The sequence below is a fragment of the Emydura macquarii genome, unplaced genomic scaffold (assembly GCF_026122565.2).
Source record: "Emydura macquarii macquarii isolate MOO-44397 ecotype Brisbane River unplaced genomic scaffold, CSIRO-AGI_Emac_v2 contig_2897, whole genome shotgun sequence".
In the NCBI taxonomy this organism is placed as follows: domain Eukaryota; kingdom Metazoa; phylum Chordata; order Testudines; family Chelidae; genus Emydura; species Emydura macquarii.
Genome location: NW_027133034.1, coordinates 3,606,746 through 3,725,912, shown reverse-complemented (window position 1 = coordinate 3,725,912; position 119,167 = coordinate 3,606,746). Strand labels below are relative to the sequence as shown.

At 41.7% G+C, this 119,167-nt stretch overlaps 2 protein-coding genes across 5 annotated transcripts; one reads left to right on the top strand and one right to left on the bottom strand.

The window, feature by feature from the left end:
- Positions 1-47,515: 47,515 nt before the first annotated feature.
- CUNH9orf85 (chromosome unknown C9orf85 homolog) lies at positions 47,516-75,224 on the bottom strand. The gene is made up of 4 exons (XM_067568476.1): positions 75,059-75,224; positions 57,109-57,215; positions 50,576-50,689; positions 47,516-48,620 (listed from the first exon to the last, which is right to left on the bottom strand). Exons 1-4 carry the CDS (start codon positions 75,158-75,160, stop codon positions 48,404-48,406), a joined length of 540 nt encoding a protein of 179 aa, XP_067424577.1. The 5' UTR covers positions 75,161-75,224; the 3' UTR covers positions 47,516-48,403.
- A 208-nt stretch (positions 75,225-75,432) lies between these two features.
- ABHD17B (abhydrolase domain containing 17B, depalmitoylase) lies at positions 75,433-106,114 on the top strand. Of its 4 annotated transcripts, none has more exons than XM_067568472.1 (4): positions 75,433-75,791; positions 88,085-88,559; positions 103,120-103,299; positions 104,626-106,114. In XM_067568472.1, the coding sequence occupies exons 2-4, from the start codon at positions 88,093-88,095 to the stop codon at positions 104,843-104,845; spliced, it is 867 nt and encodes a 288-aa protein (XP_067424573.1). In that variant the 5' UTR covers positions 75,433-75,791; positions 88,085-88,092; the 3' UTR covers positions 104,846-106,114. The 4 variants fall into 4 exon arrangements, with proteins under 4 accessions (XP_067424573.1, XP_067424575.1, XP_067424574.1 ...); XM_067568474.1 differs by lacking the exon at positions 75,433-75,791 and adding an exon at positions 75,835-75,914; XM_067568473.1 differs by lacking the exon at positions 75,433-75,791 and adding an exon at positions 75,974-76,085.
- Positions 106,115-119,167: the final 13,053 nt, after the last annotated feature.

Genomic DNA, 119,167 nt, shown 5'->3' with positions numbered 1-119,167 from the left:
TTTGGCTGCAATGCTTTTAGCTTTTAAGTTTTTTGCACCAATGCAATGTTTTTCTATTAATAAATTGCTACTGCTATCAGCTACTATAAGCTGCTTCTTTACAATTTTTCTTCCCTGCTTGTTCACTGTACAGAAGAGCATGCTTGGCTGAGAGGAAGCAGAGAAGCAAGTAATGGTGCTGCATTCAGCCACACTGCAGCATATGTTGAGATTAGAAGCTGAAACCCACCCAAATGTTTTCTAATATCCTTTCTAATAACAACCATAATGGCTGCGCCCACCTTACCCCGCTGAGATGCCGTGTCCTCCTCTGGATCTTCCATGTGGGGCTCCTCCACCCAGCCATGCTCACTGAGGTCTAGAACACCAAAGAGACCCTTTGATTCAAGGCTGATTTCCTCTCTGGTTTGGCTGTTCAGTCAAGAGAGTGGTTTGAATGTTCTCATAAACATCCAGATTCACAGTCTGCACTCATCCCAGTTCCACAGAGGAGTCCAAGCTGTGGTTGGGGAGCTGCTCAACATATGGTTCAGCCCCTTGTAAAACAGAGAGCTCATTGGGGTACCACTAAGTTTGGAATTGTTATCCTGGGCCCTCTGGAAGCTCACCTTGAGCCCTTTTATTTTCTTTATCTATATCTATGTCTAGTCTGGCTGATTATGGGATCATATTGCTGGGGATTCCTCTTCTTGGTCCCAGTGACATAGATTTTGCTCGCTTTGGCCTTAAGGTTGACCAAAGTTTTGCTGTCAGCGTCTGGCCAGGTGGCTGGACACGTACACGGACATCTTGCTCAGCATTCTTGCTAGTGTGTCGGAAGTCAGAGATGACTAAAGCCAAGGTACTGCAGACAGCATAGGACTGAGGACGCTGAGCAGAACCATTAAAAAGTAGTCGACTTCTGATCAGGGGTCAAAGCACAGGTCGATGGCAAGACAGGAGACAGGATTGGATACCATGGGGGTTTGTAGGAAGGGATTGGTGGACTTTCATCTGTTGATTGTTGTGATTGGTTGTGGCTGTGCAGATATCAGTAATTAGTACAAAGCAAGACAAGCTAATTTGTGGTTTGCCATAGATCTCAGAGTTTGATGGCTGCCTCATGTGTGGCACAGCTATGGTATGATTGAGGATGTTGTTGTCCAAACACAGAGTGTGTTAACCAGAAAGCCTGTGATTCACAAACAGTGAAATCTCTAGCGAAGACAGAGCCTCACTATGTGTTTGTGCAGGGCCAAGCACAAATAGGGCTGGAACTTGGTTGGGGCCTCTACGTACTAACACAGTAAAAATAATAACAGTAATGACCAGAAGTGTACTAATCAGTGTGCAGATGAACACATGAACTCTTCTTCTGACAGCATTTGGGGAAAATATGCTATTATGTTGCACAGGTAATAGAGACTGTTTTAAAGGACTGTCCAGCAACTGCACATACACCATATCTTAAAGAATCGGTGGAGTTAGTCTAGACTTATTCTACTATAAGGGAGAGGAGAATCCAGCTGCCAATGTATTTGTGTGTGTGCCTTTTTCTTATGTAGAGTGACTCAGATTTTTCAAAATAATCATTTTAGAATGCAAAAGAGGGGGAACCTCAACAACAGCCATTTACAATGTTTTGGAAAAACAATATTTATTTAAAAAATGTACAGACATTTCCAGCTTGAATTAAATTTTCTCTCCCCGAGAACATTCTGAAAAATGCGTCATTTCCCATTATTAATTATCATGGCTAAGTTTGTTTAGGAAAGTGCTCTGTATTTCATATTTGCTAGAGGGTTTGAAGTAATATGGCAGTTGCTAAGATAATTACCCATGTTAAAGTGAAGAACTGAATAAAAGACACGTCACATGGATAATTTGTCAGTATGCCATTTCTGCCATTATCCTCCCTCTTCTTTTTATTACACAGAAATAGGGATTGGGTTTTCTATTTTAATCCTGAATATATAGTTTTTAAAACATAATGCTTGAGGCACTCACTATTTTGATGACTTTTGTTTATTTACATGATGAGAGATATCTACTTATATGTTAAAAGAAAGTCTATTGAATTGTAGGAAATTATACATTGATCTGAAAGGGTGTATTTTCCTGAGACATTCCTCATCCGATCTTGACTTAAGTAAGGTGGATGAACTGGTTTAGATTATGGGCTTGTCCTTCATTGAATCTAAAATAAGAACTGACCTGAATCTTTGCCCATTCGACAAACAGCAGAACAAAAAGAAGACCTTTTATTAGGATTCAGGATTTCCATCTTGAAGAGCATCTTGAATTTGGTGGTGGCACCATTCATAAATCTGACTGTAATGCAACAAATACCAAGAGAAAAGTTACTGAGAACAATGTTACAGGTGAACACGGGAAGACTCAGTACTATGTAATCTTGGTTAGCGTAGCTGTGAAAGAGAGAGAGTGACAGGCAACAGGAAATAACACATTTTACATAGATTTGGACTTAATAACACTGCATGTCAGAAGACTTTAGCTCCCGAAGTGACATGAACATGTGAATGAAACAAGCTTTTTTGACTGAGCCTATTTCCTCTGTGGCACATTAATAAACACTTTAGGTTTTAAGAGGCTTTTGCCTTCCTGGGATATAAAGGAAACATTATCCCCATGTAGGCACCTTGTACTTCTAGGGCCTTGGAACTTAATTGGGAGTTTTACAGTTGGGAAGATCCTGGGAGACTACAACTCCCATGATGCCTTGGGGAAAAAGGAGCGAGACTCTTCCCCTTCTAGGGAGTCAGAGAAAAGCATGTGGTGGACTCCATTTTGGTGCTGGGGTGGAGGCAGCCGAGGCTGGAAGCTGCTGGCTGACTGCAGCTGGCTACTGCCTGCTGCTGGGGTCTTGAAGCTGCTGCTGCTGCCGCCGCTGGAGTCCCAAAGCTGCTGCTGCTAGGGTCCCGAAGCTGCTGTAGAGAGTCTGCTGGAGTTTGATCGAGCAGGGAGCTTCGGAGGTTGGTGGCATTGCCAAGCCAGGGCAGGGACTGATCCTGGAGCTGACAGAGGTGGGCCTGCAGTGAAGGTGGTATGAGTGTCCCCTCCTTTGTGTCGTCCCCCCCCCCATTTGTTTGGGGCAGGTCGTGTAAAGGAAGGGGCACTGTAGAGAAACTTTGACTGGGCCTGCGAAGAGGCAGAGAGAGAGTCCCTTCAAGCAGGACCAGACATTTGGTTGGGCCAACTCCAAATCTCCAGCTTGATACCTGGGCTGAACTGATGCACTGAACCAGCAGAGTGCTATCTCCTTCTTCAGATCTTCAAGCGCACCCACGCAAGCAAGGGGTTAGGGCTCTGAACTCTAGAGGAGTGTACACTCTGGAGGTGGGGTAAATAGTGGCAGTGTAAATGCCAGTTAGACAAGTTTAATTTATTACTTATACTATTTTTATTAATTGATTTATTCAACTGTCCCTGTGGATTTAAAATAGTAGTGATGTTTCATTTCAGTCTGTTATGCCATATTTCCTTAATTTGTTAAGTAAAGGTGTGTTAACTCTAATTTAAGTATATTGGATGTCTAGTTTGCATAATTGCAATTGTTGAGTTAGACCTATGTCTCAGATTATTATAATTATTAGACTAGGTTTAGTCCTGGAAGCTTCCAAAGCATGCTATTGAGCGTGTGCAGTGGCCAGCCAGGTGGAGGTACCGCCAATTTTAAATTCCTTTAGAAGTAAAGGGACTGCAGCAGAGGGGTGGATAAAGGATTCCCACCTATCCTACATCATCACTGGGATACTCAGGATCTCCTTTGTTGTTAACAACCTTAGGCACCCATGCACACTGGTGAGTGTTGCCTGCTCCCAAATAACCCAGAAATAGAAGGGGGTTACACCCATTTTACAGGTAGGAAAACTAAGAGAGATAAATGTTAAGTAATATTAGCTTATTGTTCCATAAAATCTACAGTGGTCAATGCTGATTCTTGATATAGCGATAAGTTTAACTGTACATAGCTATGCCATCTAGTGAGTTAATATATACATTACATTTAATATTTAGCACATGGATTCATCAGTATATAGATGGGTAGATTTTAAAGCTGGAATGCACTATTAAATCATCTAGTGTGACCTCCTGTATAACACAAGCCATAGAACTTTAACTACTTACAAGCCCAATATATTAAGCTTCCCAGTTAAGTTTCCTATTATTTACGATTTGTATTACTGTACAGCAGTGGTTCTCAACCGGCGGCCCAATCAGCACACAGCTGTGGCCCATGTGACATTCTCAGGGCCATACAGGTTGTATATATATATTGTGTGGATTCAGCCCACATACATGTAGAGGACTGCATATGCAGCCCACAACAGTAAGTAGGCTGTATAGGCTAGGAGCCCCAGCCATAGACCATGACCCCATTGTGCTAGATGCACCATCCCTGCCCAAAGATCTTACAGTCTAAATATTTAAATGGATATTTTTAGGTGGGATGCAATTTTGAAAAGAGCAAATGTAGTTAGGTGTCTAGCTTCCATTGCATGTGAAAATCCCATGCTTGGTCTTTTTTCTCTTTTACACACAAACACACACGCAGCATCCTGGAAAGTCAGCGGTGAATCTCTGGATTAATATTGTTTGTAATGTTACATATAGTCCAAGTGATATTTGAATAGTACGTCTGGTTAAGAAGCTATTTGTTGGTGTTTGGACAGCAGATTTCATAAGACTCCTAGAGAAAATCATCACAAGAATAAAGGCATGGACGGGTACAAGAGTGTCAAACTCATTGTAAGAGCCCACATGGTTGGGACCATGGAGATTCTAAGCTGGCTGAAGCCTCCACAACATCCCGCTACAAGGCTAAGGCTGGGTTCTTGTGGGAGGAGACTGTGAGGTTGGGCTTAGCAGGAGGAACCATCCAGCAGGACCCAAATGGCACTTCCTCATAGCCCACTGATTGGCCAGCACCGATACTTAAAGCAGGAAGCCCTGATGGGTTGCTGTCTGAGCAACAACACAGACTACCTGCCTCTCTCTGCTTCAGACTTGGTGTGTAAGAGACCTCTGACGCTGCCTGTCTCCTGATGTCTGACTCTTGATTTGCCCTCTGGCCTGTCTTGCACTTTGGCCTTCTGGTATCTGACCTGGGCCTGCTCCTTCTCTGACCAGTAGGTTTAATTGCCCACATCTTGGTCATGACCCTCATTCTATGAAGAGGGGTGCTATTTTTAACAAATGTTTTTGACTGGGTCTGTAAAGCTTAATCCATAGCAGTTCTGCTGCAATCAAATAGGTTTGCACAAAGATTGAGAGTAGAATATGGCACTTACGTAACAAACAAGCTTTTACACTGAAGTGCTGCTTAGCTTTACTGATATGAGCACTGAATTGACTCATGTAAAATTGAGTACACGCATTAGAGTTTGCATGACCAGGGCCTTTGTTATCCATAGATTTATAGATTCTAAGATCAGAAGGGACCAGGAGATATAGTCTTAACTCCCGTATATTCCAGGCCATTAAATTTCACCCACTTACGCCTGTATTGAGCTCACTAACTTCTGTTTAACTGAAGCATATCTTCCAGAAGACATCTTGTCTTGACCTGAAGACATCAAGAGATGGAGAATCCCCTATGTCCCTGGGTAGTTTTGTCCAAGTGGTTAATCACCATCACTGTTAAAGAATTGTTCCTTTTTTCTAATCTGAATTTGCCTGGCTTCAGCTTCTAACCTTTGGTTCTTGTTTTGCCTTTCTCAGCTAAATTAAAGAGCCCTTTAGTAGATGATATTTTTCTTCACAGCAAGGTACTTATATATTGTAATCAAATCATCTCTGTCTTTTTTGGAAAAATAAATAGTGAGCTCTTTAAGTATTTCACTGTAAGATATTTTCTCCAGCCCTAAAATAATTTTTGTTACTCTTTTCTGTACCCTTTCCCATTTTTCAACATCTTTTCTAAAACATGGACACCAGAATTGTACAGTATTCTAATAGCGGTCTCACCAATGCCCTATATAGAGGTAAAATCATCTCCCTACTCCTACTCAACTGTTTATACATCCATGGATCACATTAGCCCTTTTTGCCCCAGCATCACATTGGGAGCTCATTTTGAACTATTTGTCCACTATGACCCCTGCATCCTTTTCAGAGTCACTGCATTTGGCCTATATATGCATATACATATGCACTTGCATATGGCCTACATTTTAGTTCCTAGATATGACTTTAGTTAGTTAGCAAAGTTACTGTTGCATTCAGCATCTTTCACTGGGGAAAAATAAGGCAAAGTACTTTTAGAACCATTGCTATGTCTGCCCTATGTTTACTTAGTCATTTGCACATGCAATTACCCAATTTGCATAAGAAGTTCTGGTAAATGTGCAAATTAGGTGCATTACTGCACTCCTAAAATATTTAAAATCCAGATCATCAAGTGCCATTATAAGTCTTTCAAGTTAATAATCCATTGAGATGAATGTATGCAGTTCACATTTCTTGGAGCTGTTTTTTCATGCTCTCTACAGACTCAAACAGCTCTGCATTGATTTTGTATCAGTTTCACTTGGCTCACATTTGGCAAGTTTTCTTTGCAACAGAAAGGGCTAGAGACTTATTTTTAAAAATGAAATCTTGTATTCTGCAGCATCTGAATGCGTCATGAAGGTTGGATCAATACTTTAATGCAGGCTGTGTTTGGCACCACTGATTTACAAGGTATTATGAGATAGGAATCCATATGACATAAAATGTGTTAGTTATCTGATGTTTTCTCTTCAGCAAATAATTAGATTTAATATATTCGGCTGAATTACACTGTAGGAAACATTTCTGCACCTAACATTTTAGTCACACATCAAGTATTCAAACAAGAATGTAAGTTTTAATTTAAGAAGGGCATACTTTGAATGACATTGCCGCTCTGCATTCACAACACATATTTTTGTAATATTCACCACACATATTTTTGTAATATTCACCACCAACCTACTTATTGAGAATGAAAACAATACAACAGATCCATACATATAATCTCAATTTCTATTTCCCTTAAATCTCTTTTATTGTTGCTCAAGACATCCTTGTATGTACAACAAAAAGTAACAAGTTACCTTTGAAAGCTCTGGCTAATTTACACTATATTTAACAACATCAATTAAAGAAATAAATGATAGAGAACAAAACGGACAAGACCAAGAAAAAGCACACTGTTCCCCAGTAAAGCTGAAGAGAACTGAAGGCATTTTCGGTAATACTAAGGTAATTATTTACAGCTCAATAACTTCTTCCAGTTGAGTAAGACAAAGCCTAAATAAAGCCATATAAAAGTGCAAACTTCAGCAGCAACATGGAAGTAAGACACAAAGAACAGTGACCACAAGTTCACAAGCGTTCACTGATTTTCTGTGCCCCAAATATTTGGGTGCCCAACTTTGAAACTCCTTGTGCCTGATTTTCGGAGGTACTGATGATCCTCTTTGGCAACTTCATGACTTCAGCCCCTCTGAAAATCAGGCACAATATGTTTCATCCAAAAACGTAGGTGCAGAAAATCTATTCCTGTCTCAAATGTTGTCTGTGATGCTGTATGAAGTATGAATGACGAATATGAAAAAATTGCAATGAATCTGACAAGATATGCCATGTAAAGTATAATTGGAAAAGTTATGATTTGCTAAATATGATAAGCTTATCTATATGTATATATCATCTTTGTATTATAAGTTGTGAATATGTGTGATATATCTGTATCTAAAACTTATGCTGTGCTACTGGGTGACACCACCAGACGGATTAGCATCAGCACTGTCTTGATGGCCCATCAAGGGCAATCAGCTATACAATGAGCCCAGGGAGAGAAGCCAGGGGTATGCCTGTGAGTCAGCAGGACATGTAGGAACATGCCTGTAGATAGGGGACTCCAAGAGCTTTTCCCTGCCCATGTACTATGAGCTTGTGTTTGAAACACAGGATGTACAAGCCACATGGCAAAGAATATAAAAGGCAGCTGCAACATCTCCATCCTGTCTTCATTCCTGCTTCTTACATCTGAATCAACCTCTCTACAGCTTGAAACAAAGGACTGACAAACCAATCCAGGTACTGGATGTACTTCAGAGGAACTGTACAAGCCAACAAATGTCCCAGTATTGCTAAGAATTTGATATATAGACGGACTTTGAAGTCATGTGTATGACTCTGATCGCTTTGATCATTTAACATCTCTCTTCTTGTTTGTTTCTTTTCTTTTATATTAAACCTTTAGTTTTAGTTACTAAAGGATTGGCTGGCAGCGTAATATTTTGGGTAAGATCCAAACCAATATTGATCTGGTAATGTGGCTGATCCTTTGGGGAGCAGAAGAACATTTTATACAGTGGCAGAGTTTTAAATAATTTCTCACTTTACTGGGCCTAGTTGCTGATTGGAAGCCAGAGACTGAAATGTGATAAAAGAAGCTGTGTAACTTCTTCTTTTAGCTTCTTGATAACCAGTGTGGGGACTCAGGAGAACTGTTTTTGACTGGTTGGTAAATCTAACTTCAGTGTTAGCCACCAGTTTTGAGAGAATCTGCTCTCTTTTTTGCAGCTTGCCCTGACCTTGGCATTTTCAATGTGAGCTACCGTAGGCACATACGTGCCACACTGCCCCTGAAAGCATACTGCTGTGTACATTATTGGAAAAGATCAGCTAATCTTACAAGATATGGAGCAACTGATGCTAATCCATGGGATCAGAATCAGGTTGAGAGTCTCCCAACCTCTTAAAGCAAATATTTTAATTTGACTCAAACTGTGTATTATTGAGTAGAATTCTGAGAACGAGATTCATCCCATGCTCTACATCAGTGTTTCTCAACTTTTTAAGTAGCAAGTACCCCTAACTTCTGAAAATTTTAATAAGTACCCCAACATTCCATTTTCCACAGGATTTTATATTTACAGACTAATGTGAGCCATATGTTGGAAGAAGGGCTGAGTATATAAGGCCGTGATATGACAGATGTCAGATCTAGGGTGGGTAGGGTTACCACCTTTACACCAGGGGTGCACAACTCAAGTATGTACCTGAGCTAGAGGTGATGCTGGCCAAAGCTAGGAGTCTTTGAGCGGCATGCCAATGCTGGGGAATATAAAGCGCCATGCCAAATTTTTTGCCATAGATTTGAGAGAAGAAAAGGGAGAGAGCGAGAGAGCCAGGAAAAGAGGGTAACTGGTAAAATCTGGGGCTGTCATAGAACAGTGAAATTGATAAATTTTCTGGGCATTGGACTTTGAGCCAGGAAGTGGGGCTGCCACCTGGGCAAGTTGCAGGCGGCTGCCACGTGGCTGCCAGCCCGGGAGTTGGGTGACTGCCACCCAGTGCAGGCTGGGGCAGAGGAGGCTTCCATGCCAGCTGGGACCCAGGGGTGTGGGCAGGCGGCTGCTGCCCATCTTCAAGCCGGGGCACGAGAGGTTGTCCCTCGGCTCGGAGCCGGGGCATGGGTGGCTATCACCCAGCTGCAAGCCCAGCACATAAGACAAGGAGGCTGCCACCAGGCTCCCACCTGGGAGATGGGACTGGGTGGGAAGGAAGAGGCTGCTGCCGCCACCTCCCCTGAAGCTAGCAGCTGCCACCTGCCTCCCAGCTGGGAGCTGTGACCAGCCAGGAAGTGGGGGGCTGCCACCCGCCTCCCCCAAGAGCCATCGGCTGCCACTCGCTTCCCAGCTGGGATTGGGTGGGAAGCAGGCAGCTGCTGCGTGCCTTCCCCAAAAGCCAGCTGCTGCCACCTGCCTTCCAGGTGGGAGCTGGGACCCAACGGGAAGTGGGGGGCTACAGCCTGGCTTCCCGGGATTCTGGCAGCTGTTGCCCACCTCTCAGCTGGGAGCTGGGACCAGGTGGGAAGTGGGTTGCTGCTACCCACCTCCCCTTCATTCTGTTTTTCCCCGGGTACCCCCTGCCTGTCTTGCGTACCCCCAAGGGTGCGCGTACCACAGGTTCAGAAACTATGCTCTACGTCTCCCTTGCCCTGGTCCAAATACTGAAATGAGGTGGGTAGAAGATCATAAAATCATAGAAGATTAGAGTTGGAAGGGACCTCAGGACGTCATCTAGTCCAATCCCCTGCTCAAAGCAGGACCAGCCCCAACTAAAGCATCCCAGCCAGGGCTCTGTCAAGCCAGGCCATAAAAACCTCTAAGGATGGAGATTCCACCACCTCTCTAGGTAACCCATTCCAGTGCTTCACCACGCTCCTAGTGAAAAAGTTTTTCCTAATATGCAACCTAGACCTCCCCCACTACAACTTGAGACCATTGCTCCTTGTACTGTCATCTGCCACCACTGAGAACAGGCTACCGCCATCCTCTTTGGAACCCCCATTCAAGTAGTTGAGTGCTGCTATCAAATCCCCCCTCACTCTTCTCTTCTACAGACTAAATAAGTCCAGTACCCTCAGCCTCTCCTCATAAGTCATGTGCCCCAGCCCCCAATAATCTTTGTCACCCTCTGCTGGACTCTTTCCAATTTGTCCACATCCTTTCTGTAGTGGGGGGCCTACATTTGGAGACAGTACTCCAAATGTGGCCTAACCAGTGCCGAATAGAGGAGAATAATCGCCTCCCTCAATCTGCTGGCAATGCTCCTACAACTGCAGCCCAATATGCCATTAGCCTTCTTGGCAATAAGGGCACACTGTTGACTCATATTCAGCTTCTTGTCCACTGTAATCCCTAGGTCCTTTTCCAGTCAGTCCCCTGTCTGTAGCCATGCATAGGATTCTTCCGTCATAAGTGCAGGACTCTACACTTGTCCTTGTTGAAATTCATCAGATTTCTTTTGATCTAATCCACCGATTTGTTTAGGTATCCTATCCTTACCCTCCAGCATATCTACCTCTCCCCCCAATTTAGTGTCATCCATGAACTTGCTGAGGGGCAATCTAAGCCATCATCCAGATCATTACTGAAGATGTTGAACAAAATTGGCCCCAGGACTGACCCCTAGGGCACTCCGCCTGATACCAGCTGCCAAATAGATATTGAGCCATTGATCACTATCTGTTAAGTCCAACAATCCAGCCACCTTTCTATCCACCTTATAATCCATTCATTCAATCCATACTTCTTTAACTTGCTGGCAAGAATGCTGTGGGAGACCATATCAAAAGCTTTGCTAAAGTCAAGGTATATCATGTCCATCACTTTCTCCACATCTACAGAGCCAGTTATCTCATCATAGAAGGCAATCAGGTTGTTCAGGCATGACTTGCTGTTGGTGAATCCATGCTGACTCATCCTGATCACCTTCCTCTCCTCCAAGTGCTTCAAAATGAGGACCTACTCCATGATTTTTCCAGGGCCTGAGGTGAGGCTGACCGATCTGTAGTTCTCTGGATCCTCCTCCTTCCCTTTTTTAAAGATGGGCACTATATTTACCTTTTTCCAATCATTTGGGACCTCCCCTGATTGCTACGAGTTTTCAAAGATAAATAATGGCCAATGACTCTGCAATCACATCAGCCAACTCTCTCAGCACCCTCGGATGCATTGCATCTGTCCCATGGACTTGGCATATCCGGCTTTTCTAAATAATCCTGAACCTGTTCTTTCACCATTGAGGGCTGCTCACCTCCTTCCCAGACTGCTGCCCAGTGCAGTACTCTGGGAGCCGACCTTGTCTGTGAAGACAGAGGCAAAAAAAGCATTGAGTGCTTCAGCTTTTTCACATCATCTGTCACTAGGTTGCCCCCACATTCAGTAACAGGCCCACACTTTCCCTGACCTTCTTCTTGTTGCTAACATACCTGTAGAAACCTTCTTGTTACCCTTCATGTCCTTTGCTAGCTGCAACTCCAATTGTGCTTTAGCCTTCCTGATTTCACCCCTGCATGATCGAGCAGTACCTTTATACTCCTCCCTGGTCATCTGTCCAAGCTTCCACTTCTTGGAAGCTTCCTTTTTGAAGTTTACAAGAAGTGGAAGTTCCTTTAGTGTCCACTTCCTTTTGCCCAAATAGGGTATTTGGTGGGTTTATGTCTCCACAGCATGCCCCCAGAAGCAAGATGTTGGTTGTGCAAGATCATTACACTTACACAGGATCTCTTTCCCCTATTAGGACTTAGGCTACCTAAGTATAGGGTGAATTCTGGACAGAAGAGGGTCTCATGGCCTTCCCTTCATGCCCAGTGTCTTCATAAGGTGTTTGACTAGTTCCCATCTGGATCTTCAGTAATTAGCAATCCCTCTTTCCTATTCAGTTACTCTAGGGAGCCAGTGAGTAGGTCTATGTGGCCTAAATCTCCCCAGTAACTTTCTTTGCTAAAGAACTCTTGTTGTTTTTTCTTCAGAAGGGATGTAAGGAGCCTGCTTCCTCTCCTACCTCATCCTCCAAACACCAGGACCAGGAAACACTTTTTTTGGTTTTGTTGCACATGCTTTTTAAAACTCTCGGATCAGACATACCCCAGAGTAGACTGGAATATTGGGACACCCTGTCCCATGGCACAGTGCCCTCTTGGTGTTTTTACTTCAATGTGTTAAAGGGCCAGTATTGCAGGAGTGTTCTAATTCCTGGTGCTGCAAGAAGGTGAGTGTTCTAATTCTTGGTGCTGCAAGGTGCCCACCCTCTGAAGATACCTGTTGGCATGACTTGGAGTGGGAGAGAATGGCCTATTGATGGATTCCTAAGAAGCAGGAAGGGAGATTACGCTAACTGGACATTCCAAGAAGGAAGAAAGGAAAAGCTTTGGTACTTTCAAAGACATTAGAGGGGAAGGAGATAAAAGACCACTAGTCTGTCTCTTCCAAGAAGACAACCTAAGCTAAAGTAAAATACAAATAATCCAATTCTTAACTCAGTTACCCCCAAGTCTTTTGCTGCATATGTTGCAAATGCCTCTTTCGGAGAGGTGGAGTTCAAGAGGGTACTCAGATGTGGATTATACTCCTATTTGGGGGTCCTGATACCTGAACAGTAGGGCCCTGGCTGTCAAATTCTCCCAAATACAAATATTCCCCTATTCAGGCATCACTGCTTTTATGCCTATAGTACCTACCCTGTGGGCATAAAGTTGTTCTATACATTAGTTTTAATCATGTATGTGGTTGTATTTATTATGCGATTTAGACCCTCTCTACACTTACCGCTGGGATTCGGCAGCAGTCAACGGGAGTTACGCAAGCTATGCAAAAAACTTGCGTAAGTCCCGTCGTCTTCTCGGCTCCTCTTCTGCACGCCTTCTTCACCGCACTGCGCCAACGGGAACCACGTTCCCGTCGATGCAGCACTACGCCACTTGTGAAGGTGGTCTTAATACGTTGATTTCTGGATCGACTGAGCGGGTCTTTACTGACTGCTCAGTTGATCCAGAGCAATCGATTTTATGGCGGCGACTTTGCCTCTGTCAGTGTAGCTGTAGCCTTAGTGTTTTCTGTTATTAATGTTGTTGCCTGAGGTGCCTAGAAGGTGATTTCAGTTAGAAGCCATAAAGATTAAATGTTTTACTATTATGATGGGCGTGTTTCTTGGCTCTCACACTCTGGCTTCAAGAGTCAAGGCTGTCTATGAAAGGGGCATTATCAAGTACTTTTTGTGTCTATCTCGTTTATACTGTGGTTTGTTCTAGGATTTTTTTCCTCTCTGTTGTTTTTAAGAATTGCTTTTTAGAAGTTTGAGATTAACTGTTTTGTGTCCGTGCTGCTTTGTGACTTTCCCCCTTGGTAATCCACAAATCGCTGGTGTTTCATACAGAGAACAGTCATTTATTCAGTGCATTTGCTTGCATTTTGGCCTGATCCAGCAAAGCATGGTAAACACATGCTTAACTTTAGACTTCTGAGTAGCCCTATTCAAAGGGACTACTTTGGGATCTTTGCAGGATTAAGTCTTTAGAAAATATTAATCACAAAGCACGGTGCAGTAAAAATGCAGCACAAAATATCAGAAATAGTCAAAGAACTAACCAGCCCATGTACGTATTAAAGTGAGAGAGAGTACTCTGGCACCAGAGGAAAACCAGTAGACAAAGTCCAACCACTGTATCAGAGATAGGACTCAGTCCCCAAATTATTCTCAATGAATGGGGGAAATCAGGGAAGGTGGCAGTGTATAGGACAGATCGATCAAACCAGATGGATCTTACCATGTGCCTGAAAAGCAGCCAAATAAGGGATTCAAGAGGACCTCTCCAAGGATGATGTTACTCAATTATAGACCCTTATCCATGGAGGCCTGCTCCTTGCTTAGTCCTGGGCATCAAAAGCAGACATCAGTCAACCACATCTGCCTGGAAGGGATTATAAGGCAGACACACAATACTGGTTCGTATCAGAGCTCTTTCTTTAGAAACTGTGCAGTCTGGAACTCTCACAGCCTTGGACTGTAGCATATCAATGGCATTTCAGGAGTGACAAGGGCTCAGCTAATATGTTACAATATTGTTGTGAGCTGGGAACAACCTAAAGACTTTGATTTTGCAAGAGTCATATGTTCCTTAATATAACAGCAGTTCCTTCTCTAAAGCTGCCATATGATAGACCAGAGTCAGAAATGAATTTGAGAGAGACTTCTAGGGGTTTGATTAAAAATCAGGTAAATTGGAAACATGAATAGGATCAGAGGAATGCAACACACACTGTTCTGCCTCCACAGCTTCCTTTTTCTGTGTCATCAAAAGCCTTTTAAATTTCTACATTAACCAATCCATGCATGTTTAGGTGGGAATAAAATAACTGAATTAATTCAAAGATTGATTAACTCTTCTTTAAAGGTATCAGTTTTCTTCTCTGAGCCCATATTACCCAAACAATACAAAGAAAAATAAAAAGTCTCTTCTCTTGAAAATAGCTACTACTTCATTTCTCAGAAATGATTGTAGCCTTCTTCCTAATGGAAGAAAAAGAGATGAGTCAAATACATTTTTTTCCTATGTAAGAGTCAAACACCTTCTGGCTTGGGGTAAATATGTAAAGAGCTTTAAAAACTTTTTCAATTTTAAGGAAAGGCTCAAATTTATTTTGGGAAATAGTTTCCAATAGAAATAGTTAATGATGGGTGTAGTCAGAAGGCAGCCATGTTGACTTATTCTTTATTATTCAGCATCTGTGGAACACAAATGTAAATAACATTGTCACCACCAAAAGCAGTTCTTGTACTAACACATTTGAGAAAAGGAGTTCCCTTTCCAATTTAGACCAATGGTCTATCTAATCTGGTGCCCTGCCACATACAGTTTTCAATTCCAGAGGCTTCAGAGGAAGGTTTAGCTGGCATTTTGAAATGGACAATTATGCAGTAACATGCCTATGGGGAAGTTTTTTCTTAATCCAGGGAAGTTAGGGTTTGTTTTAAATCCTGAAGGATGAGGGTTGAATTTATACAATTTAAATTTTTATCCCAGCTACGGGATTTGTAACTGTAATTGTTGTAGATCCACTTTGTGCAGCTTATCATTACATGTCCTCCATGAAAAATCTAGGCAGCCTGATCTAGGCTTAAACCCCGCAACATCATTCATCACTATGTTGCTGAACCTGTCCACTAGTGTGGACATGTGGAATTTCATTAGTCAACCACAATGCAGGGTCAGGGCCTCTGAAAACAGTTTCTGTTTTTTAAACAAAATGGTGAGCTATGCATATACCAAAAAAGAAGGGAGGAGGGGAGAAGACGACTCCTTAAATTCCATTCTACAAAATATTCCACACTCAAAATTCAGCAGCCATTTAAAAAAGCTCGCTCTTCTTCGTTGAGACTTCGTACGTTAAGATTTAGCCTGTAGTGATTTTTTTTCATGACCATACTAGAAACTCTTGCAAAATAATGTTTTATAATGAAAATGCTGCCACACTTCTAATTTAACCCTGCTTTCATTTATTCTTTCTTAGTCTTAAAAAAAATTCTAAATAGGATTATTAAAAACATAGAAGGCTTTAAAAATATTATTCTGGAAAAAAATAATGGTGCTTGCATGCTACCCTTTTAATCACACTCTCTCCCGCTCCTGACAGTGCACTTTACAGTGAGAGACTTTCAGATCCAATAATTGCAGCTAGGGAAGAAATGATCATGTAGAGTTTGATATTTGAGGCAGAGAGGGGAATTTTAAAGTATCCTTTGTATTTACAAGAGGTGGTAAAGTCACAGTTGCAGGAGAGGGGGCACTTTCCCATTAGTTGATTTCAAACACTATAACGATGGTAAGAAATATTGAACCAGCTGGAACAGTAATGTCACTGAGTCTGTAGACTGACCCACGCAATTTGATTAATCTGGGACTGGTGCCATTGTAATCAGCTCATAAAAAGTTACTGTTGTATAAATAACAGCCCTTCAATTACTGTAGGAAACAGGGCCATTTATGGGAATATGTATTAATAAGGACTGGAGCAGCCTAGGAGAATGAACGGGGCATGGGACCTCCTGAGGCACTACTAGGGACTGGCTCAGCCAAGAGTTATACACTGTTGGGGGAAAGACTCTTAATCAGCTAAAAGCTCCAGTCAGGGAATTCAGTTTGAGAGTGTTGTGGGTCTACAGGAGTGTGATATAAGGCTGAATGTTAGGGACCATTAGGAAAGGGATAGACAATAAGACCGAAAATACTATAATGCCACTACTTAAATCCACGCTATGGCCACACCCTGAATACTGCATGCAGTTCTGGGCACACCGTCTCAAGGAGAGGTTAAAAAGACTGGGGCTTTTCAGCTTGAAAAAGAGATGACTAAGAGGGGATATGATAGAGGTCTATACATTGAGAATGATGTGAAGAAAGTGAATATGGAAATGTTATTTACTCCACATAACACAAGAACCAGGGGTCACCCAGTGAAATTAATAGGCAGCAGGTTAAAACAAACATAAGGAAATACTTCTTCACACAACGCAGAGTCAACCTGTGGAACTCGTTGCCAGGGGATATTATGAAGGCTAAGAGGATAATGAGGTTCAAAAAAGAATTAGATATGTTCATGGAGGATAGATCATCAATAGCTATTGGCCAAGAAGTCAGGGATGCAACTCCACGCTCTGGATGTTCCTAGCTTCTGATTGCCATACTCCTACCAAAAAAACTTCAAAAACAGACTTCAAAGAGAAACTGCTGAGCTTGAAATCATCTGCAAACTTGACACAATCAAACTGGGTCTGAATCGGGACTTGGAATGGTTATTACAAGAAGTAATTGCCACTGATCACACATTCTCACCTCCTAATCAATGGTTGTGAATAGGCCTCAACTACTCTAACTGAATGGACTTTGCTTTCATCCACCTTCCCCATTGTTGTTACTTCCCTTGGATATGTAGATATATGTCTCCTATGTGATTTCTGTTCCTTACATCTGACGAAGTGGGTTACAGCCCACGAAAGCTTATGTCTGTAGAAATTAAATTTGTTAGTCTTTAAAGTGCTACAGGACTCTCGTTGTTTTTGCTGTATAACTAACATGGCTCCCCCTCTGGAACTTTTCAATCTGGATAAGGGGAAACTGAAACAATGGCTCACTTGCAGCACCACACCTGACCACAGTAGGCACACCAGGGTGACCTCCAGACCGTGACAAGCTGTGTGTTACTGTAGGCGTGTTGGTTCCGTGGGAGGCCACAGCGGCTTCCTACAAACAGGGAATAGCTCACGCTTGGTGCGTGAGTAGTCCTAATAGTCCACCCTTAGGCAGGGTGAGCAGCAGGTGATCGCTCAGGCCCTCAGTCAGGGCGGGCGAGCAAAGAGTCAGTTGCTCCAACCCCTAGGCAGGGGTGAGCAGAGGCAGATCGCTCAGGCCTTCAGGCAGGGCGAGCGAACCAGGAATCTATTGCTCCAACCCCTAGGCAGGGTGAGCGACAGCAGCAACGGCTGCAGGCGGGGTCAGGAGAGCAATTCTCCTGGGGTGGCTAGGGAAAAGGGAAAGGGGAGGGGGACGCAGGCCCACCCGTCTCCACTGCGTCCCAGCCCAGGGCCCTAGCAGTGGCAGAAGCGGCTGCCACTGTGTCGGCGGGGCTCCCGCCGCAACACACCGACTAGAATGTGGCTTCAGCCACAGGCCGTGGCTGTCCCTGGGCTACTTCCTCCCCACTGACCCTAGTACCTGCCTCCTCCGTACCACGAAGGTGGTCCACCAGGGGTAGCGCCATCAGTCCTTCCTCGTCAACCGGGGATAAGGCGGGAAGCTCCTCTTCAGGGGGCAGCTCCTCAAGGTCATTGGATGTGGGGAGCGGCTCGGCCTCGGACAGCTCCTCCAAGTCCAGCCCCGCTGCAGGGAGGGGCTCGGCAGCCAGCAGTTCCTCCAAATTCGGCCCAGCCTCCGGGGATGCCCGCCACTCGGGCCGCTCTGGGGTCTCGGCCCAGTCTGGCGGTTCCAGAGCACGGCTCGGGGTAACTCGGCCCAGTCGTCCTGGCCGGGTTGCCTAGTCCAGCTTCTCGAGGGCCCTATCCAATCCCCGGGCCCAGGTGGGGCCAGGGTTTGTCGGCGGCGGTTAGGCTCTGGCCTAGGCCTCTGCTGGCGGGGCAGCACGTCTGCCTCTGGCAGCAGTCTGGGCCCTACTGAGCTCAGGGGCCAGGCTTTTGTACTTCCCCTTCCTGTTGGGGCTCCGCCCCACGGCTGCCAATTGGCCTGGCCGGGTGGCCCTATCACGGCCCGGGTCCCTGGTTGCCGGGCAGACTCTGGGGCAGGGTGTGAGTTGGGCCAATCAGAGCGCTCGTGTCCTTCCTCAGGCTCTGGCTCTGTGGGAAGCCACAGCGGCTTCCTACAGTTACCTTGCCATCTACCCATGCTACCTGAGCTCTGATCCCTGATGGGGAGTGATCTGCTTTCATATCTTTCAGCTCAGTGTCTTCAGTCCCATCCTGCTTGCAGTTTTTCCAGCCTGTGTATCATTGCGCAGGCACCAGTTCATATGAATATTCCACGATCTTGGTGCATCTTTGGGCTGAAGTGAGCAAAAAGTCATGGATTTAACAAAGAGGAACATCAAACTGTACAAAGCCGTATCTAAGCAGCTGCTAACCAGTCATGGATTGAGCAATCCAGGTAGCAGTGCAGGTAGAAGATAAAGGGGCTCAAGGTCAGCTATTGGCAGGCCAATAATAAGAATAAGACATTCAGTGATGCCCCAGCAACCTGTCGGTTTTACAGTGAATTGGACCATATTCTGAGCAGTCCCATTTCAGCATGGATGCATCTGTTTGGGACAGGTGTGGGTTTGGAACCTGAATGTCTGAAAAAATATAACCCCACCCCTCACAGACCCCTCAAGGAGAAGCAGAAGAAGAGGTGGAAGCGGCAGAGAGGAATGGTCATAGTCTCAGAAAAGAACTTGTCTCTGATTCTCATGAACAGTTCTCTTCTGTGGTCCAGGTAGAGCACAGCATGGTGGAAGTTTCCCACACGAAGAAGCTGGGGAGGACTCAGCATCCAGGACCAGTCAGATGGGGGACGCCACTTGTTGTTATGCTGAAGGATATTATGGAATATTTGGGTGGGTTCTTCACCTACAATCCAAGCTGAGACTTCAATTATGGATGGATGCAGCACCTTTATGTCTCCCTGTCCCCTCTGTTCCTTGCTCTCCCTCCTCCCTGTCTCCCAATCAGGCTGTTCAAAATGGCAGACAAGCAAAGAGAGTAAACGGCAATCTGACACTTTACAGCAGCTGAATGCAGTAGCTTTTTAAAATGAAAAAAAAAAAATGAATATAAAAGTTAAAAGGTTTGTGGCCACATCCCAGCCAAAATGTAAATTGCTGTAAAACAGTGCTTAAAGGCTATGGCCATCATTACCATCCCAAACCACAGGCATGTTAAGACATCCTGCAGCACCCAGTTTATTGCTGATCTGATTTTGGTGCATTTCTGGAGAGTAAGAAAGTAGAATTTTTCACTCTATAAAAATTCCAGGCAGTCTCTGAGATTCCATGGTAGGGCAAGCCTCCCTCTGCCACCATTGTATCTTGCACTGATAAGTGATAGGAAGGGTGACCATACGTCCTGTTTTGACCAGGACAGTCCCTTTTTTAATCCCTTTCCCGGCCATTCTGACGTTTCTAGCAAAACTGGGCATTTGTCCCGTTTATTCCTGCCAACTGACAGTTGTCAAGAGCAAACTGGACAAATGCCCAGTTTTGCCAAAAAAGTGGGGTGCGACCCCCAGCGGTGTGCAGAGGAATATGTAGGCAGGCGAGCGGCAATGCTAGCCCCGCATGGGAGGGAGGGTTCAGGCAGACCCAGGCCCACGCAGGTGGGCAGCAGAGACAAGCAGCTCAGGCCAGCCTGGCCCAACCCCAGGCAAGTGGCAGGAACGAGTGGCTCGGCCTGGCAAGGCCCGGCCCAGGTGGGTGGCAGGGAAGAGCAGCAAGGCTGAGCAGCTCGTCCCATCCCAACGCGGGTGCCATGGACGAGCGGTGCAGGCTGGTGGCGGAGGGGGCTTGGGCCAGCCTGGCTCCACATGGTTTGGGGAGGCAGGGGCTCAGGCCTGCCCCATGCAATGTCCCATTTTCCCTCTGGGAAAATATGGTCATCCTAGTGATTGGACAGGGCTTGCATTGTCACAAGACGCAGAAAGGACTTCCTTGGTGTAGATGGAGAGTCTTATCCCCAATACCTGGAATAAATGTTTTTTTCCCCCAGTCTGATATCTGAAGCAGCACATCTTGTAAGATTGCCTCAGGGTTTAATATATTTGCCATTGCTGCTATGTCTTTCGATAACCATCCCTCCTTCCCCAAAAATATGTTCTGCACAATTGGAAGGTTAACTGAACTTACCAATTCTTTTCCTGGGGTAACTCAATAGACAGATGCTTGATGGCACAATGATTAACCAAAGGGTTTAGTGCTCTTTTGAGACAAAAATTCTCATTTTTTCCCCTGTGGCTGGATAGGCCAAGATTAAAATTGTATGTAGTCAGGGGCACGCACCAACATTTTTTCCTCTGTCTGTCAGGAGCAAATGCAACAGTCATAGATTCATCAAGGGATGGCCCAGCAATGGGGAGACCACTCAGTGTCAGTGACAAGATGCTAAACTTGAGGGCAAAGCCACAGAGCAGCAGGATGACTTGACAATGGAGGTGTGTAAGGAGCGCTCCAGGTGATCAGACAACCACATGGATTTGGAGAAGAAGCCGAGGAAGGAAGAGGGGAAGCAAAGGACAAGAGACAAGGAGACTGAACAGAACTGAAGGAAGGAAGAAAAGGAGACTGAGAAGAAGGAGCTACTGTCAATGTACCATGCAACAGCCCCATTATTCTGCCGCAGTACAGTTGCCCTGCAGCTCAAAGATGTGAGCACATATGGCATCCCTTACAGCCTTTGCTGTAGCAGACCTTGCAGCCGTAACAGGTTCTTTTGTTGGTTGTCTTTAATTACATGCTGATTCAAATGACCAAGAACCCAGTCCAGCCCAAAGCACATGCCTTAAGCTGGTAAACATTATGAAGCGCACAACGTGCTCCAGTCACATGTATGGTGTTCAACATGCTGCTGCCCAAACGAATCAGTAAGCTGTGTCATCTTGCCTTTCGTCGGCCCAGACACATTCCACCACCATCCTGCACTCATTCTCTAGTTGAACTGCCTCCTGTCCTGTTGGCTCACTTTAAAACAAGGCTTCATACAACCAGGGCTGTAGAGGATATGTTGGGTCACCTAAAATCACACTTGGTTGGGGCACCCCGCTGACAACTGTGTTCTTAGTAGGAGAACAATGTATTAGCTTGCCCATGGTGAAACAGCCTCAAACTTATGGAACACTGTGGCATCAAGCACCCTGACAGTGCATTCACTGTAGGTGTCCATGAATAGACCCCTGATGGTCCACACGCACCTGCTAGATGATGGAGTATTATCCTTTCCTGTTAATATACTCACTTACTTGAAATGGCAGGCATAGGATGGGTATATGCATCCCATCAATCACACCTGAGCAGGTCGGGAACCCCATCCATTCAAATCCTGCAATTATTTCAGGACTATTTTCAATTTTGACAAGCCGAGGCAACAGTGCAGCATTAACAGCCTTGCAAACCTCAATGACCACTGCGCCAGCTACAGATTTTCCAACCCCAAACTGATTGCTAGGAAGTCTGTAGCAATCGGGGGTGACAGCAGCACATTGTTGAACCATTAGTGACTCTCTCATCCGGGTTCTCTGCTGCTCAGGTGCTGAGATAAGCTCCTCACACAACTCTATGAAGGTATCTTTCCTTATGGAAAGTTCTGGGCCCACTGCTAGTCATCCCAAGTTTCCATCACAATGTGGTCCTACCAATGTGTGCTTGTGTTCCTGGCCCTGGGAGTGGCGGTCTGCAGAGGGGGCCATCTGTCATTAAAAACAGCATCAGCTCAGTCCATGCCTCCATGTCCACAAAGTCCTAGTCAGTAACTGTTGTGCTTCTCCTAGCTGTAAGCCACCACCTCTTTCTTCTCTGGCCTTAAAGCAGCTTCTGAAACCCCAGCCAGTATTTCCTGGCAGCAGCTTCTGCAACGGCACGTAAAAAGACATTGCCTCCCTAAAAAGCAGCAGCTTTCAGTCCTGGTAATTAATGAGAGGAGGATCCATAACATCAGCATGTAGCAATGCACCACCACACCAGCTGGGTTTAGGCCAGGAAATGAATTTTGCTGGTCTAGACCATGTCTTACAATCCCAAGAACGAACAGACAAAACCAACACGTTGTGAACGGGAGCATAGAGCAACACATGTATTGTGGCAGTATGAGTCTCAGGATACGAGCCCAGATAGCTGTACTGCTTGTCATGTCCACAGACAGTGCTAATACAGTTGGGAGGCATGATGGCAGCATATGTTAGCACAGTAATGGGAGAGGCTACCATGCATTGACAAGGACATGATTATTTACCCCATGGTTAGTATGCAGTCTAGTAAAGGCCATGGCTGAGCAGGAGAGTGTGTTCTCCTTTTGAGTTAAGGAGCCAACATGGCTGTGATGCTGGCAATTTTAGAGATTCCAGTGTAATCTTTGTATGCAGAAGTAGAGCTACTGCAGTCACCATGGTTACCTACTTCCACAGCCAAAAATAGGGAATGCAACCTATCTCTGAGTATAATTGGCATGTCCCAGTGATATTATACATTATACTTGTGCTTGACAACATTTTGGATCCAATTGCTTTGCTGTATGGGTCCGATTTTAGATGTGGAAAAACATCAAAACTAATCAAATCTTTCCTGACCTGCAGACAGAAATAGTGAAATAGACTAAACCAATGATGCCTACCAAATAGGTACCAAACCTATTCTTATTTTTCAGTCAGCTGGTGCAAAATATGGTGTTCTCTAAAGGTAAGATTCACTTCCATGCAGAGAGAGCCCCCAAAAGTCCTTAAGCACCACTTAACCCTTTAATGCAGATCTCAGGTGGTACATAGAACATTCTGCAGACCCTCTGCCCTGGGGTGAATTTCACCCTATAGCCACAATTCATAATACAAAATAATTGTTAGATGACTGGCTGAGGTAGTCCAGTGTCTTGTCTCTGGCAGTGGCCAGCACCAGATCCTTCAGGGGCAAAGAGCAAGAAAACCCATGCTGGAATAACCTGTACCAATTAAAAGAATCCAGAACACAAGCAATGCATCCTCATTAAATAGTCATTGCCAATGCCGGCTTTACATATTCTGCCGCCCTAGGCAAAATAAAACGTGCCCCCTGCCCTCCCCAGTAGAAAAATTTGAGTATTTGCAGTAGTGCAGGGGTTGTCATTTGCAGAGTGCTGGAGTAGTGAAATTGACAAGAATCCATGGGCAGCTGGAGCCTGGCTCTAGGAGGGGAGGAGGTGGCTGTTGCCCACTGCCAGCGGGGATATGGGTGGCTGCCGCTTCAGGGGTCGCTGGTGGCTGCCGCTGGGCTCCTGGCCGCACACCGGGACCGGGCGGGAGGCAGGTGGCTGCAGCCCAGCAGCCGCCCTTTACCTTTTGCCACCCTATCCACCAATCAGAGGAATACCTATTTTTCCTCTCTCTCTTCCCTCTCCCTATAATTCTGTTTTCTCCTCTGAAAAGCAACCTGTGACTAAGAGGGAGTCGACGACAGTAATTCTAAGAAAGCAATTTTCTTCCATTCTAATTCAGTTTGAGCTTTGAAAGTTCTTGGGACTCTGCATAGAAGCTAGTTGATGATTTGGAAAAGAAAAACAAATACCTTTTTAAACCTGATTAATGTATTTTTACAGCAAGTTTGCCACTCATCTGTAGAAGTAGCAATATTCTCCAGTTCTACTCTGTGATCTGGCCTGCCTACTATTTTGCTATGCTAAATTCAATTACAAACATCTGACACTTGACACTGTTCAGCCAAAATGGTCCCTCTGTCATATGTTCTCTTACCTAAGCAAAGAGATTCACACAGGAAGCAGATTTTTTCTGCTATTTCCTGTTTGCTCGTGGGTGCCAAGGAAACCATTGTGTTATACTTGTAAAAGAAAAAACTAGCAGGATCTTATTCAGGGGGACAAGGCAATACACTGCGTTTATTATACATGCAAGAATATCAAAAAGCAGTCAGATACATTCATGCATACACATTCATAAAGTTCTGCAAGCTGGTGTGATATAATACCAGTCCTTTTATGCGTTGCTTGAGCCAGCCTAGTGGCCAACTAGGTTGGGCACAAGGAGGGAGCCAGGCCTCTGTCAGTCGCGAATCTGATGCTCCAAGATGACAATTGCAGAATGAGACCCAAAGTTTCCATGTTTTTGCCCATCTTTTATAATTGCTGGCTCTCATGTAAGTCTATGGGCCTTGCTCTGTCATGCTGCCTCTAGGTTCAGTGTAGTTGTTAATCACCAGCTAATCGAAAGCATGACTATCTTCTTATTTCTGTATTTTGTTTGTTCCCAGGGTGGATCCTTCTGTACTTTAGGGTCGTTAATTTGCACTTTAGGGTCGTTGCTAGGTATTCTTTGGCCTTCTGGGTCAGGATGGCAGTTGGTGTCTTTACTCCCCTTTCTGTTGTTAGAGCAGTTTAGGTTGGTGTCTTTTTATGCCCTGCACATACATTCCTCACTCACACAAAGAGAATTTATCAGGATATTTTTAGGTTCAATAGTACCAGTTTCAGGAAAGAGCTCACTTCAAGAAACTAACAAGATGGAGTCCACTTATGCCATACTAAACAGTACTATACCATTATCATAACAGTAAAGGAAAAATTTCTCTCTACCTCTGTCTCACTTATACAATAAAACAAGGAGTCTGCTTCTGATTTGTTTGCACAGTTCCTGAGGATGGCTCATAATTGGAGGGGCACAACAAGAGCACAGCAGGGAGGTGGAACCCAGCGTGCAGTTACGGAAGCCATGCACGCATCCACTGAGTGTAAAGGGGGCATGAGTTAGACTCTTTCGGACATTTCCCAAGCCAATTCACCCATCCCTACTTTCTTTTAAAACATTGCTAAACTGTACATACAGTACCTGAAATCCAAATTCATTTCTATCTTCATTTAATGGCCTTTTTTAAAAGATGGCAAGACAAATTTTTTTAAGGTCTTGGCCAGTTCTTACTGAATGAGGTAAAAAACTGAATGTTATTTTTTCCATACATGCTATGCCAATGTGACGTCCAGTGCTATTTCTTGCATTCTGGGGTGTTATTTTCTAGCCCTTTGGGATGAACATAAATCAGAGTTACTCAAAGGATCATAAGCGTTGTTGACATTACACTAGAAAGTCAAAGTCAATGATCAAAGTCAATGATCGTTCAACATTTAACAAAGGAATAATCACATAAGATATACTGAATCCAGTATATTTCATACTCAGATTTTTAAAAAGCATTAAGCACGTCATTTAACTATTTAAAGAGACACTATTAAGATTTACACAGTGATAATGAAATATTTATTTACTTACTTTTGGTACTAATAATGCCATGGAGTCTTTAATTTAAAATCTGTTTGTAAACTTAACTTGTCTGTCTTCATTTATGCTGTTTATTGCTTTTCAGGTTATGAAAATGTGGTTATTTTTTAATTGACATGCACAAGTAAAATAACATTGTCATGGCTGAGGATGATTTGACATCTGATCTGGACACCTCTGCACATTCCATAACACAAAGGAACCATGCTTCTGATAGCTGAACTTCTGCTATACTAGCCACTCTGCAAAATTCACTCAAGTCAAGGCATGTGCTGAATGTTGCACAGTGGTTACTTTATGTGTGGTATGTCTTCACCAGAGATCTGAGTGCTAATAAATGTATCATTGGTTTGAAAAAGGAGTATCTTAGATTTTTCACTTTGTAATTGTTCATTTACGAATGTCTGATATCAGAGAAATGCATTGAATTGGAGTCTCCCAGCAAATTGGACATTGTTACATAGGCGTGCATACGGGGTGTGCCCAGGCACACCCTAATGCAGGGTTTTCAAACATACGGCACGCGTACCTTTTTGGATGTGGCACGCGGCGCTATCTCGCTGTGATGCTGGAGGGTAGACCTGCCGCCGAAAGTGTGTAGGACGCGTGATTTCTCGGTGGACGGCAAGACACAGTGAGCTGCCGCCGAAAAAGAAGGAGCTGCTAGATTTTGCGGCGGATGGGAACACGCCGCAATCTGCCACCGAAAGTCCTAGTCTCACGACATTTCTCGGCGGAGACTGGGACGTGACGAGAGTTCCGCTGGTGGGTAATTCAAGTGTGGCCAGCTGGTGGAATTGAGTTTGACACCCCAGATAAAGAGAGTGAAAATTCCCTGGCTGCACACCCTAATGAAAATTCCCTGGCTGCACACGCCTATGCATTGTTATAAATACAGAAATACTGTGCTGTTGTTGCCATAGGGATTGTTTGAGAGCACAACAAGAATTGTGATTGGGATGTTGAGAGAAAAGGGAATCCATGTGACCATGTTGATTTGAAAGGATGAAATTCACTGCTGTGCTGACAACCAGCCCAAGCTCAGACTCGGCACTGCAAAGCTGCCCTATTGGGACAACTGGAGATTCCCCCCAGTTGCATAAATCTGGCATTCCTTTCAGTAAAGGAAGCATCTGGGGATGTGATCAAGAGTGAGAGGGGGATAGCCAGAGCACAGGTGTTCTACTTATTCTGTGCCAACAGGATGGTCCCCTTGGGGCTTAATTTACTCTATGGGTCAAACTGGCCACAGGCTTGCGGAGATGGAAAGGATATTTATAGCCACCTGTACCTCAGCCTGTGGGTCTTGCACCAAGCACAGTTCAGACAGACATAAGGATCTGGCCCATAGAAAGTAAGTGAGACATTAGTGGTGCATAGGACTTGTACTGGGTCCCTTTGCATAAGGGATGAATTTTACCCAACAAGCAGTCTCAGTGTGAAAGTTTGAGACCCTCTGTATTACAATAACTCCTGCTCACAAAAAAACTTCACACCAAGCCATCCTGTCTGGGGTGTGACCCAGGCAGCACAATTTGAAATACAGATATCTCAAATATATCTATAACTTCCATTTCACATGTTACATATGAACATAAGTATTATTATCTGACTTAGCATATTATAACCTTTCTAACAGTACCTGACATGGCATATCTCACATGAATTAATATATAACAAATGCTCTCACCCCCCATCTACCCAGCATGGCACTACCAACACGAAACTGGTGTAGAAAGGAGTAATCAGAGCTCCTGAATACACCCCAAGGGCCCCCCTCATTTAGACAACATGACAAGGGGTAATTACAAATACCTTCTATTTTAGTGCTTTATTTATGCATGAGTTACTCTCATGAATTAACCCATTGATTTGACCCAAGATGAATGAACAGATCAGTAATTCTGAGAAAACACTCATGTTCCTTCCCAAAGTGAAAAGATGGCACTGTGCTGTTCTATCAAGTACAAATCTTTATTTAAAAAAAAAAAAAAAAAGTGAACATGCCAAATGAATCTGAACAGGCTGACAACATAGATTTAGCTTGTGTAAGTGGTTATCTCCATTGATCACAGACCATAGCATAAAACCAACAAGTTGTGAAGGGGACAAACTAAGCAAAGGGCCATATTTTCAAAGTGGCTTGCAGATTAGTACCTTCTACATTTCTATACACAGGCATCTGTGAAAGTAAATCCCTCTACTCATGCAGAAAATGACCATCCTTTCACTCCAATCTCCCCAAAAACACACATCTGAGAAGCCATTGAAAGACATCAAGCTTTCTACAGATATCGTGAAAGGAGAACTGGGAGCAGTACTATCACCATGTCAGGGAACTGATTGGTTGCCAGTCTCATATGCATCTATGGTAGGGTGACCAGATGTCCCAATTTTATAGGAACAGTCCCGATATTCGGGGCTGTGTCTTACATAGGAGCCCATTACCCCAGCCAGATTTTTCACACTTGTCATCTGGTCACCCTAATCTAAGGATATAATAATTGCAGAGAAAATGTTTGCACAAATTGAAAAGGAGACACTAAGTATGGAGTATGGATATACAAGATTTCATGACTTTCTCTTTGGTCAAAGCTTCAAAGCAGAAACTGATCAAAACCCATTGATTGCAATACACAAAAAGGGACTTGGAAAAGCACAACCCAGGATACAGTGACTACTGAAAATACAGAAGTATGATGTGATCCTGGAGTTCCAACCTGGATGCCACTTAATAATGGCAGATGCACTCTCAAGAGCATGTGCTCTATCTGACACTATACAGCCTGATGATCTGCAACAAGCAGTAAACATACACATGAACATGATAAAAGCATCATGTGCTATCTTTCCAGGCATATGGAATGAACTGGAGACAGAAACCCTTAAAGAAAAATGATGCAAACAGTGATACAAGCAATAAGTAAAGGAGGAAAAAAACAAAACTTCCGAATTACCTATTCCCACTATAAAAAAGAGCTTTCATTGATCTCAGCAGTGCTCTTGAAGAGAACACAGATCATGGTTGCCACAGTGATGAGAAGGAAAATATTGGAACAAATAAATGAAGGACACCTGGAAATGACCAAATCAAAAAGGAGAGCTACAGGAGTTGTGCTCTGGCCAGAGATGATGTTGAAGAAACGGAGAGCAGATGTGGACTGTATCAGAAGTACAGAGATTCCCAGCAGGAAAAATCACCAATACTGCACAAACAACTTCCAGTTCCATTAGACAAAGAAGGAATTGACATGTTCCACTGCAAATATAAGAACATTTGGATATAATGGACTACGTTAACAATTTTCCAGAAGTTGTCACATTTGAAAATAGCACATTAAAGACTGTTTCTTACCTTGTAACTGTTGTTTTTTGAGAAGTGTTGCTCATCTCCATTCCATTGTAGGTGCATGTGCGCCCCATGCACACTTACTGAACATTTTTCCCCTTAGCAGATCACATAGAACCAGCTTTGGCGACCCCTGGAATCCCGCACACATGGTGTGGTATATGAGGTGCTACCGGCCCTGTGCCCCCTCGGGTCCTTCTTTCCATCAACTTCAACAGCAGGGATGAGGGGGCAGATCATGGAATGGACATGAGCAACACATCTCAAAGAACAACAGTTACAAGGTAAGTAACCATCTTTTCTTCTTCGAGTGCTTGCTCATGTCCATTCCATTGTAGGTGACTTGGAGGCAGGCTTGGAGTTCATAAACTAGTTGACTGCAACACTGCCCTAGTCAGTCTAGAGAGGACCAAATTCAGGTCCCAGGGGATACGGGATTCCTGACCTGAGGGTAGAGCTTTTCTATGCCCTTCAGAAATCTCGCCACCATGGCATGAGAAGAAACTGATCTCTCATGAATCGGGGGATAAAAGGCGGAGATGGCAGCCAGATGCACCTTTAGCGAAGCAGTAGCTAGACCCTAAGCTTGAGGTGCAACAGGTAGTCCAGGACCACCTGGATTGGTGCCTGGTAGGGCGTAATCTGCCATGCTGCGACCCAGTAAGTGAACTTCTTCCACTTGGCCAAATATGATGACCTCATGGAGGGCTTCCTGCTACTCATCAGAATAGCTTGCACTTGAAATGAGCAAGCTTGTTCCTCCAAGCTCAGCCATTCAGCTTCCACGCCGTCAGATGGAGGGATTCCTGATCCAGGTGCAGAAGGCGCCCCTGGTCCTGGGAAAGTAGGTCGTGCCACCTTGGTAGCTCCAGGGAAGGGGCGACCAACAGCTCCAGGAGCGTTGTGAACCAGTGCTGCCTGGGCCATGCGGGTGCAATAAGGATGACCCTCGCCTTGTCTTTCTTGATCTTTAATAGAACCTTGTGTATTAACGGAATGGGAGGGAAGGTGTACAGCTGCCCCCCCGATCATGGACTGAGGAAGGCATCTGACATGGCCCCCTCATCCTGCACCTGAAAGGAGCAGAACTGGCTGCACTTCTTGTTGACCTTGGAGGCGAAGAGATCCACTTGGGGAAACCCTCACCTCTGGAAGATCAGTCGGTGATTGATGGGTGAAGACAAGGATGGTGGGATGGTACAAGGACCTGCTGAGCCGGTCTGCTGTGGCATTCTTGATACCAGGGAAGTGAGAGGCCACCAGGTGAAAATCGTTGCCTGTCACCAGATTCCAGAGATCCGCTGCCTCCAGACAGAGGGCTGAGGAACAAGCCCCACCGTTTCTGTTGATATAGTACGTTGTGGTGATGTTGTCTGTCAGGACCTGAATCACCTTGCCCTTCAAGAAGGGAAGGAACATCACGCATGCTAACTGGATTGCTCGGAGCTCCCTGACATTTATGTGGAGGTCCGACCAGGTCCCCTGGGTACTATGACCGAAGCTGATGTGCGCTCCCCACTCCAGGTCCAAAGCATCTGACACTAGAGTCATTGAGGGGCCCCCATCTGCAAAGGGCATTCCTTCCATCACTGTCCAAGGGTCTAACCACCACTCTAGGAAGGCCAGGACCCATGGGAGCACCTTGACAACCCTGTCCACAGGGTGCCTGCTCGGGGCGTAAGTCGAGGCCAGTCTTAGCTGAAGTGGTCTGATCTTCAGGCGGGCATGGCAGAGCACATAGGTGCACACTGGCACATGGCCCAGTAGCTGCAGGCAGACTCGTACCATTGTAAGGGGTAAGGCCTGGTGGTTCCAGATCAGGCCAGATATGGCCTTGAACTGGGCCTGTGGCAGGAATGCTCTGGCCTACATCAAGTTCAGGACTGTCCCAATAAACTCTATCCTTTGTACTGGCACCAGAGTAGATTTCTGCTCGTTTACTAGCAGGCCCAGCCTGTGACAGGTGGCTTGCACGAGGTCCAGACTGGCTTGGGCCCGAGTCCTCAACCTGCCTCTGATTAACCAGTCGTCCAGATACAGGTAGATCTGTAGCCCTCGATGCCTGAGATACGCAGCCACCACTGCCATGGACTTTGTGAACATCCTTGGGGCTGATCATAGGCCAAATGGGAGGGCTGTAAACTGATAGTGGGAACTCTCACCACAAACCTGAGGAACCTTCTGTGACCTGGAAAGATCGATATGTGAAAATATGCGTCCTTCAAACTGAGGGCAGCATACCAGTCTCCTGGATCCAGGGAAGAGACAATAGAGGCCAGGGAAACCATGTGGAATTTTTGCCTTCTGATGTACCTGTTTAGGCCCTACACATCCAGGATGGGTCTGAGTCCCCCTTTGGCCTTTGGGATGAGGAAATATTGGGAGTAGACACCTTGTCCTCTCATATCCAGCAGGACCTCCTCTATGGCTCCCAGTATGAGAAGATTGCGCACCTCTTGTAAAAGGAGTTGCTCATGAGAGGGGTCCCTGAAGAGGGAAGGGAACAGGAAGGTGTGGGGAGGAGGAGAGGAAAATTGGAGGGTATAACCTGTTCCAATTGTGCCCAGGACCCAGCGGTCTGATGTTATATGGACCCAGGCCAGGAGGAAAGGAGCAAGATGGTTCAGGAAAGGTGGGGATGCAAGATCCAGGTGCAAGGCTGGAATGCTGTCCTCATGTGCACTATCAAAATGAGTGCTGGGAGGCAGGTGGGAGGAGGAAGGTAGGCAGCTGCACGGTAGAGGAAGAAGGCGGGCTCTGCCTGCGCCATCTAATGTTCCTCTCTCTGTCTCTTCTCCTGTAGGTCCCAAAGCGCTGTGCCGGGAACCTGGGTTGCTACTGTTGCTGGCTCTGCTGGGGCTGAAACTGTCTCCTGGAAGCATGTGACGTGTACAGACCCAACGAGCGCAGAGTTGCCCATGAGTCCGTAAGCCCATGGAGCTTTGCATCTGTCTGCTCCGAGAAGAGTACAACGCCATCAAACGGTAGGTCCTGTATGGACTGCTGCACCTCCTGGGAGAGACTGGATGACTGAAGCCACGAGCAATGGTGCATGGAGATCCCCAAGACCATTGACCTTGCAGCAGAGTCAGTCGCATCTGAAGCAGCCTGTAAGGCTGCTCTGGCCACTGTCCTGCCCTCCTCCAAAACTGTGGTGAAGTCTTGGGCCTGATCCGGGAGTATGGCTTCCCCAAACTGCTTGAGGGATTCCCACAAGTTATAATTATACCTCCCTAACAATGCCTGTTGGTTGGCGATGCGGAACTGTAGACTGGCAGTAGAATAAATTTTTCTCCCAAACAAGTCCAGTTTCTTGCTCTCCTTGTTTTTGGGGGTTGAGCCAGGTTGTCCCTGCCTGTTCAGTTCATTTGCCACCTCCACCACTAGGGAGCTCGAAGCAGGGTGGATGAACAAGTATTCAAACCCTTTTGTGGGAACGTAATACTTTTTTTCCGCCCTCTTTGAGGTCAGGAGCAGGGAGGATGGAGTTTGCCAGACACCCTTTACAAGCTTTAGGACCCCTTCATACACCAGCTGGGTGAGCCAGGATGGCATCGCCACTGCCACTACATTAAACAAGTCATCTGTCTGTTCCTGCAGTTCTTCCGCTTCTAGTCCAAGATTGGAGGCCACCCTTTTTAGGAGCTCCTGATGCACTCGGAAGTCATCCAGGGGAGTCAATGGGCTTGCCACCAGTGCCTTCTCTAGGGAAGAAGAGGATGACTGACCCGGTCCCTGAGGGGCCTGCACTTCTGCTGAGTGCACGGGAGCCCCCGCAGATATACCCTCCATAGGGTCCGACTCCTCCCCTGACTCAGAGTCATGGGCCTCTGCTGGTGGTGCTGGGGCCCCCAATTGCTTCCCTGACGAGACAAGGGAGTAGGGTCCCGAGGTCACCTGTAACCCCCAGGGGTTCCAGTACTACCACTGGGGTGGCCATTGGCCCTGAGGCCACCCTAAGAGGGCTGGGCAGGGACCATGCCCTTGCCCTTCAGGTTGAGGAAGCTGGGTGGGGGGAGCCACTAGGTCCTTTCCTCCCCTAGAGTTACCAGACCCTCCTGCCGGTGACCAGTGTCACCCAGAGCTTGACCGTCTCCCCGTCCCACAGTACTGAGGGGAGGGAAGTGGTATCTGCACCTCCTATCTTGGTGCTCCTTTGACCGACGTCTTGGGGATGGGGAGTACGAATCTGGGACTTGCAGTGCTGTTACCTGGACTGACTCAGAGAGGAGGACCGTCCGTGGTAAGAGGAGGAGCGGGAGCAGCATCTGGGTGACTGGGAGCTTCTCGGTACTGAAGCCCGCGGTTGGCGGAGATCTTCCCCGGGTGAACGCTGTGATGCCGGCGACCAGGTTCTGCGCCACCCATGCGCGGGCAAACTTGTCAGTGCCGGTGACCTAGAGCGGTTCCAGGCTTTAGACGGGGAGCGTCTGCTCGATACCGAGCGGGACCTGTGCCAACTCGTCAATGCTGCTGTCCTCGGTGCTGGCGATTGTAAGTGACGCTTTGGGCTGTCTGGGCTCCTCCGGTACCAGTGCTCCATACCTGGAATGCGCCCCAGGGGATCAGCCCATCAACAGGATCAATCTCCGCCGCGGAGACCTGTTCCTCAGGGAAGTGCGTCGGGGGTCTGGTGAGGAGTGCAGCCACTAGAGGGGACCCATCAGAAGTTTTCCCCTCAGTGCAGGCGCCCTACCCTTCACCCTTTCCATCAGGGCTGACGGGGTGCGAGGAACGGGAAGGGCCAACAGGTCGGACACTGCCTGAAGCGCCTCCAGCGTCAACGGCACAGCAAGATGTAGCAGTCCCCTTCTGCTCTCCAGAGTCAGGGGGTGCTCTGCGGATGGGCTCACCATCCCGGACAAGACTTGCCCCTGCAGGGGTTGCTTGACGCACTGGCTCTGAGCTGCTCTGGAGCTCAACCCCATGTCCTTCGCCTTCTTCCATGCAGGGGAGCAGTTGTCTGTCGGACGCTATTTCCTGGGCTTCTTCCTCTATGGTGAAGAAGAAACCTGGTGCCACGATGGAGTTGGTGCCGGCAGAGCACTCTGCACCAACCCGGTGCTTGGTGCCGAAAGGGAGCAGGATGGCTCCGATGCCAGTCTCAGGGCCGCGCCCCATTAACAAGGCCTTCAGACGGATATCTCAGTCCTTTTGAGTCCTTGGTCTGAACGCCTTGCAGATGCGGCACTTGTCATTTTGATGAGACTCCCCAAGGCACTTTGAACAGTCTTGTGGGGGTCACCTAATCAGGAAGGCCTTCCTGCAGGATTTACAAGGCCTAAAGCCTGGAGATTGGGGCATGCCCCGATGCCAGGTGGAGGTCCCTAACGGGACTACCTTATCTACTACTACAACCGTAACTAACAACTATCTAACAACTATTTAACAAGTACTTATAAAAACAAAGGCTACAGCTAAGATGCACTCACCAAAGCAAGCAAGAATGCAATTCCAGTTACCATCAGTGGCGGAAAGAAGGAAATGAGGGGGTGCAGGGCCGGCAGTGCTTCATATACTGCATCATGCACGCGGGATTCCAGGGGGCACCGAAACCGGCCCTATAGAATGTGCTAAGGAGCAAATTCTTCTGGTAACAGTGCATGGGGCACATACGCGCCTACAATGGAATGGACATGAGCAAGCACTCAAAGAAGAACATCTGTATTTGCACATCATGGAATTCCAAGATCAGTAATAACTACAAACGGACCCACAGTTCAAGAACAGGGAATTCCTTGAGTTTGTTAAAATATATGACTTTCTTCCTGAGACGTCTAGTCCCAAATATCCTCAAACCAATGGATTTGCTGAATGTGGAGTATGTGTTAGGAAGAACTTGTTCCAAAAGCAATGCACTACTTAGCTATGGAGCTACACAGCTGCCATGTGCAAAGTCACCGTGTGAACTTCTCTACACCAGACGGATAAATACTTGATTACTAGATGTGGGACAAAAACAAGGATGACTAAGGAATCTGTGTCAGTGAGGAAAAGACTGGGAAAGTACAATCAGACAAAATAATATAATAAAGGAGCATAGTTTAAAAACAAAGACTTGGTGAGAATTTGGCAAAGATGGGCACTGGCCAGTCAAAGGTACAGTGATCAAAGAGGAGTCACTTCAGTGATCACAGATGAAAGCAAACTCTTACAAGGAACTGTAAGCTTCTGCTCAAGATACTTGACAACTTGGCTGATAACAAACCCACAAGGTGAAAACAATTCACAGACAGACACTGTTTTTGACCATGAGACTGAACTGTCTGTTACAGACAAGGACTTGTCTGCTGAAGGTTTTCAGTGCAGCAGATTGGGAAGATTGCTGAAATGCCTTGAGAGTCTGCTTGAGACATGTTATGTTGTGTTAACGCAATTTGCAGGGCTGTTAAGTAAATTATTATGTTTGTAATAGGGCATTTGCTTAATTTAATAGTGTTTTTGTGCCGTAAAGGGATCTAAAAAAGGGAAGATGTGCTATAGAGTAAATCCTGTAGGTTGAGCAGAGATTGCCACACTTCCTGTACACTCTAGATGCAGTCTTTTGTTTCTCTATGATCCTCCCTGTTGGGGGCCAGAAATGAAAAAAACACAGGACATGGAAGTCACAGGTTGCAGCTACATGGAGCAGTAGGAAATTTGTTACTTCATTGCTGTATAGCAGGGACATGCACAAGGGGGAACAAGTACGGGCACAGGGCCCCCCAGTAATTGTCGGGGGTGTGACCCTTCCGTGCCTAGGGTAGCCATCTGATAATGCCAAGGTCAGGGCAGGCTGCATAAAAAGAGCAGATTCTCCCAACACTGGTGAGTGACACTGAAGTCAGACTTCCCAACCAGCCACAAACAGTGCTTTGATTCCCCACACTGGTTATCAAGAAGCCAGTATACAAATATACACAGCTCCATTTACTGCATTTCAGTCTCTGGCTCCCAATCAGCCACTAGGTCCAGTAAACAGACAAGTTATTTAAACTCTATGCTCTTTACCAAAAAGGTTCTCCTGACCCCAAAGGGTCAGCCACAGTACCAGATCAATATAAGTTTGGATCTTACCCAAAATACCACGCTGCCAGCCAATCCTCTAATAACTAAAACTAAAGGTTTATTATAAAAAGAAAGAAACAAACCATAAGAGAAATGTTAAGGGATTAAAGCAATCAGATACATACAAATGATTTGAAAGTCCACATATATCAGGTTTCTAGAAGAATTGTGGAGTTTGCAGGCTTGTATAGTCCCTCTGGTATACATCCAGTACCTGGATGGGTCTCAGTCCTTTGTTTCACAGCTTCAGTTGCAGATGACTTGATCCAGAGGTAGATAGGTGGCTGAAAGCTGAACCTGACTGAAGACAAAATGGATCCTAGGCCCCTGCCTTTGTCCTCTAGCCCTTGCCATGCTGCCTGTGGAATTTCACAGGAACCAAAATGGAGTCCAGAGTCACATTAGCAAGTTCTGGTGACTCATCAGGTACATCCCTGGCTTCTCCCCCGGAGCCCCTTCCATCTGTGAATTTCTTAATGGGCCATCAAGCAGGCTTTTGTTCTGCAGCCATCCTGTCTGGGGTGTGACCCAGACACAGCACAATTTGAAATACAGATATATCAAACATATCCATAACTTCCATTATACATATAACACATGAACATAAACATTATCATCTTACTTAGCACATTATAGCCTTTCCAACAGTACCTGACATGGCATATCTTACATGAATCACTATGATTTTGACCTACTGATGTTAGATAATACAATAAATGCCCCCCTTCCCCTCCAAACCAGCCGGTGTGACGGGGCACAGAACTCCTCTGGCCCAGGGGCCGTGGGGACAGAGAAGAATGAGTTCCTGCTGGGGTCAAGGCCGGAGGGGTGGGGGGGAAGGGAAGAGTGAGCTCCTGCCAGGACTGGGGCAGAGGGAGAACTGCAAGTTCCTTCCGGGGGTGGGGGAGAGAGCTGGGGGGGGGGGGGGTGCAGAGGGAAGTGAGATCTTCCTGGGTAGGGGGCACAAGAATGGGCCCTTCCAAGAGGGGTCAAATTTAAATTTCTGTGCACACCCCTGCTGGATAAGGTAGCCTGTTGCACATTTCTGGAATACTGGACATTCTGGTACTTCTTAGAATGGCGCAACCTCACCCCCACCAGTGTGACCTCACACACAGTAAAAATCACTTCTTATAAATGGCCTCCTCCATCTAATACCCAGCCAAAGCACCCAAAAAGAGGAATGCCCGGTTCAAAACCAGATGAATGGTCTCTCTATTGCTGTACATAGTTCTGTTTATAATAAAGGATTTATCCTGACACTGTTCTGCTCATCAGAAAGTTCTTACAGTTTTAACCTATAAAGCCCTAAATGCCTGGGGATCCAGTCACCTGAGACATCATCTCTCTCTCCCTCTGATGTTTTGCCGCAGCGGAGAGCAGCAGAGGTACCTCCCTCAGTATACATGAGAGGGAGCTGCTGGCAGTGTGTTCTCTGGGAGGTCTTTTGGAGCTTGCTCCCCACAGTCACTCTGCTACAGCCCAGATTCATTACCAGCTGGGCATGCTGCAAAGTCCAGCCTTCACCTTTTCGCTAAAGGTCTTGCGGAGGGTGTATGCTGAGATGGGGTATATTCATGGGCAGTCCTTTGTTTGGGCCAGCAAGGGTTAATGAGCTGCCAGGGGCCTTCTCAGCCCTGCCCTGTTACACCTGCACTCAGTGTCAGGTGATGAGGGGAGTGGTTGAAAAGGAGGCCTCAGGAGGAGTTGAGTACAAGTTTCCTATCCTTTTGCTCCCCAGGGAATTATACAAGAGACTGTCAGAACCTGGTGACAGGTTGGCCAGCTGGCCATAGGAGTATTGTGTTTGCTTCCAAAAACCATTTGGGCTTTCTGTGCTATCTGGGACTGGCCTACCGAGACTGTTGTGAGTAACCTTGAACCAAAGGGCTGGGGAACTCCCTCAATAAGCCCTGTGAACTTTTGTACCTGTTTGAATTTGCCCTGTGATTTGTCTTTGGGCCTGAAGAGCATGGAAACAAGTTTGTGCTGTGCTATTTTTAATTTGGGGGATAGATGGTCAGAGCACTGGAGAGGGTAGTTAGAGTTGCACTTTTTTTAAAAAAAAATCAACAAATGTTAGGTATCTAAATATGAATAATATTGAGGCTGCAAGTGTAGAGGCCAGTTTAGAAAATGTGGGCCTATAAACTTCTTATGAGATTAAGAGCAAAAGATCTCCTCTCAGCTTTGTGGTTGGTATCTGCTCCAATATTCTGCCTTCCTGATACATGGATCTACATATGTGTAGCGAGAGCAGAGTATCAGTCATGAGTTGTCATGCAGATCTGAGTATTTGGTCACTTGAAAATCAAATATAAGCAGTCAGTGTCTGTAAATTCATTATTCGATGCCTGCATTTTTGGGTGCTTAACCTGAGACATCATTAAAGGGCCTGACTTCAGAAAGTGCTGAAAATAAGGTCCCTTTAAGATGTGTCCGTTTGAAAGGCAACAACTGAGGCACCCCAAATCACTAGTTGCTCTAGAAAACATTGGCCTTAATTAAGCCCAATCTTTATTGCAAACTCATTTTGTTTTAGTGACACCTAGTGTCATAAATGAATTTCTGTGCAAGTCACTGGCGTAAGTGAGGATAAACACAAAATCAACAAGGCCTTCCAGATTGTCTTGACTCTCTTCATAACATGTCAGAGCAGTAAAGAATTTTCATACTGAGCAAACATAGCTCCCCATCTTCTAACAATACACCAGAAAACTCTAAACAAATATAAATGTGCAATACTTTACGGGGAACCACTTTTTCCTATTAGTTTTATTTATTTATTTTTTGTTCCCCCAAGATACTATTTCCTATTCCCCCTTAAGTGGAAAAGAGCTCTCCATTACCTAACCCAGCCAACCTTCCTTTTGTTAGCTTGTGTTTGGCGTTGTAATGTTCAATATTCTTGTTAATTCATTACAAACCCTAGAAAGGCAGTGAAGTCTGGTGGGTGAAGCATTGGACTGGGAGTCAGAAAGCCTAGGCCCTATTCCGCTGCTGACCTATGTACCCTAGGGCAGATCACATGTCTTCTCCCACTATTTCTCTCTCTACTCTGGTTGGTTGGCTGGTTGGTTTTTTTTTTGTTTTGTTTCTAAATTGAGTAGGTCAAATTGAATACAGGAGCCCAGAAGTAAGGGGGGGAAGGAGGGGATTATTGTAATCTCTTGATATTCCATCACTACCAGTCAGTTAACAACTGGTATAACTCTCCCCAAGATGAGTACATCAAGTTCTATGTTAAAGTATTTTACTATGGGCAAAGCAGTCCCAGCTGTACAATTATAACGACTCTAGGGGGCTGTCCAGTTCTAAGAAAGTGATTGCTTGAATTTTGCCTACAACTATGGTTCAGCATGGCTGGAATTTGAAAAAATAAACCTCTTGAGCCAGTTTGATGACCTACAAGTGACATTGTCACCTGGAAGATCTAGCTTGACCTCTAAACCTGGGTTCTCACTCAGTGAAATAATCTGGGGTTTGTTTGTTTTTGTTTTTTCTGCTGCTGGGTTATTATCCTTTAGGACCCAGAAAAAGAACCATTAGCTATTGAATCATTTCTCTCCATTATGTGGTTCTTCTCTTAGTTAATCCTCAATGAAAACAATTATTTAATAATTTTAAAAAAATTTCTGGAACCTGCTTGCAATGCTTGTAAACTCCACTAGGGGACAATAGATACTATCTTGTTTCCAGGCAGATTATAGAAAGAATTTGGGGGCATAAATTATGATTGATGATTATGTATGTTGCAGTAGAACCTAGAAACTCCAGCCCCATTGTGCAGCTGAAGGGAGGTATTTATTGTGTTAGTGCTATCAGCTAGGTGCAGATCTGCTTACAATAGTTGGGTTTTTATATATGCTATTATAAAAAAAATCATGTGGCTAAAGCACAGAATTTGATTACTTTGATTCTATTCTTGACTGCAGGCAGGTCACTTATGCCACAATTAAAGCAGAGTTATAGGGCAGAGCAACTCTGAAAATCAGGACACTTATTTAGGTGCCTAAATATGAATTTAGATGTGTAGTCTTCAGCACCAACTATGAATACTTAGATCAAAGTTCTCACATCCTCCAATCTAGGCCCTTCATCATGCCCTGAATTCTGGATCCTCTTCCTATGGCTATCAATAATAGCTTTGCCATTGATGTCAGTGGAAGTAGGATATCTACAATCTCTAATAGGTGAATCAGCTACCTGAATCTTCAATATGCTGCATTTTCTAATCCTCATAGCAGACTGACTAGGTAATATAGGTCTGAATGAATAGCACTTACAAACCCCTTGGCAGATTTACTTTTATTTAAAATAACTGCCTAGAATACCAATATTTATTGCAGTGCTGATATTTTGAGCATTAGGAACCCATCTTCGTGTATGTACTGTATTGCTGTGTTGTAGCCATGTTTGTCCTAGGACATTAAAGGGACAAGGTGGGAGAAAATGAGTCAGTTTCATTAATTAGCCAGACACCCCTGTTTTACAAACATAGTAGGCTTATAGTACTCCTTTCAAATAGTAAAATTGATTAACCAGTAACTAAGTTGTACACGTAGAGGAACTGAGCCCCTATTCAAGCACAAAGAATAAAGATTTTCAGACACCTTTTGAACGATCTTTACGTGCAACACTGTAGTGCAGATGGTATGATGCTTCAACATCATGAAATACAAAAGCCTATTTGTGCTTGTGCGCTTACAGCTCTGAAGGTAGCTAGGCAACTATCCGCCACAGCAGTGTTTCCCAACCGGTGTGTCACAGCACACTGGCGTGCTGTCAGGCCTGAGCAGGTGTGCCACAGAATTTTTTTGAAAAATGACTTGAAGAGTTCTGGAGTGGCTCATGAATATTCATGAGTCCTATTTGGAGACTATATGGGGGTGTGCCTCAAAATAATTAAGATATCAAGGTGTGCCACAGCAGAGAAAAGGTTGGGAACCCCTGCTCCACAGGTTGTGAGAAGTACCATGACTACAAGCAGTGAATCCATTACTGATTCTCTTAGAAAATTATTTTTCACATAAGCTTTGATTCCTTAGTTTGTTCAAGTCAGCAGACTAACTGATGTGAATTGCTGCTGTCTCCATAAATGATCTGATTGCGGAAGAGAGAGTCATCTGGCATGCCTTGTTACCAGACTTCTGACCCATCATTTTAAGAGAAGCCCTTCATAGCACGGTCTGGTCAAGGAATTGATAAACCTAACACAATTGAATACAGTATCATGGCATTCCTCCAATTTTTTGATAAGGAAGAAAAATATGGATTTGAGTAACGCACGGGATTTGGACTGACAAGATCATGGTTCGGTTCCCAGCTTTGCCACAAACACCCAACTTGTCACTTTGGGCAATTCACTTAGTGTCTCCATTTTCCCATCTGAAAAATGGGGATACTATTTCCTACCCCCAAGAACTGCAAGTTGTTACATAAAATTCACACTTCATCACATTTTTTATTGCTACGTGTGTGTCTATTTACTGTTGTACTTTGCATTGCTACCCCGTGGGTGCAAAAGGGTTAAAGCTGCTTTTTGGGGCAGAACAAGAGACATGAGGTGTTGTCATGCCGTATCTGGGATGGAATGAATAGGTCATTAGAGGACTGACTAAAACTGACCCCCTATCAACTGCCAGGATGTTTACATCTAGGTAGCAGCAACCAAGAGGAAGGCGATTTCTCCCCCACTTCACGGTAGGGAAGCAAAAGCACCAGCTCAAAAACAATGAACCAAAAGGTGTCAGTAGTGGGATAAGAGTTGGCATTTGCAGAGAATCAGCAGCTCTGATCTGGGACGGACCAAGACTGAGGCAGAGCCAGAAAGGAATTCCATGGCTGTGTGAAAAACTGGGTTGGCCAGAATGGAATGTCTTCATCTTTTTCTCTGTGCTAACTTAAGGATTTTCTGATACTGTTCCAGTTGATTAGTAAATCCTGCTCTGTCTTGAAAAGGCACCTGGTGTCACTGCACATACTTAGTGAGATACACTAGTCACTGAAGTGGGCAAAAGTCTCTGACCAGGAGTCTTGCTCAGCTGGACCTGCTGGGGAGCTCAGTGTAAAACAGGAGTACTGGTGCACAGAGACTCAGTCTAGGAGACATTTGAAGCCACAGGGCCTATCCTGGAGGGGTCTGCTACACAAAGGGGTTCCTCCAAAGGACTATTTAAAATGTGGTGTATTAGCACAGATCTTGGGGATATGTGACATGAGTATAAATTAATGTAAGGCACCACTACTGTCTCACAATTATCTATATGGAGATACCAAGACACAACCTCCATAGAAAAATCTGAAGACTATCCATTCTTTTGTAATCCTAATATAAAAGTCACTTCAGGGGCCTTGTATAAGACTTCCACCCTCCTCTTTGCATTCTTTTGCCTTGTTGTTGAAGGGAACCTTTCACTTGGAGCCTTAGTGGTGTGTTGTACCTGGACGTGACTTTTCCAAGTAACCAGTCATCCTCTCACCTCCTTCCACTCAACTAAGCGATTTCTTTACAAAGAATCAAACTAACGTTTAGGAAAACTGACTAAATAGTTTTTATAGACTTTTGTTTCTATGTGCTCAATTCATAGTTAAGTCTAAACTAACATGGCAGTTAGGCTTACTTTTTTTACAAGACTTTGAAATGACAATTTTGATGTAAATGTATTTGTCCTGCTATGCTTCACCTCAGGCAGTTGGGGAGAGAGTAACTTTTCAGATCATGTCTACAGTAGGGAATTTTTATACTGAGGTTAGCAACTGTGGGAGCTGAAGTATGATAGCTTTGGCTGTGAGAGTGGTTTTCAGCACCATATCAAACCCATTCTAGGCAAATCTAATCGAGGTGTGGAAAATAGTTGCCAAAGCTGTTCAAACAGATTGCCCACACTTATGACATCAGTGCTAGTAATGACAGGTCACAATGCATGTCAGAAGGTCTGGACTAGGTCTGAGTCAAATGTAGCCCCCCAACTATAAATCCAATTAAAAGATTGAAAGTAGAACTGAAGAACTTTTTGTATTCCTGTTACCTTGTTCATCACCCACTTGCTCACCCGGGTTTATCCCCAGCGTTGATAGGCTGTCAGCACAACAGCAGAAACCTTCCACTAATTCCCAGACCTTGCAGAGAATGCCAGTTCCCTGACGTACTTTCCTATCACTTCAGGATTTCCTCTCACCTTAGGCTAAAGGGCCAGACCATTAGTGAGTTTTTTCCCTAGCAATATTGTTGCTTACTGAAAGGATGTTTTGTCGACTTAAATCACTCTCTTGGTGTGACGTGTATTGAGTATGAAATTCATTGTTTCCATTTCAGAAAGACCTATGCTGAAATTAATTCCAAATTACCTATGAAAACTGGGGGAGGTGGGGAGAGTTGTTTTCTCTATACCTGTACTGCCGTCACCAAGCAGGAAGGAAGGCAATGTCACGCTGAAGCAGGCAACAGAGGGACGTCCTCTGACGACAATGCAACTTGACCTATAACCCAGGGTTCAGACATAATCTACTCACTTCCCATTAGATTGTATAGCAAAAGTTTCAAATCTATTTTTCACTTCTGCCCTGCAGCAGCCCAGTGCTCTGAAACATCACTAGCTAGCTGGTTCTTCAAAACAAAGCCTTTGAAGATCACTGTGTGCTTATTATTTTTCTTAAATTACAAACTCCTGAGTTTTTATTTGTAAACCCTTATATGAAAGTGCTCCAGTGGAACAGAAAATAAAAATGAGTATTAGTGCCCTGGCTTTTAAACACTGTACACTTTCAGACTTTTGGGTATGTTTTTGGTTCCCCCCCCAAAAAAAAACAAACAAAAAAACAGAACATGAAGATGTATGTACTATTACTGTCACTAAACCCTTCATACATATTGAGCACCATTCTCACCCTCCGTCTGGTCCCTTTATGCCAGGTAAATGGGTCAGCAGCATAAAAGGCCCCCCCAAAATCATAAGGAATATTCCCCTAGCACATACACTGTGGGAAAACAACCATAAAGCATCCTTAACAAGCCTGAATAAGAAGCATGTCAGGGACTAGGGTGGCAAAGGGAGGGGCCCGTAAGGAGTTAGGGGACACCATGTAGTGTGTCCGAACTATATTCCAGCCTACGATACAGCAGCCTCCCTAGGCCCTGTGGATCTTAGACGCCCCCAGCATAACTTAGACAAGCCCCGGCCCTGGGTCTCTCCAGCTCTGGAAGAAGCCTTGGTTCAGGAAGGTGCAAAGGTGGCCTAGAGCTATTTTAGCCCCCTCATCCTCTGGACTGAGTACCGACGCAGAACCTCTCCCACAGAGCCCGATTCAGCTCACGTCTACTGATCTCACATGGGTATAATTCCACTCACGTCAATGGAGTTGCTGATTATACCAGTGTGAAAAGAGAAATGTATTCTGACTAAATTCAGAATCAAAGATTTCATACACTTTATCTGAACAGTTTATTAAACCAGGAGAATACCGTTTATTTGAAGGTCCTAAGTGCTTAAGATTCCTTTTTCTCCTACTAGAGGATATGTAAATTCAATAGGAGTTAATTGCATTTTTTTTTTTTGGCATGAGACTAGGCCCTCCAGATTTTTCAAATGCAACACACACAGTATAGAACAGTGGTTCTTAACCTTTCCAAACTACTGTACCCCTGAAGCCTGAGTCCCACCCCCACGGGGCTGAGGCATGTAACTTAGTTTCATGGCGCCCCTGTGGCTCCAGGCAATTGCCTTTCTTGCCACCCCCAATACCAGCTCTGCACTTGCGACCCCTCTAAAACCCCAGGTTAAGAAACACTGGTATAGAATATTATCTTAAAGATAACCGTGTGTAGCTGCATTTAAAAACTGTTTTTAATGCAGACAAACTAACTAAAGGGCATCTTCATAACTCCAGCTGCAGTTTTTAAATGCAGCTAACGGACATATTGTATGATCAATTCTCACGTTTCTTTATCCAGACTTGATTCTGACCTTCAAATGATCCTGGCTCCTGAACTCACACAACTCAGTATTAGGCCCAAGTGATCTTTTGCATGGAGCAATCAGGCCTGTGATGTTGGCAGTGGTACTTGTGCAAAGTGTAATAATTGTCCTAAATCAAAGATTTTTCTCTAGGTCAAAAGTTAAAACCCCATTCATATCTATACAAAATCATAGAGAAACCGTATACACACATTTGCAGGAATGAGATTCTTCAAAACTGGGTAAAATAGGAACTGTCTTACTGTAACTGAGCAGTCATTTATCTCTTCTGTCTGAACGGCTAGTGTCAGATTTTAAGACTAAAAGGGACTACTGTGATAGTCTAGTCTCACCTCCTGTACAACACAGACCATAGGACTCTCCTGCTTCAAGTTCATTAGGTGTGCTTGAATCACATCTTAGATAAACATCCAATCTTGATTTAAGAATTTTGAATGATGGAGAATCCACCACAATCCTTTGCAAGTTGCTGCAATGGTTAATTACCCTTTGTTAAAATTCTGTACCTTATTTCCAGCCTGAAATGTCTGTCTAGCTTCCACTTGTATCAACTGGACTATATTTGCTTGATAGTCTGAAGAGCCCTCTTACCAAATTTCTGTTCCCCCGTGAAGGTACTTCTAGTGTGATCCAGTCACTCCCATAACCTGTTTGCTAAGCTAAAGAGGTAAGACTCAAGAAGCTCACTCATAAGGAATATTTTCCAATCCTTTAATCATTCTTGTGGCTTTTCTCTGAAGCCTCACTAATTTTTCTGAGATTACAAGAACTAATTTCCACAAACCCATGTTGATTGACATATTGCCCTCCTTTAATAGTCCATATGAGCCATTCCATTGTTTTGCCTGGGACTGTCAATTGTGTTATGAAAGGACACCCAATTTACCTTTTCTGTATCTTCTGCATTATCTATCATCCCCCTATCCTTTCAATCTCTCCTTGCATGAAAGTCTTTTCATGCCTCTCCCAATTTTTCTCCTTTTCCCTGCAATCCTCCTACTTTCCTCAAAACATTTTTCAGAATCCATTATTGAGACCCACATACAACTAAGGTTGCCAATTTTAGTTGGATGTATTCCTGGAGGTTTCATCACATCTTTAACTAAAATTAATAGTTATTTCTGGAGACTTCAGGACAATCCTGGAGGGTTGGATACCCTATATATAACAAGAAGGCTAATCTCTCTCCAATTTAATAATTACAAAATGTTTTGTAACTAGTTTCTGCATCAAAGCTGGGCAATAACTACAGGAACCTATTCCTTACCAACACTCTACACTTCAGTATATGCTTGCTTAGTGTCAATACCTGTCTTTTGACTCAAGCACAGGTATGGAAGGACTATCTATTTTCTGTTTACAATAACTGCTTTTACACTTGCCTCTCATTTCAGCCCGCCCCCTCCTGCCCCACACACATCAAAAGGTGTCACAGCCACACTGAATAGTTAAGCAGAAATTACCATCCAATCCAACGAGTCTCACTTCCCTAAAGAGGATGGGAATATCCAAAGCATTCTCCACTTCTAAAAGCATATCCCTCTTTATAGTGCTACTTCTAATTGCTTTTTTTTTTTTAAAACATAAATTTAAACTCTAAGATTGTGTAAACAAAAGTTGGGGAAGAGAACATTCTAAAAGTGGGGGAATTATTTCCATACAGTACAATATAGCTGGCTACACACACCACGATAGCTCTTAATATTCCTACTCCCCTTTTATTCCCCATTTTTTTTACCCAATATTCACCGCCTTCGTATGCTCAACACTCCTTGGCTGCCTGCATGCAATGTCTTTCACGATTTAGATTCTATGGCAATTGGCACTGAAAAAAAAATTGCTTAGAAAACAGATCCATGGTATAGCCGTTTCCACCTAGTGGGAGCCAGTCCTTGTTTCTCACATGAGCTAAAGAAACACACTTTGGGCTCCACATCTTAACTTTCCAAATTCAACCTCTGTGGCTCGCTGCTAACTGGACAGGGCATCAGAGATGGCGCTTTGTTTGGTAGTCAGTTGTGTACACTGAGCAAGGTCCCTTAGAACTGGGCAATTCTATGATGATCAGTCACATGGATGAGAGCATGTGGTTAAATTAAATGCGCTCTAGTAAAGATTTTGGTTAATCCTTTTGGTCCCTTCTGGCCTTTGAATCTATTGCCATAGCAGATGAAACACTTTTCTATTTCCAGAGTATTGCAAGGTGCAAAGCATACAACCAAGAGGTTCTGCTGAATTCAAGTAACAAAAGGGTTACTCTATTACAACCAATTTAGTTAAGCCTTCACCAGTAAGATGTTTTAGTTCACACTGTAGTTATTTCTCCATAATGTAGAAAACCTTTATTTACTTTAATTTCAGAAAGACTGTTCCTACAAAAAAAATACATGAACTAGTTAAAAAACACACATGGCAATATTGCAGTTGAAAAATAAATGCAGTTATATGTGAGTGTCACTAGAGGACACTATTTCTCACATCATAAGCTAAACTGAACTAGAAATACAGCCCACAAAGGAAAGATCAATTGTTTGAAACTTAAACTATACATTAACCAAAAAGAGTAGACTTGTGGTCTTTTCACACTAAATCTTCTCAAGATAAAAACTTGTCACTTAAAATTTTAAATGTTTATGACATCACTTCACTTGAAGTGAATGTTGTTGCTTATGAGAGATACCATAACAGCATTCAGATCCTCTACTTATGCACAGAAAATGAGTAGCAAAGTTGGGGGCAGTGGCAGTTTCCCACAGAACTGTTTTCTGGAGCATATTAGCATGACCAAGAAAGTAGTTTAGTTTCTAGAATTATTCATTAAACTGTCAAAAATAGTGTTAACTTTCCTTCTTGTGATAGGGCCACTGGTCCATAATACTTTGGCCTGAGACCTGTAACTCACTTTGCACAAACCACAGAATAGTCACCACATGACAGTAAGTTTCAGACACTACCAATCAAGATAATTTTTAAAACCAGTGACCTGGAAGATCCATAACTCCCTGTCTAACAGAAATTGACATATTAAAATTGTATATTGCAGAATCCAACTCTTGCATAAATATTTTTGAGAGAAAATTCAATTAAGTGGCACATTCATATTAGCAGAGTGTCAAACACTCAAATGTCAGACTGAATATTCATAGAAGATACTAGGTAGGTATCATGACTTTTCTTCAATTGTACAGTTTCCCAACTAGAACTTTAGCTTTTCCTATAAAGTTCTACAGGAACAGCTTCAGACTTGTGTACTTTCAAATTTGATGTGTCTAAAAGCATGTCAGGATTCTTATTGTCCATGCCATCTAAGTCAATGTCAAAATCCAGGTCATCACTTTCCTCTGACTCCTCTCTTCTCCTGGTGCTGCTTTGGCCATTTCCATTAGTCTCATTCTCAGTCTTCTCTGGTCCTTTATGGACCCTAAAAGAAAACAAAGTATTATTTGCCAGGCTTTCAGGACATAATACATTTAGCTCCCCTCACTCACACACCCCCATTCATAAGAACAGTTATACTGGGTCAGAAAATGGTCCATCTAGCTCAGTATCTTGTCTTCCAACAGTGGCCAATGCCAGGTTCTTCAGAGGGAATGACTAGAACAGGTAATCATCAAGTGAGCCATCCCATTCCCAGTCTCTGGCAAACTGCAATCCCTGCCTATCCTGGCTAATAGCCACTTATGGATCTATCCTCCATTAACTTTTCTAGTTCTTTTTTGAACTCTGTTATAGTCTTAGCCTTCACAATATCCTCTGGCAAGGAGTTCCACGGGTTGACTGTGGCTTGTGTGAAGAAATACTTCATTTTGTTCATTTTAAAGCTGCTGCCTATTAATTTCATTTTGGTAATCCCTAGTTTCTGTTATAAGGAGTAAAGAACACTACTTTATTTACTTTCTCCACACCAGTCATAATTTTATAGACCTCTATCCTATCCGCCCTTAGTCATCTCTTTTGCAAGCTGAAAAGTCTGAGTCTTATTAATTTCTCCTTGTATGACAGCTTTTCCATACTCTAATCATTTTAGTTGCCCTTTTCTGTACCTTTTCCGATTCCAATATTTTTTTTTCGAGATTGGGCGACCAGATCTACATGCTGTAATTCAAGTGAGTGTAGCATGGATTTATAAAGAACCAATATATTTTCTGTCTTATTATCTATCCCTTTCCTTATGATTCCCAACATTGTTAGCTTTTTTGACTGCACTGCATGTTGAGTGGATGTTTTCAGAGAACTATCCATAATGACTCCAAGATCTTTCTTGAGTGGTAACAGACTCCATTTTATATGTATAGTTGAGATTGTTTTCCAATGTGCATTACTTTGCATTTTGTCAACACTGAATGTCATCTGCCATTTTGTTGCCCATTCACCCAGTGTTGTGAAATCCCTTTAACTCTTCAGTCTGCTTCGGACTTGACATACAACTGCTCAAGATAGTTATCTGCAAATTTTGCCACTGCATTGTTTAACACCCCCCTCTTTTTTTTTTTTTTATGATCACTTATGAATATGTTGAACTGTACTGGTGCCAGTAAAGACCCCTGAGGCACACCACTATTTACCTCTCTCCATTCTGAAAACTGACCACTTATTCCTACCCTTTGTTTCCTGTCTTTTAACCAGTTATTGATCCAGGAGAGGACGTTCCCTCTTAGCCCATGACAGCTTACTTTGCTTAAGAGCCTTTGGTGAGGGACCTTGTCAAAGCCTTTCTTCCTTAACTTTAAAAAAAAACCAAAAAAACCCCCCTACTTTTGCTGAATGGAAAAAACTAATGAAATAGTGGAGAGAGAGGTCCCTGAAGACAATCCATGAATAGTTCAACCAATCAAACTGTTGCTGGCCATAAGCCACATACCAGCAAATTAACACATGATGCTCCGTGAAGAGAAACTGCTGGCACAAGAGTAAAAAAAAAAAAAAAAACCACTGAATAGCATAGTTGCTATGCTCTACAACAACCCTTATTTGGCTTCTTTTTTCTGATTACTGTAATTCTGAATCATCAGATGACCAGTTAAATTCAAACAGTAAATTAGCTTGTGCATATTTTATAGTACTTAATTTCTTAAACCATTTTAGAGGGATCTGTTCCAAATTTTAGATGAAGTTTACCCATTGCAACTAAAAAAGTCTTATTGGGTCTGATCTCAGTCTCTCTAACTACAATGGGAGTTTCACCACTGGTTTCAGTAGGACTGAGATTGCTCTATCCTAGTGAATCTTGTCATGGTTACTTAAAGTGCATAGTCACACAAGGAAATGTACCTGGAAATACAACAGAATATTGGAAATTTCCAAAATCTTTTAAAAGAGAATGCATGAGATACAGCTAATGCAGGTATGTAATCAAACTTTCAGAGAACTACTTACGGAAGTACAATTTCTTCTTCCTTTCCACATTTAGCACAGACTTCTAATTCACAAGCACAGCATCTACAAATAATATGGTAAGAATCCTTTACAGTCTTTTGGAGGCATTTCACACTATTAAAAGAAGGAAAACAATATGAGAATAATTTGACTAGTTAGCCAATTAGTTTCTTCAATTAATGCTTGAAACAATTAGACTTTTTCTTATCAGAAAGTTTTATAGACTCCAAAGTGAGAGAAGACTATATTCTCTAATAATGAAGTTCTCTAAGTGCCAAACTCCTATGAAATATTTTGTCAGTGTTTAAAGTGTTAATTCACTGTACTATCATTTTTCTCTTCTCATTTTAACTTTTTAAATGTCAGTTTGGAAAACTAGCACAAAAAAAGGGAGAACTTTTTAATTCACAAATGAGAGAACACTCTGTCTCTGCTTATTTTAGAAGGCTGTTCGGTTAATTAACATTGCCTCTTACTTTGAAAGCTGTAGAATTTTTCCAATTTCTTTGACTCAGACAAGAATAGTCCAAAGCAAAATATAGTTCTAAGACATGTGCAATTTATAAATGCAAACTACAGATGCAGAGAAAATACATTGTATGCCTTTGAATTTTTCAATGTACAAAAGATGGTTTAAGAGTCCAAACCCACAAGAAGCAATGTACTACTCCAAACAGCATTCTACACCTTTAGAGGCTGTGGCTGCTATTACCAAAACACACATTATAAGAACCTGTGGCCTGAGGGTTAAACTGCCTTCAAGTTTGAATGACTCAAACATTCATGATGTATCAAAGGTCTTCTCTTTGAACAAAAACCAAGAAGATATTTCTGATTAAATGTTCTCAGGTCCTGACCACCACCAAGAAAGCCAGCCCTTCTCAAACCCTGAAGCACTTGAAGGATTCAAGTATACAGCTTCTCTCACAGCTGGGCTTGCAGAGTAAGCCAAAGAGGTGGATACCAAGCCATCAGATGCTCTTCCAGGTCTTGGAAGGATCAGGAGCGCTAAAAATGTACATCTTGTTGGGGCATGAGTACCTTCTTAAGCCACAACTTTCATTCACAGTCTGCAATGCTAAATTCAAAGACTGAGGAAACCAAGAGCAAAAAGTTCAAACTAAAATAAAAATTACTGCAAGAAAAACTAATAATTTTAACTAATAAACCTTCCTAAAAGCCTAGTGCTATTACCAACCACAGGAAAGACTAGTGGAAAAAAAGGAACTGCGGGGATAGTCAGGAAGTGGATACTAGAACACAGATTTGGTGCCTAGTACAAAGATCTTGCTCCTAGATTCACCAATGAGTAGGGATGTTAAAGCCCTGGGCTTTCAAACGCAGGGTCCATAGACTTGAGTCCCATTAACCCTAGACTTACACTTGTTGCAGGGCACCAGATCTCAAGGGGCTTGAATGTACAGTAACACAGGATAAAGTGCTCTAAAATTTTCTGTGGTAATGTCCTAGAAGAGGATATGAAAAGCTCAATCTGTAGCAGCAAGCTTTCCAAGGTGTACACTCATCAGATCTTGCAAAGCTTCCAGCCAAAGTCATGTTCATGTAGAAGCTTCAAGGAGAACATAAATTGCTTAATCTGTGCATTTTACACTATTCAGTACTATCTGGTTTCTACCACAACTCCCTTCCTTGGACTCCACTCTCTCGCCTTACTCAACACTCCACTCTACTTTAAAGATAAGTGACCTCTATGTTCATAGACATGTATCCCAGAAAGTCTGTCTATATATGTATCTCTCTCTCTCAACTTGTCCAGTCCCTGAGTCTGTACTCAGATTTTGAGGGCCAGAAGCTGTTTGCAGCAAAGGCACCCACAAGGCAGTTAATCATACATGCTGCAGTCAATGCAATATACTGATAGCCCTAACTCTGCTGCTGCATGTTTGCATTAATGTTTATCTTGGGAAGTGGAGGCTTATTGGCTTAAGTTTAGAGAATGTTTAAGTGTATCTGGCTCTCATGCTTCCTTGCAAAACTTCCTTGTTTGCTGCTCCTCTAGATGTTTACAAGCTGGCTTTTTAAACCCCCATTCTCCCTCAGTTAGCCCTGCCCCCTTGTTAAGGGGTTAGAGATAAAAAGACATAGGCTAGAGTCTTGTAAGGAAGCTGTCAGTATTGCCAGGAAACTCTGTAGCTACTAGGCTGAGCCCACAGCACCTCAAACAGACTACATTATGAATTGCAAGCAAGCACATAACAAAAACGACAAACAAATGTTTCTATTTGCATAGTTTCCAAATTATCTCCACTAACACCATGCATTTTATTATTTGAAATACTGCTCCAAAATTAGGTAATCCTAAATTTCATGTGGCTTTGATGAAACTATAGATCAAACCAGAACTGATCAATTTAGCAAAACTGAAGAATTTGGTCTAAACTTCAAATTTGGAATAGAACCACATAACCTTCATTGGATTTTTGTTGACATTTTTATAAAACTTCTCCATCCAGCTTCTGGCAAGCATCAGTGAGTGGACTAAACTGTCACATAACACTAGATCACTTTAATTAAAAAAAAAATCAGCAGCCAACATATCATGAAGAAGATGGAAAGAAGCTGTACAAAAATATTTCAGTCAAGTTGCTGTTTTAAGAGAAAAAGCAGTTTCAGAATACTAAATTCTTAAAGTTGAAGATTAACTAATTAGTCCCTTAATAGCCCTTTAAAACCCAAACCTCTCCCTCTTTACTACTTATGGCATGCATGGTGATCTTTCCTTCGTATCATAGAGCACAGCTAGTTCTAGCCCACTGGGGGCCCAAAGCGGGAATATTTTTGGTCCTCACTACTAAAACAGACACTTTCTTATTATAAAGTTCCAGAGGGGTAGCCGTGTTAGTTCGTATGCAGCTAAAACAACGAGAGTCCTATAGCACCTTAAAGACTACCAAATTTCTGCGGCCATAAGCTTTCGTGGGCTAACGAAGTGGGTTGCAGCCTATGAAAGCTTATGCCTGCAGAAATGTGGTAGTCTTTAACGTGCTACAGGACTCTTGTTGCTTTTTCTTATTATAAAAAGTGACTGGTGGGGGAGCCTCTTAAGATGCTCAGGGCCCTAAGCAATGGCTTAGTTTGCTTATGCCTAACACAGGCTCTGTCACAGAGCTAGCCTAGCTAGTGATGCAAAAGAGCATGAGTGGCCGGTTACAATACTACTGGGTCAAACACTTAGCACTGGAAAAAAAAACAAACAAACAAACTGTCCCTACCTTTCAATTGAGTTTTGAGGATCAGACCTCTGGATCAATGGTCATACCTCTCCAACTTGCATATATTACATATAAGTATAGAGACAGCAGGAGAAAATACTGAATGAATGTCATTAGGTTTACCTTTTCAAATGACAAATCACACAAATATCTAGACAGAGAAAGCTGAACATAATGAATTATTTAATTATTGTGTGAACTTCTAGGTCCCATCCAGCTCCAAGGGTCACTTATCCAACCAATCATCTCTATCCAAACACATGTTTATTCCCTAATTCTCTTTATCTTCCAATGATAAGAGGGAGACTTTTATAGTCTGTGTACCAGCTCCCGCAAGCCCTTTGCACACAGAGGTCATCTGAGTCAATGGGAGCTCTACAGCTGGAGGGCATGTGGGAATCAGGTTGTCTTGTCTCAGTAAAATTTTATATTTAATGTTCACGTGGAAGGTGGCATTAGTAAGAAGACTACTTGCACATCCTGCAAAGGGATTCACATGTGGACACTTAATCCCAGAACAAGCCCTTTATAGGCCATAGGACTCCACGTGCACAGATTTACTCACATGATTGGGATCTACATTTTTGTTTAAATTAGTGGATTTCACATTTGAACTTCTAAGCCTTCAAGGATCAAATTTTAGACTTCAAAGTATTTCTGTCACAAGGGGCTAATCTACAAGATTAACCTGTACAGTGTGAGGTGAGATACTTTAAGTAGCTCAGATGTTAAGGAGGAAATATTTCAAGATGCATAGAGACAGAGGAATAAGAGGATTAGTTAGAATGAAATTTTATTTACTTTGACTTAAGAGGAGAAGTTCAACAAAATGATGTTTTTCAATTATACAAATTAAAGGAAAATAGACAATGAGGGGGTTCAGGTGGCTCACGAGTGAAGGATCAAAATTTCATGAATATATGCTGCATTGATCCAATAACCCAACTATGCAGACAGGTAAAAAATTATTTATTTTCTTTATCTTACTACATCCACTCTTGCCGTGATTGTAAGTAGTCTAATGAAACACCTCAAAACATCATGAGACTGCACCTATCACAGAAGCCACAATGGGACATGGAAATAGCTCAGCAATTTCTCCCACCCTTCTTTTTCTTTTTTTTTCCCTCAAAAGACAAATACCCTCCAGATTTCATTTCTAGATACTATAATAGATCATGACTTTGGTTATTTCATGGCTGATCAGAACCTTCAGATGATAGAAGAATGGAGTAGAATTCTCTCAGATAACTACTTTTTAAATTGAATATGTGACTCATCTACTACACTGCTGGATACCTCTAAGTAAATAAGATAAATAGATATTCAATAAACTGTTAGCTGGCTACTTGGCAAAAATATATCACAGTACTAGCTTCTGCAAAAGTAGATTTCAGAAGTGTCTTTCTGAAAGGGTTCACTTTTGCCATTTTAAACACTGAAGGCTACTTTTTCCCCCAGACTTCTTTTAGTTTGTCGATTCCTATTTTTATCATCCTAGTATTCTCCTCTAGAGTCTTTTGAGAGAAATTAGGAATTTTCTACAAGTAAAAAGTTAAACTTGAAGGCAAACTTGCATTCTTTTTTGTTTGCTGTTCCCCCAAACTGTTCAAATATCCTACACTCCTTTAGTAATCCATGAAGTAGCCCTTGTTTAAGTTATTGTGATGCAATTAATATTTTTCACTTTAGTTTTAGTGTTTTGAGCTCGAGGAGGAGACTATTAATTCTGAAATCTACAAGTTACACCCACAAAAAATAACATGGTACAAGCTGCCAAAATCTGCAGTGAAGCCAATAACTTCAGCAGACATATGGGAACTGCAAAATCCGCACAAGTGAATTGTATAAAATTACTTTCTGTAGGATAGTGTTTTTCAACAGCTTAAGTTTGCAACTGTGTACACCAGTGCATAATTATATGATGTGGTTGCATTTAAAGATACTGATCTCCAGATGAGAGGGGGAGTTAAATCTAATTTTGCATAATTCTTTCATAACTGAATGTCTAAACACTAACCACTATTTAAATTTAGAGTTGACTATACTGTTGTTGCAAAGTATATACACAAAGTTCCAAACATACCAGGGTTTGACTGTCAAAGGCACAATGGGTAAGGGGGTGCATAATTTCTATAAAAGAGTTGAGCACCTCTCTCCTTTCTGCCTTTGAAACATTTCAGTTACTGAAATCTTAAATGTTTCCCCACAATAAGATAGAAAACAGTGCTTCTCTACCAAAAATCTTCTTAAAGGAATGTTTTTATTTCACTTAATCTGTTTAATGTGACCTGCACATCAGTAAACATTCTATTAGGCTAAAATACGTAATTTCAGATGATTCTGCAATTGAATCTGCATAGGTTGAGCTCTGCACCCTCACAGCTCCAGTGAAGTCCATGTATAAGGAGCAGTTTGTAATATGGTGGCTTTCATTTGTATATGTTGAGAATAAGGAAGCCCTGATAACTGCCAGAATTGTCTATTCTATCTCAGCTACTGAACAGACTTTTGTTAATAAAGTTGACTTAATGGTCTTCCATCCCCATGAATAACAAGAAAATCAACCAGTGAAAACTGTTTGTCATCTGCATAGAGACCATTATTTTATACTACATATTCCTATGAAACAATACACTTTATTTTAAAGCCCAATTAGAGACAAGGGAGTTCTGCCTGCATAAAAAAGTGTGGAATTGGGTCCTAAAAGGATTTATTTAGGCCCCTTTCAACAGTCCTGGCAGATGCCTATTCAATTTTTCATTTGGTGGTACTGAATGAGGTTTGACAGGCTTCAAGATTGGAAAAAATAAATCTCGTTAAAAATCTCTCCCTCCTCTTCCCCCCACCGCGCCCCCCCCCCCCCCCCCCCCAATTAATTTTGCACACTGTAAAAGTAGAGCAGTTTCCCTGTCACTGACTTACTGTACAATCTTAGGACAATCACTTATCTCTCTGCCTCAGGTATGTTCATATAGAAGATTAGGATAATTAGATCCCTCACAAGCACTGAAATGTTTACGTATTTTAATGAGAAGTGCTATATATGTAATAAAAATTAATGTTTTTAAAAACAGAATGTGTTCTCTTAAAAATGTAAACCAACAGCTTAATTAAAAAAAAGTAAATACAACTTTGTAAACTTTCTTGGAACTTCAGACTACTGAATTCAAAGCTCAATACTATAGCGATTACATCTCTTCTGCAGGTCAAAATGAAATTTCCAAAAATAATAATACATCCCAAAAGAGATTCACAAATTATACAATGATCAGCTGTGAAGTAATTCAGTTTACTCACCATTTCTTCGGTTTTGATAATGGTTTGTATTTGCTGAATTTTACACGCCACTCCAAGACTTCTTTACAGTGCTGACACACTCCCTCATGAAGCTTCGCATTAATTTTCTAAAAAAAAGTTGAGAAAGGTCTAAAATCTTTTATAAACCAACCAATTAGCAACTACTCATCAGTTCAGTAAAAGTCTCTTATGAAGTAATTTCATCCATCTTTTAATATCATGCAGCTAAATTGGGAAAAATGTATTCTAATGACAGTGCAAGAACAAGTTCATAAGTTTATCTACCTCTTATGTTAATAATAAAAAGATTAAACATTTACTTTTTTTAGGAATGTTTGGAAAAGTAAACATCAGACTACATCTAATCACAATAAAATGTGTGGGGTGGGTTTTTGGTTTTTTTGATATAGAAATGGATTTTGAGACATCAGCTTTGCTCACTGAAGATAGGTTACAAGTTCAATACCTATAATTTACATTAATATATTATATGAAGTGGGTAGCCTCAGACTTTTCTAAAAGCACAGATTAAATGGAAATGCCATGTCATATACCATTAGAAGGACATTTAATGTCTTACACAACATGAACTTAGTTCCCTCCATTTTTTTTTAAAATCAGTTAAACTAGAGAAGTGTTTCCATGATGCGGGGATACTTAGCATAAGTACATATTGCAGAAAAGCTTCCTTTCTATTCACTTAATTGGGTGAGAATACAGTACCCAGGGAACATCACTAGTCACACTAGAAAATAGTTATCCAGGGCATAGGAAATGTAGGCTTCCTTACACAACTCCCTTGTCTTTGAATAAATCAACCATGATCTTTATGTTCATTTCTTTACCTCAGATTATCAATGACATTAACTCTGGTAATGACATTTATCCACTAAGAACTTAATTTTGAACAATCTAGTTTGTTTATATTTTACATGGAGAGGCTGAATAATGAGTATTACACAGAAGTATGCTACTTATTTCTTGTTCATGAGTAGGATTATAGAAGCCAGTTTCAGAAGACTGACTACAGTTTTTCTTAACTTGATTGCCATGTATCATGTTCAACGAAGTGTCAATACTATATCTAAACATAATACAAAAGTAAGACTGTTTGAAATATATGACTAGTTGATAACCATATTAGCCATGAACACTACAAGTTATATGCAGTACAGTATGGCTGTAAGGAACAAGAGAATTAAAAAATTTCAGATTTTTTTTTCCAGAATATTGAACAACACTTATGCTTCAAAAGGATACCTAATGGATGTTTAAATGGCAACTGCTATATACAACTATATTAACCCGCAAATAATGGCAACAAAGTCCCAACTGATTGCCTATTGATTTAAATATTACAGTTCAGAAGCATCCACTCATAATGGGGCAGAAGAGCACACAAGCAGTCTCCCCAGTGGAGCTATGGGGCAGTACCTCGAGGCTGAGCTCCTTTCTTTCATTCTATCTGCTTCCATTGCATAGAGAGCAATGATGGAGCTTAGAGCAGAGTTCTCACTCCTTTCACCCTCTGCCTACAGCGTGAAAAGGATCTTATTATTTCTATGGTGACAGTGCCAAGAAGTCCCAGGCCCATTGTGTGCCTCCCCCTTCCCAACTGACCTACTTTAGACCATGTGTGTAAATAACTTTGTTCTCTCACATAAATGTATATCATGCCAAACAACTGAGTTTATAGAGAACGGTATGCCATGTTAAACAAAACTTCTTTCACTAGTAGTATTTCATAAAGTAATTAGGAGGTAGTAATTTTCCCAACCTCCCTGGGCCCCAGAGGACTCTGCATAATTTAAGGTTTTGAGGTTTTCTTATTTTTGTTCTTTTTTTAAAGTAAGATTGAGTCCTTCAGGATCTTCATGTTTCATAGTACCACTATGAAATGGAAATATATGGTCACAAATGCCAGAATTATGCAATTTAGCTTCTTTATTCCACCCCAGTAACCAAAAGGTACACATGCCTTTTATCCATTTACGTTAATTCACAGCACACAATAATAGGATGGTCACAAAACATCCTTATTAGAAAATGTTTTGCTGTGTATGCACATGTAATGATTTCTTAAAATGGAGTAGGCCTAGAGTAGCTCTTCTGGTAATAGGCACAATATATATTTTTAATAAATGATAAAGTTCCTGTCACCAGATGAGCTACCCTAGGACTACACCATTAAACATGTTCTATACTTTTTTTAAACCACGAAAATCCTACATTAATATTACAAAGTCAAGCACTCAAACTTACCAAATGCTAGAATTAAGGTTTTCTGTTCACATGCATTTTGATTCAGTCCTTAATTACAAGACACTTTTTTCCCACTGGACCTGCTGTCACATTCAGTGAATGAGTAGTAATACAACTTTTTTTCCTCTTTAAATCCTAAAATGTGTGACCCGTGGGTCAGTCTTAATGTAGGCCATCCACACCTTATGCTTAATACAAAGTTTTTAATTTCCGCATGAGAGTTTGAGAGTACATAACAAACATTAATGAATTCACCTTCACAACACTCCTCTAGTGAGCAACTGGTGTTATCCTGTTTTTATGGCTGGCAAACTGAGGCAGAGAGATTAAGGCCAAAGCAGTCAAAAAGCAGTTCACTGATTTTTGAGTGCCTCCTTTGAAGATGGCAATGGTGTGATGTTTTTTCCCCCAGCATAAAGTGCTATAAAAATGCTAACTATGTTCAAAGCTCAGCTCCAATAGATCCTAATTGCAATTGGGAGCACACACCACTTGTATATATCGGGCCCAGATGTCTCAAGTTGACCCAGAAAGTGAGTAACATAAAATTAGTGGCCAACTGTGAAAAGTTCTGTTTTAAATTATTTGCCCAGCATCCTAAAGGAACTCTGTGGTAGACACAGGGATAAAATCAATACTCCATGGAAAATTTAACTGCCTTAAACATAAGACTATCCTCTTCTGGCATTTCCCTGCCTCATTCATCCCATACCTTCCAACTTCTGCAACAAGGGAGACATGTTTCCTACAGACAGCTGCCTCCTTTACACACAACTCTGCTTCAACTCCAGATCAGTCCATCCTGTGCACTGACTGAGGCAAGGGTTCTGTGGGAAAACAGTATCATGTAACTAGTACAGTTGCAAACACTCCAGGACTGTCTTGGAGTCTCCAGGAATTAAAGATTAAAGACTGTCATGTGATGAAACCTCCAGGAATATGTCCTACCAAAACTGGCAACCCTAGTAACTAGACATTCTGTATCATAATGCAAGGTAAGGTTGCACAAGTTGTAATATGAGCGTCATCTCACTTGTGAGGTTAAAATATTAAATATTTAGAGTAAGAATTGTGTACTCCAATACTCATGATTTAATCTTCCATACTTTCCTACTGAAGATAGATGTCCTTGTTAAGAGTGCAAATAAATAGTTTCCTTAGTACAAGTTATTTTATCTTTAAATTCTTAAATCTTTTAATAAGTCTCAGGCTGAGTACATTTCCTTTTTATATATTGGTGTTCCTGAAAGTTTGAAGATTCAACTCTCATTTCTCTCACCTCCTTAGCAATTTTTACTCTACCTAAATACAAGAAGCTTACTTTCCTTCTCATTTGATTTAAGCCCAATTAATTACTTAGTAGTTTAGAATATTTTTGTAAATATTCTACACTATTTAACAGCCTCTACCTCTTTAGTGACAATTTTTCCCACAGTCCTGCGAACAGGTTGAGCAATAAGACCCAAACATCTATGTGCCTTCAGCCTTCAATTGTGATTGACAAAAATTGGAGAGTATTCCCTCCCAAAAATCAATTCTATTACTATTCATATCTCCTAATAGGTACAATCCTTAGTTCCCCCACACATCACAGATGTGACCTAGAGGCCCTACCCATACCTTTATCTCCTTCTCTTTTGCCTTAGGCCTTATTTACTGTGGAAAATTTGTGCAGATGGTGATTGTTTTGGACTGCAGCAGCTCCACCAGCATTAAAAGTGATAGAAACAAATGCAGACAAACTACTAGTGTTTCTAGTCACCATGACATCTGCTCCTGCCCAGCACCACTCTAGTCTAGTGCAACCCCGGGCCCCTCAAAAAAAAAAAAAAAAAACCAACAACAAAACCCACCCTTAGTTTTCCAGGGTAGAGGTCCCCTGAAAGTTGTCTTAAAATTCCTCTGGAAATCAGCCATACAGACCTTTGCAAGGAAAGGCTATTACAAGTGAGAGGGGAAGCTACCAGGCTACTAAAGCTTCACAAGTACATTGCAGCTGCATACAAGAGGTTGCTTTCTGCTGGTACAGATAGAACCAAAAAGGTAAAGCCTCAGAGCAAGGGGTGTTTATCTACCACACACTAGATTCAGGGGAGAAATAAAATCTGAGCCAGCAAATTCTTTCTCACCTTTGCTCCTTGAAGAGTTCCCTGTAACGACCCCCTTTATTTAAAAAAAACCGAACCAACAACCTGTCACCATGTTTTACTTGCATCACAAGTCACAAAAAGCATTTTCTTTGTCAAAAATATCTATTCTTGTGTTTGGTTTGATTTGTTATTCAACAGAACTTGAGGTTGACTCCTATAAGTCATTAAGAAGAATAATGCTTCATCCAATTGCTATGAACTGGCAATGGAATACATATGCTTTTTCTAAACTAGATTTTTGACTAGAGCCAAAAATTAAAAAGAAACCCAACCTAGAAAGCCAGAATTGCTTCAGAAAACAAAATGGAGGTTCATTAATAATTATAGCCTATAGAATACTATCTGATCATAGGGATGGATCCTGAGAATTCCTCTACAAAGCATTCAATAATTAATTAAGGTGTGTGAAATAAATAAGCTTTAAAATCTCATTGTAATATCACTTTTTCCTTATTTTAACAGTAGAATTTTGCATACTTTTTACAGGTATAGCTAATTACAAAGAGTAGCAGTACAAGACATTTAAAAAATAGGATGACTGACAGGAATATTATGACAGCATCAATAAAGATACTTACACAAAAGTGTAGTAAAAAACTTAGAACACCAATGAGCTAAGTGCAAAGACTTGTTCAGTGGAAAAGAAACTGCTAGCCTTTTTATTTGCATGTGTTATAACCATCTGACTTTTTGGAATACAAAACAAAAAAGGGAAGACTCATTCTGCAGACTAAAAATTACCCAAATCATCTGAATATATCTGTTAGGGTTGAGAGATGTTTAAAAAATGTGACGTGGTCTATAATTACATGTCAAGATAATTTACTAATTAATAATCAAACTAATTGTAATCTTAAAGGAAAACTGCAGTAACTAGTTATACCACAGATAAACAAGTATGTATTTTTACTATAATACACATTCAAAAACTAAGGCTGGGATTTTCAAAGATGCCTAAAGGAATTATATGTCCAATTTTTTTAAAGGTTCCTTTGAAAATACTAGCTACCCATTCAAAAATATCTATCTACTTTAATACCATCAGCCATCTCCATAATATCTAAGTATCTTCTGCACAAGGTCAACAGCAATAGTGAAGTCACTAATAAGTTTCATGGATCCTCTGGCTCATCTATCTTTTGGGGGGTGAAAAATTCTGCTTGGGATATAGGTTTTTGTCGTAGGTGGCTGTTTATTCAAGGCGTTGGTGGGCGAGGGAAGGAAATCAATGTTCAGTATCATTTGCTGTGGCGGAAAGGCTTTTTAGAAAAGTGATTTGCAGAGCCCTTAGATATGAATCCTCAGTTCCAAAGGAATCCTCAGCATCACCACAGAGATAAGAGTGATCTGGCAGTGAGTTTCTCCTTGGGTGAACAGAATACAGATCCTGGGATGGGGAGCAGTAGACAGAATACTCCACTTGTATTCCCTCTAGAATGAAGTGTGGAAGGAACTGGTTGCCTCACTGAGGAACATTGTTTCCCTTGGCATCAGGCAACCCCAGAAACAAACTTTCAAGCCTGACATCAAACTATTCACTGAAGTCTTCAGTGCTGATTCCCCTCTAGAATTGCTTTCTCTAAACCTCTTAGAAGTGGGACTTGCAGTGATGGCAATGCCTCTTTCTTTACTTTGTTCAATCTCTTATTTCTAAGGAAAAAGGTTTCTGTGCTAAGTCCAAAGCTCCTTGGCTTCCAAGACCATGCTACCCCACCCCACTCAAAAAAACCCAAAACCGCTCAGAACAGATTCTCAGGACTTAAAGAGACTTGAGCCACTCCACTTCCACTATGGAAGCTCTAAAAGTTTCTTACATCTTCAGATTGGAGGTGTCTTGTGGTCCTTGCAGGGCCAAGTGGTGAACTTCACGCAGATCGAACATGTGTTTGGTAAATGCTCCTCCCCAATGCATCAAAGCCATTATGTATGGGAGCCTTATGGACAGATGTCTCACATGAATGGCAGTTCTTAAACAGTCTTTTCCCCAGGATCTGCCACTGCAGCTGAAAAACTAGTATCACGGAGCTAGAAGAGGTTGTTCCTCTGGAACTGAGAAACACTTAAATACTACAGGTTTTAATTATCATTAAGCAAATAACTACTGTGCCATACAATGATTAGTGAATAGGCATTATAAGCAATCCATGTTTGGATTAACTAAGCTTTTCAAAGCTGATGCTGCTCAACTTTGAAATCAACAGTAGTTTCATCATTTTTAATGGAAGCGCAACTAACCCTTATTTTCTTAACATAGAAAATATTTGAAATTAAGTGTATATATTATATGCTATGACTTAAAACCTAGATTTCCAGAGAAGCAGTTTATCTTCATTCTACAATTACTTAATATCTCACCTTAGTACAGTAAACACAAACATGGTCGCAAAATATAGTGGGGTTTTTATTAAACTAATTATTGTAGGTGGTGCTGGCAGAGCCACCTATAGTCAAGTTCGCCTGAAACTTCCCATTATAAGACCTAGTTTACAACTTTGCCAAACAAACCATATGAGGCTGAAGTTTTCCATGCTGTCTGCCTATGGCAGAATCTTTTGGAAAAGTTTTTCAACTGAGTTCAGCCACGGCCAAGAATAAAATTAGGGGAGAAACCATATTCTTCAGTCCACGTTATTTTTATTTACAATTTCATTGAGATGCTGTAGTGCCTTCATACAGAGGAGAATGCGCACAAAATTTGGCAGAGGGTTACCCTGCTGTCAGGATGACTTTTGCTATCCTAGTGAAAAGTTGTCCCAGTGTTGCCAACTGATAAACCTTGAAATATCTCAGTTCACAAAAGCTCAGCAGAAACATGTTTAAAATTTGACAGCTACATTATCTGAAGATTCTAGCTGCAAGAAGAATGCTCCATCCTTTCACAGCTCCTGTGTGACAACTGCACAGTTTATGCACCAACCCAGAGCAACTGAGCATGCTCCATATTGAGCAAGTCGTTCTCAGCCACTGCAATTGCTGCTCCTAGCTACTAGGGGCCAGCATGGCACTAGGCACTGGAACGGAGAGCCTGTGCTCCCAATGCTCCTGTTGTTGCCAGGCACCATGAAAAAGGAAGAACCTGCACGATTCACCTGCACAGGGGAAAATATATCATGTGATCATGTAACTGACCACTGTTGTCATAGTACATAAGCACAAGGAAGCTAAATTAAAATTACCTGGGCAGCCTTAATTCTGGTTTTTCTTAATTTTTAAGGTTGCAAAGTCAAGCACTCAATGTTCCTTTTACACTTTTTAATGTAATCAGATACCCAGGTAACACCACAGCATAAGCATGTTAGCACCTTTCTGGATTTGTGAAGAACAAACATTTGTAGATTTTCTTCAGGAATAATTTGTAACTTTCGCCACCCTGCTATTAAAAGTACCTTTAAAAGTACCATTGACTTTTCTGTATGCTAATTTACAACGTGATAGTTGAAAACAGATCATTCACTTTCAGAATGTTCTGTTTTAAGGCAGTGGTGCCCGAACTTTTCCTGTTGCATCCCCCTTACCAGTAATGGAATCTGTCTACATTCCTTCCCCATTACTGCATAGTTGGCTCAATAGAGGAGCTTGGGCAGAAGGCAGAGCTGGGGGGGGGGGGAAATGGGGGATGGGAGAGGAGCTGGGCAGGAGGTGGAGAAGGAATGAGGACAGACCTGTGGCTGGGGGCAGAGTGAAGCTGGATCCACCCCTGTGGAGGCTGGCCTTGGCCCTGCCATATGCCCCCTGCCCCAATATTCCTCTGTGCCTCCTTGGGGGTGGGGGTGCACCCCACAGTTGGGGAACCACTGTTTTAAAGGAAAGGGATCATATTTTAGAACTTTACCGCGATGTGCTGTTTAACAAAGACTTCTTTTTCCTGTTGTGCCTCAAGGATACTTTTAGGATAAAGGAATTGCAAAATGAGTACTATAGCCTGAGTAAACATTTAAAGCCCTGCAAACCAGGCCATACTAATCTCCCCACCCCATGCTGCTGAATCAGTATGCAGTAATTTGTATTCTAAAGAGTGTTTTAGTATCATAATATCATTAGTCATCTTAATATGTTAAGGAGGTACCACATAAAGCTTCAAATGATACTACACTTCTGAGTTGAAGGAAGCTCATGACTATTAAAAGGAGTCAGCTTCCCTAGCAGATACTTCACTAATTTCCAATAATATGCTATGACTGGTATTGGAGAAGCAAACATTTGTTACTGGAGTGATGACAAAGATAGGCTCAGCAATGTGCAATGTACTTGGAATGCAAGAGGTCATACCCAAGAGAACTGCAATCCATGTAACAATGCTGAAGAACACATACTACTTCAAGTACTAGTTGGAAATCTATCATAATTAATAGCTTAAATAGGTATTTATCTATGAGAAATCGTGAGTTAATTTTAATGGAGACAAAGCACTGAACACTATAATTAACAAGCAAAAGAATGATGCTCATTTCCTGTTGCTAGTAGGTTTCCTGTACTAGCCCTGTTCCTGCAGAAACCAACTGGTACACAGCAATAAAAACAATCAGCATATCGTTCTTCAGTTCTGAAGTACATTAGTTTTAAACAAGTATCACCGGCAGATGAGTTAAAGATAAATTCTCCCCCTGCATCCCTCCACTTCCTCAATGGGTACCCAGCCCTGCCCATATTAGTCATAGTTTAATTTTTCCTTTTACACAAACTCCAAAGTTCACCTTAGGTTAAGATCAGGTGACTGGCTCACATGACAAAAAAAAGCTATGCCTCATACCCCCAGTCATCTGAATTTCCAGGAACATAGGGTTGAATAATATGAAACTACTGTAGTCCTCTCTCACAAAGACGTGCTTAATTTTATGCACTGAGTAGTACCAGTGACTTGTATTTAAAATGAAAAATACACATGAGAACCTTTAATAAATTTAAAGCAATTAAATTTAGTTTTGTAGCAAGTCATTTTGTAATTTAAAGAGCCAGTCCAATTTCTTATTAGCTAAAATATAATTAACATTTAAGTCTAATGTTCTCATCTTCGTTTGCATAATTAATATTTAGTTATATCTGAACCTTTTTCTTTTGGTTTTAAGATTGGCATTCAACGTGTGTGATTTCTGACATTCAATTCAAAGTTAAAAATCAGGAAAATTGACAACTACCATTAACAATTTTCAGATAAATATTTTTAGTCAATTTATGATAAAATGCCACTGAAATTAATACTTTCTTGTTAGGCATCATGCAATTTTGGTTTATCATCTTGGGTCCCTAATACACAATACCATAAAATATTTTGAGAGAGTAGAGCAAATTTAAAGAGTAGAAGTAGTTTGCAACGGGCAGGAAAGAGTTTTAAACCGATCCAGCAGTGCAAGTGGAAACCCCCACCAGACCTACAGTGAAACACACTGAGTAAAAAGAGGCTTGTATTGTGAAACAGTGACAGATGTGTAGCTGGACTTGCAGTCAGAGTGGAAGGGAGAAGGAAGTCAGAGCTTTGAAAACCAAAAAGGCAATTTCAGATCAGATATAGAAATGAAAAAGATTAGCAGTTTGCCGTCTCCTCATAGAGAGGCTGTTGCAGGATGCCTGTAAGCCTGTTCTCTGATGCCCTGCCGGTGTCTCCTGTGCCATTCCAACCTGTGGTGTTTTTGTAGCAGACTTGAAATGTAGTAATGAATAAGAGGGCTGGGTTGGGTGGAACCACAAGAGAGCTAAGTATGTGGAAGTAGTTCCTAGCTATTGTATGCATGTTTTTATAGGGCTTCTGGTTTTCAGGGTTTGTTAATTTCACTTTTGGGGAGTTTATTTTTAGCAATCTTGGGTTTTTTTTGTAGATGTCCAAAAATTGGAGGATTTTGGAGCTTTTTGTGTATATAATGTATTCAGTAATGTCTTTGTCATGTTCCCTTAAGCACTTTAACAGCACTATGTTGAAGTGCATTTGGGAAGCTGTCTTGTGCACCAGCAGGGTCAGACCAACTTAATATGTGAAACATTAGTATGCTTTAGAAACCACACTTCCGTAGTCCACATTATGGCTTTACATATGACTTGTATCTTAGGATTTATCTACACATAACCAATTCCAGTGTCCATTAGATAAATACCAATTTTCTTTGGTTGGGTGGGGGTTAATCAACTAAACCCAAAAATCAGAAGCCCTAGTTAAAGACAATGTTTAAGAATTTAACCAGCCAAAAATTATCACACTGTAAAGCTTTTTTTAACATCTAGACTGTAGTATTGGAATGTTTTAGTTTTTCTATTAAAGGGGCTATTTTAGATAAAAACATAATCCAGGTAAGTGGTGCTGCTAAAAACAAAATTCTAGAGACACGATAGAACTGTGACCTTTCTGTCAACTGAAGCATGAAGCCTCAGACTCATGCTGGACTTCTCACTGCTTTTACACATTGATGATAGAATGACTACTTCCATTTTCAGATGTCTAACTCATTCTACGAAAACAGAGGGTTGAATGCTACAGTCACTTGGAAGTCTCAAATCTGTGCATTATGTTTATTGATCAACAAAAGCAGGCCTGAACATAGTTTGGCGCTTTACTCAACTGGCTGCCTACAGGATTATTAATAGACTAACTCTCTCAATTGCTTCATACACATTTATGAACCAGAAAGACAGGTTGCAGTGTCCCTGTGAGTATACCTAACTGGTCCATGATCAATCTCCTAGAGCAAGAATCAGAGTATTCGCAATAGCAGTCATCAGCTAAACAACACTAAGGCAAATATGACTGATCCCACCCATAACTGTGTTCAAACCCAAACAAAACAAAATTCATCTTTTGATAAATCCTTCCCCCACTAGTATTACTACCCTCAGCAATGACACACAATGTGGAAATTAGGAAGGGTGGGAGACGAAACCTCAAGAGGGGAGAGGAGAAGGAAGAGTGGATTACCACATCTCTTTGGAAGAAGCATGGAGACACTGAAATTATAGCCCGTTTGTGGTTAAACTCCCTATGTTAGTTATAGCAATTAGATATTCTGGGGATATTAAACTTTAAGAAATTTACTCTTTACAGTGTGTGTGTGTGGGGTGGGGGGGGGGGGATATTCTTGAAATGCACTACAAAATGATGATTTTAGAGTGAGTGCAGTGGCAAGAAACAAATTGTCAGTGTGTGTTAATCTCAGATAGCTGTTTGACCTGTCAAGTATGGGTTATGAGAGGTAACGATGTACTCATTTCTACGCAAAATTCAGTTTAACCTTTGTATTCACAACTGAGACCACAACCTATTCCTAAGCCTCTATCTCTCTCCTATGCCAGTGCAATCAATGACTTCAAACTAACATCCTGTACTCTATTAAAACTCACAAAAGGCACACTAACAGCCCTACCCTTAATAATTAAAATACATGTGACAGCTGTAAATAAAGGTCTTCTACATAAAGATAAACATGAAACAAAACTAAAAGTTCACTTCAGAACCTGCAGACTCAAGATAAGAAGTCAATGTCCAAAACAAAAAAAATTGCACAGCAGTGAAGATAAACTCTCAATATACAAACAAAATGTGAAGTATAACTACACAAACGACTACAGTTAAAATAACTTATTCTTCAGAAAGAGGTAGGGTTACAAGTGGTAGAGTCTTAAATAGTACATTTACTAGAGGTAACTGAACTACTTTATAATATAAAACAGCAGCAGCTTTCTTTTCATATGCACTTGGATTCTGAATGTTGATAGCAATATAAATTTACACTACATCAGTAGCAGGATTAATTTAAATAAATTTGTCAACGTGCAAATGGATCCCAGGTCCATTTAAGTTACTAATAGAGAAAGTAGAGAGCACCAAATCAGATCACATCTATTGAGAGCACAATTAGTTATAAAATGACAGGAGAGATTGTACAGGTACCCACTCTTACTTAGCACCTCATGGAAACAATATACAAATTATGCTGAAGGCACAGGAATTTATAGATAAGAAAATACCCTATTGTGTGAAAGGATGAAGATTTCATCTTTAAACAGGTATCCTACATTCAAACCATAGATTTCCTGCTACTAAAAATCACCCCAGATAAACACTAGTTTTCTTTGTGTTCGGTTTGATATGGTTACTTTTTTAGAGTTGCTAGAGGTTTAGCTAATAACTAGGCTATGGAAAATATTTTAGTATTGGGGGAAGAAAGTGATTAACTAGCCGATATAGTCAATTATTTAGATTATATGTAACAGACCCCATTTTTCCTCTTACCATATCTCAAATGATTCAACCTTAAGCCACCACACCTGTCATTTCAGGAATCAGGGCTTGGCTTTCCTTACAGCAGTCCTGCTTGTCTGTGACTGATTAGGGTCTCCAGCAAAATAACTTTCCCCCAGTTTTTATCTTTCTTCCTTGTTTAATTCTTCTCACTCCGCTTACTATTACCACACTTCCTACCGAAAGACAAAAGTGCTATTGGCATTAGCTGTTTAATGCCTATCTATTTTCACAAACATATCAGACAATGTATTTCAGGATATCTACAAGTTTATGGGAAAACTTGTAAGTATTTTACACCCATACAAATTCCTAAAGTCAAATATGTTACTAGAAATGGTGACCTCAGTAAGTCATGTAATCAATATTAAGCTACAAATACATGTAGTACACTTACTAACTCAGCACATAAAATCTCTATCAAGCTACCATTAGGGCATTCAAAGGCAAGATGCAATATTTGAAGTAGTCCTAGCAATGTTTGCATGAGGTTTAATTTTTTGTGATTAATACAATATATGAAGTGTAGTACAGTATTCTATTCTTGGAGCCATGTCAGTAGAATATAATTTGCACAGCTGCAATGTCAACTCCAGAGACAAACCTCCCTGCCATCAAAAAAGTTAGATGGAAGTGACATTGTGTATGTTGAAGATGTCTCCCATTAACGCATCTTGCCAAAAAATTATGCATATAAATTCCATAATATAAATACAAAGCAATTCAGAAAGAAGAGTTTGACTTTATAGTACAAAATACACAACTGCAAAATGCAGAGCAGTTGCATCCCGGGGTTCTTCTGATGAGGCATTTTTGCTCATATGCTATGAAGGCCAAATAAACAACCATAGTTGATCTATTTTTCTTATTAAATAGTGTTAACAAACACTGATGGCCAAGTCCGCTTGGTGTATTGATATTGCCTCATTTTGAACCACAATGAAATATCCTTAAACAGTTTGATGCAGTTCTCACGTCTTCTTGACACTTACTGGTTGCATTTTATATAATGAGGAACAAAGGTCAATGTGGACTTCAATGCAGCTAGAACCAAAATATTTTATTTTTCTTCAAATTTGTCTTGAGTGCCTATGCTGAAGATCTAGATATTTGTACTATTATTTAATATAGCCTAACCTAAGGATAAATATCTAAACAAACAGTTTACCTGCTGTGACAGTCTGTATCCTTATGTTCATCCTTTTTACAAGACTCTGATACTTTTTGTACAAAATATGCCTTGTGAGGTATTATTTTAAAACTCAATCTGCTGATCATTAATTGTAGAATCTGTGGCAACATTATATGTAAAGTTATGAAATTGCACTGTATAAGACATGTTCCAAGCCAGGGAAACAGATTCAAACCAGTTCACCAGGGACAAAAGGCAAGCCAGCACCTCAGCCAGATGTCAGCATAATCAAATGGACTATCACTTGATTAAGCAGCCATTATTTGGCAGGAAAAAGGATGAGTGAAAAATGTACGTTGGCAAAGTAACAGCTAGAAGTTCCCATCTCACAGACTTGCTGTCAGTTGAACCCCAGATGAAGATGATGATTTTCAAAGAAGAGAAATGCTATAAACAGGAGAACAGAGGACACAAATCCCTGCTCTCCCCCTCGTCTCTAGGCACAGCATTGACAACGTATGAAAGACTAAAAGCTTCACTGAACTGGTGGGGAGGGGTCTTGGCTCAAGGGATCTAGCCAGACTGCTGTAAGCATGTGGGATGTGAAACCTTTTTGCTTTGAATTCACTTAGATTGTTAAATTAGGTATTAGTTTGCATTTTTCCGTTTTATTTCTTTGCAATCAATTGACTTATGCCCCACTACTTATAATCACTTAAGAACATAAAAACGGCCATACTGTGTCAGACCAATGGTCCATCTAGCCCAGTATTCTGTCTTCCGACAGTGGCCAATGTCAGGTGCTTCAGAGGGAATGAATAGAACAGATAATCAGCAAGTGATCCACCTCCTATTGCCCATTGCCAACTTCCAGCAAACAGAGACTAGTGACACTACAGAGCATGGCTTTGCATCCCTGCGCATCCTGGGCTAATAGCCATTGATGGACCTAGCCTCCATTAATTTATCTAGTTCTTTTTTTAACCTTGTTATAATCTTGGCCTTCATAATATCCTCTGGCAAACAGTTCGACAGGCTGACTGTGCGTTGTGTGAAGAAATACTTCCTTTTGTTCATTTTAAACCTGCTGCCTATTAATTTTCATTTGGTGACCCTAGATTTTGTGTTAGGAGTAAATAACACTTCCTTATTTACTTTCTCCACACCAGCCATGATTTTATAGACTTCTATCATGTCCAGGGTTGCCAACCGTCTGTAAATTTATGGACAGTTAGGAAAAAAAAAAAAAGTACAATTTTAACCCTGTCAGTAAATCCGTAAACAAATGAAAATGTCTGTAAAATTGGGTAGAAATAAAACATATTGTATTTTGACACTGATTGTCGTCCTTCAGAATCACTTCTTATATCAAAACTACACGGATCATGACAATTTCCTGTTTTCTATTATTGCACATGCCCAAAGAACCTGATTGATCATTTAACTGCAGTTAAAACAACTGCATAATTCCAAATTCCTGTGTACAGACTATCCTGAATGAGTACACACTTTTGTGACATTACTGTATTGTTTAGAGTATTTTTAGTGATGTCAGTAAAAAAAATCAACTTCAGATCTTCATGTCAGTAAAAACTAAAATACATGATCATGTCCCCCCCAAGTCGTCTCTTTTCCAAGCTGAAAAGTTCCAATCTTAAGCTCTCCTCATATGTAAAGATTAAAAGATTAAAATCTTTCTGTAGTTAAATTTGTTTTATTATTTTATCTAAACAAGTGTGTGTTTGGATTCAAGTGGTTGGGAAGCTCCATTGAGAAGGTTTGTGCATATAATTTTCTATTAATGAAATGATGGACTTTCTATGAGCTTTTGTTATTGAGGATGGTACTGGGCAGTACAAGACATACATTTTTGGGGAATTTTCTGGTGTCACTCTGCAATATAATTCAGGAATGGCTGGATATGGCACTCACATACTATAACTGGGCATAATTTACATGCTAGAGGCTGTGTATGAACGTGCCAGGCGTGGTAACTCTCACAGTGAAGCCATGTGAAAGGTACCTCAGGTTGGAGAATTGAGGGGACACAACTGTCCGTCAGTCCAGATTGTACCCTGGATAATGTCACACTTGTCCATTTCAAATCAATGTTGGATCCTAAAATATAAATACGTAGCAAGGAAACCTCCATCTTCAACCACATACTAATAAGACAGATTAGCCATGCAGTATATGCTGAAAGGGGGCCTGAAAGAAAGAAGCAGGATTTAACTGGCAGCTGAATTGCACAACAGCTTCAATTTCTAAATGCACATAAGATGTGGTTCCATATACAATACATTGCAATGCTCAACATGAAAGAGGCATGAATAACTGTGATAGGGCCCACATCAGAAAATGTTGGGCTCTTCTTGCCATACTGATTCTTAAAAAAACAAACAAACAAAAAACCCTCTTGCTTTCATCTTAGCATCCAATTGATCCCCAAATTGTGATTTTTAAAAAAAATAAAAAGTAACTGGCCCACTCCCTTGATCAGGAGGGCTGATATCTCCACCATTTCTTTCTGTATCCTTCCCCATCCACCCACCCGCAACCTGATGATATTGCATTGCATTGCTACTATTAGGGATTAATCACAGTCATAGCTGTCATCCCTAGAAAACCCTCTCCCACAAACAAGACACTGCACTCCACCCACTTCTCCCTCAGGGGAGCAAATGAGAGAACAAACAAGATGCGGCAGAGGTGTAGCTCAGAAAAAGGCAGTACAAAAACTTCTATAGAATAGAATCCCAGTCCCCACACTGTTCAGAGACTAAATACTCAAATGTGGGCTAGTCACAACAGACAAAATGAGGAGCTGAGCATGATCAGCATTCTCCATACACAGCCCCTACAGCTTTCCTAAATTACTATTCATCTCATGATCAATGGAAAAATAGGAAGCCTCAATAAGTCATTTAACTTCTAAATGAATATATTACCTATTGCTATGATTAAGAATAGTTATGTGATTAAAAACTAGAGCTCTAATTCTGCAATTAACAATGTACAGACCCATGTGCAGTCCCCAAAAAGACTTCAGTAAGGCTCTATGCAGACAGAAAGACCTACCAATGCATTGTAATATGTAGGATTGGGGTTAAAGTCACTTAGAAACAAAGGGAGATAATGTGCTTTATTCAGAAGACTTAAACAAAAGTCATTTACTATATTGTTTGTATTGTCCCTAGTACAATGGAGCCCTGATCTGGCCAGTCTTCTAGAGTCTACACATTATTGCAATATAAAATAATAGGCTAACTTTACATGATTAAAAAAGGGCTTAGAGGTTGGACATGCTAGGTTACCATTGTCACCACAATCCCATGTACAAAGACACATACTTTCCAAAAACTTCAAAAGTTTTTTAAACTATCCTATCTGTCAATTTAATAAAATATAGTGTAATTTTAGAAAACATTAAAAAGATGTTTTATATACATTCCAATACAATTAATATAAAAACCCGCAGCAATTTCCCCCCAAAGCCTGGGGGAAAGGGGAAATGCTCTGCAAGAATGGAGAGTAGAAGTAGCCGTGTGTGAATTACAACTCAGATAATGTGAATTCCTAAATTGGAGCTCAGTGATAGGCACAACCAACAAAGTTTTCAAGAATATGTTGTGCAGCCAATTCTAGATGCTTGTCATGTTTCTACACCTTTCTATGATTGTTAATTAGCAGCAAAGAGAAGATTAACAATACGTCCCTCCTTGTACACACAACGTGCCACCCTCCCACCCCCAGTTATCTCCTCCAGTAGATCCCGGGCCACGAGCTCCCCGGCCAGCACAAACAAGCGCCTCCCTCCCCGCTGGCTGCCCCCGATCGCGTCCTGCTCAACCCGCGGGCGAGGAGCGGCACCGCTCGAGGTTTAATTGCTGTTTACCGCACGGGGCCCCAGCGCCGCACGTTAACCACGACTGCTCGGCACGAGCTACTGGACGGGGGGGGCACGTGACGGGCTGGGCCCAGCGCCTCGCCCCAGCACCTCACGGGCAAATTCCTCCCGCAAGCGCTGGCTGGCTCCCGATGGCCCAGGAAGAGGGAGGGAGGGAGGCACTTCAGCCTCGGGACCACTCCCCCTCCCGCCGGCCTCTGCGCTCTCCCCGGGGAAGCGGATCGGCTCGGCTCAGCTGCCTCCCTCCGGCCGGGCCGGACCGCTCTGCTCTGTACCTTGCGCTGGGCGCTCGTGTCATACTTGTCATTTTTGAAAACTCGCGAGTTCTGGTGCCTCTGGGGCCGCGAGCGGGCTACGTTCCCCCGCTGGCAGCTCATTCCTCCCAGGCCAGGGACGCGGTCCGTTTCACCACCCGCCGGGCGGCTGCACGTGGCCCCTTGACCCGGAACACCTCCGCCGGCCTAGCAACCGGATTGGCTGCGGCGCCAAAAGCAGCCGAGCCTTCCCATTGGTCGGCGCCTAGTGTCAATCGGTGTCTCTCTATGTCGGGATTGGGTCTTCCCTCTCACTGTCCCACCCCCTCGTTTTCTTGCGCTTCCTCATTGGCTCTAGTCGGGCTGCAATCTCATTGGTGCGTTGTGGCCGGCTGCCGGTCAATGAGGGCCTGTGTCTGTCCCACCCTACCGCCCCTTGGCGCTGAGCAGTTCTCTGCCCAAACTCAAATTAATCCAGATTCAGGCCAGTTGCTCCGGGAGGCGGGGACGGAGGCTTCCGAGGACCGTGTACACGCCCGGCCCTCGTCCTTGTAGTGTCCGCCGGGGGCTGTAAGCGACTCGGGTTCGGCGCGGTGCTGCAGGCCGCCGCACCGAGAGCGCCAAGCGGAGCCGTTACTCAGCACATCCCCAGCGTTCGAACGGCCGCGGTTGGGGAGAGGGGGCTGACGGGGCCGCCGCCCCAAGCGGGAGCTGGACGCAGCCTCGCTCCAGAGCCAGCGCGTGACAGAGGCAGGTGCGTGCCCCTCCCCCGTATTGATCGCTCCCGCTGCCCGCAGTGCGGGGCCCAGGTTCCTGTTCCGAGCGGTTCCCATCCCAGGCGCAGCCGCCGCGAACCTGCGGCGAGGCGGGGAAGGAGGTCAGTCTGCGGGGGGGTCCGGAGCCTCAGACGGGGCGGCAGCGTGTGAATCCGCTCCCGAGGTCCGTGGCGGTCCGCAGGGGAGTTTGGTCTACGGCCGGGGCAGCGGGGTCACCGCTGGGGCACAGCTGAGGGACGGGCTGGCGGCGCGTCGCTAGCTACCGGTGCAGGGTGGGTAGCGTGGAGCGAGTTGCTTCCCCTCCCTGCGGCCGGGCTGCCGGGGGGGGGAAGGTGTGAAGGCCTGGTGGGGGGAGGGGGTTTCAGCTCCTATGCGATCCCCTAAGTTCTCCCCCACACTCCCTGCCACGGGCTGCTGTTGTCTCCTTCTCTGCGGCCCCAGCCACTCCAAAGGGGGCACAGCCTCCCCCTTTCATCTTCCTGGGCGGCGGTACAGGGGAACCGACTGTCCCCCCCTGTCCCGTCCCCCCCTCGGTGTGAGCAGCAGGTCCTACAGTTATGGGCAAAGATACTAAATCAATATTTGAAGGGCAGCTACTGCTTATCTCATGCTGGGTGGGTGGGGGAATGACTGAAATGGAGCTAACATGGGGCCAGGTAGTTCTAAAGAGTGTGTTTTGGGGGTGGAGGTAATACCTTATTTCTAAGTTGAGCTATGAAACGTGCTACTCTGGGAGGAGAGGAATAAAATATTTTGTTTTTGAAACCTCGGAGCTGGGAGGATGACATTAAGATGCATACCTTGCATACTTTGTTGTTTAGTAGGTCCAGACAGCTTTTTGTACGTACAAGAAAGAAGTCTTTGGTTTTTGTGGAGTAACTTAAAATTGGATGTTTGGAAAATGTGTAGGTCACTTTTTAGTTGTCCTGATTTGATTATTTTTTAGATTTTCTTGGCTTTCTATGGAAGGGAAAGTATGAACAGGATTGTGCCAAAATAACCATTTTGCAGACAGATTTTAGTTACTTTTAGAATAATAATTATTGATTTGGGCCATGGACTGGTTAGCCTGTAAACATAACTATACTGAAACCAAAATATAACTAAAACTTATTTGCTGTTTTTAAATTTGTTGTTTTTTTTAAAATTATTTGTGCCTTAACTGGTGTGATGGTGTACCACTCTGAGACACTGAAATGCCAACAATGCAGTACTTCAGTGGTTGTCAATGTGCAGATTGTTTTAAATAGAAGAGTACTATAGTGCAGTGTCTTGCTTGCAGAACACAAACATTATGTAATCTGACTTAATCCCATGAGTGTGTATCTAGGATCTTCTGGGGATTGTGTTTTTCTGTTTTGGCTTTCTATTGTTTCCTCTGCTTTTCTCCATTCAAAAATAGACCACTAGAGCTGTTTAAAACATATGAAGTATACAGCAAGAGTGGCTGCTACCATTTACCAAATTGCTTTATTGGACAGTCAGTACAAGATAGGTTTTTTTCCCTCATACATTTTAGCATTAGTGAGTATAGTAAAACCATACAACCACAAGAACATAAGAATGGCCATACTGGCTCAGACCAGTGGTCCAACTAGCCCAGTATCCTGTCTTCTGACAGTGGCCAATGCTAGATGCTTCAACAGGAATGAACAGGGCAGTTATTGAGTGATCTGCCCCTTTTCATTGAGTCCCAGTTTCTAACAGTTTTAGGGACACCCAGAGTGTGTGATTGCATCTCTGACCATCTTGATTCATAGCTGTTGGTGGACTAGCCTCTATGAATTTATATAATTCTGTTTTGAGCCTAGTTATAATTTTAGCCTTTACCTGGTAATGAGTTCTACAGGTTAATCATGCATTGTGTGAAGAGGCACTTCCTTATGTCAATTTTAAACCTGTTGTCTATTACTGTAATTTTATTGAGTGACCCGGGTTCTTGTGTTACGTGAAGGGGTAAATAACACTTTCTTATACACTTTCGCTTTGCCATTCATGATTTTATAGACCTCTATCATATAGAATCATAGAGTTGGAAGGGACCTCAGGATATCATCTAGTCCAACCCCCTGCTCAGAGCAGGACTAACCTCAGCTAAATAATCCCAGCCAGGGTTTTGTAAAGCCGCAGCTTAAAAACCTCTAAAAATGGAGATTCCACCACTTTGCTAGGTAACCCATTCCAGTGCTTCACCACCCTCCTAGTGAAAAACTTTTTCCTAATGTCCAACCTAGATCTCCCCCCCTGCAACTTGAGACCGTTGCTCCTTGTTCTATCATCTGCCACCACTGAGAACAGCCTAGCTCCATCCTCCCTGGAACCCCCTTTCAGGTAGTTAAAGGCTGCTATCAAATTCCCCCCTCATTCTTCACTTTTGCAGATTAAACAAGCCTAGTTTCTTCAGACTTATGAGGAGAGGCTTGTGCTCCAGCCCCCTAATCATTTTTGTTGCCCTCCGCTGGACTCTCTCCAACTTGTCCACATCCTTGTTGTAGTGGGGGGCCCAAAACTGGATACAATACTCCAAATGTGGTCTCACCAATGCCGAATAGAGGGGAATGATCACTTCCCGTGATCTGCTGGCAATGCTCCTACTAATGCAGCCCAATATGCTATTAGCCTTCTTGACAACCAGGGCACACTGCTGACTCATATCCAGCTTCTTATCCACTGTTACCCCCAGGTCCTTTTCTGCAGAACTGCTGCCTAGCTCATCGGTCCCCAGTCTGTAGCTGTGCATGGGATTCTTCCTTCCTAAGTGCAGGACTCTGCACTTGTCCTTGTTGAACCTCATCAGATTTCTTTTGGCCCAATCCTCCAGCTTGTTTAGGTCCTTCTGTATCCTATCCCTATCTTCCAGGGTATCTACCACTCCCCCCAACTTAGTGTCATCTGCAAACTTGCTGAGGGTGCAATCTACCCCATCCTCCAGATCATTGATGAAGATGTTGAACAAAACCAGCCCCAGGACCGACCCTTGGGGCACTCCGCTCGTGACCGGCTGCCAGCTAGACTTGGAGCCATTGATCACTACTCGTTGAGGCCTATGCTCTAGGCAGTTCTCTATCCATTTTACAGTCCATTCATCCAACCCATACTTCCTTATCCCCACCTTAATCATTTTTTTTCTAAATTGAAGTCTTTAATCTCTCCTCATATGGAAGCTTTTTCATACCTGAACCACTCCTGCTGCCCTTCTATGTACCTTTTCCCGTTCTAATGCATCTTTTCTGAGATGCGGCAACCATCTGCAATATTCAAGGTGTAGTTGTACCATGGATTTATATAGTGACATTATGCTATTTTCTCTTTTATTATCTATCCCTTTCCTAATGGTTCCTAACACCAAGGATCCTTATCTATTGTTCCTGGTTGACTCCCTCAAAGAATTCTAATAGATAGATGAAGCATGATTTCTCCTTATAAAGCTATGTTGACTCTTGTTAATCTGTGTCTTATAATTCTGTTCTTTACTATAATTTCAACTAGTTTACCTGGTACTGAAGTTTGGTTCACTGACATGTAATTGCCTGGCTCGCCTCTGGAGCCTTTTTTTTTTTTTAAAATTAGGGTTATATTAGCTATCCTACAGTCATCTGGTACAGAGGCTGATTTAAATCATAGGTTATACACCAGAATTAGTAGTTCTGCAATTTCATATTTAACTTCCTTCAGAACTTGTGGGTGAATGCTATCTAGCCCTGGTGACTTCTTAGTGGTTAATTTATTGATTTGTTCCAAAACCTCTTCTATTGACACCCCAGTCTGGAACAGTTCCTTAGATTTGTCACCTAAAGAGAGTGGCTCAGGTGCGGGAATCTCCTCACATCCTCTGAAGTGAAGATGGATGCAAAGAATTCATTTAGCTTCACAACAGCCTTGTCTTCCTTGGGTGCTCCTTTAGTCATAAGGATGCTAAATAGTTTTCCGTGGAATATTTTCATGTAAGAAAAGAAAATAGTTTGATCCTTTACAGTAATCAATTTTAGTGTAGGGTATTCAGATCTTTGAGAAGTACTTGAAAATGACAGAATGCATAATTATATATATAAATAATTCTAAACTTCCATTTTCAGGCTTCCTCCATGTTCTTCTCTGGGTCCATTGTGTTCATTCATCATAGCTCTGTTGGTCTAATCTTTTATCTTTTTAATTGGACACTAATTTCCTTTAGTTATTTCTCACTGTTTTCACATATCTTGTTATGTTTCTTATCAAATTAATTTAAGGATGTCTATTCATACATTTTTGTTCCATGGTAATACATTGTTACTGGAAAGGGATTTTAACTATTGGATTGCTGTGTAAATTCTATTGTAGTTTTAGTCCTCATTTCTCTGCTTTCAAGATCTTAGGAAAGTTGTGGAATAGTCCAAATATATGCTGCTAAAATAAGAATTAAAAAAAAATGAAAACCACAATTTAAAATATGCAACAAATTTAAACTATTGCATATTTTTAGTATTGTCTTAGCACTCTTACCCCTCAAAAAAACTTGCAAACATATTCAGATGCTTAACTTTATTCATATCAGTAGTCCTTTTGATGTAGCCAGAGGGACTACTAACATGAATAAGGTTATGCACAACAGAAGTGTTTACCGCATTTGGGAGACCTTGTAGACTGAGTTAAGGGCATGGGATGAAGCTTTTAGGGAAAGAGATAGTGGGAGTGCCACTTTTTATGGATCAGGGAGGAAAAAAATTGCCTGTGTAAAGCAATTACACTTGAAATGTACTAAGAGCCTTACACACACACACACACACTTGTTAGACTTTTTTTTCTTCCTTTCTCTAGTTCTACTGAAAAGGTTAATTGCTGAAGATTGGATTAGATTTTAGCTGCAAGGCAATTTTAATGCTCTCCTTTGGTTTAATGCTTTATTATTCATGGGAATCTTAGAAGAGATTAATTTTAACAAGCAAGCTATTTAGGCTTTAAAATCTGTCCAGTAAAGAGGTGGATCGGTGAGTTGGTTCTATGATTCTTAGCCTATTGGTGCAATAATGCTTCTGCAGTGAAGCCTTAAACAATAATGCAGAATTTTTCTACTTTGTAATAAGAAAAACATAAACCTTGGATTTTTCTCATAGTTTTAAATATACTTCATTTCTTAATGTTGGATACAAAATACTTAAGATCTTTTTGTTCAGCTCACTTTTTAAAACATTATCGAATACTGGTGTTTGTTACATAGCCTTATCATCTTTTTCAGTTCTGAACTTTGAGCACATATCCTAGAAATGGAAATGCAGAAAGCGCAAACTTATTTTTTCCTTGATGAGAGCGCCGTATCTTAACTTGCCTGTGACAACTACAGCACTTCTCCTTGCTCAAAGTATCCATATTGGAAAAGCTTTTGGACAGTGATAGGAGTACCACTTTTAAAATATTGCATAAGTGTGTTAAAGTGTTCATTCGTGCAAATCAGGATTATCAACTTTGAATGAAGAGACGTTAGGTTTTCTTTAAATGGTTGCTTTTTTGCTTATTTTAGAAACATACAGTGGTGTCAATCATTGAGTTGCTTGGGTGATTTTTCGATAAAATAACCTAGTTATTCTAATACATAAATTATATAAAAGTTCTGAGCTGATGAGTTCCTTGGTTTTTTAAATTGTGTTAGTTCTCAATATGAGAATGAAATTTTCTGGCTCTTGGTTTGATCAGGATGGGAGACATACATTCCCAGAATCTCCATGATTAGCTATCTACCCATGCCCTAATTTTGAAATCCCATCAGATGTTTCCGTTATGATTAACAAAATGGGGCACTTTTCTGTGGGTTAACGTTGGGCTATAGTCCCTTTTTCTAAAATCTTATGTGCTAATGTACCTTCTGAGAAGAGACCATGCTCATCTATTCTGATAAATCATTTCCATGCCACTTAAATTAGACTGTGCCTTCAGAGTAATGTATTCTAGTAAATTGAGATATTAATTCATTTGGGAACTCTTAAATGCTGATGTCAGAGTTACTGTATATACCCCGTGGACTTACACATCCTGGTTTCATTTCCGGTGCTGAGTACATTCAGTAGGGTACACTGAATGGCAGACCAGCTCCAGTATAATCAAAACATTGTTTGACTTAGAGTAATGGCCTCATATTCAGAGAGTTCACCAGGTGAAATTTCATATGAGAGAGTTCCTGGTGCCCAGAATTTACTTATCGTTGTAATGAAAGGAGTTGGTGCAAGCATGGTCTGGATAAAGAGAAGTTCTAGGGTCATAATCTCTAATTTGAATGAAGGTAGATTTCTGTTTTGTCAGTTTAATCCAACTGTTGTATGTGTCAATCTGCAAATTTAGCACACGGGCAAAGTAAGTAGATGTCTTTCTGTCCAGGAAAATGGAACTCTATCCCAAATCATTGATTTGCATCACATGACAAGGCTCAATTTTAGCACACATCAGCTAGTTTGAGGCAGAAAACCAACCACATCTGATCCCAGAATAACCTGGCATTGCCTGGAATGGTTTCTGCAGCCCTGCCCTGTTTGCATGTTCCACAGCCCAGTTTCCACTACCTTCATTTGAAACTGCAGTGGCAAATACTTTTAGTACTAAAATCTCAAGTTGTAGTGATATAGCTTTCTTTGTGGTAATAAATTACATAAACTCCTGTTCCTGTATTAGAATCCCCTTTGACATGTGCATTTAGGTAATTATCTAGTTATCAGTTGCTAGAAATGAAGCACTCTGCAACGAGTGAGAATCCTGGGTTGGAAAGCTGTATGCGCTCTTGAGGTCTAAACAGACTTTCACATAAAATGGAACGGAATACACTTTACATCCCCTGGGCTTGGATTTTAAATTTTCTCACTGGCTAATTATTGGTGGCTGGGCCAATCAAATGCATGTTACTTAAATTAGGAAAGAAAGATGGCTTGCATTTATGAAAATTGCAGTGAATTTATAGGCAGTGTAATGGTTCAGTAAATGTTGGGATGTGTCCCTAGATGAAAATTTGAATGTCTGATGCTTAACTTAGGTAGACAGTAGTATTTCATTTTCTGCTATCTGTCCATAACAGGTAGCAGTTGTTGCTACTTAGTTGTTGCAGGAGAAACAAATTGTGCCTCCTTCGGAGATTGTAGACTGTTTAAATTTGAGCTGCTTATCATTTATGTATTTCCATGTTGTTTGTAGCTTTGGGTTATTTTTGTAAGTTTGACCATGTATGTGTAGTCATAAGTAAAGTGGATTGTTGTCAACAATTTAATTTGTATTATTGACTACTAACTAGGAGGTCCATTTCTTTGAGAAAGGACAGGAATGGCAGCTGTTTGTCAATATTCTTAATGTCTCAATCTATTCCTTCAACTGATTTCTTTCTCCTTATATACCAGCATTTGATCATTCTTGTTCTCTTTCATGGCATTGTTTCCATAGAGTTTCACTGTAGTAGCTGAGTTCCTACCTAGGTAACCACAGAACATTTTTTAATATTGGTTTTTAATGATCACACACAATTCCCTTCGTATCTGTATTAGAGCTGGTTCACACTTACCGCGCGATTCGGCGGCAGTCGACGGGAGATACGCAAACTACACAGAGTAATTTGCGTAACTGATGTCGACTGCTCTGCTTCCCTTCTGCGCGCTGTTCTCACTGCGCTGAGCCGATGGGAACAGCGTTCCCATCAGCTCAGTGCTACTCTACTTGAGGGGGTGGACTTACTCAGTCGATTTCCTGATCGATTGAGTAGGTCTCACTGACCGCTCAATCGATCAAGAAAGATCGATCTGGTGGCGGCGATTTTGCCACCGTCAGTCTGAACATAGCCTTAGACTAAGAATATATCTTATCTACGTGCCAGCATGCATGAAACCAACCTCTGTCTGTCTTGGTCATTTTGGTTCTCATTAAATAATTGGTTAGTATATAGACTAAAATCTTTATTTAATATAGTTTTTGGCTGATTTGTCAAATTTGTGCTAGATTTTGCTAGGGTTTGTCTCAGTCTATGCCTGAAATAGCTGATCTATGCAAGAAAGACTGGTGTTCTTGCTTTGCTCATTTCAGGTGAGCATAAAAAGTGTCTTTTATACTTCAAGGAAGGGCACTCAGTCAAATGCACTAGTATTTACAATTCTCCAAAAGGGCGCAACAACTGAAAGACTATTGAAGAATGTGCTCTGACAAGAGACTCCAGGAGTGCACAAGTCTGAGACCTTTTCATAAAAAGTTATCCGAGCTATATATATGCTGAGTTTTCCTCGATGATGAAGCCCAATGTAAAATCCCACGCTGAAATGGGTTGTCATCTTTGTAAAGAGGCCCCATAAAGAGCCATTAAAATGGTTTTTAATGGGTGTGGATATTAATTCTCTGGAGATGAGGAAAGCACCTCTTTTGGTGCTTGTGGTTTAAAGAAGCTGCAATGTGTAAAAAGAGGTATACTGGCAAGGATTTCTCGATTAAAGATCTGGCCAGATCTCAATGTGGCCAGCTTCCCTGGATCTCGGGGGTCTCAAAAGAAACCTCTGTGGAATTGAATGAGTCAGGACTCCTAGTGATTTCGCTAGATAGATAACATATTTTTGAAGGTTTTCGTGATGGTGATGTCTGAGGTCTTTGAATCACCATCCATATCAAGCCCTGATTCTCCACCATAGGGTGAGTTGGTTTGATTGGTGCAGGTTTTGCTCCAGAGCTTTCTTTCACTGCACCATATGGATGAACCTTTAGTGCTGTGAAAACTACAATTCTGAAATAAACTGATGCAATGTTCATATCCATAGTTCCCACAACATTCAAGCTTCACAGAACCAAGAAATTGTTTCCATTCAACTGTTGCTGCTTTACATCTAGGGTGATGTACTTCAGAGCAACCTCAAATTGGGCAACTCTGATTTCTAAATCTTACCAGTGTCTTACATGCATCAGTGGTCTCTTTGGCAAAGAACGGTGACAAGACCAAAATCTCCTATTTCTCCTTATCTCAAGAGGACAAAACATTTTTGTGGTGATTCTATTACCCGCACTCCAGGGCACCCCACCTTTATCTCAATCCGTAGGGCTCAAGCCATAACTTGGTTAAGGCACCCCCGCCCTTTTCCAATCCATAAAGCTCCAGGGGAAAGGCACCTACTCTTACCCATTTCACCCTCTAGGGCTCAGGGTCACCCATTCCTAGTTGAAGTACTGGTAAGGAGCCTTATATAGTAATATCTTTATTCTCTATTTATTAACAATTACCAAAACAGAATACACACACTAAGTATCCAATGCTCACCACTCCCAATAAGGCAGACAAACTTCTCCTGGTGGTCAGTCAGGACTGGATCATCTGGGGACTCCAGTTTATGCACAGTATGGTTGGCAGACTGTTGAGGTCTGGCATCTCTGATGTTCTTTGGCTACGTCCTGGAGTTAGACTCCAAAGAACTTTCTTTGGGACCTCAGTTTATATAGTTAAAACTTGGGTCCTGCTTAGCTGTACCTTAACCAATCATTTTAAATGGAAGTGTTGCAAAACACCAATCCTAGCCCATTACAAAATAGTCCTTTAACCAATCAAATCCCAACACCTTAATTCATTTAAATAGTGCACACTTAATTATGCAACAGACAAAACAAGCAAAGAACAAGACAGAAATCATTCAGATAAACAATAGAGAAGTAGGTACCATAAAGACAAAACAATAAGTGTAGATTTTATAACCACAACTGTTGATAAATGATTCCTTTCCAGACAGAAGGTTATCAAATAGTTTTTCTTTAAGCATCTTAAGATTTGTTTCTTTATCTTGTGGTGGCAGAAACTATTAGGACAGTATCACCTTCTTAACAGCCTGATATTACATTGTCTTGAAGTAATTTGAGGAATGTGAAGATGTGACTACCTGCTACTTAGCTTATAGCTCCTGCCTCTCCTGATATGGCTGCTATTGCTTAGCCCAAGAACAAGGCCTAAGCTTAGCAAAAAAAAAACAAGGCCTCAGACCTTACAATCCCTCTGCTGCTTTCTCCTGAGTCCCCTGGATCAGTAGTTTTACCTGACTTTCTCTTAAAGAAGGAACCAGTGGAACGGTTCTCAGTGCTTCTTTCTAACCCATCCTCAATGCTTTTCTAACCAGTTCCTTTGAATGACATCAGATCCTTCCAGCTATGTTCACTCTGGCTCTGTCCAGCTGAATCTTCCTCAAAATTGAGGATGACATGAAAAGTATAAAGAAACCACCCTCCTGCTTCACCCTTTGGAAAGAAGACCTCCAATATGTTTTGTGAATCCTTGCCCCGTTTGAGTAGGATTTTGAGTTCTTCTTCTGACACATAGATAAAACTTCATGTCCAGAAGACCTCACCTGGCATACATCAGATGAGCTACTAAGGATTTGCATGACTACTTGTGCAGATCTGTATCTGTATGATTCCTGGCAGATCCAGAACAGACAGTCACTTTGTTTAGAAAGCATCATTTCCCACAGACAAAACTACCTCTTGACAAGAGTGACTAATTGACTCCTTACCCTCTTCTCTGTTCAGCTAGTACATGGTAATCAAATTTCCTATCAGAATCTGCACTGTTTTCTCTCTGATTTATAGGGGGGAGAGAATTTGAGTTTCAGCTTAATGACCCTCAGCTTTAGCAGTTGAGGGAAGCCTTGACTCTTGAGGCCCGTGAAGGCTGTGAATACTCAAAGAATCAAGATGGTGATCTGAAGGCATCTACATATATCACCTGAAGAGAGAAGTACCTGCTTCAAGACATTTTGTGGTAGCATACATCACTAAATATTTTACCTGGCCTGGGGAATACTCATGTCCAGGATGTGGGTACCTGGTTAGTATACGAGATTCAACTACATTTTACAATGGTAACATCTAAAGCCATGCAAAGGGGGTTGAGGGATGTGATATCCCACTGACAAACCATGTAGGAGTGAAAAATATATACTTGTGTAACAGACAGTATAATTATCCTGGAGTAACTCTTGAAATTTTATACTGCAAAGCATTAAATTTAGAAGTAAATTTGGACATTGCCAGTGGATTACATAAATATTTGTGAGACAGCAGTGGGAACAGTGGGCATCAGGATACTTGGTTTCTATTGCTGGTTCTGTCAACAGATTATGGTCTAGTTACAATAGAATAGCAAAATGTAACACTGCTCCTGTTTGGGTCATTTGAGAGGTTTGAACCCAGGACCTCTGAGTTTGGATTGTCTTTTAAAGGCCTCTACCACTTGAGCAAAAGAACCAAATCTCTTAGCATGGAAGTAGCATTAATGTCATAAGTCTCTATATGTTGCTTATGTTAGTGGGAGTTACACAAGCACATGATTGGTCATGTTCCTGTTGTAAGTCTTTGTGGCAAAGAAGATGAGACTTGTATCTATTATTAGAGACTTGGGTTCTATTCCTAGCTCCGTCTGAAGTGACCACATAGAAGCTCTGTCATTTTATCTATAAAATTGGTGACTGACAGTTACCAGCCCCACAAGGTATGAAACCTTGGCTGCTAATAAAGTTTGTGAAGGGCAGAAGTTAATGGTAGTTGGTGGAAGAACTGGGATTAGAACTCAGGGTTTGCAGTTAAGTTATAACTTCTACTAGGCTACAGTCTACTCTTTGTAGCGAATAGAGAGAGTCTTTGTAACTCTCTGTTTTTTGCATCCTAAAAATATGTAAAAGCTGGAGCTTTTCACATCACAAGATTGCCTACAGCAGGGGCCCAATCCCATTACTAGTAATAATTTTTTGAAATGGTTAACAACATTGTAGTGATTCTTGGCTAATGATATCTTTATTCCTTTAGTGTGTTGGAATCATTGTAGTGTTGTTGGCTTTTCAGTGATTATTGGACCACATATTTTAATTCTCGATCATTATAATTTGAAGATTTTTGGAATGAGCAGTACCACGCTTTCTGAGCCAAAATAAGTCATATGAATAGTTGATTTCTAGCTTCAAAACTTTTGTACTGGTCTTAAAGAATTTAATCATTATTGCTTTTAGTAAAAAGAAATTCCCATGTTTGTCACATTAAAAATATCTTTTCCTACGTTGGTTTCCAAATTTTACCTCTAATGCTTTAAAATTCTATTTTAAAATATATAAGATGTTAGAAAATTTTCTGCACAACAATTTTTTAGTTACAAGTTGATTATCTTAGTTCCAAATTTAAGATTATAGATATTAACCTTTTGTAAAACATTCTTCCTTATTCTGTAATTACAATGACATGTTAATTTTACGCCATGTCCTTGTATGGGATTGTAATTAGAAATTAATATTTTTTTTCTCTTTTCCTATTTCAGAATAGAAAATGAATAATCTGTCCTTTAGTGAACTGTGTTGCCTGTTCTGTTGTCCACCATGCCCAGGGAAAATTGCTTCCAAACTGGCATTTTTACCTCCAGACCCTACTTACACACTGATGTGTGATGAGAGTGGTAGTCGCTGGACTCTACATCTTTCAGAACGAGCAGACTGGCAGTACTCCTCTAGAGAAAAAGATGCCATTGAGTGTTTCATGACTAGAACCAGCAAAGGTAACAGGATTGCCTGTATGTTTGTGCGTTGCTCACCGAACGCCAAATATACTTTGCTCTTCTCACATGGAAATGCTGTTGACCTAGGTCAAATGAGCAGCTTTTATATAGGACTGGGTTCACGGATTAACTGCAACATATTCTCATATGATTATTCTGGATATGGCGCAAGTTCTGGGAAACCAACAGAGAAGAACCTGTATGCTGATGTTGATGCTGCTTGGGTTGCTCTTAGGACAAGGTAAGGAGTTAATTGCAAATTTTTTTCCACTGTGCTTTGCAAAGTTTACTTCGTCTATGCTAGCATGGAGTCGATTTCCATTTTAAAATACTGTATTTTAGAATTAATTTGATTTGTACCAGATTTGGGTGGTGACACTTTGCCACATCTCAAGTCTATTGCTTACAAAATTTCTGCTGTATGTTAAACCTTTAACATTTTAGGCTCCAGTTGCGCAAATTGGATCAGCTTGCAGGATCAGGGCATAAATTGTTTTAGATGGCCTGAAATTCTAGTGCCCAAGGAGAAGTCCAATTAATTAACCTGTGTGTATCCCGCTTCCAATGGAGTCTTAACAGATACCAGAGGGGTAGCTGTGTTAGTCTATATACAGCAAAAACAACGAGAGTTCTGTGGCACTTTAAAAAGACTAACACATTTAATTTTAACAGGCATAAGCTTTCGTGAGGCTCAGTTCACTTTGTCAGATGCAGAGGTATTCTCATTTCTCATTTCTACCTCTGCATCTGACAAAGTGAACTGAGCCTCACGAAAGCTTATGCCTGCTAAAATTAAATGTGTTAGTCTTTTTAAAGTGCCACAGAACTCTCGTTTTAACAGATACCAATATCAGTAATTGTCAGCCCAGCTTACTGCACGTGGGGTGATATTGCACTTGATCTAAGAAAGCTGTCTGGTGTTTTCCTTGTTATGTTCTTTGTTGGTGTGCTGGTAACCTGCAACAGAGTCCTTTCCCATCTCCTCCACTTCAGACCTGTAGCTTCAGCAACAAGGAACAAGTAGTTTAAGGGGCATGTGAGGTACCCTGACACTGGGAAGGAGGATCTGCCACTGAATGATTGGGAGCACAGAAGAGAGTAACCTGCCCATTGGGGCACACAAAACCTTTTCTAAAATCTTTGTATATGTTGAAGTATTTTTAAAAAACAAACATATGGAGTATCTTGCATAGACAGAAGAATAAAATATATAAATTGCTGTGTATCTAAACTGTAGAAAGTGTATTCTGCTTGAGAAATAGTAGGCTGAGAACCACTGTTCTCAATCACATATTTACCATTGTGGGCCGCATCCAGTACTATCCGTATGGCCCTTAGATGTCACATGTGCTGCAGCTATGTGCTGGTTGGGCTACAAACGGCCCACAGGTTGAGAACCACTGGTTTAGACATTAGCCAGATTTTCTCCTGGAATTGGTACACTTTGCAATGCTCTTCCAGAGCAAGGTTAATCCTAAAGCCAATATAGCCTGCCACAGAAATGTTGCTGCTGCATGAGGGAATAACCTGATAGTGTGGTATCACTGTCGTGACTTATGAACTGTCACCTAGCTGTGGCCAGCATAAGGAACATACCCAGAGACTCCAGGAGCCCTGGAAATCCCTAGCTACTATAATATGTTATAAGAGGAGTTAAAATTACACAGGCAGCCTTAACTTTGACATTTCATCCATTTTCTGTTTCATTGTACAGCTTGAATTCTTATAATATTTTGATGGAATATAAATTAACAAAATTTCATAGCTAAGATTGAGAGGTTTCCTTCCCCCATATTTTGTTAATTTCTGGGGGAGGAAAAATCTCATTTTTCTGTTTAGAATTCCTCATCTGATTTGTACCCAGAGAGGGCAGTTATTTTTGAGACATCCCATCTCTTTAGAGTCCTGTACACCAAGTATTTTTCAAAGGCTTGTTTTTTTAATATGTATAGTTTGAATATTTTAGTCTCATTTGTTTTATGCATAACCCCTTAATGGGAACTAATGCCTAGAATCACATTTAAAATGTGTGTGGAAACTTTCGTTACATGTGAAATTTTAAGACCCTGGGGAGTCCATGAAAGCCTAAGTTTATATAGTGTTCAGTGGAAACTATAAACATATGCAATGACCAAAGAACTAGGGAAACAGTGCACAGTCTGTTTGATTTCCTCTTCATCTCTCCCCCACTCCCCCAACTTTCTGAAAATTTCCTTTCCACCTGAAACCTTTCACGGATAATCTCCATTTAAAGGAGACAAAGTTTAAGGTTAATTGAACAAGGTTTTTTGAGTTATCACTAGAGTAAATAGCGATTTCCATGTTCCTTGGGGGGGGAGAGGGGAGGGAAAAGAGGGTTCTTGTTTGTCACTCTGTGCGGGGAGTCTTTAAGAGCTTTTTTGCTCCCTTCAGGGGCTCCCTGATAGGGAATCTTCTTCCCAGCCATTTTTGTAAAATTAAGTGTGTAAATAAATAGCTATTTAAAAAACTCAAATTCTGTATCTTAATATAAAATGACAGTATGGATACTAGTAGTTAAGGAACTACTAACAAGCGTTCTTGCTTATAATGAGGTCCACAGACACATGACATTGGGTACTCTGCTCCGTGCAGCTTGGCGGAAGACCAAACTTGTCAATCAGACATAGGGGAAGTGTGTGTCAACCTCTGAGAAACCCTCAGCTTTTGTCTGCCTCTCCAGTTGCAGACAGACCAGGTTCTCCCTACTGCAGAGCAAATTTAAAGAAGAAAGAAAAATGGCATAAAATCTTCAGGCTGTCAGGGTTCCTTTATTGGCAGAAAGGATTCCCTTTCTTCAGTTTCTTGTACTCTGTGTTCCCTGCTCACCCATGCAGACTGCAGCATTGCAGAGAAAGTGCAGGTTTTTCCTCTCAGCTATCTCTTGCACCTCCCTTGCTGATTAATGCCTGCGTGGAGATCCGATGGCGACTCACAACTCTCAACAGCTCAGACAAGGGCAGAAGAAGCCACCCTTCTTCGAGCAGAACTCCCAAGAAGTAGTGACAGCACATCACCAGCAAAATCCCCCAAGCCTGGCACAGATGATAGCAGCAGCCCTTGGATCAGCAGCTTGCTCCTCCCCACACCATGCGGGGAGGAGTGTAGGTTGAAGCACAGTATCAAAGGGCTTCCCATCCAGCTGCTGCCCAGCCCCTCACCCACACTGCTGCGACAACCGGGAGTTACCACTATTCAGAGACAGAGTGAGGAGAGCCTGGTATTGGGTCCTCAGGCCCAGTTCCTCCTTCCATTCTACATTACTGTATTACTGTAGAAGAAGAGAGCTGAAGTCTCTTGAAAGCTTATGCCTGCCAATATTAAATTTGTTAGTCTTTAAAGTGCCACAGAACTCTCATTGTTTTTCCATTCTACAGTGTGTTCCCTGCCCGGACCTGCACTGGCTCAGAACTGTTCCCTGCCAGCATTGTCAACACAGCACTGCCTCCCAGTGCAGCAAACGGGCCAAGGACTTGCTATGAATGACCAGGGTTGGACCCTGATGCCCCTAAGATGGGGTCAGTTTATCTCCAGGCCATGTCCAGGAATCTAACTTAAGCAAAGTGTGAAACTCTGGGAAGGCCCCCTTCTGGCCACAGTCCAGCACAAACCTCCTCTTTCTCCAGGGATGTAAGCTGCTCAAGCATAACCACAAGGTCCTTACAGTCTCTTCAGGGAACCGCCTGTTTTACAGTCACTCCTGAGAGGGAATCAAAGGGGGGCATGAGAAAGAGGTTTCTCAGATGTTCAGATCCCTCTGGGTTCCCCAGCATAAAGCACAGGGAAAAACACAAATCCCCTCCATCTTCTGAGGAATTTGATTCTGGGGATTCTCTAGTAGGCACTCTGAGGCACAAAGTGAAATCTCTGCAGATTTATGCACTTTGAGGTAAAGAGTGCAGCAGGGCAGATAATCCTCAGCACCTGATTCCCCTGCTCACCCTCACTGAGTGCAGCATGGCTAATCAGTGCAAGAAATACCAGACTATAGACATGTACTGTTTCCTCTAGGCATGCAAACACTCAATCCCACGAAGGGAATTCTCCCTGCTTACAGGAGGAAGGCCAGCATTCTGTCATAATTAAAGACTCAAATAATAAAGTGTTAAAGAAAAAAAAGAGTATAAACTTTAAGGAAAAGTATACTGAGTATTGTGAACAACAGAGAAGTATTGAGCTATCGCCCTCAGCTGCTGCTGTGGGTCACTATGTCTTAACTATTGGGACTGTCATTCCCAACTGTCACTGTGGGTCACCAAGCCTTAATGTCTTTGCAACTGCTCCCAGCTTCTGTTACAGGTTGCCATGCCACACTATCACCTTCACCTCCTTCCCCAAGCAGATTGCAATAGAATGATCAGAGGGACTGCAGTCCAGATGTGAAGAACCTGCAGGCCACTTGGCCCACCATTTGTTTCTTTTATCCCACACATTTCATGGGCTCCATTCTATAAGGTCAGAAGATTTCTTGGTGTGCACTAGTCAAAATTTATCCTAGTGTCACTACTGCAGATAAACATGTCTTTTTCCTTGGTGGTCGAGAACTTGTTGCTTCTAACAGGAAAACATTTTTATCTGAAAGAGGGGCCTCTTTGCTATATAGTCCCTTCACAGGCCTCACTTCAGCCCCTTCCTTCAGGCATGAAAACTATTGAAGGCATCAAGCCAATAGGAATAAGTAAATAAACAAAAGAGAATTGTCATCTGACACTCAAGTACCCTTGCGTGGCTTCTCAAACAATGCTAACATGAGTGGATGGTATTGCAAGTATGGGGTCTCAACTTTTTTTTTTTTTTTTTTTAATTGCAAAGCATAAGAGTTTCTGCCTGAGGAGGAGTAAGGGAATGCAGGCAGCTATCCTAGATCTCCTATGATTTGGTGCAAATGAACCTGTCCCTGCCCGTCACAATCAAAGCTTTACTCCATGTTGTTCCTAGCTCCTCCCCTGAAAGCAGAAAGGTACAGAGCACTTCGATATCAACTATCTCAACACTCATTTAAAAAAATCAGAATGAAAGATGGAGACCTTAAAATCCACATTAGCTGCCATCAATGGAGGGGACTGCATGATATTTATAGATGTGAAGGATGCCTGTCTCCATATCCCAATTACACAGTCTCTCAGATGCTTCCTAAGCTTTGCTTTCTGAGCATAACATTATCAATTTAGGTTGTTCTTCCTTTGATTTAGCAACAGCACTACAAGTATTTTTAAGAAATTGCTGATAGACTTCTTCCTTTCTGATAGTTGGTATTAACACTGGAACACTTCCTAGGTGTCCTCCGTAGTGTCAGTCGTGGACTGTATCAGAGAAGCAATAAGGATGCTTCAGAGCCATTGTTTTGTGAGAGTCCGTTAACAGTCTCAGCAAGTTGCAAGTCTGAATGGCAGCAGTCACTGTCCTCTACAAAGCTGCTTATTGCAGGAAAACAGGAGAAGCAGAGAAATCATATTAAAAACAGTCAACCTTTCAAGGGAAATCTCTCTCCTGGGATCAGTGGTCTCTGGTGTGGATATTCTTACTGGGCCAGTGCCCAAATGAGACCACTATTATCCCTCCCTAAACTCACCCATGCGGATTCTCCGGTCATTCACGTGGGGCAAGGACTATTGAAGGAATGTGATCCAAACAAGAAAGTAAGCATAACATAAACTGATAAAAGCTCAGAGCTAACCAATATGGTCTCAAAGCTCAGATCCCATATCTAAATTTACCTCCAGTGCTGATTGTGACAGACAACACTTCAGCCATATCGTGTCAACAGACAATGGGAACAAGATCTGCAGTCCTTCAAAGAGAAGCTCACCTCTTGATGACTTGGGCAAAGAAGAATCTGCAGACAGCTTGCTTCCTTTATACCCAAGCCAGAATTGAAGGTTACGGCTGACTGGCTCAGCAGGCAAAAATAGATCATCCAGAATGGGAGCTATACCTAGTGGTGTTTCATTTCCTGGTAAAGAAATTGTCTTTCAGTGATAGATCTGCTTTACATCCCACTTGAATTGCAAGGTTTTAGTGTTCTCATGCAAATGGGATTGCTGGCCAAACAGATGACTTGTTGCAAAGATGGCCAAAATTATGCCGTCTCCCTCCCCTACCCCAGCCCCACACACATATACACGCCACTTTTCATCTGCTTACCAGAATGCTGCAGAACATCAGGAGAGAAGCAATACTAGTAACTCTGGCCCATTCTGGCCAAGTGGCCTTGGTTCTCTGATCTCCTTGACAGACCTCACATCTGCTTTCCATCCAAAAGATTTATGATATCACAAGGGCCAATTGTGCATCAAAATCTGGATTGTCTGAGCCTAGCTGCCTGGTTCTTGAACAGATCCTCTTAAGCCAAAGAGGTTATGCGCAGAGCTACTATCCACAATTCTAGCTTCCAAAAATAAACCTAACAATTCAGCATATTCAAAGGCCTAGTTGAGCTTTAATCATTGGTGCTCAGGAAAAGGGTCTCAACCCCCCCCATTTGCATCACTATCACAGATTCTTTAATTGCTTCAAAATTGACTCAGGTTAGGTCTGACAGTTCAGACTCTCAAAGGTCAAGCTGCTGTTTATCCAGCATTGTATATGCATAGACAAGTAGTGAATTTCATCTTACCCAAATTGTCCAGTGATTTTCTTACGAGAACAGCATCTCTTGCACATCCTCCTAATGTGCAAAAAAATTTTATGGGATCTTACCTTGTTCTCAGTGTCATCACAGGCCCTACATATGAAGGTTTCACATTACTTTCACATTACTCGTGAAGGTTTCACATTACTTTCTGTCTAAAATGGCTTTTTTTGTTGACAATCATTTCTGTTTGTAGGGTGATCAAGTTAGGAACTCATTTTCTGGAACCTCAGTATTGCATATTCCATGAGTTTAAAGTAGTACTCAGAACTGACTCAGTCTTCATAGTAAGGATTATCTCCAGTCTCCATAGAGTACAGGGAATTGATCTTTCATTCTTCTGTTCAACTTCATCACAGTCAAAGGAGAAATTGTGACATACTTTGGATGTCTGCAGAGCTCTCATATTCACCACACAGCTCAGGTTAGAAGGACAAATACTTTGTTTATGCTTTATTATCTAGTGTCAAAGAGCGAGAGTGGGCTTTGAAATCTTCCATTTCCAGATGGCTGAGATATTGCATCTCAAAAGCATACAAGTCAAAAAGCCTAACCCTATTTTCCCATATCAGAGCTCACTTCCTCAGAGCCGTGGCAATTTAAAGGGCAGAAAGGTCATATGCCTCACAAAATATCTGTAAAGCAGAATCCTGGTCATTTGTTCATAATTCTACAAACTGATTTCAGTAATCTGATGCTGTGTTCAGCAGTTGGGTGCTTCTTACTATAGCATCCCAGTAACTATTAGGAATGGGATGATATCCCCTTTTGCATCTGTACATAACTGTATATAATTCCTCCCCTGAGTGGACACAGTTATGAAAGTGCCATTGTCGTGGATCTGTAGATTTCATGAATAAGAAAAGGAAAATTTATCCATCTTACCCGAACGCTTCCTTGAAATAATGAGGTCCACTCATCCAACTCACTTTGAAACGGTTGTTAACTGGAAAAAGACATGGCATGTTTGGCACCCCAAGTTTACTGTTCTTTGAATTCCTTGCTCTGCAGAAGGATTGTTCTATTTGAAGTTAATGCTTAGCTTTCCTCCCTGATGTAGAGAGATTAGTTGTTCCTAGGCTACAGAAGTGACTCAACTGGGATTTTTTCAGAGGTCACACCACACCTTCCCTGCCTCTGACCGGTTTGGTCTGCCTGCAAAGCTGCATAGAATAGACTAGAGTACCCAGCGTCATGGATCTGTGAACACCTCATTAGTCCAAGAGAGGAAACTTTCAGGCAACACATGGATAAATATTCCTATTACTGCTCCATTTTCCCAGCCAACTACCTACCTGACAGGGATAGGCTTTTATCGTAACTGTTCAGAAATTTGGAGAATTTTGGAACTACTGATTAAAAATAGGAACAGATCTGCATGTTTAATACTCCGCCTTCTCTGTGGTAAGTAATAGGTTAGTGTGGCCCATTAAAAAGGGTGTGCATAATGTCCAGAGTTCAATGAAGTTGATAAATAGTCTGATACACGTTGGAAAGCCTGAATCTGGAGTCACAATCTTTGTAGTTAGGATAGATGGGATTCAGACTTGTAGTATAATGTTTAAAGGGTGGTATTTCAGGATTTTGTGTGGCAAGTAAGATTCAATATGTTGTTGCTTTACCAAAAGTTGAGATGCGATTGGATATCTGTAAACGGAAAATACGAGAGAGAGATCAAATAATATGATGGAAGGTTTGTGACCTATATTGGAAATGTATATGAAATAGTCTGGGTGTTATGAATGTTCAATGGCCAAGGATATATTAGGGACAGAACTGAGGTTGAATCTTAATTGCTTTCAAATGTTAGCTTTATTGAACACCTTTATAATGTTGTGAATTATTGTTACAGTCTTAACTCTGCCTTATAGGCTTTTGTTTGGGAATTTATTTTGAGGCTAATTTGGAAGGCTTTTCTAGTCATGTTGGAGCTGGTAAATGCAGCAAGTAACATCTGGTAACATGAGTCTACAGACTGTAAAGCCTATAGTGGATATACCACTAATATCTACCCTTTATCTGTATGTGTTTAGACTGTTAGCCCTTTGGAGCAGGATTTTTGTCTCATCATTGTTAATACAGTGCCCAGTCAGTGAAGCCCCAAACCCATTTGGGGTCTTTGGGCACTAGCATAATAAAAATATTTAATTATACATTTTATTTGCTTTTTGGAGTGATCAAAGCCATTGCTGTGGGAACTCCACTTTTTTCCCCCTCCTTTTTCTACTCTGACTTTTTGAAAAATTAGAGTAAATAAAGTGTAAGGGGGGGGGGAGAAAAGATGGAGTAGACCAAACAGTAGCTTTCATGTAGTGAAATATTTTAGAACATCAGAATAGAAAAAAGTAAAGAGAAAAGGAGCCATAAGGTGTTTTAAGCTATTTACTAAAACAGTATTTCAACATTTAATACGGTTTGAGAAAAGCAGATTATTTTTACACATGTTGAAACAGTGGTATCACACATTTAGACATTCCTCACCCCATGTTGTGTAACATTAATACATTGAGAGAAATGTCTGCCAGTATGTTTTAAAGCCATCCTGCCTGCCTTGCACAAATGAAATTTCAGAAATTTCTTTAGATATCTATTTTTGAAAAATGCAGGTCCTTCTACAGAAGTTTAAATGAAAACTCAAACTATTGTATAGAGTTAAATACATTTTTGGAGCATAAGTTCCCCACTTCTCTCTTGCTGTTCTCAAATTTTTTTACAATCCCCTTGGCTGAAGGGAAGATTTGGCCATAATTATTAGCGGGGAAAAGTAGTTCAAGAATAGTACAAAGTAATCTTTTCTCTGCAATCAGAGAACATAAGATTTGAAGAGACTGTGGATAGTGGGCATAAACACTTGCAGAGAACTGCAATTACTGTAAGTAACTTTCTTCTTCAAGGTGGCCTCTGCTTGCTCTGTTCCCACTTGTGAGTGTTTAGTAAGCCGTACAATTTCCACTGGGGTTGGTGGAAAAGTTCTAGTTTAACAGAGATTACAGAATTATCCCAAATAGTGCATCAGTTTTGAGTGTCAAGTTGAGAGAGTATTAGTAAAAAATGACTGATACTGTTCTACCAAACTGGGCCTCAGATTTAGAGACCAAGTTGAGGGAAACATGCCACTTAAAAAGACCACATAGAGTCCAATTAGCAACTCTGAAAAATACTAAGATGACAGAGCAAGCACACACTATAAGAACTGCCATGTGTCTAGTTCAGTATACAGAGTTATCTCCAGCAGGTTGAATACCTGTCAGATCATAAGAGTAATATACAGTGTCAACCACTTGGGCTTTGATTGGCAGAACCCTGCGGTCTTCCCTCATATCTGCCTGAAATTTTGGGGAACTTGAAGATTAAATTGTCTATTTAGGATCAAATTTCAGGCCCCCCAAACATCCTAAGTACAGAGTTTGACCTTTAAATATCAATTGTGGGGGGGGAGGTGAGGAAAGAGGCCACTTTAGACAAGAATTATGAATAAAAGCACAATCACCTTATTCTTAAGGAACACAACATTGAAAGAAATAGAATCAGTCCCATATTTCACAACTTTGGGCTGGTGTGATAGCCATGAAGATTACTGTCCTCACAGATAGTACACAGAAGAAATATTTTCTGTCTCACTCAAAGACACAGAAAATATTTCTTTAAGAAGAGGGCTATGTGTCTGAAAATGGTTTGTGCTACTTTGTTTTTTCATGCATTAATTGATTGTTTTTTCACATAATGTATGACATGTATGAGGCTAATACTAAGGTTTGAACAGAGCCTGCATCAGCTTTGCGAGAATAAGATTCAAGCCTATGGTGCAGGTGGTACTACAATACTTTAAATAATAAACTTGGTTACTGTAGAGTGAGTGAATACTGTCAACTTTTGCATGAATGTGAAAAACTGAGATAGTGAAATACATCCTGATAGTTCAATATGCAGAGCCAACATGTTCAGCTTTCTCCCCACAGCCATGGGGCATGTAAGGGTGTGGAAGAGAATATCAAGAATGAAGAGAGGAAGTGATGTGAACTGTACTATTGCTATCCCAAATGGATGCATAGGACCAGATTTTAAAAAGGTATTTAGGCACATAATGGGATTTCCAAAAACATCTTGCTTCTGAAAATCCCACTGGGCACCTGAATATCTTTAAAAGTCAGATCATAGTCTCTTTGGGACCATAGTAAACTAGTTAGATCATGCCCCTTACACCAGGGGCTGCTCTAACTTGTGACAAGAAAATAAATCAGGAAAAAGTAACTGGTTGCTGGTCTCAGTTTCTAGTCTTTTCCTCACCACTTCTGGGCTTTCCTGGGTAGCTGCACTGGGAAGGGAAAGGGGGAACCATCTTTAATTAGATGCTCCCCTACACCTAGGTGCTCAGTTGGCCGAGCCTATCTTGCTCCTCCTGGATCCTACAACTTGATAGGAGACAGCTAATGGAGAAGCCAGATCTAATCTCCACCTTAACTTGTGATGAAGCCAATGACCGGCATAGGAGCTGCTTAGCAGTGGTAGCAAAGAAATAAGAACAGCAGCTTTGAATTCACTCATTTAACTCTGTTGGCTCTGCATTGCTAATATGAATCCATTTATTTTTGTGACTAAAAAGTAACGACTGTACACACAGAGAAAAGCTCTTGAGCAAGAAGAGTCACTTTCCAAAACACAATTGTATTTGACTGTTTACCAAAAAGAAATGTCTTCAGTCACTTGCAGTCAGTCTTGAAATAACAGTATATTAATATGTTTTACTTCCTGTGCATCTACTGATAATGCAGATTGAAAACGAAATTTAAATTCGATAACGGGGGGACGGGACGGGGGACCAAAACAGGGTATTTATTGCATGCGTTGGCAAAAAGGGAAAGAAAAGACAGAGGGGGGGGGGGAAATTTTTCACAAATTCAAGCTTTTAAAATATTTTATGGGGAAAAAAATGAAGAATGAATTTTTATTTCTACCCCCTTTTTTCTTTGGCCACTGAAAGCAATACAATTGTGTCTAGGATTTGGGAATGGGTATCACTTTTTCCATTTTCCCATTTACACTTTGTTTTTTATTTTATGTTTGTCTCTTATTTTACACAAATTTGCACATCCTCTCTTCTAAAAGGAAAATTAGCTAGGGCATCTCTCATTTTCAAATCCATTTCTTTTCTTCTCCATTACTTTGTCTGCTACTTCCGTCTACTCCCATTAGCTCCTTCTGTGCTCTGTACTTGTCTGTTCTTAACTGTGCTTCAGTTAACCCCTTTCTACAGTCTGCAAGGATCTGTCTCTGCTGAGCCCTGATTCTTCTTCAATGAACTTTGCTAACAGTCAACACTGTAAAGAGCTGTGTACCTCTGGCAGAGGATTGGTGAAGTACTGATCATGGCAATTGGTGGTGACCCTTTAAGGCTGCCAAGTACCAGTTCATTAATTGATTTTCTGTGAGTATGCTCTTATGGGGGGTAAGGGATATAGAAGAAGGTAATTGCACCAGAGGCCTTCTGGTTAGGGCATCTGAAATTGGGGTTCAGTTCCTGGCTCTGTTAGAATCTCCTTTGTGTGACATTGGACATTGAATCTCTTTCTTCGTTCCCCTTTTGTAAAATATACTTATATTATTATAATATAAACTTATACTATTATTATTATTATAATAAAATTATACTTACCAAGAGTAGATTCTCAATCACTTCAAGTTTTTCAATCAAGATAGATGTCTTCCTGTAAAAGGTAGTCTAGCTTGACCAGAAATTAAGGGATTGATAAAGGAACTACTGGGTCAAATTCTGTGGTGTGTTATGCAGTCGGACAGATTAGATTATCATATGATCGCTTCTGACCTTAAAAATGTATGAATGAGCAGAGCCCCATCTCATTGCGATGTTTGTCTTCACAAGCAAATGGGCATCTTCTTGCTTCTAGAAGGTGGCGATAGGAATCAGTTCTCAGATCCCAATATAACAGGATAGCTGGTTGTCACTCATTTGAGTATGCTAGTAGTAACTAGCATAAACAAATGTTGTACTCTCTTCCTAAGACTACAGACCGCTACAGTGCCTTTGCTGCTGCTCACAGCTTTGCCAAGCTGCAGCAGAGTGAAAACTGACTGGAGTATTATCAGTTTTTTTTTTTTTATGCAGAAATGAAACTCAAGATAGGTCAATTTCCTTCTGCTGCTTTGGGAAAAGTGAGCTGCAGCAGAGGCAGGCATTAAAGCAATTTACTGGGGAGGAGAACTTAAAATAGAGATACCAGCTCACAGCAGCCAGAAAGTAGAGTAACTGAGACATGGACTCTTGACACAATAGCTAGGAGACTCTAAGCTGCATGGGAGGATCAGAAAGAGAGAATCTTCTGCCTTACAGCAGCTAAATAGGGTTGAGGGCTTAAAATATATATTGGACAACTAACCAAAGACTGGTCTGAAGGATGGAATCCTTGAACAAGAATCCAACCTCTCCCTCCCTTATCTAGATAAGTAGTTAATCTGCTCCAGTATCCTGTCTCTGGCCAGCTACCTGATGCCTCAAAGAGAAAGGTACAAGAAACCCATATTGAACAATTACGGAGTAACCAGCCTATAGAGGAAGTCAGTTAGTGATTAGCTTATTCCTTGCATGAAGGTTTTATATCTATTCCAAATGTTAAGATATTTCTGACATCCTGTCTAATGTAACTGGCTGTTCTTATTATTCATATAAACTTCCAGTCTTTTTTTAATCTTGCTAAGTTCTTAGCCTCAGGGGCATCTGATGAGGATGAATTAACAGGCTAATAGTGTGGTGTGCAAAAGTACTTCCTGTCATCCGTTTTAAATTCGTTATCTGTCAGTTTCATAGAATGTCTCCTCGATATTGTGTTATGAGAACAGCTAAATAGGAGTACCCAGTCCACTTTTTATACCATTTATTATTTATATATCTCTATTCCATTCCCCCCTTGTCTGTTCTCTGAACTGAACAATCCCAGTATTTGCAATCTCTCTTCATATGAAATGCTTTCCATTCCACTGTTTTATCGTCTGTCTCTGAACCCGTCTATTTCTGCTACATATTTTTGAGACAAAGTTACCAGAGCTGAACATGTTGTTGCATGTGATGGGTTGTATTCTAAAAGCTTTGGAAGTCCTGATTCTAAGCCTTTTTTCCTGGAGTTTAAAATTTGGTGGTAATAATTTGGATGAGCTGAAATTTGACATTGCCTCCGTATAGGAGGATTTTATTTGAGAGTTGGGTTTGTGGTTTAATAAGGTGATGCTTGAGGAGAAATTACTTTGAATTTAATTGTAAGTAATTTTTTAAAATTAAGGGTGGCTGAGCAATGTTGTAACTGACCATCTTCTTTAGCATCCCATGTTTGCTGTATATCAAGCATAAGCAGCTCTTTTGTACAATGTTCATTACACAAGGTTGTGGCAAATGGAATAGTGTTTAATGGAGTAGTCCTACCTTTACATTTGATAAATGGTTGCATAGTCCTTTTAACAAAAGGTTACTTACCAAACCTTTGAAGTCAATATCAGGCATATTTAAAATTTACCAATATAGATAATGTCATCTTTTAACTTAAGCACAGTGGGCTGGGAATGGAATATGACAGCATCATGAGCCTTTTTGGTTCTCACTGAGCTCTGTTGTTAAACACATTTAAGTTCTTATTTAAACAAACAAACAAAAAAAGTTTGTCCCAAATTTGACCTTCCTTAACTTGTTAAATCTGATGTACAAAGCTGCATTGATTCAAAATACCTTGTCATCTTGGAATAAACCAACACTTCTGTGTTTTCTAGAGCAGGCTATCTAGTGTACTTGATTCCAGAGTTATCCTCACTTTATTCATGGTGCTATTGCACAAATGTATACTTTTTTTTCAAAAACTAAACCATATTTCACTATCTTTCCAGACATGACAAAAATGTTTGCCGTATACAAAACGGGTAGTAGCAAAGCTTTACCGTCAAAATTCTAAGTAAGGCAAAAGAGGAAAATTGAAGTACAGGAAAGTAATTTAACAACAACTGTACCTGGTTCTCTTACTAGTCATTTTTGTTCATCCTACTTGGTAAATTTTGATCCACAGATACGATCATTTATCTGCTTTATTCATATTACAAAATTGATTCCGTTTATTTTAGTGCGTACCAGTTTTTAACACTCTTAATTTTGTAGGTACGGAATCCGCCCTGAAAATGTGATTATATATGGCCAAAGTATAGGAACAGTACCATCTGTGGACCTCGCTGCTCGGTATGAGAGTGCTGCTGTAATTCTTCATTCTCCTTTGACCTCAGGAATGCGAGTAGCCTTTCCGGACACTAAGAAAACCTACTGCTTTGATGCATTTCCAAAGTAAGTTGCTACTAGCATTCTCAGAATAGAGAAGAAAGTAATCCTGAAAATTCTTTGCACTTGTCCTTTTAAAGTAATATAACATTTTCTAATATCCTGTAATTACAAAGAGTGAATCAAGACATGGTGAATGTAGAAACATTTGAAGACATGAAAAAGATTAACATTAATTTTAAAAATTAAAAATGTTTTTATAATGCCTGACTTGGACATTTGAGAATATTGTATATTATTAATCAGTTTTATGAGTGTCTTTGTATTAAACAGCGAGGGGAGCAGAAATACAGTTGTCCCAAATGTAACCCTATAATGATACTAGTGGGTGATCCTGCTGGTACATTGTTGGTTCTCAATAAAGTATCTTTTTGAGTCTGTTGCCCAGACCAGCAAGAACTGGGAAAAGTTGATCTTAGATGCAAATAACAAACTTCTGTAATAACAAATGATCTAGAACTAACTGAATGCTTGTTTGGGCATCCCAAACTTGATCAGTTGTATAGAAAAAATTAGTTGCTTGTATTTAAGTATTTGACTTCAAATGAGTCTTAACACAAGAGATAATATTTCAAGGTTGGAGCTTCCTGTAACACTTGACAACTACTTTTTCCATTGTGGAAAGGGCTCTGAAGTATCAGATGTTACATAAGTTCTGTGGGATCTGAAGTGCCAGTGATTAACTATTTTAAAACAAGTAGGTTAAAACTACTGTATGAGTGAATCCTTGAAACCGAGACTATGTCTATATTATGAGCTAGGGGTGTGATTCCTCTGTTCATGTAAATGTACTCCAGTTCTCATTGAATTCAGCTGACTGAGGGTGCAGTGCTGTATGACTAAGTTGTGCCCTCACTGCCGTTACCCGTGCTACTGAAGCTACACTGCTATTTATACGTGCGCTAGCTTGATGAGAACTAGAGTGAATATGTGTATATGAGCAAAGGAATCGCAACTCTAGTTCATGGTGCAACCATAGCTGAAGGCCAGACCTATACTACAAAGTTAAATTGGTCCAGAGCTATGTCACTCAGAGTTGTGAAAAATTCACACTCCTGAGCAACATAACTTGCTGTAGACCACATTAGGTCAATGAAAGTCAGTAGCTAGAATAATTCTATCAGGGAGGTGGATTAACTACAGCAACGGGAGAACCCCACCTGTTGCTGTAGCAAGTGGCCACACTGAAGATAGGGCTCTAGTGGTACAGCTGCAGTTGTGCCATTATGCCTGTTTAAGTGTAGACATAGCCTAGGAGTCTTTCTCTGAGGGTTAACTGGGTAAAGTTGTTTGTGTTCTGTATTCATGTTTGTTGAATCTCTTTTCTTGCAGCATTGACAAAATTTCTAAAATAACATCTCCAGTGTTAATAATCCATGGGACTGAAGATGAAGTAATTGACTTTTCACATGGCCTAGCATTATTTGAGCGTTGCCAGAGACCTGTAGAGCCACTATGGGTTGAAGGAGCAGGCCATAATGATGTGGAGCTTTATGGACAATACCTTGAACGATTAAAACAGTTTGTATCACAGGAGCTGGTGAATTTGTAAAGTACTTTATATATTTACATGCTTTCTCATTTCATTGCAGAACTGCACACTTTGATAAATACATAACATAAAACCTGAAGGTTTTGTTTTCAAATCATGTCAGTTGCCTTCATAAATGTACAGGTAATGATTTGTGAACATAATTAATGAAGGTTTTAATAGCAGTATTATAAACTGGAATAACACGATCATGCAGTTGAGCTTGTGTAGTTCATATACTATGAGTTTTCTTTTTAGATGTACAGAATATCACAAGGAATACTGTATGAAATTTTAATTATGTAAAATCAGATGCTGTAAAAGTGTTGCCAAATGCTTTAGCATATCAAACAAATTTATAAATACTTTTTAAACATCTCAAAATCTACTGTGATTTATTCTGTTGCACAGGTGTACATTAAAAATCAGACTTCTAAACAGCTGAACTTGTAAAAATACTGATAGCCATGAGATTTAAGTAAATACTAGTATATATAATGAAAATATAGACAGTCACTGGAATTGACCCTGGCCCTGTTTTAGAGGGAGCAGGTCAAAACAAGCTTTTTTTTGCTACAGTGCATTATATCTTATGTCTTGAGCTTAATTTGTTTTTTACCTGGAAGATAAGGGTTAAATCTGCCTACTTATCTTTTCCTTAGCTAAATAGATTGTTCCGTAACATGAAGCCACAAAATACCACTTTTATAACAAATTTCATACACATGCTCACTACTGAGGTGTAACAAAATATTTTAGTGGTTTCTTTGAAACCAATAAAGTATTTAGAGCTAATTTTAAACTTTGATTATATAGAGATGCACTATATGGATAGAAAGAATTCTGGAAGTTTGTCTAACTTTAACGAACAAATCCAAGCTTGCAGTTGTCAGTTCAGGTTTACTTTTGGGTGTTTGTTAGTGTGCAACCTATTGTTTTTTATTACTGTATGAGAATTTTACTAATCTGCTCCTGAACAGTGAAGAGAATGTTGACACTTTTGTATTAACTCACAGTAAAATACATTTTATAAGTTGCCTTCCCCTTGAATAAGTTTTGCTTGAATAAAACTATGAAAGATAATGACAAACTTAAAATTATATGTAGCCTAATTTGTAAACATAGTAATATTCCAACAGTACAGACTGTGCTTCTAATTTAAAAGCCTTATGTAGTTTGTTCTGCTTGTTTTTGTGATTGTCCGAGACTACTATGTAATTAAATGTATCATCAAATATTGTGAATGGTTTGATTCAGATGTGTTAACTAACAGTAAATAATACTACACAATATGCTGTTCTTCATTTTGTTCTGAAAAAATTATAAACAACTATCTGGCTACTTACTATAAAAGGAGACTGAGATTTCTGAGGAAGACATCTACAGTTTGTTTTTTTGTTCCTTGTTTTTTCACAAAACTAGGGTGAAGGTATGTTTGCCAGCAAAGATTCCAAGCAGTGTTGCTGTCCATAGGGAGTTGATGACAAACTGTCATAACTTGGACACTCCTTGTTCTGTTTGAATTTTATGCTGGGTGACATAGCAGCCCAGAACTGGAAGGACACAAAGATAGCTTTAAGCCACCTTAGCCCCACCCTGGGCTGTGAGTTAAGGTCATTACCCATAACATTTAGCACCCAGTTTGCATAGCTGTACCTGATTACAGTAGGCAGTGGAGAATTGGACTCTTGAATGTTGTTGGTTATCTTCAGCTTTATTCTGATCTTTATTTAATGTGGATTCTTATGTGAAAGATGATTACTGAAGCAATTAATCTACTTCATATACAGTAACATCTATACAGCATATTCATTCAGCTATGAAAGTTCCTCTCCTATTACTGACCTACAACTGCCAATTATAGTGCTGGAAAAGTTTAATATGCTATCTGTGGTTGTGGTGGAGATGGCGGTCATGGTATTATATTGGTTATGCTTATACCTGGGATGTATTTGTGTGAAAGTGACAATGGGCTATTTTATATTAAAAATACAATTGTCCTTTGATAACCAAGAGTTGATGGCAGCATTCATTAACGGATGTTTGTGTGTTGGAGAAGCTGCCAAAGCAGAAAAGAACATTGTATGAAACCCATGACCCTTTAAAAAAAAAAAAAAAAAAAAAGTGCATAGGCAAAAAAAAAGTATATTGAATATATATTTCTGACTTTTGGAAAGGTTGGTTGGTCTACTCCATATACTCACTTTCATTGGCTCAAACAACATCTTTGAGTGCACGTCAGGGTGGAATCTGCTGTGGGGCACATGCCTGTTGCATGCAAGATTGGGTTTTGTATCGTGTCTGTCAGGGCCATGCATGCACTCTGTTACCTTATGCTTGCATGTGAGGGCATGAAGAGTGAAACAGCCGTGACCTCCCCTCAGTTCCCACAGCAATGACACAGAACCCAGTGAGTGTTTGACCTGCTTCTCTGGAGATTCAAACATATTCCTTTTTTAACTTTTTGGTGAAAATCGCCTTCATTCTCATTTTTAGGTTTTTAAGTCAGAAATAGACTGCAAAAATAGAAAAGACCCTGAGTATGTACATCCCTGTAGCAGGGCTTAGGCACCCTGCATCTGCCACCGTTGCAAACTCCAACCTGTTTTGGACTTATCCCTTCAGTTGACAGGAGTAGTAGATGCCTATTCAGTTTATAGGAAGTCATTCCCAGTAAGTGTGCCAGTATGCAAATCCTTCTTGAGGACTTGTAAGTCAAGGGATATGTGGCTGAAACTATACCTACTCAATTGATGTGCACCACTTCAGAACTGGAGGGAGACTACTGCCTCCAAAGAATGAAAAGGGTCATCTTCAGCAAGTGTTCCCTTGAGCGGAAACCCAACCTGAGCAGCAACAGGAAAGAAAATCCCATCAAGAATGGCACAAATAGCTTTAGAGGTAATTGGGCTAACTAACTTGGCACTGGCCCCCACAACACTGACAAAATTGTCAGAATGGACTTTGGCACCCCAATACAAGGGTGAGACACCAAGGGCCCAGGCAAAGTCTGGGCAGACCCCAAATACCAGAAGACTTCATACTAAAAGGAGGAAAAGAGACAGTACTCCTCCAGAGACAGAGTTTAAGTTCTTTGCCAAGGTGAGTGATGCTTGGACAACCAGCACCAATACTGGCACCAGCACCAATTACAGGCCCAAGATATGTCCTCACAGAACAGCTTAGATCCCCTCTAGGGATATCTTCAGCATGGGACCTGTATGGTTCAGGCCCTGAGTACTATCCCACAGCACTGCTGTTCAAAGAGTGGAACTTCTTATCACTGTCTCTGGATCACACCTCCCTAATGTCAAACAGGGACACCTCTATCCCCCAAGAGCAACCTTAGAGCAAGCATCAACAATCCTCTCACACGGCACCAACACAACAGAGGCATGAATGGCCATGGGCTGACTAGCTGCAACACTGGCCATATTCAGCATGACACTTTGGCTGTACTGGCCCTACTGAGGACCATCATCGCTAGTGTCCCATAACAGATCTTCCTGCAGATCTAGAAAGAGGAGATTGAGTGTACTTAGACCGCTGACACCAGAGCTTGACATCTGCACCTAGAAGCTGGGATTAGAAAAACAAAAGCACCGCCAGTCTCTGTCAAAAGAATAGTAATTTATCTGAGCCAATTCAACTAACCCCTGCCTTGCAGGAGGAGGTTATAATGCTTTTCAGAATTTCCTATCTTATAAAGCGAAGTCCTTGGACATAGGAATGATGGTCATCCAGGAGAGATCCTATAAACTCTGACAGCCTAACAACATCTGTCCCAATCAGGATGTCTCCCTATGAATGAGGACATATTAGCACTGCCTGAGGGTCTCTAGCAAACCCCAGCCACCATTTAGCCCACATCCAAACTAGTGGAAGCACTACCACGTGCCCCTGAAAAATTTTGACTACTTTTACTCCCACTTAAGCCAAGGATCTTTAGCAGCAGTGCAGGAAAAGTCAAAAGATGAAAGGCGTGCCTATGGAAAAGGGCCCTCCGAAGTTAGACCTTGTCAGGTGCTGTGACCCAGGGACCTCTTGGTGCCAGCTGGCAGAGGGCACAGGGGTTTATAAAGGCTACAGAGATCTCCTGGGTCTGGTATCTACATACTAGTTCCCCAAAGTGTGTCAAGTGAGGTCTCTTCTGAAAGCCTGTCACATTAGCCCTCAATCATTGAAAAATGTGTTGACAGCTCTTGGTGGGTCCAGCACTTCCTTCTAGTGGTAGGTCAGGGAACAGCTTCACCCCTTGGTGTTCTTCCACCCTCTAGTTGTGGAGGAGGTAATATAGCCTCTCTAAGATAGCTGCTCCCTGCTGGGTCCCAGTCCTGTCTCTGGTTCTCAGAGGTCCTTGCCTCTTCGCTGGGGCTCTTGCTCCTCTAGTGAATGGCTGGTAGAGGGTTGGAGCGGCCTGGTCACACCCTCAACTCTGGGCCTCAACCTAGGAGACCTATAAGTAGCAGCCTCGTCTGTGGCTTCAGGAAAGCAGCTAGCTTCCCTGGGTTACTTCCCCATGCCTCTTGACTTAATGTCGGGACCTTGCCTGGACAGGGGTCCTTCCTGGCCTCTTTGCTAGAGGAGGCTCTTGGCCTCTGACAGCCCCGCAGGGCGTAGTGCTGAATCAAATGTCCAGTTCTATCTTCCCCTTCTAACAGGGTCTTTTCCCTCAGGCCTGGGAAAGGTCCTCTGCCTTCTTTGCGCAAGGTTTTTCCTTCCCCCAGTCTTTGTACCTGCAGGGTTCTCTTCTGCCGGCGTTCTGCTCCTTCTCCTAAACTCTACTGGTTTCTATAGTGTCTGTCTTGCTTGCTTGCTTGCTCGCTCGCTCGCTCGCTCTGGTAGCTTACCTCACTCGTGATTCTAGCCACACTCTTTTTCTAGAGGGGAGGCTTTTAATAAGTCCTGGGTGGGGCCTTGATTGGTTCCAGGTGTGTTAATAAATCTGAAGTAACCCCTGCTCAGCTACCAGGGGAAAAGGGACTTGCTGAGCCTGGGGCTGATATATTGGCCTTCTAGCACTCTCTGGTAGCCATCTAGTCTGACCCTGTCACAGTATGTATAGATAATATGTAAGGAGTTATGTATACATGTACTGAAAATTAAGTTCTTAAGGTCTGTGACTTGGGTTTAATCACCAAAAGGTGAGAAACAGGCTTCTTTCAGCCAAGAGATGCTTACATAAATTGTTGTTTGGTTCACAATGGGTGCCCATTTATAGTCTGAAGAAAATGCTAATCAAGTGATTGCAAAGTTTCCAGAGGAGAGTTTAGGCAGGGAAAAACCAGCACTGGGAGTTTATCCTATTTGCAAGTGAAAACAGTGGCTATTTGGATCATAACTGTAGGGAGAGACATTCTGCATCTTTCCACTGAGAAGGCAAGAGGACAGTGACTTGTCCCATGAATGGAGGAGCACAGCCAATAAGCTGGAAGGATTTGGGGTGAGCTTTTGCTCTGTATGACATGGTAATATCTTGTTAGTTAAGTTTAGGCTTTTCTAGAAAATGTTATGGTTTTATTTTGTGACCAGTTGTTTCCATTATCTCTATTTGCTGCTTCTTGAATCTTTGTTCTTTGATGTTAAATGTTTACTTGTTTTCTCTATATAAACAAATCCAAGTACTGTGAGTTGCATAGAGTAGTGATTGTGAGGTGTAACTGGTAAGCTAATGTGTATTGTTCCTTTGAGAACAGCGGATGTGCAAATTTTGAGTGTGTCCAGTGGAATAGGGGCTGGGCATTCCAGCAAGAGGTTGAGGACTCAGGGATTGGAGTGTACCTATCACCGGGGTTCTCAAACTGGGGCTCATGACCCCTTAGTGGGTCATGAGGTTATTATGGGGAGTCACGAGCTGTCAGCTCCTGCTCCTGCTGGTAAGGGTGGCATGGCATGATATGGGGGGTCATCACAACCTGAAATATTTTCAAAGGGGGTTTTAGCAAAAAAAAAAAAAATGAGAACCCCTAACCTATCATTAGCCTGTAAAGAGAGAGTGAGGTGTAGAAGGTATGCTTCTGTTGCTAGAGGCTAGTGGAGTTGGGGAACTTCAGCAGGCACAGACAGGGTTTTCTCATGCTAAGGGCAGGTGGTAATGAGTGCCTCACAACCCTGCATACTTCTGGGAAGTGCTCAAAGCTTACTTGTTAGTTTTGCCAGCCACAGTTGAAGCAAAGCTATCAGGCATTATTTGCCGAGTATAATTTCCTGATATAGGAACTTCCCTAATGTCTTGTGGTAGTCTGGATAGAAAGGAAGTGCTATGGGAGATCATTAAAGAAGGCCAAATGGTTACCAGAACAGGCCTGCACATAGCCATGGATGCTCTGACACTGCCACAAGGTTCATAGCCAAAGCCATGACCACAAGATGAGTTCTTGGCTGTTAGCCTCTGGTATACTGAGAGGTCCAAGATACTATCCAGGACCTCCCATTTGGGGGAATGGAGCTTTGCCACATGATTGGCTAAATGTTCTACTCCTTAAAAGACTCAAGGGCCTGCCTGAGATCTCGGGGGGTGGGGGGGGGGGGCGTTATTACACCAGTCACCTACAAGAATCACTGCATATATTCGTCCCTATATAGGCAATGTGCTGACCTAGACTCCCAGAGTAGCCAAGCAGATTTGCCGCGGTGGGAACAGTCACAGGCAACTCCTTTGCTACTATCTCCTAACTCCCACATCATATATGCACCATCCCATCAACCAAACAGCAGAATTGATGGGGATGTTGAGAGCTACATCAGAGCTGATCAGGAATCAGCATCTACCTGCGGGAGCTTACATGCGCTGTTCCATTGAGCTTGGTCCAATTATTGCCTTGGACAGTGGTGATTGGAAATAGTTGCCCATGGTTATTCCATCCACAATCACACCAAACTCCTAACCCCTGTTCCTCTGTAGGGACCTTCTCATAAGCCTCTATTACAGAAGTGGACTTGATGCTTTGTCTAGGAGCTGTAGAGGAGGTTCCACAGGAAGACAGGGGAAAAAGGCTTCTCATGAGACTTTCTTAATCTGAAGAAGGGAGTCTTTATCCTATCCTAGACCTGAGAAGACTGAACAAAGATATTTGCCACCTCCCATTCAGATGGTAACACTTGCCTACATCTCTTCAGGGTCGAGCCTGCTTTGTGGCTTTCAGCTTTCAAAATGTATACTTCCGTATAACTGTCCACTTAGCCAACAGGAAATGCTTGTGATTCAAATGATGGGATCAAATCATGACCAGTACAAAGTACTGCTATGCAGGCTGTCCACAGCACCAAGCCACTTCATGAAATGCCTTGTGGTAGCACCTGAGAAGACAAAGCATTCATATCTACTCCTACATGGACACAGAGAGTACACTTATTAAGTTTGCAGACGATACCAAGCTGGGAGGGGTTGCAAGTGCTTTGGAGGATTATAATTCAGAATGATCTCGACAAACTGGAAAATTGCTCTAAGGTAAATAGGATGAAATTCAATAAGGACAAATGCAAAGTACTCCAGTTAGGAAGGAACAATCAGTTGCACACGTACAAAATGGGAAATGACTGCCTAGGAAGGAATACTGCAGAAAGGGAGCTGGGGCTCATAGTGGACCACAAGCTAACTATGAGTCAACAATGTAATGCTATTGCAAAAAAAAAAAAAAAAAAAAAAAAAGCAAGCATGAATCTGGGATGTATGAGCACAAGTGTCATGAGTAAGACACGAATAGTAATTCTTCCGCTCTACTGTGCGCTGATTAGGCCTCAACTGGAGTATTGTGTCCAGTTCTGGGTGCCACATTTCAGGAAAGATGTGGACAAATTGGAGAAAGTCGAGAGAAGAGCAACCAAAATTATTAAAGGTCTAGAAAACATGACCTATGAGGCAAGACTGAAAGAACTGGGTTTGTTTAGCCTGGAGAAGAGAAGACTGAGGGGACATAACAGCTTTCAAGTACATAAAAGGTTGCTCCAAGGAGGAGGGAGAAAAATTGCTGCTCTTAATCTTTGAGAACAGGACTAGAAGCAACGTGCTTAAACTGCAGCAAGGGAGGTTTAGGTTGGACATTAGGAAAAACTTCCTACCTGTCAGGGTGGTTAATCACTGGAATAAATTGCCTAAGGAGGTTGTGGAATCTTCCTCATTGGAGGTTTTTAAGATCAAGTTAGACAAACATCTGTCAGGGATGGTCTAGATATTACTTAGTCCTGCCATGAGTGCAGGGAACTGCACTAGATGACCTCTTGAGGTCCCTTCCAACCCTATGATTCTATGGACCACTGTCTGAGCAGAGGCTGGTCATAATAGGAGTCAGCAGTGAGTCTTGAATACTCTCTATCCCTATTCATCGGGCTAGGACTTCTAGTGAAATACAAAAAATCACTTACCTATCACAGACGATAGTTTATAGTAGTCCTGATGAACTCCAGATCAGAAAAAGGGTACTTGCCCTAGCATAGGCTGTAGGCGCACTACAAGGTTTCCTACTCCAGTTAACTTCAAACGATTGACAGTATGGGCACATTTAAGGATGTCAGGGCACGTGGCACTATGCATGTATGTGATGCTACATGGGATTATATACTAATGTCCTCCAAAACTACATAAAGGCAGGTTTTCATAGACAATGCAACAACCATGCACTATATAATCAAAGGAGCACTTGCTCCTTGCTTTTACACCTGGAAGTCATTGGCTTCTGAAATTCATGTAATCAAAATAAGGTAGTATCAATGGCCCTTCATCTTCCAGCAGTTAGCAACAACTTACCAAACTTCCTGCGTAGGTAATCAGTGACCAGCCACGCTGGGTCTTTGCACAGATCCAACACAGAAGTGATATGCTGTTAGTGAAGAATCATTCTTCTCTACACCCCCACATCAGCTTATTTGCCACCAAGAGCAATTGTCAATGTCAAACTTTTGCTTAAGAGTTGGCCAGAGTCCAAGTGTGTTATGGATGCCTTTATCCTGCAATGAAATAGAGGCTTACTGTGTGCCTTTCCACCAATTCTCCTGATTCCCTTAGTGATTTCCAGGTTCAGGAGAGACAAACTGATCATTCTGGGGTGGTTCTATGCTGGCCCAGGCAGCTTTGGTTGACCTCTACTACAGATAATCCATTCAGTCTCTGATCCAGCTTTCAGATTGCTTGGTTTTGATCACCCAACATCACAGCCAAATGCTCCATCCATACTAAAAATACCAAAGATCTTTGACTATTTACTGCATCTCGAACAGGATTTTTTTTTTTTTTGTTCAGCTGTATTAGAACCCATCTCACAGTGATCTCAGCTTATTACGGACTTGGGTGGCTACTGCATACTTACATACCAGTCAGAGAGTCCACTCCTGCCTGGAACCTCCTGTATAGTCCTCTTGAGACTCAGGAAGCCTCCTTTAGAGCCTCTCAGAATGTTGCTTACACCACTTCACTCTGAGGACTGTTGTAGGGGTTATTGCTTCAGCCAGAAGAGTGAGTGAGCTTCAATGGGTAAATCTTCTGTGGGTGACCCTCCCTATACAATATTTGATAGGGGCAAAGTGGTGCTTCATCCCCAATGTGGTCTCTCTCAATTTCATTGTCACTAGTCAGTCGATCAGTCTGTCTTCTTTCTGAAACTACACTCAATACCAGGAGAAAAGTAATTGCACACACTAGATGTGTCTGACTCTGCTTTATTACATTAACAGGACTAAACAATTCAGACTGTTGCCCCACCTATTTTGGGCTACAGCTGGACTATTCTAAAGATCAGGCCATCTCATCTCAATGAATATCAAAATGGATTGCACAATTCATCTTTGTGTCTATTACCAGTTTGCTAGTGTGCATCTCCCACCGAACATCAAAGTTCACTCCATCAGAGTTCAGGTGACATCTGAATGTTTCAGAAACATGCCAGAATCACAGATCTCCAAAGCTGACGGATGGTATAAGGCACAGACCTTTCTCAAACACTATGCCTTCGACTTTGCAACTAAGTGAGATGCCAAGTTCAGGAGATCAATACTGTTATCACGCTTTGACCAATGCAGCTGAAACTCCTCCTGCACGCCATCCTGAACAGATACTGCTTGCCAGTCACCTACAATGAGAGCCACTGTGACATACTTGAAGAACGAGTTATTTACACTACAGCAACTGTGGCTCTTCGAAAAGTTGGTACTATAGATCCTATGACTTCTGCTTCATCCCTACTTTTCAGAGTCCTTGGTTACCATGGGCATCAAATTGCAAGGGAGAGCTGAGGTCACTCCTTCAACCTTTATGCCCTCTAGGGAGCACAAGGCAAATAGGGTACATGCATCGCCCAATGGATACTGCCATTAAAAAAATAATCCAATCTTGCACATGAGGTGCATGTGCACCTATTGTGGGTTCCATACTGACTACAATATCTTGACGAACCATTTACAGTGGTAAGTAACCATTCTTCATCTATTAGATGCAACAAATGTCAAGATTTTGGAAGACCAGGTATATGGATAGAGAAGTGTAGGACTAATTTAGAGGAAAATAAATGTCAGTTAATTTGCTGAGACTTTGCATGGCTATATTGAAAACTATATAAAAAAAACTTCTTTTGAGATACGTATGTTGATATTTCTTTAGTTTTTAGCAGTTATGACTTTACCCCATGGAAACTGCTATTTTGTGAAGAGAGAATTTCCCTTCATCCTGTTTGGTCAATTATAGCCTTCTGTGAATAGTCAAAGTAGGAATTTTTTCAGATACACATGCATAAAGAGCAACTTGTTTATTCAGAATTTCCTGTTTTGTTTATTGTTGAAAGCTGTATGCAAAATGGCTCTTACTGAGGTTCCACCATCATAAGTCTTGCAGGTAGATTTCTAGTCAAGAAAAACATTTATGTTGCCATTCCTACTTTTGGATAAGCTATTCTTTATCAAGATGAGGTAATTCAGTAAAAACATCTGAATTAAGATGTCAGTTGTTGCTATGTCTTATGAGGTCTGGAAGGGGTGGTGTCCCACATGTGGAAAAGGAATAATGCCATCCATGTCAGGACTCCTTTGCACAGGGGAGTTTTGTTAGAGTCTATGATGCTAATTAAGAACAAGGTAATTGTGGCCAAGAGTGCTTTATTGTATCTATATTTGGCAAGAGACTTTTGATATGGACCTCAGGTCCCTTTATTCATGTATTTTATAACCTTGAGATTAGACTATTGCAATGTACCGTATTTCCCCATGTATAAGATGCTCCCATGTATAAGACGCATCTTAATTTTGGGGCCCAAAATTTGAAAATAAATGTATTACGGTACATCACCGGTAAGTACCACTGTATAAGACGCACCCAGTTTTTAGACCCCACATTTTTTGAAAAAAGGTGCGTCTTATACATGGGGAAATACGGTACTTTACATGAAACTATAACTGTGGACTTGGAGGTCTTTGCATCTTTTTCCGGTGAGCTGAGCTGCTAAATCCTTTGAAAGCTAGAAGTGCTCCTTCGATCCCTCCTATGCCTCTCTTAAAAAGAAACAGTAGAAACATAGGTACAAAATGGGATCCTCCAGCAGGCTCCTATCTTGTGTGTCATGTGTTCTAGTATAGGTTCTTGGATGGTGCTCTTCACTGTAGTAGCTGCGCACCTTCCAGTAGTTTATTAAGAAACATGATTGACTGTACATCTGTCATGTAGTGTTAGTTCTTTATTTCCCTGAGGGCGAAATGTGTACAGTGGCATCTATTGTTTTGGTAGAGCATTTTTTAATACACACCTAGCAACAGGTATATTTGTTAGCGAAGGCAAGTCAAGTGCCTTACACTTGGAGCAGGAAATGGTTGTGTGTGAAGACTTGAAACCACTGGAACACAGAAATGGGCATGCTAGATCAGATCAGTGATCCAGCTAGTCTGGTATCCTGCCTGAAAATGTTCAGTACTAGATGCTTCCGAGAAAAATATAAAATCTCATAGTGAGCAGTTATGAAATAACCTGGCCCATAGGGGGAAACTTCTCCCCTGTCAATTCATGGTTGGTTTATAGAGCATAGTATTTATATCCTCTGGTTTTTTTAAAATCCAGTGGCTATTTTCCAGGGGGGGAGGGGGGAAGATGTGTGTGTGTATTATATATAAATGCTAATCCTTTTTGCAATGCTCTTTAGTTTAGTGATATATTGTGGCAGTGAGTTTCACATGTTACAAGGATTTTTTTAACATAATTATCATTTCACAAAGTCTATTAGCATAAATGTGTGGCTTACGCTATAAAGGAGTAATTCCGAACTGCAGTAAAAGCATTTGATCATAATCTGTGGAGAGCTGGCTTGTCACGTGGTGTTACCTTTCTTTGCTTCAAGCTGCTAAATTGCCAGAAAGACAGTTTAAAAAAATAAATTCCTTCCAACTATTTCTTTTACATGTAAGTTGCCACAGCTGACAATTTGCCATTACCATTTCCCTGTCTATCAGTAGTACCATGATTACCATCATCTGACAGGCTTTGAATCTGGTAAACTCTTATCTACATTCAGGGTAACAACTTTACAAAATAATTAGTTGAAACAAAAAGTTCTTTATCGCTTCAGAGATATGCAGAAACCAAAATCAAGTTTTGCTTTACATCCTTACCAAATCCCTCATCCACATGCAAACATTTAACTACTTATGAGTTACAAACATATATTTAAAAAAAATGTCACTGCATATGCTAGCCTAGACCACATGATTTGACTTTTACCAAGCAGCAAGAGATGGGTGTAAAAATCACTGAGGATTTAAATGTCCTGATTTTGAAATTTTAATATGAAATGGTTTTAGAAAGCTGAGAAACTTTGGTCAGTTTCAGTGATATCATACCCATGTTAAAATAGCCTAGCAAATGAGCAATCCACTTTCCTTTTTTACTTAGAAATTCCATTTCCTAACAGCAATAATACAGTCCAGACAGTGCATTTCCCAGGTGATAAGTCACTTGGTCTTTTGCCCTCCTGTGTCTCAATATGAAAAGCAAACAGTAACTGCCCAGAAAACCGGCATGTTCCTGAGAGCAGTCCTAGAGAGCCTTCCAAGAAACAGAATAATGTGGAATAGTTTTGCTTTTGTTAGCAGCTAGTTTCCTGCCAGTGTGTATGGAGTCAATAGCAAAGGGTACAGTGACACCAACGTTCTTTCAAAGATGGGATGTGATTTAAGTGAAGATATTTCTGCTTTTACAAAGCAATTTTCAAACCTTACATTGAATTATGTTGTCTTAAACAGGTTTTGGGGATCATAGATGACTAACGTATACATTTTATTTATAGCTTCCTACTTTATCTTGCATGTAGAAGGTAGTTTCATAACTAAAATCATAAAAGCAGATAACTGTTACCAGCTTCCTCACCCAAGATGGACCCTCATCTTAACTTCCTATTATTCCAGGATCTATACATAGCTAAAATAGGTGATTATTTCCTTGCCTTAGGAGTAGGGTCTTTTTCCAGACCAGTGGGTGAAGGAGATGAATACTGGGCCACGGTACAGAATTTTAACTAACTACCTCAGTTAGTTCCACTTGGAAAGGGAGGTTGTTCATAACTCTGAACAAAACATTATGGTTGTTCTTTCACAAGTTTACAACTGAACATTGACTTAATGCAGGTTTGAAACTTTACTATGCAGAAGAAAAATGCTTTTTAAATTTAAATGAAATAAGCATAGAAAGTTTCCTTACCTTGTCAAATCTTTTTTAAACTTTCCCTTTAAATTTTAGTAGTTTACATTTAACTGTACTGTACAGTATTTGCTTTATTTGTCTCTGCTGCTGCCTGATTGCATACTTCCAGTTCCAAATGATGTGTGTGTTTGACTGGTCAGTTCGTAACTTTGATGTTTGTAACTCAGAGCTTCTACTGTAATCTCAAAAAGGGATGGATTTCCCGAACTATTTTTATGTCCCAGACCACAGAAGCCACAAACTGTATGGAAAATAAATAAAATTTGAGGCAAAAGAGAATCTATTAGAATTGTCAAGATGACTTCATTATCCCCCAAAATAATGGAGGTTCAGATTAGCATTAAACCAAAAGAGTATTACATTTATATTAGAAAGGTCCATATGAGGATGGAGATCCTCCAATTAGTAGTTCATTCAGCATGCCCAAGAGACTTACTGGCAAAATGCATGCACTCTGTTGTGTGTGGTGAGGAATTCATTATTACATTGTTCTTATAAGAGGGACAAGGGGGGGTGAGGTAATATCTTTTATTGGACTAACTTCTGTTAGTAAAAGAGACAAGCCACGGAGCTCGAAAGCTTGAAGAAGTTGGTCCAATAAAAGGTATTTCTTCACCCATCTTGTCTCTTGTATGCTGGGACCAACATGGCTAGAGCACCACTCCAAACATTAT

Excerpts from the sequence above, each read along its gene's own strand:
- ABHD17B (XM_067568472.1), top strand. The coding sequence starts at position 88,093 with ATGAATAATCTGTCCTTTAGTGAACTGTGTTGCCTGTTCTGTTGTCCA. Across the intron at positions 88,560-103,119 it reads TGGGTTGCTCTTAGGACAAG|GTACGGAATCCGCCCTGAAA; the intron begins GTAAGGAGTTAA and ends TTAATTTTGTAG. Across the intron at positions 103,300-104,625 it reads TGCTTTGATGCATTTCCAAA|CATTGACAAAATTTCTAAAA; the intron begins GTAAGTTGCTAC and ends CTTTTCTTGCAG.
- CUNH9orf85 (XM_067568476.1), bottom strand. The coding sequence starts at position 75,160 with ATGAGCTGCCAGCGGGGGAACGTAGCCCGCTCGCGGCCCCAGAGGCAC. Across the intron at positions 50,690-57,108 it reads TTATCAAAACCGAAGAAATG|TGTGAAATGCCTCCAAAAGA; the intron begins GTGAGTAAACTG and ends TTCTTTTAATAG. Across the intron at positions 48,621-50,575 it reads GAAGAAGAAATTGTACTTCC|GGTCCATAAAGGACCAGAGA; the intron begins GTAAGTAGTTCT and ends GTTTTCTTTTAG.